Source organism: Stegodyphus dumicola, chromosome 8 (genome assembly GCF_044657685.1).
Source record: "Stegodyphus dumicola isolate Sdum_Otavi_A_Nest chromosome 8, ASM4465768v1".
NCBI lineage: Eukaryota > Metazoa > Arthropoda > Arachnida > Araneae > Eresidae > Stegodyphus > Stegodyphus dumicola.
In genome coordinates, this window is record NC_140775.1 from 56,441,369 (window position 1) to 56,585,547 (window position 144,179).

Genomic DNA, 144,179 nt, shown 5'->3' on the forward strand with positions numbered 1-144,179 from the left:
TAGAGTAATTGTAATTTAAATGAAATTACGTAAATTGTAATTGTAATTAAAAAAACAGCTACTTTTTAACTATAACTACTTAGTAATTGCATAATTTTATTACAATTGCATACTAAACTTAGAATTACAATTATCATCATAATTTCACTATGTTAAGTAATTCTAATTATCAGAGACAATTACTTTCCTAATTACGTAGTTATAATTACCAACTGCAATTGCAGTTAAAATTACGTTATAATTAGCTAATATTACCGTAGTTGTGATTAGATGCAATAAAATTTTTAATTGTAATTAGATTATATAATTATAATGTTTGTGATTATCATTGCATTGTAATTGTAAGACTTAAGAATTAAAATGCAATTACATACATTATTGTTGCATTTAAAAAGTACTTACTTTCTAATTGTAATTGCGAAGCTAATTACAATTGCAATATAATTGAAATCACATATTTCAAAATATTGTTTCAGTTTCTTGCAATTTTAATTTTAATTCCAATTACATTTTGCCAAACTACATCTAAAATTTGGAGAATAATTAGGCTGGAAAATGAAAATTCTCTTTACATTTATATATAAATATTTAAGTTTACTATAGCTGGTATAAGCACAGAACAGCTGGAAGTTTTGAACGAGCTATTTATTTCGAACTGTTATTCAAAACCTAAAGATGAAACCCATTTGCCCCTAGCGAATAGATAGTTTTCTCTCCTCAATTACCTCCCGCAGAGAAAAATTATCACCTGTCAGTTTACATTAAGAGCAGTGAGGGGAGGGCATTCTGAGACAGGCCGTATATATGCTGCTTTGCCGTTTCGTGCCAAAATTTAGGTTTACGTATATATGCTGCCTTGCCGCCATGAGGGCCAAAATATTTGGACGCATATATGCTGCCTTGCCGCTATGAAAGCCATTATTTTCGAACGCATATATACGGCCTTGCCGCCTGGAGGGTTAAAATGAATATAGAGTCAGTGATTTTCATGATAATTTGAAAAGCTTTCATTCAAATGCACTAATTTGAAAACAGAACAAACTGCTTTTGCTTTTAGCCCATATAAACTGGTAGCCCAAAAAATAAATAAATAAAAATTAAGAAAAGAATTTTAAAAAATCTGAAATTTTTCAAATTGTATACTACGCCCAAAATGGCTTTTTTATGTTTTGTGTAATACATTTCTTGTATTAAATATTATGTTCTTCGCACCTAAATTATAAAATTCAAAAAACAGCAATATCACAATATAATTTCAATAGAGCATACCTTTCGAATTTCCGATACACAGACTCGAGCGATGGAGATAATTGTTTTTCCGCATTGTTGCCATTGTTCGCTTGAAAGCGTTGAGTTCTTTAATCAAAAATTTCTTAACAGTTTAGAAATTAAGAACTCTATAATGAAACAAATTCCAAATTAGGGCTTCCAGGTGCCCATATTCGGGTGGAGGATTACGTTATTCAAATGTTCAGCGCTCTGAGTATGGTTGTTTTGTCACAATGCCAGAAACATACATATATTTATACAGATTCTTCATTATTTTATTTATTAAAATATAATGAAGTACTCTAATATTTTTTGGTTTTTTATGTATATTTTCAGATTTTTGAAATTGAAAAACATAATTTTTAACGCTTTTCAATTAAAAAAAATATTCAGTTCAAAAAATTTTCATTAGGATTTAATAATTTAAAAAATCTCTAAGTTTGCTGGTGAAATTAGTGAAATCTTTACAGGGAATATATGGATCTTCTCTAAAACCACTACAGATAGTCACAAATGTCTCTTATCATCTGTGAAGGGGAAGATGGCAGTCAGCGATGGTAATTATCGATAGATACACTGGTTTAATCCTATTCAAGGCTTTCGAAGACAATTAAAGAGAAATTTCGAAGAAAATTAAAGTGCGACAATTCACATTATTAATAACATCATATATTAAAATTATGACATGAATCACAAAGATAAGTAATAAATAACATACTTCATGATATAGATAATTTTCTGATATACTTTGTTTTAACGAAGAGGAACAGATGAAGGGGTTTTTTTTTAAAATTATGTTTAGCGGTTTTAAAAGTACTGATTAAGAATGCAAGAAGATCTGCCTACTTATATTTTTTCTTTTGATCATCTCCTTTGTTTCTAAAGATTCCATAAAATAGTTAAATCAAACCAGTTATTCTTTATTGATCACCTATCACCCATTTTATGCTACCTTTGCGACGGATAAGTAGATTACTTTTATGTACTAATTTTTAATCCTGTTTCTAAATTCAACATTTTTTTAAACCTCGTAGAAAATGGTTAATCATCTGAAACTTATTGTTTGCATTCCTATCTGGGGTTGCAAATGTCAAAAATAAATGTGACCTATTTCAGTAATGTGAAAATTTGAAATAAACTAATTTGTTACTACATGAACATAGAAATTTTATGCTTTACTAACTGCAAATGATTAATTAGAATATATAATTAATCAACGTAAATAAATGGTTAACGAACACTGTGCTTCAATCTGGGATGAATTAAATATACTGAGGCAAGGCTAACATTTATGTTTCAAAATAATATTAAGTACTATTTGTTGCTAGGCATATTTTTTCCCCATGGTGCAAATTTCTCGATCTTTTTTTAGTATTTGTTACATTTCATATCGATAGTGAAACTGGAAATTTTGGACGGTTTCTATGATCTTAATTGGTTTTCCCCGGATGGGCATCTTACACAAGTATGCTATGAATACACTTGCTTATTTATGTTCTTAAAAATATTTGTTACTTCTAGGAGTGGTCTTCTTCGGGATATGGTGGCCATGCGAATGTGCGTTTTACTAATGTGATTAGAATGGATTACTTAATGCTAAATATTTAATCTGCAAATACCTATTGCTAATATTTAACGAACTCAGCAAACTACTTTGTTTAAATAAAACTGATATTAGTGCTATTTTTTAAAAAATTATGAACTATTATTTCATAATAAAATTCTTCATTTCAGGCGAACTTTGTCCAAAGAAGAGCAGCAGGCAGAAACTTTAAGAGAGTCTATAATTCATGAGACGTTTCGTCTCTTCACAAGCCTAAGTCAGTCAAAATTAGAGAAATACTTGCAATGTCTGCGCATATACTGGAGGTCAGTTCCTGATAGCTGCATTTCATATGAGGAAGCCAGAAATGTACTGTTCAAATACCTTGATGCCAGAGCTGTAGAACACATTTGCGATGATTTCCAAAAGTGTGGATTCGATGGATTTGAAACCATTCCTCAACCTAGAAGCCTCAGTCATTATTGTCGTTGTATTATAAGAAATACTTTGATTAACAATTCGAAAATGCCTGAAGGTATTGGAAATCTAGGATTGCCCAATCTATTGCAATCCTTCTTGAGACTGGAAATGTGATTTTAAGCATGCAGGTTTCAACCAAGAACTTTAAAAAGATCCAAACATGTGTATAACGCCTTTTCATGTTTCCGTATGTATATGACAATTTTTATTGTAACAAATAAAAAACATCTTCTGAATATTATTAGTCCATTTTTTAACTTTTCCAGGTATCCAGTTTAAAGTAATTCTTTTCAGTCGCTAACAAGCCAGCATAAATTAAATCTGAAATACTCTAAAGCAAATATTTTGTTCATAAATTTCATATTACTTTTGGACACATGGGAAACTGCATGCACAACACTCTGAAAGATTCAAATTTGGAACCGAACATTACTAATTCTTCAAGATTTAAGATTTGTGACAACTTTTAGTTAAATTTAAGTAGTTTATAACGATTCTTAATCTTTGTAAATATCTCCTACATTGTCTATCATGGGCAAAATCAAAATATTTCATCTAAACGAAATTGATTATGAGGCAATATTTCTGGAAACATCTGCAAATTTATTTTGACTGCTGCATGCATATTATTCGGATTCTCAAGATGATTATGGGTTCAATTTATACATTGTTGTTATTGGTGACGTTAAACAGCACGAATTAGCGCAAAAATTGTAAATTTTGCAGGACTAATTTCTATGCATCAGTATTTAAATCAAATTTTGCATTACTAATTTCTGTGGTTTTAATACTGAACCATGTTCTTGAATACTTAGGCAGTTGTAGAACATGGGTCTGAATTTATAACTACTCCTGCAGAATTTAGAAATATGACCCTGATTTTTGTTGTTTAGCCTCTCTAACAATCAATATTCAGGATATTATTTTAATCTAAACTATATATCAGAGCACGTGGGAAAATACATAAACAGCAAGATAAAAAAAATTCTAAACAAAGAAAATACATTTGACATTCGCAAAATACTCGGGATACAAATCATTTTCATATTGAAAGAATGTATGTTGGTATACGAGTCGAAATATTATTCATGTGGGTCTGGTAGATGGATGTCTGAATAACAAAACTCAGAAAAGAAACCGAAAAATCTGTACTCCTAAGCACGGGGGGTGAAGGCATTATGATTTCGGAATATTTTGATGCCTCTGCAATGGGAAATTTAGGTTTTATAGAAATTAATATGGATGGCTATATATAATCCTTCTTAATAAAAATTTGAAAGCACCTCGAAGAAAACTTGGAATGCAAAACAGACTCAAGTTCTATCAGGATAACGATTTAAAACATAGACCATCAGTATTCACTTGTGGTTAATATACATGTCCAACAATTATCAAACCTCCTCCGCATTCTTGAGACTTGCAGAGGAATTGAGCCAATGAGGATGGATCATAATGGAGATATGAAATTTTCTTCATAAAATCAGTACTTCAATCCCTCTCAGAGTGAAAGAAAAGTATAATTTTAGTAAAAGGATATCTAGTGAATTTTTGAATAAATCATAATTTTTTGGTTTTCAATAAATATAAAGATTTATTCAAAGTGTCCTTATACTTATGTGAGTTTATTTTCAGAAGTCTTTGAAGAAAATATTTTATTGCCAGAAAAGTTTTGAATAATATTTTTCAAAAGCAGTAACTTTTTAATTTAATACAGTAAGTGTTAAAAAGTATTATTACTGATGATATACATGAAAGGGAAACGAAGTCATTTCAGAAATATCTAGTAACTAATACTTTCAAAAAAAAAAAGTGAAAAACCGAAGGTACCCAAAAACAAGTGTGAGCCACTGCGTAAATTCACTGACACAATATATAAAAAAGGCATGCAAAATGGAAAGAATATAGTGATAATATACAGTTAAATTATCTTGAATTTCATTGAGTTTCGTTTGGTTTATTTGACGATGGCAAAGCACACGAGGGTTATTTGCTTGAGGGATGCATTTGTGGAGGCCTATAAAAGGGATACTGGCTCATATCCGTGTTACACGTGGGAGAAAATATGAAAACACCCATGCAGCCATCCCGTTCACCTGGAATTAAACTCAGGTCAAATTACTTGTGTTCAGAGACTTCACCACTGCATTTAAGGATTTTTGCATTTAGAGATAACATTAGATCATTTGCACAGGTAAGTAGCCATTGTGCCATAAGATCAGGGGTACTTCAGTGATTTAATTATAGTCTCTGCTTTTGCACATCAGAGAGTTTCATAAGACTGATTTCAAATTCGCATCATTAATCAAAACTGCTTCATACAGATTGCTATATTTTACCACTTAGCAAGTAGAGAAACATCCGTAGCTGGAATTGCTGCTTGTTCAAACAGTTACAATTCATGTGTAAAAACCGCAACATCACTAATGAATTTTATCACCAATGGTCCTCAATGGGTGACAATAGATAGCAAGAAGATCTTATGGTCTTGTTAAATATAAGATTTTTTTACTCATCAGCTACATGATTTTACGATTATGTATTAATATTTGATAAAGAATTACGCAAAAGAGGAATATCTGATTGACTTACAATACGTGAATAATGTACAGATCATATCTTTATGAATTATAATTTTCCTGCAATGATCTTCCAATCTCCACATGGCATTAAGTACATCCTACAAATGATCCATGCATGATGTTTAGACATATAAAAAGAGATCTTCATATTTGCAATAATCCATAGAACGTGAACAGAAGCATGACCATAAATTTATCTTGCCTTGACACAAAATTATAGTAATAAGTAATGTGCATGGCTAAACTTTCACATTGCCTATGTGAATTAGGGCTATAAAATTAATCTGGCATTCACTGAAAATAGTCGGAAAAAGTAATATGCAAGACTCAGCTACCAAAATCATAATATAAAATAAAATATTTTGCTTGAATTCTACAAACTCGTACTGAACTTCGTGAGTTCCATTGTATTTTCTAATTCCACTGTTTGCCTAGTTAACCAATTTAAGATACTATTCATACACTGCACACATACTATTAGTATCAAATTGTCTTGAGCTTGAGGGTTCATTACGATTAGATAAAAAAAATAGATACTATTGTTCCATTTTATAAGACAGCTTAGTTAACACCATTTTGCTTAATGAGGTACTATAACGCGCCGAACAAATATTAATTTAGAAGTTAAACAACAAAAATCAGTGTAATATTTTCAAATTTTCAGAGGACTAGTCCCGTAAAAATTTGAAAATATAACGCTGATTTTTGTTGTTTGATTTCTAAATTATCACTTTGCTTGCTGTTGTGTTCATGTCACAAAGTCTATAATCACAATAACTTTATTCAGCAAATTTCTCCTTCAGATTACAACTGCAAAATTAATGCTGTTTGTTTAACTATGCAAGATGCTGATCCGAAAATCTCGTCGTTGAAAGAATACATGATGAAAAAAATATGTAACCAAGATATAAGTATTTCTTAAAGAATGATAAAACTATGTAAATTGCATATAATATTACGTATATATGTCCTTACGTTTGTCCGCAATCTATTTTCATAACATTAACCGAATGATAATACTAAACAATGAAAAGAAATATCCTTCAGATTAGCAATGCAATTTAACTGTTTTAGTATAAAGATACCAAGAACATATAAATAAGTATTTTTAAAACATTTTTATAAGGAAAATCAATTCTTTTTACTCATGCTGAGACCTTAATTTTAACATTCAAACAGAACCCTTCATTTGACAAGAACATGTTAATGTACAAATTAAAATTCAGCAAAAAATAACCTTACTCTGTTGTAGATGTTTTCAAGAAGTTTCCCCACCCCAAAGGGAAATAAACAATTTGGACATGTCGTTTGCTTCTCAAGAAAATCGATGGTGCTGCGAAGCTGAAAATTTAGGGTTTTTTAAACTTCTTTACTCTAAATTACCTTGGCGCCTGACAAACTACACTACAATAAACATAATTAAAATCAATCAGTTTAATTTCAATCCAAGCACCTAAGTATCAATTATAATTAAAAGCCCGAAACACCATCAAAATCAATAAATGTATAATTTATTCCTAGTTAAGTTGTTAGTACAATAATTTTAACGATTGTGTTGCGAAGCTGAAAATTTAGGGTTTTTTAAAAATCTTTACTCTAAATTATCTTGGCGCCTGACAAACTACACTACAATAAACATATTAAAAATCAATCAGTTTAATTTCAATCCAAGCACCTAAGTATCAATTATACTTAAACGCCCGAAACACCATCAAAATCAATAAATGTATAATTAATTCCTAGTTACGTTGTTAGTACAATAATTTTAACGGGTAGTGTTGTGAGTTACCCGTGTAAAAGAAATAGGAAAATCAATAGCAATAACACCAAATTGAAACAAAACTCCACTTTTCTTAAAAGCCTCTCAGCTCAAACAAATAGAGTGGCCTGACAGACCACCGTACATTACACACAAAATAAGCATATGCAATAAAATTATAAAACAAGCACATTTATTAAATTTTCAGAATTTTTAATTATTAGTAAATAATGGATAAATGATCAGTTGCCTTACATACAGAGTTACTTTCCTCATTTTTACTTCAAGTCATTACTGTAGAACAATTTCGAAATTTAACAGAACAAACAATTATTAGGATTATTCTATACATACGCTTAGTTATTTAAACATTTGATCTCAGGTAACAAAAAAGAAGTTACAATTATGGAAATAACATATTTGAGTAACAAATATGTCAAATTTTACTCAAGGTACAACCTGTGAATCCTTCCAATAAAAATATATAATAACTCACAGTTAGTAGAAAGGAACCTATGGTCACACTCAGCCAACCGCTTAACGGAAGCATTTCAGAATTCACGATAACACCATTGGTCCATATGTAAGGCTGAAGATGGATCATCGTTCGTTGAGGGCACTAAGACGCAAATCACTAATACTGAAGTAGATGACTCGAGAACCCTTAACGAATGCATCGCAGAATTCACGATAACTCTGTTGGTCCATACAAGACTAAAGAAAAATCATCGTTCGTTGAAGGCACTAAGATGTAAATCTCGAATACTGAAGTAGATGATTCGAGAACCGCTTAACGGAAGCATTGCACATTTCACGATAACTCTATTGGCTCAAATAAGGCTGAAAAAGGATCATCATTCGTTGAAGGCACTAACATATAAATCAGTAATACTGAAGTAAACGATTCTAGAACCGCTTAACGGAAGCATTGCAGAATTCAAGATAACTTCTATCGGTTCATATAAGACTGAAAAAGGATCATCGTTCGTTGAAGGAACTAAGATGTAAATTACTAATACTGAAGTATATGATTCGAGAACTTCTTAATGTTGCGACAAACTTAGTAAACACATCATAAGGATTACGAATTGGAATAGGAACCCATGCTCGGAAATATCAGGGGTAAGTGGTAGAAGTGAAAGATTATTGGAAAGGAAACAAGAGAGTGTTTAATTTTAAATATTTATTGGACATGAATATAAATGGTGTACAACAGCTTAAATGGTACAAAAGATGCTCGAAGTTTGCACCATCGGACGCCAAACATGTCTGACACCGACGAACCATTGATTGCCGGACATGTTCAAACACACCGTGAGTTTCTTTGATTGTGGCAGCTGCGCAGGTGAGTCTTGCCAAGAGATCCATTCAGACACAACAGGATCGTGATACACGACACAAGGTTCGATAAATCTGGTGAGCGTGGGGGCCAGGAAAGTGGTACACTACACTCAATCCATCAATGCGGGAATGATCTGTTCAAATGGCTAGGAACATCCAGTCCAAAATGCGGAGGCGCCCCCATCATGTTGGAATCACGTGTTGCGCTTCAAATTTGATGGCATATTGTCAAGCAAGCCAGGATGAACCTAGTACAGAAAGATCAGGTAATTCGCGGCATTCAACCTGGATGGTAAAAGGTACGGGCCGACTAAACATTCGCCGACCAAACCCGCCCGCACATTAACTTTGTTGTGCAAGTGTTGTCGCGCCGTGGGTGCCGTACACCATTGGGTTTTTCTTCAACCCACAAATGCTGATTGTGGTGACTGAATATGCTATCCCTATTACATGTGGCCTCCTCCGTGAACAACGCATAAGCTGGGAAAGTAACATCACGGGCACTTTCTTGCTGAAACCACTGTGCGAAACACATACGATTAAGACGATCATCGGGGAGTAGTAACTGAACCCTTTGGAGACGAAAGGCGTGGAAGGACTCAGCGTTGGGGACACGCTGGACACTGATACGAGACATTCTTACTTGAGAGGCAATGGCACATTACTCGCCAACGTATATAATACACTTTCTTCCTTAACGACACAACCAGTCGATCGCGGCCTGCACTCACTTGTCCTGCCACTTCTTAATAGCCTGCATTCGCACAAATTTCGATGCAGACGTGCAAACAAACCGTGGTGTGGTTGAGTTCTGTCGGGGTAGCGTTCTCGATAGATGCATGCAGCGGCTCATTTATTACCCTCAGCTATCCACGTTTATTACCCTCAGCTATCCACACTAAGTGCATGTCTGCAAGCACTCCGTTCTTATAGCGTTCCATGCTCTTCGTATGGTGCCTACCGCTCGAATGAAACAATCCTCACTTTCCACTAGCAATCTCCTGTTCAGCACACCCTGGCGGCGTACAGTGATGTTTCTGAGCATGGGTTCCCATTACCTCTCCTAAAAGTTTGTCGCAACATTTACGGGACACCCTACATATATATTAACGAGAATCAATAATCTTTATATTGCACACAATTGTCTAATTTTTTTATTTCAATATTAAAATTTTTGTCGATTCATTAATATTTTTTCAAAGATTATTTATTACAATTCTCTCTATTTTAATTTGCATTAACGTCTACAGAAAAATGTGTCCAGACGTGTCTTTTTCACTACTGTTGTCAGTCTATGAAAGAATAACTACTTTGAGGTATTACTGTATTTTAGTGAACTGCCCTCAAGTACCATGGCCTGCAACTTCAAAGTGGGAAGTTGACAACTATCAGTTATGCACATCTCTACTGCATTCAGCAATACATGTAACAAACTTTAAACTAGGAAATATTCCTCTTGTTTACAAGCTGTGGTACACAGAATATGTATATTATACGCTATGGTACACAGAAGACCATACATATAATTTTTCCTGAAATAGAAATTTTAAGAGACTGCCTAGGGACATTTATGGGCTTCTGACTCTTCTCTAAATGTAGATGACGATAATAAATAGATCTTTTCAATATTTAAATTTGGAGTTTTAATTTAAATATACTATTATTCTTGACAACCTGATATTCCTCATTTTTCTGAAATTGGTTTGAATATTATCACGAAATTTATTTGGAAAAGTTTGATTCAAGAACTTTTGAAAATTTTTTACACTCCATATAAAAACATAGCAAAACAAGAAGAAATACTCAAATAAATAACTATAGTTAATTTATTCAAGTATAGTTAATTTACACAAAAGTTATGTAAGGCAAAACCAATAGTCTCAGAAACTTAGGCAGAAATATGTATGAATTTTTGTCATTTTGTGTTTCATATATGAAAATAGTTATACAATAATCCTCATTTTACATCCCCATAAATGTATATTAGAAAAGTAATTAAACATCAGAGCAGTAAGATACAATGGCAGAATGACAAATATTAATACAATGCAAAAATTATATTAATTTTTTACCGATCTTGCAAAGTACTGCATTACTATACTTTCCAATAAGAAAAAATTTTTGCTCCCATTTGTTACACTCAGACCAAATAAATAAACAAATAAAAATAACAAAATAACAATACAGTAATCAACTTGTATCAAAATAATAATCCTCGCAATTAAATTTCTGGAGTGCATTTTAAATGTTATTACTAATATATAATTTAAATATTCAGGAAAATAAAGTAAGGCAAACTACATTTTATCTTCTATGAGATCAAATACAAGCTTATCAAAATAAGCTGCACAGAAAAGCTTAGTTCATAAATAATATAACAAGCATTTTAACATACTACAACAGTCCAAGGCATTTAAAAGTATTTAATTAAACTTTCCGTATATCATAACATTTCAGAAATGGAATACTGTAATACCCAATACCTAATTTATGCCTGCACTTAAGCTGTATAACCCACAGTATAGTTAAAACCTTGTACAGCCCAGGTAATAAGTTCCAGACTCTTTAAAACTAGACAAATCGCGGAACAAAATACATAAAAAATAATAATAAATGGTCCAAAATAATTTTTTTCTCCTGTTTTTCAATACATAAAATGCGATTCGTAAATTTAAATGTCTTTACTAGAAACAATTTTTAAAATGCGTTTTTTTTTTATGATTTACATTTAATTTTCTAAAAATTGGAATATACAGGGTGATTATAATTAAAGCTGCAATTTCAAAACGCTGTAATTTTAAAATTACAGGTCAGAATGACTTAATATATTACCAGAACCATCCTAAAGTAATTAAATTTTGTTTGCCGAAGGAAAAAAAATAGTTCCAAAATCTGTCGATAGATGGCGCTATCAATGTTCACATTGCTGTTGTGGATGTATAGCCGAAAGAAAACAATAGACTCCAAGGGTTTACGACAATTTTATTAGCGAAAAGACAAAAATACGTCTTTACAGAGAAAACAGCGATAGTGACAAGAGAAGCTTCACGAAACAAACACCTTACAGATGATTAATGTATAAGTTGTTAGATATGCTCTCTTCCTTGTTCCGCTGCTAACTGGAAGAGCAAAACTGCATGTTCCACAACAGATCGGAGGGTATCTCTGCTCATGCTATGAATGTGGTGCGTAATGCTTGCCGTCAAGTCAACCAGATTCGCAGTCCGTCCACGGTAACAACATTTTTCAGATAACCTCAAAGCCAAAAGTCACACGGGTTTAAATCGGGAAAGCGTGGCGGCCACGCTGTTGGAAAATAGCGGCTTATGATTCTATCATCTCCGAAATGAGCGATCAGAAACAGCTTCACATGAGTAGCAATGTTCAGAAGAGCGCCATCTTACATGAATATAGGGCGATGCACACATTGACGCTGCTGAAAAGCCGGAAGGGCATGGTTACGCAGAAATGCTTCATACCGCTTGGCAGGAACTGCGCAGGTAACGGGACCAACAGGTTTAATCTCCTCGAAGAAGAACGGACAGACGACAAACGCTGCCGCACTACACAATGACCTTTTCAGAATGAAGAGATAATGGCTGTAACGGAAACGGATTCTCGGTCGCCCATATCTTGCAATTTTGCGTATTTACAGAACCTTGCAAATGGAAATGAGCTTCGTTAGACAGGTTACAGGACGCCTAGTGCCTAACATAGGTAAACAGGCGTATGTCCCACGCCCTCCCCCATCTAGCGGCAACAACTCCCTGGAGCCCCAAGAGGCTGTTTTGGGAGTTTATTGAGGCATGAAAAAGGTTGTATATGGCCAAACAAGAGCGCTCGTGTTTTTGTTTTACAGATTTGGAGAGACTTTGACTGAACAGAAAAGGCAAGGAAACAAAAATGTTGCAGAATTTAATTAAAAAAAAAAAAAAAAGAAGAAGAAGAAGAAGAAAGAGGGCAAGAGTAAGAATTAAAGCACGCAAAGAAATATAATTAAGGCATGTTTTGAGCTAAGCTGCTAGGATAATGCCCTTAACTTGCATGTGGTGCACAATATGTTGAGTTCTGTGCTAGGAGTTCGCAGGGCATAGATTACATAAGCAATTGCAAAAAGGTTGTTCACGGTTGCGTAGTTAACATAGGTAAACAGTTTGCACAAGTATATAGTTGCAAATAATTCGCTGTTTGCGCATGCTGTTAATAATTCGCACGTAGTTTACAGTTGCTTGAGGTCTCTGTTTACGAACGCGCACTTATGAGCTCGCTGTTCACAGATCGTTGCGAGAATTTTGACGAAAACTGGAGGGTGCAGCTGGCTGTGGTTGTAGTGATGCAAATAGCGGCAATTTTAGTACAGGAGGATGCACATTTGCACTCTGCAGTTTCGTAGTTTGCGCATTTGCACAGTTCGTGGTTTCGGTAAACACAGATCGGTGTTTGCACATTAGCACAGTTCACATACATGGAGTTTCATAGAATCTAAAATGTTTGAAGTCGATGCTCTTTGGTTGCTCATGTAGATCGTGTGGTGGGCTGTTACTGGGAAGATGGCGAGGGTTTAGTATGGTTGGCACACATCTTGGCCCATGGACGTTAAAGCGTCGATGGTTTTGCAGATTTGTGTTATTGTTGGCTTAGTGCTGATAATGTAGCGCTGGAAGGCTTCAGTTATTGTTGTAGGTTGCTTAATATGAGTTAAGGTTGTCAGTGGGCAGTGGAAGATGTAATAATCGGGTGCTCCTTCTTGGCCGCAGATGCAGGTATCAATGTTGGAGATATGGTGTCTGAAGTAATATGAAGGGAAGGGGCAGTGTCCGGTGATATATCTTGTGAGTTGTGGAGTTGCAATGAGACGGGCCGTAGACACTTTTGGAAGGAAGATATAGGTACGGCGACCTGTTTCACTTGTGTTCCATTCATGTTGCCACTCTCTGAGGACTGCTTGATGCAATATTGATTTTAGATGAGACGGCGGAACTGGGTGTTCTCTGGGTAAGCATCGGTTCCGTTGGCAGCTTCTTTTTCCAGGACGTCTGCAGCCTCGTTGCCCTCGTTCGCCTTGACCCAGGTTAGTTGAATGCTGTTATACCTGCTGTGGTAAAATTGACTTTGTATGCCCGTAATTACTAGGGATGTGTCGCGGTGATTCAGGATGGCATGGAGAGATGATTGGCTGTCGGAGCAGATGTAAATGGGATGCTGTGTAATTCTTCTAGCTTATTTTAGTGCTTTGTGGATGGCTAGTGCTTCGGCTTGGAAGACACTATTATGTTGGTTGAGTTGGCCTTTCCAGCTCGAAATCTTTTGGTTGTGGTGATAGAGTACGTAAGCGCTGCCGACCCCGTTTTCTGTTTTGGATCCATCTGTGTAATATGTGTAGGCATTTGCGGGGATCATGAGAAGTTGGCTGGTAGAGACAGTGATTTGTATGCCGATTCCTTTGCGACCAGGATGTAAGCGAGGAGCTGTGCGGTGCCGTTCATACGTCACAGGGCTGTAAGTGATCCCGTAGAAATTGGCATCCTTGAGGAGTTGTAGATTTCTTGTAAGTGCTCTTGCTCCGCTCGCAGGTGTAGAGGTAGAATGCCTGACAAGACAACAGCAGCATTTGTGGCTGTAGTGCGGTAGCCCTTGCACTTCAACAGGGAGAAAGGACATTGCATAATCTGAAGTTGCTTTTGTTTGCGTCCTTGCATGGGTGTGGGCCAGGACTATGCGTTCGACCACTGTTTGATAAGTGACGGTGGGCATGGGCACTGTCCCTTTGCCATAGAGATTAATCAGTACAGCACCATGTCCACCCTTATCTAGAGTTGGCTAGAGAGGAGCCTCACGCGTGCCTCGCACCGAGCGCCCAGACGCAACGCCGGATCCATCCCAGGAGCAGTTCAACGAACCAAAGGGCCCCGGGAATTTATTGAGACTAAAAGAAGAGAGATACATTGTCATACAAGGGTGGTTGAACATACAGTTGATACATGATAGATACAATATAGTGATTTATAAAATAGCAAGTGAGATTTATAAAGTTTAAAATGAGAGCAACAAATCAAGATTTTGGTAATGTACGGGTTTTGTCCCCAGTTGGTGGACTGAAGCTGCCTTGATTTGAGAGCTATCGCATTTGTTTTGCTGCGCAGATGTTGGAGATGGGGGATCCATGTTAAACCACGGTCCCAGATGACGTCGAGATATTTGAGGGTGCCATTGAATTTGAGATTACGACCTTGAAGTCTGACGCAGGGCCGGCGAGTGAGGTTGGTGCCGAGCTTTAGTATTACTAGAGCTGTAGACTTTTCAGCAGAGGTGGTGAGATTGATGGCTTGGCAGGTGACAGGTGACGGAAGACGGGGACGCCTGGTGTTTAACAGTGGTAAACAGGCATATGTCCCACGCCTTCCCCTGTGTAGAAGCAGCAACTTTAAATTAATAAAAGTATTTACAGTGCAACAAGAGCAGATGAGTGATTGTGTTACATTGCAGTTCAGGTTACATTAGCATGTCATAAATAGTCAAGTGCAAGACATAAAGAGAAAGGGTCTTAAATAAAAAAAAAACACATTAATCACATAAACATAAGGCGTAATTATATGCCAATACTCTTCACTCAATACATAAACTTAAGCATATTGCCAATGCATGATAGTGTTGTATATTGGGAATACTGAGGTATCTAGAGATTCTATACTTACTACAGGGTGTACAGATAGTGAACAAAAGCTTAGTAAAAACATGATACTTGATAAAATACAGGACAAAATACATGATACAATACATGAGACACGGAATACATTGATAAAATACAAGAGACATGAGATACATTGATAAAATACATGAAACATGATGCAACTTTAGAAATAGTACACAACACTAAAAATGTGATATACAGAGCGGAATACGTATACAAAGGTATTAACAGAATACAAAACAGAAGATAGTGCATTAAAGATTTATGTACAATGGATATATACACAGAATACCCACACAGGTGACAGGTGACGGAGGACGGGGACGCCTGGCGTCTAACAGAGGTAACAGGCATATGTCCCACACCCTCCCCTATCCAGACACAACAACTACACATTACACATTAATATGATACATAATTAAGCACACACATTTGAAATACATGACAAATAAATATACATAGAGAAAACACAGTTCAACACAAAATATACAAAACATAACAGTACAATGATACAAAGTACACACAATACGACATTAAACAGCATAAAACATATATAAACATTACGTTAAACACACACATTGCATTAAACACATAAAACATATAAGGTGCACAGTTATAGTGGCAGTTCAGTATAGTTTCAGAGAAAGTACTTTACAGTGGCAGTACTAGGCACATTGCGCAGAATGTACGCAATACCCACAAGTGAAACACTAGCGGTATACAGCATGTAGTATGTATTGTTGCACAGTTTGTTAAGGCAGAATGCAGTCACTGAGACCATTATGAATAGCACTGTTTTATAATGGGAGGCAAAGGTCTTGGCCGTAGGCCTTAATGGTGTTAACGATTTTGCACACTGTGTTGATTGCCGCTTTATTTTTAAGGATAAACTTGTGGAAGGCAGGTATGTTCGTGGGTTCCGGGAAATGGTGCTGTTCTGTGAGTGGGCACCGGAAGATATAGTGATCGGGTGTCCCCTCTTCCCCGCATACACAGCGATCCGTATTAGAAATAGTGCGTCTGTTGAAGTAGTCCGGGAAGGGACCGTGCCCAGTTACAAAGTTAGTAAGTGGAGCGTTTGCTATGAGTCTCTCCGTTGTCACCATCGGTAGAAAACCATACACTCTTCTTCCTGTGTTTCCATGTTCCCATACTCTTTGCCACCACTGGACTGCTGCGCCTTTCAGCAGTCTTTTAAGATGGGAAGGTGGCGCCGGAACAGCGATGGGACGTGCGTTGATGTTTGAGGCTGCCTCTTTGGCGAGCACGTCCGCTGCCTCATTACCTGCATTGCCTTCGTGAGCTTTCACCCATGTCATGTCCACGTGTACCTGTGGGTTATCTTTTAAGAGTTTTTGAAGGCGGATGATCAACGGGGAAACATGGTTGTGTTTGCTTAGGGCCAGCAAGGCAGACATACTATCCGTATAGAGATAAGCTTTTGAGATTTTTCGGCTTATTAGATAGTTATTATTATCTTATTAGAAGTATAGATTGATGGCTTGGCAGAGAGAACTGAATTGATGACAGATCTCTGTGCCTCTTTGCTCTTTTTGATGTCTTGTTTTCCCTTGAACCAGGAATGTAGCGTCGGCGGCGTATGCGATCAGTTGGGTGTGTTGTGGCCAGTTAGCTGCTAGGATGCTGTTAACGATAAGGTTCCACAGAACAGGCCCAGCGCGCGAGCCTTGAGTGCAACCTCTCTCTTGTGCGTTTACTGTAGTGCCGCTGTTACGTGAAACGATGAAGAATCTGTCTTGGAGGTAGCTGCAAAAAGTAAGGTAGATATTCTCGGGACAACGTGCGTTTCTGAGACTTGTTTGATCGCTGGCCACCAGAGCGTTTCAAATGCGCTCTTGGAGGTCCAGAGAGATGAACGCCGTGTAGAGATGATGGATCCTGTTGTGATGGATGACTTGGCGAATTTCATTAAGTGCATGAAGAGTTGATAGGCCAGGACGGAATCCGTATTGTTTATTGCTTATGATGTTCTGTACTTGGAGGTGGTGACTGAACCGTTGTACAAGAAGTTTTCCGTACATTTTACCAATCGCGGGGAGGAGGCAGATGGGACGCAGAGAGCGAGGATTCGTAGGGTCTTTGAACTTTTTGGAGAAAAAGACCACGTGGCCAACTTTAAATGCTTTGGGAAACAGGTGGTGCCGCAGGAGGGTATTGAAGTACTGGTGAAAAAAGGTTGGATGAGATCTGAAAGCAATTCTAAAGATATTATAGTCTAGCCCATCTGGTCCTGGTGCTTTTTTTCTGGGGAGGATTCGAAAAATTTGTGCTATTTCTTGTAGTCCAAAGTCAATGTCGTCAGTGGAAGTCGGAGTTGTTGTATCTTCTCTGATGAGGAGTGTCTGTCAGTGGGTCGTCTGTCGGGAAAATGGTGTCCAGTGAGATGACGGCCGTGGTTGCGCTGAAATTTGCTTTTGGGTTTGTGGGAGTTTGATGTCGGTGTGCATCTGGGTCTGCAGACGGCTGTTGAAGGTACATTTGGTAGGGCCAGAAGACTCGATTTGTCGAAATCTTGTGGAGGATTCCGTGAGGGTCTTTGTTAGCAGAACTGAAGTTTCTCCAGCTTTTTGTTTCGGCCGTGAGGGTCTTTTTTTTTTTGTAGTCGGCGCGCTCCTTCTAATAGATGGTTAGATAGTGAGATTCCTCTTTTGAGGTTGTTGCTTTAGTAATGCGGGGTCTCGGGGCCCGGCATTTCTGCCGCTGCTTTCGAAGGTCCTTGGTCCACCAGCTGATACCTTGAAGTTTTTTGACCGTGCGAGTGGGTAGAGAATGTTTCAAGGCCATTCATTATCTACTTCCATTTGGGTAAGAAATTGTAGTGAATTAAATTTATCTATCATTTTTCGCAGGCCATATGTGGTCATTGAGCCGGATTTTATGCCGTTTAATGTCCGGAACTTCCTGATAGCTGTTAACGCACAGTTACCATTCTGATAAGAAAGCTTCACGAGACATGAGCACGATCCATCTTCGTCAGAATCATGATTTGAAGCACTCGAGCAAAATGTTGTGTGTGTCACTTAGTACTCTGTATTTTTATCTTAGTCGTGTCAGCAGTGCACATGTTACGTCTTAGTAATTTGCATACCAACAGCAATGTGAACCCTGACAGCGCCAGCTATCGGTATATTTTGAAACTATTTGTTTTCCTTCAAACAAAATTCCATTGCCTCACGATTGTTCTAGTAAAATATCAAGTTATTTTGATAGGTAGTTTTAAAGTTAGAGGGTTTTGAAATCGCAACTTTAAATATAATTATCCTGTAGCGTCCATGATGACATGCTTTGACAAGATTTTTAACTCATTTTACAGTTATTCAGCAGTTATTTCTCATGCAGTTACTTCACACAGCTGCCACAGTCTAAGTTAGGCTCTTTGTACGCTTGTTGTTCATACACATTAATTAGCAACTGTTTGTGTCTGTTTAATGAACTGCAATTCGATTATATTTAACAGAATAATTCCTTGAAACCAAGTTTCAGTGAGCTAAAGTTGCTGTCCAATTTCAAGGAAGTAAGTTTCAAAACCAATGAAATCATTTGCTTAACGTGACATAATGTTTCCATATTGCCTTCAAACTGCTTGCCATTAATTCATGCCATGCTTTACCTGTATTCTTGATAACATTTCTAAAGTTATAGATTGTGAAACTTTCAGAATTAAATTTCATCAACACTAATATGAATAACCTTGAAGATATTTATTTGGGTAAACACCACACAGCAACAAATAGAAAAAGTATTAAAAAATATTTTTGCCTACTATGCCGAAACTCTAGAAGAACAGGATGTTTATTTTCAGACTTTAATTTATTATTAATTTATTATTTTAGTTTATTTTCAGATTTCTTCGCATTTTCTCTTCGAGCAAGGCAAAAGATTGTCTAGATGCAATTATTCACATTGATAAATATTAATAATGTTTGTATCATAGATCATATTAATAAATTTTAATTCTAATTTCTATAAGTACAAATGAATATGGTCTTTTTACTGATCTTTTTTAGAAGCAATAATTGTCTGGTATAATCCTTCTTATTTAAACATTGCAACAAACAAACAGCATTATTGTCTATCAAGGAACAAATTGAAACACAACTTTAGGGTACTACTATATTACAGCATACTACCTCATGTCATATCATTTATGAACAGTTGAGCTTATTTTCTGTGCAATTACTGTCAATCAAGCTGTTGACTTTTACGTAAAGATTTCTTTTACATACAAACACAATATGCATTACAAACCTTTAGTTTAATAATTACAGCTTAAAAAATACACTTTTTAAATTTCTTTAGCATTTGATGTTATGCCCTGATAAACACACAAGGCACTTTAGCTCGAGGTATTGACTTAACACATCATATAAAATTCTCGAAATGATGGGGGGAAACATAAATCTACAAAAACATATTAAAAATAACTATTTTTTCCTCCCTCCTTGAAATAAGTTAAGAGAATTATGAAAATGGTTAATAAATGTCAAGTAATAAACAGTACAAAATATCTGGAAGTCTAATGAAAAATTCAAGCAAAGTAATAAAAGTTCATGCAATAATGCAGTTTGAAACTATGAATTACAGCTATCAAATTCTGCGAACACAGAGGTCGAAATCCAAGACAAGTTCCTTAATATTTTACACAACACAACAGAACAGAAGGACTGAATACATGTACAGTTGAAGACCATTACATCAATGCATTTATTGCTAAATGGGCAAAAATGTTAGGAAATACAGAAAATGCATTTGTCTTCCTGCTGGTATTAAAGTTTTAAACCAGGAGTTTTTAATACGAGGAAATAAACACAAAAGAAAGGGAAAGATAAAAAAAATAAATAAATAAAAACATTATTCAGATATCGTATGAAATTACTACTGAATGTTATTAAATTGTTCCAAACCGTTAAGTCATATGGCAGTGAAAGGCACATGAATTATAATTCTCAATATTATTTTAATGGCCTTCATATTTCAAAATGCAGCATTTTTGCTATCTGTGCATTATGCCAATTGTATTTTTCTTAGAACTAATTACAAAATAATGATGGTGAATAAGTAAACAACAGTTATTTTTGCTTCTTAGGGTAATCAGCTTTAATTTTATTTCATTTTTTCAATACTACTGTATAACTTATCCATTACTGATTTAAGAATCAAATGAATAATAAAGAAGTAACATTACCAAAATTTTAACTACCTATCAGGTTATGGGAAATTGATATCCAGAAAATTTAAAACACGTTTGAATCCATAAAAATAATGCACTTTTATTACAACTTGGCAATATCTTCAACTGAAGTTCATACCTAAAATACTCCAGTTTTCCAAAATTAAATATGCATTTGTTATTTGCTTCAAATGTTAAAATGAAACTAGACAGTACTAAACAAAAATAGCAATAATTTTCTAAAACATTAAATAATTTATTAAATACTTAACTATAGAAAATTAATGCAGCTGATGCTCATTATATTGACCCATCGCACCCAAATGAAAAAGATAAAATGAATGGATGCTAAAACAAAAATGGATTTAACATACTTCATCAGCTGAGAACTTTTCATATTATTCACTGCAACAGAACAGTAATTGTAGTAAATTATCGTTAAGTTTGAATTATAGTACATTTTAACTATGCACTAATATTAGTCCTATGCATTTGTAAGCAGTTTAGGTACGCTTAAATTCATTTGGTATTATTATATTAGGTACACTTAAACTGCAGTTTTATTTTTATTTTGCAATAATTTATGTGAAGATAAGTAAAGTGAATAATTTAAAATTTTTCTTCTTGAATTTTCAGCATGTTTTCCTTTTTCACACATTTTTTTATTAAGATTACTCAATGATTCTGTTTGATACATTTGACAGGTTTGTGCATACTAAAGTGTACATTATTCAGCATATTTTTAATACAAAATGTACACTAACTCTCTTTTCTGCAAAGACATTACATTTTATATTATACTGAAATTTTATTTCATTGCAAGGAAGAAAGGAATTTAGTCTATAAATTGACAAAATTAATTTTACACCACCATAATAAGTTTATTTTTAAAATACAAATAAAAGAAGTTGACATCCATTTTTAGAAGAAAACTAGTAAAGAATCTTGCGCATCTCTAAGGATCAGACGACAGCAGAAAATTTTATGGGGTAGGAGTTGGGTATTTATTCATTGGTACCCACTTCAAATGATGAAGACTGAAAGAAAAACATTATATGTTTCAAAATGTTTCAGAAGAGCAGAATGTGAAAATACATTCTTTTCTTATCTCTGTGGTTTGCTCAATTTCTCTAGACAACATTTTGTGAGATTTTTAAATAATTTTCATCACTGCTAGAGAAAATATTAATTTACTTAACTACTAAATCATGACTGATTTGGTAGTTCTCTAAAAAATTTATTTAAGGACCAGAAAAATCTGAAGTAACTCTTAAATGTTTGAATATTTATATCTCAGTTTACAAGATATTACAAATTATAACAAAAGATTACATTTTCTCCCTTTTAATTCACAATTATGAGAATTTAAGTGTACATATATTTAAACAGCTAATAAACATAACGAAAAAATTTAACAGTTTTGGGGGAATCTAACACATTCATTTTAGGTGATGAAAGAATTTTTATTTATTTATTTATTTATTTTAGAATCTCTATTAAAAAATAACTGAAAAGGTTTTAGATTTTAATAGTCACTCAAAAGGGTATGTTAAGGTTTCTTTTATGCTCTTGCTAAGTTTGCAGTCTACTAATCTGCTCTTGCTCCTAATAACTAATTTTTTCATCTTTTTAGCTTTATTATTAAGGATAATTTTCTTTGCATTTGGGCACAAAATCGAAACATTTTTAACACCTGCATAGCAGCATATGTTTAGAATTTCCTCTACAGTATTAAATGTTGTATACAGTTTTACATATTTTTTTTTCAGTCTTTTGTCAGTTTATCACATCAATATTCAGTTTACCTAGAAAGATAGGTAACAATTTTTTTGTCTTTTTATTATTAACTTTTTCTATGTTTATTAACTATATTTCTGAGTTAATTTTACATGTTCAGTCTTTTCTCACTTCATTATATCAAAATTCTGTGTTGTCCACGCTGTTTTTGGCTGTAACTCAATATTCAATTTTCTTCGGTCTTTTTATTATTAACTGTTTAGGTGTTCATCATTTTATTTATTAAATACCAAGTTTTTCTCACTTACAGCATATAAAATTCAATTCAACAGCAAAATGGCAAGATATTTAAAAACAGCATATCTTTAGAATTCCAAATAAAGTGTTAAAAGTTCCAGCACATATTTTTATAGTCATTATATTATTTCTTTTAAAACTAGCCACTCGCATGATCAGCTCGATAAAATAGTTATAAAAAAGGAAAAGTATATAATGATTTTGACGAGTCCAGCTAGTGTAGTTTCATAAAAATATTGATAATTTCTAACTAATAATTCATCTCATAATTTTAATATATATTTATTTAAATCAATCATATTAAAAAGGAGAAAAAACATTCTTAAGTATTATGTTTATTGCTTTTAAACTGGTTAATTTATTACTTAAAAACTTTCCAGATTAAATTTGAAAGCTTAAGCTTTACTGAATGGCAACGTGCTGGAGCATAGAAGACAAAAGTATTTTATTCCGGGCACAGCAACACAGCCGAGTTTGTTAATTAAACTTATATTTTTAATGGCAACAGTTTCATGCACTGGAGATGAAAATTATCTATTGTGAAGTGTTGCTACTGCTGGCTTTCAAATTGTTGAGTTTGTTAATAAAAAATTCATCACAACTTTACAAAATGTGAAATAAATAATAAAACAAATTCAAAATTCGGGCTTCCACATACACATGTTTGAGTTATGAAAAATTTATGGCGTTAAGATACCATCGTCTTTTTCAAAATGTGAGGAACATACACATATACGTGCAGTTTCTTCATTATTTAATTTCTTTAAAAATAATACAGGAGGATAATATTTGGTGACAACAATTTGAAAAGTAATATACAGTTTATAGTGAGCCAAAACAAAATCCCATTTTGAGACAACCCTTTTGGGCTAAAAAGTAAAAAAACAATATAAACATGTTCCATTTATATTATTACTAAATGGCAAAAACAAAAATGAATTTTTATGCAAACAAATCAAACTATGAGAATAAAAAATATGCTCACCCATAATAGTTGTTTTAATAATAATGAAAACAGCATTTACTTATGCCATTATCATTACAGGTCTGGAGGAAATGCATAATTTAGTGATTTCTACAATTTAAAGATATACAATAACATCAATTTAAGAGTACATATATATATCTTTTTCTTTTTACTTGCGTAATTATTTTTTTATTACAGACAACTGCATACAAAGATTCTATTACATTTAAGAGTCAACTTACAATTAAATTCTAATGAATCTGAAAGAAAAATGAACATAACAAACCAATGCACATATTGGCTAAAAATATTTTATAAAGCATAAGTGTCTACAGAAAAAACATAATTGTGATTCATAGTGGAAAAAGAATTCAATTCTCACTTTCAAATTTGAATATCAAAATGAAGTTTGAAAAAAAATCAAACAGTATCACATATGAAGTAAACTTCAGTTACAATACATTTGCAGCACACACAGATACATACATTTCTCTGAAATTAAACACTCGTTTCAATTACTTTCATTTTAAATAATAATAATCACTGTATACTCTTCTTCAGATGATGATGAATATGAAAGCAAACCTAAAATTTGAAAAAATATGGATTTTTAAAAATTTGCACAGAGAAAAATATCTGCATAGATAAAGTAATAAATCCAACATAACAATAGTTCATTTCCCAAATATAGCAGTATATTTTCCAATACATTAACAACAAACTCTTATAACCGCTCCTGCTACTGAAAGCAACTGCGGTGTTTTGTAACTATTCTAATTGTTACAAAACAATTGTTAAAGTGTAACGATTGGAATCCACGTTTCTAACCACTCCGTTATCTCACTCCAGATTAGGCAGGAGGAGACAGGTGCTAACTACCAAAGTGGGTAAAAGCCAATAGGCTAAAACTGGGCAGAGCACGTCAACTAAGCAAAAGAGCTTTAAAAAAAGCAGCCAAGCGGCTAATAGAGCAGGGGTGCCTTTCGGCTAAAAGGAAAGAAACAAAAAGCCAAAAACTAGTCTAAGAGGCGGAGAGCTATTACGGCTAAAAAGAAGGGGAACAGGCGAAATGAAGCAAAGCCTATCGACTAAAAGGGGCTGAGAGGAAAGGCTAAACTTAGAGAAAGCTTTGTAAACTTAAAACAAAAAAGGGGGGAGTCATGACGGCTAAAACAGGAAGTGAAGGGACAGCCAGTAAAGTTACAATGCTAGCGTAATTTAGGGGAAAAAAAAAAACTTTTTTACATAAATGAACAATTAATTAAAGCAGAGTAAAATTTAAAATAAACATATATACAAACAAAATAATAATCATAACAGATAAAATAATAAGCATAATCATAACAAATAATCATAATCATAACAAATAAATAATAATAATAACAAAAATAAATAATAAATAACAATAACAAAATAATAGAAAAATTCAAAGAAACTTATAAACAGATATACAATTTCCTGCATGTGTATACACTACACCACTACAGTAAACACTACAGTGACTAAATAAATAAGCATTACATTGAAGTGAATGGAAGAAAAATAACAATCAGAATGACATAAACATTGTAGGATTAACGATAAACAATAAAGTCTGAGTCATTTGCATGTATATGTTGCATAATTGACTTCATGGCATTAAGAGTAGAATTGCATTTTGCCAAAATTTCCAGTGAAGGCAATGGCGATGGAAAAAGAGTTGTTCTTTCTTTTGCTGTTATTGGACAAGACGTGATGTAATGGAGAGCTCCTGCAAGCTCTCCACTTGTCCTGCAGCTACATCTTGTGTTCTTTTTATGAAATCTTTGCATATATTGCGGAAATTTACCATGATTTGTCAAGACTTGATTTAAAATGTGATCTGAATGTATATGAGAGAGAAATATTTGTGGAAAAAAGGCATAAGTCGAACGTCCCATCTTTGTAGAGTCCTCATCCCATCTTTGCTTCCATGTTTTAAGCGATTCTTGCAGGATTTGATGTTTGGCCGAAATCTCTGAAAGTGGCACTTCAACATCTATCTGATCTTGTTGTGTTGCTCTTTTTGCTTCGGAATCTGCTCTTTCGTTCCCTGCCATTCCAATGTGAGCTTTAATCCAATTAAGCTCTAGAGAATGGGAATCTAAAAGAGTTTTTATGATTTCCTTTAAGCTAAGAATGCTTCTTTTTGTAATTTTATCACTATTTAAACTTTGAAGGGAACTACGACTATCTGTAAAAATACGAATAGGAATGTTGTCATTCCAATGTCCAATACATTAAATAAAACATTTAAATAATTTGTCAATGAAAATGTAGCGGCTTTTTTCTCTTTTCAAGCGATTGTATTAATATTTTTCTTGACAAATCAGAAATATATTATAACTATTATCAGATATTTTAGTTAAATCACTAAGAGATTTTATATAAACACTATATTTAATTTCAAATGCTTTAGTTTCTGAAGTGCTTTTTGTTAATTCGTTTTTGGGAATCTATTAATCTGTACATCAAAATACATATATTTTTATATCAAAAATGAAAATTATGCTCTTTTAACAATGCATATTTTTTTAATTTTCTTAAAATTTTTGTCATGACAAATCTTTGAAATATATAATTTCACTTTGTCACACTTTTTATACGTTTTGATTAGATTCTGAAGTCTCGAAATAATAAGTACAAGATTTCAAATGTTGCATAAAGTGTATCACTAAGTAGTGCTCTTGAAGAATCAAGCATAATTTACAACACATACAATATAAAACATAACATGAGGTTTACCACCACACCAAATAAATAAAAATGTAGTAACCATTCCAAAAACGGAAAACTACTAACAGAAAATATCTTATATCAATAAATAGACACACCTGGTCCTGTATATTATGTCCTCATCAAAACATATGAAGCACTTGTTTGCTTTTAAATTATCCTTCTAATGACTACATACAAAAATTATTAGTATCCCTCTGTCATATATTTTGCATTTGTAGAATATGATTTACAAACGTAAGATTTATTCACATTTAAACGTAATCGCTAAAATCAGGAAACAGACTCCAGGAGCATCCTGAGACAATGATTACACATCCGCCAAGATATCAAAAGTGCCAAAAAGAATATGCCTAAACACGACAAATCATTCATTATTATTAAATAAACCGTCAATTATTCATGCAATGTTACTTTAAATCTCAAAAATACAAAATGTGAGTTTTGGAAGATTATTGCAGTCCAGTCTTTAAAGAGACAACATAAAATCACTTACCATGCTTTGCCTCTTTGACTATGAGTTATTGCTGTATAGTAATAAATTCAAAGACTCCTAAGGAAAAATAAAATAAATTATTATAAACTGAATATTCATATTTGAATACAACTATACATTATCTATATATAATATGCACACACTAGCATACTACTCACTGAAAAATCAATAGTTTTAATAACTTCTTGTTGCAAAATATGTAGCACCCATCTGATTTTGAGTCATTCATTGAAATTCCTACATCTCGCAGGTTCAAGATTTTAGATTTTAAATCCCTATTTTAACAGTATGCAGGATAATTCTTTATCACTTATATACTCCTACATTAATATGGATCATTTAATATTTCACATGCAAAACACAAGTTATCAATTCCTAGGATTAGAGTGCTTCAAAACATTTCTAAAGAGAACATCAGATTGAGAATGTATTATATATACAGTGAAGAGCAAAAGCACTATGACCACCTACTTAATTACTTGCTGGACGATCTTTGGCTTCCAAAAGAGCTGCAACTTATCATTGCATGGATGGCACAAGACCTTGGTAGATGACTGGAGACAGGTTGTACTAAATGTCTCAGCAGCAGTTAGGCAAAGTCTAGATATTCTAACATGGTGGTGACTGAAGTCTGAGCTGCCGCTCCATGACATCCCAGATGCACTCTATCGGGTTTAGATAGAGTTAGGTGACCAGGACATTAATTGGAATTCATCCTTATGCTTAATCGAACCATTACAACACAATTTGAGCCTTGTGACATGGGCACTATCCTGCTAGAAGATTCCATTTCCAGTTGGGGAGAAAGATGCCATATAAGAGTGAAACTGATCCACAATTACGTTTAGATAGTTCACAGCTTTCATGGTCTGTTCTACCACAACTAAGGGCCCCAGAGCTGCCCATTAGAATGTCCCCTAAAGCATAATACCACCACCACCAGGCAGAGTATGACTTGCTGTATGGGGGGGGACAGCAACTATTTGCCTGGAAGATGGCATACCCTGAAACTACCATCTATATGAAGAATGAGAAATCGTAATTCATCCGACCAGGCAACTGTCTTCCACTAATCCACGGTCCAGTCTCAATGTTCCCATGCCAGCTGCAGGCGTAGCTGACAATGACACTTATTCAACAGAGACACACGATTGGGACATCTGCTGTACAGTCTTATATCCAACAGTGTCCGCTGAATTGTGTGTTCCAAAACACCTGCTCTTGTACCTGCATTGTATTGAACTGTCAGCTGAGCCACTGTATTGTGCCAATTTTACTGTACCAAACGGGACAGTCTTCGGCGTCCTTTTTTCTTTGATGATGCATGGACATTCAACATTTTGATATCTACTGCTAGTTTCACCATCATTTCCCCACTTTGCATAAATACTAACAATGGAAATCATGAACAACCTACCAGTTGTGCAGTTTCAGAGATACCCATCCCTAGTCTTCATGCCATTATAATCTGCCCTTTATCAAATTTGCTTAGATCAGCAGCCTCTCCCATCACTTGCAAAAGTAACTGCAAGAATTATTTCTTACCTTCTCCATCAGCAATTAAATATCATTTCCACTTAATCACATGCCCTCCATGTCAACCAGACAATTTCATTGAAAAATGTGGGGATAGTCATAATGTTTTGGCTTGTCAGTGTATGTATACAATACTTATATATAGTATCACAAATGATTTTTGGGGGTTTTTCTTCAATTCTTCTGACTTTGGTTTATTTTACATAAAAATCATAAAAAAAAACTTCACCAATATATGAACACCTCTAGCAGCCTATCAGCTCAACCAACTGAAATAAAATTTCAGATATCATTATTTGAAGCTATATGCTCCAGATTGTAAGGATTTAAACAATACAGTTCTCACAGTTACAGTGAAAAGACTTTCAAATTTTTGAATGGCAACACCCACCTTTTTCCTGTGTCAATTGATCAGTGCACTGAAAAACTATAAATGGCACTGGAAGGATACACACATGGCGGAAATTTCTGGTGTAAAACATGTGCAAAGAACAGCATTGTAAAGGGCTAATGACAACACAGAGAGGAGACGCACTAATGCGATTTACAAACTTCAAAGGGATACATAGAAGAAACACAAATTACAGAACACAATATGCAAAATACTGCTTATGGTAAACCTTTCACAAATAGTGTGGGAAGACTGTTTCTTCAATCAGGTTTTTGAATGTGCTATACACCCAGTTTCTGAAACCTTTGTTGAACCTAAAACCTTTGTTCTAGTGGGTAAAAAAAAATTTCTCTTTTGTTGATGGGCTCTTTTATATTTTCATACCAACAGAACCTAGAATCTTCTGCTTATATGCAGCTGCAGTACTTGTCAAAGAAAAGACTTCCCAATATTTCCATTAATAATGAATGCACTTGATAACTTCTGCCCTTTATTAAACTTGTCAAAAAATAAGTTCATTTAGTTATCACAGCTAACCAGAGGAAAAACTTAAGAAACTTTTAAATTTGGAACCAGAAGGAAATACTACTTCTGAGAATTTAAACCTGGTTCAGCCATCGTAGACCGCTACAAGAGGAAATTTTTGATTCATGATATTTGATTGGTTTATTTGATCAAGGGCAATCCATGCAAGAGATATTTGTCTAAGACATATAATTACACATATTATTATTTACTTATTCAATTTTTCCTATGCCTTTTCTACATTTTCCCCTCTTTCCACTGCAACTATACACTTATGATGTATGATGTTACAAGATCTAGGATGCACTGCCTTTAGACCAAACAAGTCCTTTCACATAAAATCTTGAGACTTAACTGCATCATACTTTTTTCTGCTATTTAGAGACTTTTTAATGAGACAGCTTAACTTCCTAACTTTATTTTTAAATTCACATAGTGGTTCCTTTATTTCCTTTTTTTCAGGTTTTCTTTAATGTAATTTTTGAAAACTACAAGTTTTTGTTTGAAAAATTAACATAATGTTGAAAAAATGTGAAAATAATGTTGAAATTTTATAAATATGATTAAAATGAAGTTAAAGCTGATTTATTATTTATATTTAAATATAGTTCCAGCATAACAACCAAGAGTATTTTATAGTTTTAATTAGCATAACTATCAATCATTAGAATCACAGATCATTTATATTCAGTCCTATTACTTAACAGTCATTGTTGCATTTATGAAGGTTGCAATGTTTACCTTTGAATAATCTCATATTTTTAAAATATTTATTTCATGCATAAATACACACTGAAAAGTTAAATGAATCATGCAGTAACTTCTCTTACACATCCTTTTTCTACAGAAGCATAAAAGGATTGCTAAACAAAGAAGCCCATATCCTAATACTTACAACTAAACTTAAATCAGGTTTTATTTCATAGAAGTTGTAATAAAGATACATCTGCAGGGTATGAAGAGACAGGTGAATGTATACATCGTGCTAATTATGAAACAATGTTTATATTTAAAAATGTATATACATATAATAAACTTAATAAAGATGTAAAGTAATTAAAACTAGATATGTAACTGGCCTCACTGAGAAAGTTATGTATATAAAGTGAATAAATTAATGATTTAGGACTGCCAGCATTTCATTTGTTTACAGCATCTTACTGTATAATGGAAATCAACTAATTCTTACATTTCTGTCTCAAAATCTAAGTATTCATCTGTTATTATTAGAGCAGTAGGGATGGTACTACTTGTTTCCCAAAAAGAAGACTTGGTCTCATGTTAATTTTTTCTGCAAAAGACCTGTTGGGGCTTATTTTCAGTGGGCGTCTTTTTTTTTTTTTTCATGCACAATAATTAACATTCAGTCATGTTCAAGAAGCACATTTTTTCAGGTTCAAGAAGTACACTGCGGGGGGGAGGCGAAGGACAGTTCAATATCTCCCATTCTACTGGGCCGATTGATGAAATTCAACTTGCATTTTTCATATCTCGAAAGCGCGACATTGGATGTGTATTAGATTTATATATAGCATTGTTCTACTATAGGTATTTTGACAAAAAATCTAACATTTTCTGAAATGGCATACCTGTTTTTTTCCATATTTCGATTCTACGGCTCAAATTATGCCAAACTGTTAAGTTTTGTAAAAATTGCAAGACTAATTTTCAAAAAATTAGCTTGCAAAATTTTAGCTCCTTCATGTTAATTGAATTTTATATATATTTATTAATATCTCTTTTTATTAAACTTATTTGATTCTTCCTTACCTATTTTGAAATAGGTCCATTCCAAATAAAATTTGCCTATTTTTTTAGATTTATTTTTAAAATTGCATTTTTAAATAATTTTGAAAGTAGATGTATCTCTAAGCATACCTGCAAAAAATTAGTTTTTATTCAAAATTTCCTAAGATATAAGTGAATTTACACTTTGGCGCATATTGAAATTTGGTGTATTTATTCTAAGCAATAATAATGAAAATATGGTTTACGCTCTTTCTTAAAATTATTTGAAAAAACGAACGATGACTTTTTTTCCCACTCATGAACAGAGAAGAAAAAAGAAAGGAAAATAGGTTGCTATAAATTAAGAAGTTTGCCAAGTGAATTATTATTGCTGCAAACTGAAAAAATTCCCCAAGATAAATTTTTCAATTTCTACATAAACTTCTCACCAAAAATTACACAATTTAATATCTGGGCATAATTTGAGTTGTCAAAATCGAAATACGGAAAAAATTGGATGTTATTTCAGAAAAAGTTCAATTTTATATCAAAGCACTTATGTTAGAACAAAGCTATATATAAATCTAATATATATCCCAAGTCACGCTTTCAAGACATGGAAAATGAAATTTGAATTTCGTCAATCGGCCCATTAGAATGGGAGATAAAGAACTCCCCCCCCCTTTTTTTGTGCAGTGTACATTTAGTTACATTAAAGAAACATTAAAAATGAAAATTATTCTAATACAGATATGTTGCCTTCTGGAAAACACTGTCATAAAGCTCCAAATCATCAATTACAGCCTGAATTTTTGCGACTTCCTCAAAGATCATTAGCCCCATCCTCTCGTATTCAGCAACAGAACTCTCCTTATTCATGTAGCCTGCTTGTATCGCATCAGGTTTTACAAGCTTCTTCATTGATTTCTCTCCATTCTAGTTTCAATGCAGTCATTGATATCCATGAGCAGTTGGTCTTTAAATTGTTTTTATTGCAATATCCAGAGTTTGGAGACATGCAGTCATTATCTCATCAAGTCTTCTGTCTGCAAAGAAATTCTTCATGGTTTTAGTATGGTGAATGCAGGCAGAATCCCACAAAGGCATATCTCTTTGGTCACCTCAGAAAACAAGTGGTAGAAGTAAATCGACCCACTTTCTTATTGCTGCTTGTATACATATACCAAGCTTTTTCAGTCTCGAGAACATAAATATCTGAAACACGCTCAATTTTCTCTTGATCTTAGAGATGATTAGATGGGGGTTTCTTTCCAATGAGACAAATAACCAAACTACATGTAATGCATGTATTTTCATAATAAGTGGAGAGAATGTATATCGCAGAGCCACTCTGATCAATGGTAGTTTGAGACACTTGACCCATAAACACTGCAGTTTCATCCATAGCAATCATGTTCGACAGTTGGTAATTAGAGAAGTTGATGCCATCAACAAAACACTTGAATGCAAGTGCATGCTTCAATATCTTCCAATTTGAAAAGGGTAAATGTTTGAATATCAGCCCTGTGAACAACCAAATACTTTGCTCTTCTGTCAGTAATCGATTCACAGATGATATGTTCCAGTTCAGGAAATAATGTTTGCTGACCTGATCCATACTTACGCTTCTTGCCATTTCCATCATCAACCTGAGTACAATCAACTCAATCAAGTTCATTGTACTCAGATTGCCATTTCTGGACCATTCATAGATCCAACTTCTCTTTGCGGAAAGCTGTTACGATGTTTAACCCTGGAGTCTTCTATAATTCCTTTCCTGCACTCAATGGAAAAGCTCTTTTTCCATTCATCTTACCTGAGCATTAAAATTTATTGTAAACCATTAAAAGATGGCAAAGTTTGGAAAGGTTTCACTTAAAAAGAGACGTAATCTGAATGCATTCCCACCCTCTTTAGCTGCCACTGTAAAAGAAAACTACTCCTGTTTTGAAACCTTTCCTTTGTGGTCGGCTTTGTTAATTTTTAGATAAGAGACTGGGGAATAAAAAGAATTTTTTCGCTTTTCTTTAAACCAGAGAAACACACTAAGTTGAGATTTCATAGCTGAAGCAATTGCCGAATGGTGGAATATTGAGCTTTGCAAACACTGTGTTATAATAATAATATGCCTTAGTAACAAATACCTGCTAGGTATGAAGAAAATCAATACATACTCTAATCAGTTTTTGTTTGTTTTCAAACTAAATTTAGTTTAGAATTACATATATTGATTAACAATTTTAATTTACACTCAAAAATAATGTTTGACCATTTGTTTCTTGCATAAATCGGCAATTTGCATCTATTTTTTTACAGAAATTGTGTAACAGCTTATATTTATATATTAAACTAATCCCCTTGTATTTTTTGTGATATTAGCTTTTCCCCCTTTCTCATTAGTGTTCTTATTTATTTATTTATTTTTAATTTGTTAACTTTTCTCCCATTGTATTGTATTTCATCTTTCAACTACATCACTCTTCAATGTTCCTTCTTGCATTTTAGTGATAAAAGCCGAGTTTAAAAAAAGATTTTATTGATTATATTTTCATTCTATTGCATTGCATTCTGCATGATTCAGACAGTAATATTAACAATAAAAATGGGAAATATAAAAAAAATACATCTTTGATGACACTAAAAAATTGGTGAAATAAATGTTAATATAAAATTTCAAGAGGATTTTCTAAATTTTAATTATTTATATAGATCCACCAGAGGTAGAGCAGTAAAATTGATTAACACTAACAGCAAGGTTCAGTTCACATTTCAGTGAATTACGTGGTTGTATGTGGTCTCATGTGTAACATGAATACCAACCAATTTCCCTTAAAAAGTCCTCCAGGAAGACCCTTCTCCCTTGGGTATATAGCCCTCTGTGCCTTGCTTATAATCCAAGTATTCTGATTTTTATTTATATATGCATATAAGACTGGAGTTGTCATTAACACATACATACATATCCTGTCAAAATATAGATGCCATTATGCAGGTCACTTCTATAGGAATTTAATTTGCATTTTCATTATGTTCAGGAATGTGAAGAATAATAAACATACAAATCTTATTAAAATAGGATTTCTGATTATTATTTCACCACAGATATGACAACTTCATTCTTAATTTTTTCTTTTTAAAGTATGCTGAAAAGTAATTCAGTCTCTTAGTAGAATATGAAATATGATAAATAAATAATATAGATAAAATTAGATAGTACAGATGAATTAAAATTATGCTAGCACTGTTTGCCTTTAGGAATAAATAAAATTGTTAAGGACTAGATTTATTATTATTTACTTATTGTGCTCCACCATTAGGCACTACATGGAAAGGGAGGGACGCTTTATGGAGGATGTTTTAAGGGAAACTGGCTCATATCCATGTTACACTCAGGGAAAACCATTAAAACGCTCATGCAGACAGCCCATTTGCTAGGACTCGAATCTCGGACTGAACTACCAGTGTTACCTGCTTTTACCACTCGGCCACTGTTGGGTGTTCATTAAGGACTTCCTGTGTTAAACTGGCCCATATGTTCATTGTATGTGGATGAAAAAAAAACCAAAGTTTTATTTATCTACAGCGGAGAACAGAACCTTTGAGAGCACCCAATGTATATTGACCTTACTGATATGCCAATAGGTAGTATTCAATTGGCCAAAGATATGACCCGACTGTATCTACACAGGTACGATTTTTATAAGGAGGAAGTTGAAGCAAAAAGGATACATATGTATCTCTTTTTTATTATTAATATTCATTTTGATTATCTTAATCATTTTCATATTTTTGAATTAAACTTCTATGCCGAATGCGAAAACAATATAAATTAATATAATATCTGAATTTAAATCTGCAATTTTTCAAATATATATATACACACACATATATATATATTTACACCCATATATATATATATATAATATAATAACCCATATATATATATATATATTTACACGTATATACATCTATATATATGCTCAGTTATCATTTATACATGGTACTTACACATATGTACATACATATACATTTATCCGCAAGTGCATATAACATGCGTATATCTATTTGATATCCATACACAATCAACATACATATTACACATTTGTGGTTGCATTGAATATGTATGCATACCTCATTTGCATATGTATATATCATATGCATATACATATCCATATCCATATCAATATGGTTAGGTTACTTCTGTAGCAAGTGAGATTCACTTGCTCTCTAGAATTCTACAGACACAAACCGATAGGTTTTGACCTGAGCTAAAATTTCACTGTTGAGGGAAAATGAATGTGAATTTACAAAACCCCATAGTTGTGAGGCATGAAGGTCATTGGACAAGTGACAGGGAAAAGTTATCGGACAATGATTATATCCTCACTCTGAAGGGATGGAAGAAATTCTCTGGCCAAAGTTTTGGCCACAGCCATCTGAAACTCCGACCTATAGTTTGGCCACCTGTATTCTAAGTATTAAATCAAGTGCTAAACATCAGTTGCTAACACGAAGTAATAAATACTGAAGCTTAATAAACATACAAATCTTTCACACATTTTTTTTTTTTTTTTTTTTTTTTCTTTTTTTTTTTTTTTCTTGTCCCTATTCACATCCATCTGTTTCAAATGTTCATGTATGTTGCATCTACACTTGGTCATTTGGCAATAAGGTGACAGTCTGGCTGATGATCCTAACTAGGGCTTATATTAGGAGTACCCTGAAAAATCATTCTAGGGCTTGTTTTTCATTAGTGTTTTTAAGTTTAACATTCAGAATATTTGATTCAATTGTTTTCTTGTGCATGTGTATGTAAAAAATGGATTATACATGAATAGCTGTAATCACCACTCATTTTTGAATGTAAATAAATAAAACTTATTTCTAGAAAATTCAGCATAGTAAATTTAACCTAATTTTTTATATAAATATACAGTAAAGTTTTCACTACATTTACATCACATTAGAGACTTATTTCATTATTTAAGTTATTTAGCATTTTTTGCATAACTATTTTTATAACAATCCCGGATCATGATTTTGTAAATTTTCATTTTAGATAAGTTATTACATTTGAGTCTTTTAATATCGAGTATAATATATATAACTATTGAATAATTATAATTAATATTATATTAATAAAGGACTTAATACACAGCTTTTCAGACGCTGAAATGCATTTCATAGTTGGTTTGTTTACATTCCATACTACCAATGGAAATCTAACATCCCCAGCAAACTGAGAGGATCCTTAGAAATAGCCCTTACAGAGCTTAATATGCCATTAAAACTCAAATACACGATAACAATGGTATAAAATATTTTTTTTAAATAAATCTTTAATAAATACAAAATGTCAGTTCTAGTGCTTCTAAACTGCTAATAACAAGTGCTAATCTAATAGCACATGTGTAGACCATAATGCTGGATTTAGTGCATGGAATCAATGTGGGAAAAATCATACTGCTGAGACTTTTTTAAACAGTGCACTTATTAATTGATTTACTTAGTTTTCTTTCTTTTAAGAGCAGAAATGTTATTTAAAAAATAATTTTGTAAGTGGATTATGATTTTTTAAATAAAAAACATTTTGATGCATTCCTATACACACACCCTCACGCACAAGCTCGAGTGTGAGGTGAGAAAGAGAAATCGTAAAAAAAAATTGTCATTTAATTTTGTTTCTCAATTTTTCCTCTTGTACTAACTTTTTTGTATATAAATATTTAAAAAATATAATAATTTCTCATTTAATAAATTATGATTAAATCAAATTTCTTCTGTATTATGACCCTTGATCAACATTTCTGCATACTGGCCACAGACATTGTACCCATATTTAGGATAGCAGCATTAAAAGACCAGAATTTCAGCTATATCACACACTGTCTGCCAGATAAAATTCTTGTTTAGAGCTTTCACAGTTTATTTGTATTTAGCATAACTGTCTGTCTACTTTACAAAATCATTAACTAATTCATTGGTGGAAAAGAATTTAAGAAAATGTATTGGTACACATATGTACATACATATACATTTATCCGCATGTGCATATAACATGCGTATACATATTTGATATCCATACACAATCAACATACATATTACACATTTGTGGTTGCATTGAATATGTATGCATACCTCATTTGCATATGTATATATCATATGCATATACATATCAATATGGTTAGGTTACTTCTGTAGAATTCTAGATTGAAATCTGTGGTCCACTGATGTCTGATCTTATTGAGAATTTTACTTAAATACTACTGCTTTCTGTAATATCTTCTCATTCACCATTTTCAATTTCTTCTGAGGAAGTACTGATAAGGTTATTAATACCACTGTCTGTAACTCGCACTTTTCTTTTTTCTTTGTCTGGCACTACTGTATCATTGCTGCATTTACTATTATAAATACAATTTCACTACAATCAGTTAAAGTGTCCATTAAACTGCTTCTATATATTTCTATCAAAGCTATCTTTGAGGTTGGGAAGCTTGAAATCTCCATCCAGAAGGAATGTTTGCCTTATAATATAGACAATAACTGGAGTCAACGATTTGTTTTTTCCTATTAGTATTTTGATGTGTGGTGCATTGTGTGCTGTACCTAATTTTTCTCTTCAATATACCCTTGAGTGTGAAATATGATTATTTTAATTTTACAATTGTGGAATCCTTGTTAAAATAAGACATGAAAAAAAAAAATTCCCTTGTGTACATTAAATATGCATTTAGGGATTATATTATATTACAGTCAAATTATACGGATTTTTCAAATACCCAGATTGATTGTGGTTCATTTATTTTGGATAGTTATAGTTGCACAGTATTACTCACTTGGAGCCTGCATTACAAGTAGCACAATGAGTTCTGAATTAAAATTTATTTTAAATACACTGTCTAACACTAAAAGGCATATAAGAGTTTAGATAATATCAGAGGTACATACAGTTTATTAGTGCGAAAGAAAAATGTATATAAATTAAATAGCATCATCAAAGATAATTTACAGATAATCCAATAATAAGTCTCAATATTCATATGAATAAATATCTAAAAATTTTTACGTACAAGAGGATCTAGCACTTGAAAAAACTATAAAATCTTGAAAAATGCAAAAAATATTATCGACAGGCAAAATAGCTTATTAATCTAATTTGTATATAGTATAAATGTAAGTTTAAAAGTAAGATGAACATGTCTTTTGAAAGGCCTGAAAAAATGTTGCCTTTATGATAACAAGAAATTATGATATGATCATCTAAACAAGTTTCACTTCTCTGAAACTTCAAAGGTTCTTTTTTTAAGTAAACAATTTTCTTTTGGCAGTCATTTTTTTAAGCAAAAACTGATTTTTAAGTCTTTTTTTTAGGACAAGGGGTAAAAAAATTCATAGTTAACCAGTTATTACATCAATACATGTCTGTTAATGAATATTTACATCACTATTACCCTGGAAAATTCAAGCTCTCTGGAAGTGTTAATGCTTATATTCATTTTATTGGATCAAACATCACCAATGAAACATTTCTAAGAAATGATTCCTTCTCTACTTTATATATTCATCTAAGAAATCTTTTTCCAATGAAACAGAATATCTAAGAAATATTTTATTAATAATTTTATCAAATAAAATATATATAGTTATTTAACTATCAGTGCTAGCTGATATTGGGTATGTTTGCTACATATCTCCTACCACAAGTCTACCTTTATGGTTTCTTTCTACAGGACAGATGAATATAATGACACTGGAAGATGAATACACTGGAATTAAAATCATACTTAGCATGATCTGAAACAAAAGCTTGGCTGTTGCCATTGCTGCTGCTTACTCAGAGAGAAAGAGAGGTGGCAAAATGCCTACTCCCTATATATGGTACACTGAGACATAAAAGATGAATCTTTTAAATTGTCGGTTTTCAAGTTCTTTATTAATATAAAAATTCCTTCATACACATACCTATCCTATGTGACAAGATTACAAAAATTTTTGGAATTTTCTAAGCTTGTGTCTAGTGAAAAGAAGAGAAAATCTTTATTTTCTTAAGAAGAAAAGACGTTAAGAGAAAGACTTTTCGTATCAAAAGTAGAAAATTCAAATAATTTTGCTTTCACTGTTCTTCCAAAAATTCTCCAAAAATATGAAATTTATCACAAATTTGCTGTAAAGCATGTCTATTATATGTTAATAACATGAAAACATTTTTCCTTTGTCACATTTTTAGGGAATTTTTTGGAATCGTGTATCTTTAAATTTTGCCTTTAAATTCTTCTAAATATTCCAAGTTACAAGGACTAAAATCTAAAAGAAGCATTATCCTTACCAACTCTGTAAGAGCAAAAAGCCAGAAGATTTTTTTTAGACAAAATTCAGAAAAGAAAAGTGTAAAATGAATTTTACAGAGAAAACCGATACATTTGAATATTCTGAAGAAATTACATGAGAAAAACTCTTTAAACATGAAAACAACAAATGAAATTAACTTAAAAATTATTATAGTAATGCTTTTGCTAAGAAGTTCATTATGGCATTTATCAACTTGTTTATTTTTTAGAATTAAAATATTCCTAAATCACCAGAATGGAAAGTAATGTGACTTTAAAACATGAGAGGAGAAAATTAAAATGATTTATTTTAATGTATTGTTTTGTAAATGTACCTTCATTATCATTATCATTATATTAATGATATTTATCAATATTGTTATGTTTGTAAAAATAAAAAAATTGTCAAAAAATTTGAAAATCTGTGAATCAAAATTTTGTACACAAACTGATCTTAAAATTGACAAAATGCTGATCAGTCACCAAATTTAACACTACATAACAAATATATTCATTTCCCATAAAGGGAAAAGACCTTTTTGATGTAATATTTTATGAACTCTTGCTGAAAAGGAAAAATTTCAAAATGCTTTGTTTCTATCAATTTATGGCCATGTGTCCAGAAACCCAAATATCGCACTGCTTGTATTAGTAGGAATGAAATATAGAAGTAGGAATGAATTAAAAATATAACTTATCAAATAAATATTTGTCAATGAACTGAAAAAAAATTCTTCAAAATGTTAATACTCACTCAAAATGGCAGTCATAAAAAAAAAACAGAAATGGTAGCTGAGAATAAAATTAGCACCTTTTACCAATTTTAACAGAAATTAAAGACTTTTAAGAACCAAAAATTGTTTTCAAGAAACCTAAGGACTTTAAATGACTGCACGAACCATGTGATAACTAACTAAACAAGAAAAGCTTATTCACAAATGAAATTGATAAAAAAAAAATTAATCTAAAAAAGTTAATCTGATTCAGATGAATTCCCTTTCACTTTATTTTAAAGGAGAACAGAGTTCTAACTACCCAAACTCCATATACTCAGAACATTTTTCTTTCTTCAGGGACCAAGAAAATTAAGCTTATTTTCAGTTTATTTAGCTAAATTTTTTGACTGATTTAAGTAATCTAAAAAGATAATATAGCATAGCACATATTTGAGAAGCTAATTTAGATAAATATGCTAACTTACAAAGTGACCTATAATGTTCAGTAAATACAGTCTATTGGCATTAAAAAGAAATTGTATACTGTGCATAGCTCTATTGTCCTTTTATTTATTCTATGGGCTTAGTCATAATAAATTACCTTTTTTTCTAAAAATAAACTCAAATACTGTAAATGAAGTTTTATAACATGTATTGTGTTGCTTATAATTTGCTAGTTTGTGTTATCATTTAAAAAGAAGTTTAATTTTAATTGAACAGAAAAAAACGTATGCATTTTGTTTTGTGCAAATAAATTATTTCTTTTATTTTTAGCTGTACAAAAATTAAACATTCACTTTTAAAGCCTATATGAAATAAAAATTAATTCTACTGTTACGAGTTTGAAACAGAAATGGATTATACAGTACAAAGTCCGAGATCTGGACTCGCCGAGAGTTCGGCGATTCCGTATTTGGGATTTTTCAGGATATTAGATCATTAGTTTAAATCTAGTGAGATGGCATGCAGAAATTATAAAATTAAAGATATGAAATCGTGATTTATGAAATAATGAAGCATCCATGACCGAAACGATATCAAAATGTACAAAAAAAAAAAAGCTTAATATTTATCTGTTTACTTTATTAAACATTTCTTTGAATGTAAATTGTTTAAGGTGCTACATTTTTTCTGCTTATACTTTCTCTTCAATTCTGCAGACAGACATAATTCCTTATTCAGTTATAAATTTCCACTGTTAAAGTCCTGTAGTTGCTGCGTGGAGAGTTCCGACTAACTCGTCAATCGAAATTTTTTCGTTTCCAATAAACTCTCGTCACTTTCTTCCTGTAACGGTATTTTCTGGATCTAGAACCATATTACAGATTTCGCTATCCATTAATTGATTGATTGGATCATTGCCATTGCAATGAAAAACTTTTTTTATACCATCTTCACTTATTACCCCTTCCCCACATTTCTTTACAAAATCCATTAATTGGAAAAACAGATACGCAGCTAAGGAGCCAAATTATTGACCACACAAATTTATGCTAAAATGATTGTTTCTTCAACAACAAGGTATTTTATTCAGTACCGAAGTGAAATTAAGAATCAAGATTCTCCACATGCTTTCTTACAGGGGGGAATTAAATGCACATACGTAAAGCATTAAAACAATTCCTAAAAAATGTTTGTTGGTGGCTTTAAGGTCCGGATTTGAGATCATTCCGGATATTGGATGTCTGGATTTCGGACTTTGTACTGTATTTCAAAGCAAAATAGCAATTCCATTGCTTTAATTTTGAGCAGAAAAGAATGTTTTGTGTTTAGTTTCACAAAAATAAAACTACAGTATTTTTCTTAATTGTATAATATCTGTTCAATTAAGATATAACAAAAGAAAAAGTAAAACTTTTTACACTGCATTACAGTAAATGCATTTTAGCCAACAGGAGGAGGACAACTCAGTTACCAAGATTTTTCAAGTATCCAGATAAACTACACTTCCATTTTACTTTTATTACTTAGTTTACAGTTATTTAATAAGGAAATTTATCATTTTAAAATCAAATAATGTAAATACTCTGAACTTGGAATGCCAGCTGAGAATCTATGATATTGAAAAAAATATTTACCTGTGAAGGATAAGCAGTAGTTGTATATATAACATTCTGCTGACCTGACTGATCAGTCAGCATGGCAGCTGTCAATGTCTGAGAAGCTACATCAAATTTATAAGAAGAAATGTATAAAACAAATGTGTTACATACAGATAAACAAATATTTCAAAAGCAATTGAGGCATAAATAAATCTAAAGTAATGACAGTAAATATATGAACCTTTCATTTTTAATGAATACCCTAAAAAGTAATACTAGGTATTAACTTTCAGACTTTCACAAAATTTTATTTGATATACCAGCAATTTGATATGTTGCATATTTTATATAAGTTCTGTCAATAAAATGCATATAATTTCTACCAACAAAAATCAGGTATGCTTTTGCATTTTCTCATATTTTAAGATTATTTTTAATACACATTAACTGGTAGTTTCAGATATTCATAAAAGGAATTCTAAAAATACAACAATATGTGTTCCATCTGTTAATTTCATGTACACCTTATTACAATAAGAAAAGTACTTCACCGGCATGCCATTAATTTCAACTAAATTCCACAGATTTATAAGGACTCTAATAAGCAAAATACAAAAAACTTAGCTTGCATCTCATTCTGAAAAATGCAGTCTAAAGCCCTAAATAATTTATTCTTTTGGTTAAGACGGTTTAGCTATTAAAGGATAACTGGATAATCTAATGCATAATTGTAATGCTTTGGATAATCAAAATAAACTTTCTATGAAATAATGAATAAAAGGAAACACAAAAAAACTTTCCACAATTCCTTTTTTCTTTATGCCAGCCTTGTAATGCAGAAATTTTATCAAAAAATATATAAAAGTCATTTTATAATAAGCCCATCCATGGTCTTTATATATTGTTGTGTACATTTGGGTTCATGATGGATTGAATGCACACAGAACTGATGATAGTTTGATAACATTTATTTTACCACAAGAAACTCTTAAAAGTTCTGGAAATTTACACAAAAATACTTGTACAGCTCTTTACAGTATCACACAGCACAATCAGTAGTTCCACTTCAAACTAATAAGAACCTAATATAGTTTTCCCCCTGGCCACCCTGAAATCTTTAAAATTACTGCAAGGCATATATGGTTAAAAATACACATAAGGCTGGATATTGTTACAGTTACATATAGTGATCTATTACAGATATTCAATTACAGTACCATCAAACAAAGAGTTACATTTACAGTACCATAATACAGCAATTATTACAGCAAACAATTACAAAACAATTACAGTACCATAGTGCAGCAAAAGAGAGACTGGACCCAAACCTCGGCAAGTTTGGCGCCTTTTTGTGATTTCTTGCCAAATTTGGATGAAAAAAAACTAGGCGGCAAAATCATAGTCAGCTTTGCAATATCTTGTTAATTTAGCAAGATAGCCATTTGCCTCAGTGTTAAATACACTTGTCCTGTAATCTTATTTTTCTGGCAGATCTTTGTCTCTTTCAAGCATTTTATGTTACATTTATACGAAAAATACTGGAACTTTACATACATACAAAATTCATAATAATACATATATATACATACACATAAGTTAAAAAATAGATAAAATAAAATACTAATTTTTTATCTTGTTACAGCCTCTTCAGTTTATTTATTTATTTATTTTTATTTATTTATTTTCTTTTTCCACTCCCAAAATAGTAACTGGGTTACGCTTTTGGTAATGGCTTTCTTTTAAATGTGCGTCTTTATAACAGTGAAGAGTTCAGCTGAAAAGGGGATGCCAAGATCATGAGGACCCCTTGTAATCTAAACTATTACATACAATTAAAAGCAAAGAATTACAAAAGTGTTTAATGAACTTTAAAATTGATTTTCTAAACATCATAATTAGAGTTTATCAATATGCAATTCTCTTTTTTAAAGGATTTTCTGTAAATTTCCTAGCAAAATTTGCATCACAGTTATGCAATACTTTTACATTTACCAATAACATACTCTTGAATATCAGATATTGTATGAGAAACAAAAGAATGATTACAACATAATTCCTTAAGCTAAAATAAATTCTTGTAAAACTTACCACATATAATATTTTTTATAAAGAACTACACATTTTTAAGATACAATAACACGTCGAACAAATATTAATTTAGAAGTCAAACAATAAAAAATCAGCATTATATTTTAAAATTTTCACAGGAAATTTGAAAATATAACACTGATTTTTGTTGTTTGACTTCTAAATTAACTACACATTTGTATTTAAAATGCATTTGTGCTTATGTCTGAGTTTGTGGTTCAATTGTCCAACTTCAAGTTATCAATTTCAAACATCCACTGACTTGGTCAAAACTGCCTTTTAACTTCATAAGTGTGTTACTATGTAATATTCTTTATACAGTAGGAGTTATACAGTCTTAATATGATCATGGTTAATGTTATTAAACTGCTGAAGTCTCATCCATTTGTATACAAAAGCATGGAAAATACATTGCTTATTGTGATCAATTGGTCATTATCAAAATATTATAGTTGGTTGGTTAGTTGGAGTTTTTTGGCACAAAACCCATTAAAATATTTTAGAATGAATTATTTAAATTGAAGTAATGTTAACAAATAAAAAATAAAATCGCCAAATAACAGATGTGTTACCAAGTATGGTATTAAAGCTGCCATGGTTTAAGGCAACATTTAAGGTTTGGAACATTCAGTCAGAAAGAGTCATATTAAGTCAAAAAAGACAATAAAGAGTTGTTTCATGCATGCAATCTTTTAATAAAAGATGAAATAAAAGAAGTTAAATGATGAAATAAAGGAACTAAAAATGTCTCGAGCTAATATGAATTGTGAAGATACTGATGAAAAAAACCCTTCAATTGCAGCATCAATAATAGAAGATATCTGCCAGCCATTCTCTGAAATAAATCTAATCACATAACATGTAATAAACTTTCTGAATACGACGAAATCAGATAATTTCCTACAAATGCGGAAATGAAGGTTTGGTTTCGTTTAGTTGATTACAGCAAAGCACATGATGGTATCTGCCTAAAGAAAACGATGCCTTCATGTAGAACTTTCTAAGGGTTTGGTTTGGTTTATTTAATTACGGCAAAGCACACTAGGGCTATCTGCCTAAGGGAAGGGATGCTTTCGTGAAGGACTTTCTAAGGGAAACTGGCTCGTATACACGTTACACATGGGGAAAACCACGAAAACACCCATGCAGCCAACCAGCCCATTCGCTGGATTCGAACCTTGGACCGAACTTTCTAAGGGAAATTGGCTTGTATACACATTACACATGGAAAAAAAAAAACCATGAAAATTCCCATGCAGGCAATTGTTCACCATGATTCAAACCCCAAATTGAACTACTAGTGATCATCAAATTTAAAGCTTGGCAACTGAAATGTAGGATGCACTATCAGTATTAACATTAAGGATACAGCATAGATCAAATAATTTCCAGAGCATTATGAGCAAGTTCATATGATCTTATGTGTAACAATTGCAGATTTAATGACTTTTTTCCAAATTAAAATGCTGTGAAAGTAAGTACTTATATGTTTCTAGTTATATTTACATTAAACTAGTCCAATACCATTGATATTTTGAAGTCTATTTTTCTCATAACTTAATATCATCATTTGGTTAATGTTATAAAAATTAATCTGGTGGCCAGGGTTTTCGCTAAGAAAGCACAAAGTTCCCATAACTACTATGAGAACAAATTATTTTTTTGATTTTAATGCAAAAACTCTCCTGGTATTTCATACCTGGATTTGTTTTCTTTTGATATATTGCCTTAATTTGGTTGATATATTTTTTAATATGCACGTATATATACGTTCTTACAGATATCACAATAAATATTCTAAGCGGCAAGGCCGTATATATATGGCCTTGCTGCTTAGAGGGTTAAGTAGCCTGTAAGCGGTATATAGTTATCATTATAACATTAATATTTGAAGAAAGAAAATGCTTTGTTTTTGTGCAACTGTTGTTCACAGTTACATTTAAAATGAAGCCAGTTAAACCAATAACTTTGCTTATTATTTCATTCTACAGTACTTTTACATCAAAATACTATACATTGAATGATACTTCTCACTTAAACGTAAACTTAATGCTATCAACAATTTTGTCTGGGCTAACATTTTCAATGTTCATAAATGCAGAGCTAATTATCTTGGAATTTGACCCTTAAATCTCAATATAGCACCAGTTATCATTTATAGAGTTCAATAAACTAGAATTTTTATGCATTTTGTACTTTGTTTCAGGGTTTTTCTTTTGCAGTTCCTTGAAGTCAAACTACATTTACAAGAAATGCTCTTTTCCATTTACTTGCAGAATTTAATGTTATCAAAAGTTTTATTTCAATTGACATTTTTACTTTCAGAGTTCTTATGTGGTTTGGTTTGTTTGGGTTTCTTTGATTATGGCAAAGCACTCAATGGCCATCTGTCTAAGAGGAGGGATGCCTTCGTAAAGGACTTTCTAAGAGAAACTGGCTTGTATACACATTACACATGGGGAAAACTATGAAAACACACATTACATTCAGCCCATTTGCCAGGATGCAAACCCCAGACTGAATTACCAGTGTTCAGTGACTCTATCACTCGGTCAGTGGTAGGCTTGATCTTATATAGTATAGCCTTAAATTTTGGGATTGCATTTACTGAGCAAATATGGTTGAATAAAGGGGTTCGACTTTTTACTTCTTCTATGAAATACTGCCAATGAAAGATTTTGATATCAGGTGGAAGAATTTGAGATGCAATGCTATGAAAAAAGTACATTAAAGGAAAAGACATATATCTTTATGGTAAAACTACATATGACGATTATTAAAAAAACTTAAAATACTAATTTTAGACCTTGTCTGGGACTGCTATATACATAGTTAAGTAAATGTACTCTCGTTCAAAGAATCCGTTTGATGACTTGAAATAGTTACGCATCCAATAAAAAATAAAACTGCGTGTTTGGGAATTACTTTCATTATCAATTTAAACATAAAAGTTATTACGTTAGTTTCTTGATGCCTAACACAAAAGCTTTATTTGATGCAACTTCAGACTGTGGTTATTTTCTCCATTTTTTATTTTCAAGAATCTCTGCATTTTATAATAATAAAAATTAAATAAATAAACAAAATAATGTCAATTTAATGTTTTCAGTAAATATATAGAAAATGCTTTTATTTTGAAAAGTACTAAATTCGTTTTCAGGAAACCCGAGATTATAATATCCTCGATTCCTGAAAAAAAGTTCTTAATGATTTATTATTATTATTTAAACATAAACTTATAGCTAAAAAAAGAAATGGAAATACTCACAATAAGAATTGTCTTCCAGGTCGTCAATTGAAGAATCAGTCGCTGTGGCAGTGCTAATAGTTTTCTCACCTTTCATAGCCTAAAAATAAAATTTCCTTTTAGATATTACCTAAAAATAATAAACAACTGCATGTCTCTATAATATCAGAGTAATTCAGAAAGTAGCTCACGTTGTGGTGCAGTCAGAGAATAATCATTGTTATAGCCCGTAATCTCAGATTTAGTAAGCTTCTAGCTGCACTAGTGAGAGCATTGTACTGCCATGCATCTGCTGGTTATAAAGTCATAAAATTTACACTGCTAACAAAAATCCTGGCAAATGTGAAGTACGCAGAGTGATAAGATTACTTCAGGTAAAAAATCTTTCACCAGGAGGCATTCATTGTGAACTGTATTGTGTATATGGCCCAAACATTATGAGTGAAGGTGTGTGCCAGTGGATAATATTTTTCAAAGCATGAAGAAATATTTATGATGAACCTAGGAATAATAGACCTTCTGTAATGAGAGATGATCTCATCAAGGTTACTCACTACAAAATTTCTGAAAACCACAATTCACCATTGGGAACTTTCTGAAAAATTTCTGAACATTTCTCAGACTGCTTTGCATGAAGTAGTCATTCAAAAATTAGAATACCAAAAGTTTTGTGCTCATTGGATCCCAAAAATTCTCACAGAAATAAAAAAAAAAACCCCAATAAAACAAGCTAAACTTTCTTTCCTCGTACATCACACAGGAGGAATAGTTTTTGAACAGAATTATGACTAACAATGACACTTGGAGGTACATGTGAATTCAGATAGAAAACAATAGACAATGGCATAGGGTTGGTTTGAATACCAGTCCTTTGTTGACAGTCAGGATCTTAAAAATCCTGTGATTGGTTGAAATCCCAGCCGGGTTTTACACAGAAGCTATTTGTAAGTTAATGAAATACTATACAAGGGCTTGAATTTACATGCTGACTACTTTGTAAAATACAGTACAGTTATACTTTAAATAAAAAATGCTGTTACTTATGTACATTGTTTATTTATAGCCAAACAGAAGTTGCCTTCCTAATTAACTTCATAGTTATATACCCTAAGAATTCTCGGACAAATGCAGCATTGATATTTGATTTGAAGACAGAAAATAAGTATTTTGCAAAATTGTAACTTCCAAGATAAATATATAAAAACACACATATACACACACACAAAAAAAAAAAAAAAAAATTAAAAATATTGTAAATATAAAAATATTAGGTACAGAATGTATAGTTTTTAATAATTTATTTTAAACAAGATTCTTATCATTAATTGCTTTAAAATACTATAACTCCATGTTTGAAAAAAAGACTTTCTTCAAACAACAGCAAAGAAATGCCTTAGCATCACAGAAAAACTAGAGAATTTGTCTACGTATAATGCAAAAATAGCAAGAATGAACAGTGATTATGTAAAGGATTTATTCAAACAACTTTTTCTGGCATACCATTGGCACACAAATAAAAAGGAAGATAAAAAAGAGAAATAAAAACTGAAGGCAGATGATGAGCTAACAATGAACTTTGACTTCTCACCAAAGTAAACCCAATCACAACACTTCAGAATCTCTCTTATGTTATCTACAAAAATTCAAGGAGGCCCTTTGTTCTGAGGTCAGTGAAATAAAAATCATCAGTTTTCTTGACTTAAAGCACTTTTTTGGCAAGGATGCAGTATGTGATCTCCCATAATTACTTATTTCTTAGATGGCATTGCTAAAATGTTATTTTTAAAGACAAAAATAATTAATACCTAAAATAATTCCATTAATTAATTTAATAACTTATTATTTCAAGTCCATTAAATTTTAATTCTTCCCAATTTTACAAAAAAAAAAAAAAAAAAAAAAATGGGGAATGGCCTTTAAAAGGTCCTTTTTATTAATCATTTAAGCTACGTACATTATAAGTGTCATACAGCTTGGTTGAAAAAATATTCAATTTTAATAGTGCACCTCTAACTATGCTTCTATGAGAATGTGGATGCGTTTGTGCCGTGATACTCCTCATGTTGCGTAGAACCTTTAGCTTCAATATCCTCTAGCACCATTCAACTGTTTGAATATTAGTACCAAATGCAGGACAGACTGTTTGCGATTTATTGTTTGATGATCATAACCTAATCGGCCCAGCCCCTATAAAAAGGTCATTCATCGCTCATGATAACTGAGCCAGGTAGTAATAACAGCTTCATAATAATAAAAAATCAAACAGATTTATTATTTGAACATGAAATAAAAATAGCAGGAAAAAGAAATAATTAAAACAATAATCAATTTTAATGACACTATTAAAAAAATAAATAATATACAGTATGTCATAACACTCAAACTCAGTTATTGCCTTTAAGGTCACATACTCAGTTGTTTAGCAGTTAAGTTCCTGTTATCACAGGCAATTACAAACAGATACTGATTTTGAGAAATCGCGGTTTTTTTTTAAATGACTGTTTCAGCTTCCTAGCAAGTTTCAGATCCTTAAATTATTTTTCTCATGGGCACAAACTGGCTGTCTTGAGATATTCAGCTATGCTACCACAATTGCAACACTCAACACTGCTTCTAAACAACAGAGATAATCTCCACATCAAAGGTTCTTCCCAATATTTCAGTGCCATTAAACAACTTTTATGACAAAGTAAACACTAAAATCAAATGCTGAATTTCAGAAGTTTTGCACACAAATGTTCTTTGTTCTAAATGCTTGCCACTGGATGAACATTATTATGCGGATTTTAGAAACACGTTGATGAAATGGGATTAAATAATGGTAATAAAGTGTATCTTAAATCCATTTAATAAAAAAATTACACTAATTGCTTACTTCATGAAATGTTATTTTTATCCACGGAAAAATATGGACACCAATACAGATGGGACCATCCATGATTACACTAATAATCACAACTATATTCTGTTAAATTAAAATTTAAAGACGGAACCAGATAAAAAAAACTGCATTTAAATAAGCAGAGATTTTATACTGCTAATATAATAGATATAGATATGATTCTTAAAGAGCAACACTTTGGAGATCTTAGATAATATATGATATTAGAAGATATTTGAAGGAAAATAAAAAATATATCTTGTTTACTGTACTACATACATTCTTTAGTAAACCTGGATAGGCAAAATTTAATGGTCATACACTTCAGGCAACCAATAAATGCATTAACAAATTAAGACCTTTCATACACACATTAAGGATGATCAAATAAGATTTAAATGAAGATTAATACAAATTCATTAATACATTAATACTTAGCCGTTCACGCTATAAAAAAGAAAATATATGCTCACTCTCATATAAAAGAGGTAAAATATTTAGATCAAATACTGAGATATTTTTAAAAATTAACTTACTTCTCTATACTTCTGTAAATACAATTTCAGAGGCTCAACGTAGTTATCAAACCCAAGGGTAGACATGGCAAATAATATATCTTCACCATTTATTGTTTTTCTCTTCTCTTGGTGGCATCGATCACTAGCCATGTTGAAATGCTAAGAAAACTTGCAGAATTTCAAGCATTTTATTTATAACAAAATAAAAGAATAAAGGGAATAGGAAAAAAATACTGTTACAACAAATTACAATTTTGAAATTTCATTGTTTAAAAAAATTGAGAAAAATTAGAGTAGATGAAATTATACTAAATACCCAACACACTTTATATTAAGGCTTGTATTACTAAAATTCTTCTCTTATATTGACAGTTAAATTATATGCCATATTTACTCACATATTTATTTCCCCCCTAGGTTTTTAGAATATGATGTATGGTAAAAATGTATACACAAATAGGAAAAGTATTTTGCCTACATGAAAAGAAAATTATTGAAATTGTTAAGTCCTTTGAAATATATAATAATATTATAGTGTCATCACGTGTAATTTTTTTAATGCGCTATATTTATCATTTAAACCATCTCTTCAGAAATAGTATACAATACACATTTTCCCCTCCCAATTATCAAGCAGTAAAATTAATAAAAGAGGGAGAAAAAAAATATGAGTAAATATAGTATATAAGCTCATATTTCCCAAGTAACTCATTTTCTACCAAGTTCATAAAATAAAATAATTAAAAAACAAATCAAATGAAATCTAAGCCTAATATAACATACAACTTAATAATATTTATCTTCTAAATTAGATTTCTGTTTAATGCTAAAGAGAAAAGATTAATCCCTAATTCAGTTATAGAGAATCTTTTGAGCTTAGCAAGTAAAAAATTTGGAAAAACCCTAGCTAAATTCTAGTGCCGTGTCACATGCAGAATCATCCATCTGCCAAGAATGCACTTGAATGGGCCCGAGGTAAATGCAGCACATACTGACAATAATGATGCCATTGCAAAAGACATATATTTTTGTATTAAGCAAATTTTTGTCTGCACTGATGGCTCAAGAAATACGTGAGGTATATCACCCAAAATGAGTTTGTATGACATTATGTTCACCATCACTGTCCTAATTTATAGATCTTGCATATTTCACAAAAATAATAAAAAGTCAACAAATATAGATATGAATTGCAACAATTCACTCGACAAAAATTTCTTGCAAAACAATAAACTAAATTACTAGGTAAGCATATGGAAATTTTTTGAATTGCATCATATAATCACATTTTAAAACCTTGTGACAAACGTCCTTGATATTGTAAAAATAAGATATATCTATTCAGTTATCTTATTTCTACAATTTCATATACACACACTTGTGAATTTCTTTTATTAATTATATTGATAAGAAAAAGTCCTTGATTAAAAAAAAATTCACAAAATAGTCTCAGAAAATAGAAATCTTTGATATGATTTAAATCAAATTCCTCGTCATTATAAATATCACGAATACACATCAAATAGTTTTCTGGTTACAATTTTCTAATTTCGACTATGCATTGAAAGAAATGTTTAATAAAGTAAACAAATAAATATTGAGCTTTTTTTTGTAAATTTCTATACCCTTTAGATCATAATTGCTTTTTATTTCATAAATTACGATTTCATATTTTTAATTTTATAATTTCTGCATGCCATCTTACCAGATTTAAATTGATGACCTATAATCCGGAAAAACCCTTAATCCAGAATCGCCGAAGTTCCGACAAGTCCGGATTATGGACTTTGTACTTTTGTAAAAAAGAAGGACAACACTTAACATACTATCAGGAATTCTAAAGATATCCTGTTTTTAAATATTTTGTGATTTCACTGCTGAAGTTTACTTTGAATAATGCAAAGAAAGTGGTGATTAATAAAGAAAATTAAAAAAAACAAAAAGTTAAACATTAAATGACAAAAAAGTTGCATAAGTCATCCTACAAAGAAAACTAAACATTGATATGATTAATGAACTGAGAAAAGCCTTAAAAAATTGAAAGTAACACTTAACACTATATTGGAAATTCTAAACATGTTGCTTTTCAAAATTTTGTAATTTTCACTGAATTTTATGTGCCATAAGTGCAAGATAAGCTTTATTAATAATGTTAAAAAGATTTAAGGGGGGAAAAAAGCTGTATTAGCATCCAAGAGCAGATGGATAAACTGTGAGATAGCTCAGGGACAGCATAAAAAAAACTTAACAAAACTCCAGCATTTGTTAAAACCAGAGTCTTTTTTGATTTGTTTAAAATTTCCCTCAGCTTTTCTTTACCATCACACAGAAGATGGTGCTAAAAAAAACAACAGTAATAAAATGACATTGTGGAAAGAAAAGATAAACCTGCTATCATAAAACAAAATTGCTCACCAATAATAGTTTAGAAGTTTATATAGGTTAATTAGTTAGTTCTAAGCACTGGCCCCCAGCCCACCTAGCAAGTGAACCTGCCATATGCCTATGAGGGGACAGGCCAAGCTACAAATAATAACAAAATAAAAGGTTAACATAATGGAAAAGAACAAACTTAATAAGCATCTGGTAATACGTTCAGATCATACAATCACACAAAACGAACCAAAAAAAAGAGTTATTAAAAAAAAGGTAAAGCTGATACATAAATTCCAAATACTCTGGTTGAAATTAGTATATAGATGTATCATTTCCATTTCTGTTTTTTCAAAGTTTAAAATCTTTATAAATTTTACTTTCAATTAGTTATTATTATTCAAATCTTCCTTACATTATCAAAATTCATCTTAAATTTATAAGTTACCTAAATGATTTCTGTTTTCAATATGATTTTCTGCTTTGTATATCTCGATACCAATATTCTTCTTATTCTCATTCACAGTTTGCATAATATCTCTTGGAAATTTTCTAAACAATTTATAGTTACTAAATAAATCTTCAAACTTCGCAAATTTATATTCTCCCCCTCACACTTCCAGTCAGGCAACAGTCCTCGACAAAGTGCTTTGAATCGCCGAATTTATTACAAGTTTATATGGGTACAGTCCTTGAGATGTTAAGTGAAAGAGGATTTGGTACGAAAAGTGTTAAAGAAACTAGTAGCATTAGTGATCTTGTAAGAAGTGGCAGGTCTACTGCAAGTTATGAGATTGTTTATTGTATTCACGAGTCAGAGGATATGTCAAAGATCAAATCTTTGCCACACCAGTTCCTGATACAGTAGAAGTCCGATAATCCGACACGTTCGGGACCGGCTCGGTGCAGGACTACCGAAAATTCCGGTCTATCGGATGGTAATTATAACAATTAGGTTAATAATTAAACTAAAAATACAGTATGCAAATACATACAACAAAGTTTATTTTACATTTCATATAATGTATGTACACGTATTGTAAAACATATTTCACTTAGATTTAAAAAAGTCACGAATGTCTTTTTGTTTTCTTGACTTTTGGTGTTTAGTATAAAATTTATTTCTAATGATATGGAAATCAATAATTTCTGAAGCACTGTAGCTAGTACTAGCCTCGGCAAAAGAGATAAACTTATTTAGTGATTCTGCAGCTTCTGCCCAGCTGATTTTTTCCTTTTCTTCCGTTTCGGCATCTGAGTCATTTTCTTCAAGATTTTGAAGTAGGCTGAGGGTTTACTACAATGTTGATAATGTCCTCATCGGTTAGTTCTTGTTCAACAGGCTCATTCTCGTCGATTAAAAGCCACTCCTCTACCTCATCTTCAGACTAGCCGGCCGCTAATTGTTTCCAAACAATACTGAGCGCTTCCGGATGATCTCGAACTACCCCGAAAACTTCCGAATAGCTCTCGAGCGGTTTTATTTGCTTTAAAGACACACTTTTGGAGAAAACCAAAATTTTTACAATTTTCTGGAGCGATGCCGGACTATCGGGCATTCCGGACTGTTGGATGCCGGACTAATGGACTTCTACTGTACTTCAGAAGCCAGAATAACAGATGCTGGAATACTGACAAGATATTCTCCAAGCTATTAAAGGAACACATGTTGAAGTTTACTAACTTAGTATTACTCATAATAAACTTAATTACTCCAGTTGCCATTTCAAAAACCACGTATATTTCTAATTATAATAGTTTTTACAGAATAATTCGTTTTTAAATCAAGGAAAGATTTTATGATCACCCCATATTTCTTAACACAAACACTGTTTCCTACGATAATAAAAAATAATTGTTAGGTAAATTTAAATACAATGGCAATAAAAACTAAATTTAAAAAAAAAAAAAAAAAAAAAAAAAAAAAAAAAAAAAAAACATTTATTTGGTTATCCAATAACACTATTTCAAGAAAAAAATTAAGAATAAAAAGTCAAATACTGCATTACATATAATAAAAGAACAAATTCAAAAAGGATACTCGCTAGTTATAAAGCTAACAAATTCTGAAACGCATTCTTGTACACATTCTTTTGCATCTTTAGCAATCTAGAATTAAATGAATTCATGAAATCAGAAATATATTCAGAAGAGGCTTAGTTTTACATTTAATCATTAAACAAAAACTATTAAATTTATTACTACTATTTAACATCAAGGCACATAATACAGTCAAAAGTCTTTAATCCGGACATCCATAATCCGGAATGATCTATAATCTGGACCTCAAAGCTACAAACATTCTGCGCATGTGTAAATGCATTACGCCTGCGCATAATATGTTTACCCATGCGCATATGCATTTACGCATGCGCGTAATACATTTACACATGCACATTTAATGTATAACGGACGGTATAAGCTAAGCTAAAATTATCTATTTCAGTTAATGTTGCAGATTGCATTGTTCCTTAATCTTCTAATTGGATCCGATTTATTATTTTTTGCAGACTGTTAGAGAAATTTTATAAAAGTAAGCTTGAACTTTTGATTACGTCAAAAAGAATTTTCGATTCTGGAGCTGCCAAAGGATCTACAAAGCGAAAGCATGTTTCGATGTCCATCAAACAAAAAGTGGAATTGCTGCAAAAAATGGATAAAGGCATATCCTTTGTTTCTCTAACCATTCTGAAATCTGTTTATCAATTTCATGCTGCTCTGCGGGGGAGGGGGAGACATCGCGGTGCGCAATGAACTGGAAGTTGATCTATCAGCACTATCCTCATCTTCAGGACAGATGTTTTTATTTTATTCGGCTTATAATTCCTTACTCAATGTAGTATTTCATCTCGATGTACTCCATCTTTGATATGATTTAAATTAAATTCCTCGTCATTATAAATATCACGAATACACATCAAATAGTTTTCTGGTTACAATTTTCTAATTTCGACTATGCGTAATGTACGCTTTATGCATGCATTGAAAGAAATGTTTAATAAAGTAAAGAAATAAATATTAAGCTTTTTTTTTGTAAATTTTTATACCCTTTAAATCATAATTGCTTTTTATTTCATAAATTACGATTTCATATTTTTAATTGTATAATTTCTGCATGCCATCTTACCAGATTTAAACTGATGATCTATAATCCGGAAAAACCGATAATCCGGAATCGCCGAAGTCCTGACGAGTCCAGATTAAAGACTTTTGACTGTATATTTTTCTTATAAGTTGAAACACAATTTCTTTAACTCAAAATATAGTATTTACACTTTTCATCAAATGGCTAAACAATTTCAATAATATGCATTCAAAATGAATTTAATACTTAATGCAAGATAAATAAAATATAAATGAATTGATGAATCAGAAAAACTACAAATAATGGTAGATAATTTAACAGTTTTTCTTCGATTTTTTTTGACCAGAAAACTATTTTGTGCAAGAAGAAATCATTCTCTCCAAACAGTAGGACTCATATCAACCTGCTATATTCTACATATGATATTTAATTTAAGATTTATATTAAAGTCATGTACTCAGATAGCATTTGTTCTTCCTTATAAAGCTCACAAAAGTTTGCACTAAATATAGGCTCAATAGCTAGTTAAACAAAAGCTTAATTTTCTTAATATTTAGTGTTAGACGAAAGATAATGTCATCAGCAGTGTTAAATGTATAATAAGGACCCCTAGTTCTATTTCAGAAAAGGACTACAATTGATAACCTACCACTTCTCTCCTTTAAGTCACCATGACAAAACACTTATGCCTGAATACTCAATTTGCTTTATAAATATGTACAAAGCATAAAAAATACATCCTGACTATTTCCTGATTAAAAAGAGTTTCAAAAAAATAAGTAAAAAAAATTGCCTAACAATGCAGAAATGCATCTCAGCCAGAATTAATAAATTTAATAAAGCAACACACATTATGTAATCACTTTAAAACAAGAAAATGCTATGTTAAATTGCTTTCATTGAAAATTCGTATTTACTTACCTTGCCAGTTTTGGGTATTGCATTCTTCATTATGCGAGCAACATTTGCTATGGGCAAAAATCTATCCTGAAAGAGAAAAAATCTGATGTGCACACCACATGACTTCCTTAAATTATATGCATTTTTCCTGCATTTCATTTAAACTTATTGAATTAAAATAAATCTACTTCATCCAAAGCGCATAAACCACAATAGAATAAATGCACTAAATTATTTTACCATGGTGACACTCTGACAATAGGTTCACTTAATAGTATTACATCTTATTCATTTTATAACTCAGAATACATAAAAATTGTATCATCTGAAGAATTATCTAATCGTTGCCACATGTTGTACCAAATGCTATAATAAATCAATCTAAAAACATGTATAAAAGATATTATATAAAAAAGAAAGTTTTTCACAAACGATTCAGCACCACTTAACTAATGTGCATGTGCTACTTGTCAATATTCTCCTCTGTACCAGACAGACTGGTATCAGTATTTGCTGCTAATACAAAACACTTAGTTCATCGAATTTTATTAGATATATTTCTCATTCAATTTATTCAGTTCTCACTTTGCGGCAAGGCAAAAATACATAAAAACTCAAAATATCTTCATTAAATTTTGAAAGATTTAGAAAAACATAATCACCAAATAGGGTTAAAACTGTTTCTGCACAAAAACAAGCAATTTGCAATTTGGCCAGCAGGCAAAGAGGCAAATTTTTCGATACACAAAACTAAGTTTCCATTTAATCCCACTCGGCAAAAAGACATTGAAGGTGCAGCAAGATTTAATTCATTGTTCTGCTAAGTTTCAAATATAAACAAATATGGTTGCTATGGTAAGCAAAATTAAGCTTAGCTGCACTTAACAACTTTAAAATTGTTGATAATTCTATAACTATTATACACATATTAAAACTATATCTATAACTATTGTATGCAGATTAAAGGCATAAAAACCTTAGTCAGAAGATAAGAACATAATTCAATCATTTTAAAGCAAAAAATGCAAAATTTACCAACATGTAAGACTAAAAAAAACTGAGCTCATAGAAGCGAGTACAGAGTGGGTGTGTATATATACAGTACAAAGTTCGTAATCTATAACGATCTATAATCCGGACCTCAAAGCCACAAACTTTTTTTTGTATGCTTTACGCATGTGCGTTTAATGTATAATGGATGGTATAAGCTAGGCTAAAATTATCTTTACTGATTCTAAGGCATTTCAGTTAATGTTGCAGATTGTGCTGTTCCTTAATCTTCTAATTGGATCCGGCTTATTAGTTTTTGCAGACTTTAGAGCAATTTTATAAAAATTAAGCTTGAACTTTCGATTATGTCAAAAAGAGCTTCCAATTCTGGAGCTGCCAAAGGATCTACAGATGTTTCGATGTCCATCAAACAAAAAGTGGAGTTGCTGCAAAAAATGGATAAAGGCATATCTGTCTCAAAATTAGGCAAGGAGTATGACATTGGAAAGTCAACTGTACATGACATAAGCAAAAAGAAACTTTTTGAATTTTTGTGGATTCCGGCACCCCACTTGCAATGAATAACAGAAAAAGGGTTCGTTACGTAAAAAGTGACAATCATGACAAAGTGATGATTGAATGGATCAGACAGCATCGCAGCAAGAGCATGCCATTGACGGGTCTAATGCTAATGGCTCAAGCCAAAATATTTTATGAAGAAATTAACTTAAATACTGAGTGCACATATTCGACAGGTTGGTTAACCAAATTTAAAAATCGCCATGGTATAAGACAAAAATTTCAAGTGAAAAAGCTTCAGTTGATACTGAAGCTGCTGAACAATTTGCAGATGAATTCATTGAACTCATTACTAGTGAACAATTATCTCCAGAACAAACTTACAACGCTGATGAAACTGATCTTTTCTGGCAATATGTACCGCAAAATACCTTGACCTCTACAGAAATACAACCTCTACAGAAAAGGCTCCAATTGGTGTCAAAGATTCCAAAGCGAGACTAACAATTTTAGCGTGTGCAAATGCTGCAAGAATGCACAAATGCAAACTTTTCGCAATCAGAAAACATGCATGACCTCGAGCATTTAAAGGAGTAATGATTTTCCATGTTATATATTGTGGAAATAAAAGAGCATGGATAACACAAGCATTGATGAATGATTGGTTTGAAAATCATTTTATACCCGAGGCTCCTTGAATTCAGTTGGTTTATCTGATGACTCAAAAATAGTCCTGATTGTTGACAACTGTTGGACGCATATTTCACTTAAAGTTTTAGTGAAAGATAATGTATCCGCATTATTCTTCCTCCAAATTGTACGTCTATCATTAAGCCTATGGATATGGGAATAGTGCACGCGCTGAAATGCAAATATAAAGTAGCATTTTTTAAATCTAAGTTAAATTTCTTGAACAATGACAAGACTATTTTTGAAATTTTTTAGCATAAAATCTGCTGTGTGGAGCAACGCAAGATCGTGGGAGGATGTGTCTCCAGATACGTTACAAAATGCTTGGCATAATTTATGGCCAGCTACCATATTTCATGGTGAGGACGATGAAGATGATAGTCGTGAATTTGAAGGTTTTCGGACATCGCAAACTAAAGGTGAAATTTTCCAGTTATTGGATTTTGTAAAGAAATGTGGAGAAGCGGCAATAAATGAAGATGATATAACAGAAGATTTTATTGCGACAACAATGCCCCAATCATCAATCAATTAATTAATGGACAGCGAAATCTATAGTATGGTTCTAGATCCAAAAAATACTGCTTCCGATAATGAAGAAAGTAATAGAGATTATTGAAAACGAAAATATTTCGATTGACAAGTTAGTTGGTATTCTCGACACAGCAATTACAGGATTTGAATTTGAATGTTCTGAGGCTAATCGTTTTTGAGTTATGCGAGATACATACGTATAGACAGACGGGACGCCACAAAAAATCTCTTCTGAATCCATTTTAAATCAGTTTTATAATTTCGTTTGGAGAAAAAGTCCTTTATTCTGTCTTATGTATAGATGTTGCACAAAAACATCCTTAAATTACATTCAATAACTTTCAAAATGGATATTTTTGTTAAAATATGATACCCAGAATTTTTCGTGATTACAATACTTCCTTTACTTCATACAAGGAAGTAAAAACACATCATACATGTAACAACTTTAACACTCATTAGGCAGGGTACCAATTATCTACAAATGATAATAGAAAGGAAATCATACTTTAAAACACACAGTAGTCCTATATATATATATATTATATATATGTATACAGTAGTCATATATATATATAGTCTTTGACATAAAGAATTTCCGACACGCTTAAAAAAGTTATTAAAAATTACAATAATATAAACAATACAGACTAGAAATTCTCAAATACACATTACAGAGATTGCTACATTTTTTACTTTATCCGTCTTCAGACATGTCTTTTTTAGATACATTACTGTCAGAAAAGTTTATTTGGAAATAATAAATTAAAATCCCTCAAATTTCTCATACACTTTTAAATAATTGCCTTCTATTCTTGTAACCATCCAGTTCTTCAAACAGTTCACTCCCTGATTTCTGTTTGAGAAGGTATATCTAAACATACATATTGCACTCCCCAATTTCTGCTTGAGAAGGTATGTCAAAGACAAAACATATGTACTGGAGACAATAAATACTACAGAACTCAAAGCACAAATATAGTGTAATTTTTTATTACAAATGGAATTTGAAATAGAAATCATGCAGTGCACGTTCCTTTAATTCAATTTCTGATATTATGCATGTAAAAATTTGATAGATTTCAAACTATCTACAGAGGCTTATCGTCAGAGCAACAAATATGTAAAATTACAAATAATTCCATATCTGGTAATTACTATTCCAGTTATATTACTTTTTTGAACAGATAATGGTCATCGGAATACACTAATATGAAGTTAATCTAAAATGCAATGCTAATATTTTTATTTAATTCTTCTCCCTAATATTTTTTCTCTTAAGTTAATTTTACTTCAGGCAATATCTGCTTATATTCCTGTGTGATCCCACTGTTCACAACAGTTATGATCCACGTGGAAGATCTGCTTTTCATTCAGAGGGTATTACTTTTATTCAATTCTTGTATGGAGTGAGTAACTGTTGAAAAAACCTGTTTCGCAATGCAATCCATATAGAGCTCTTTTAATCTGTGGAAGAATTTTATGAGGATTTTATTTTTGATGAAATGAACCTTCAGCCTCTTACTTGGTTAGGAGACTTGTCTCAATTTTCTGCACAGCTCCTATAAAATTAATTTCCTATTCCTAAGCAAGTTGGGCATTTTTATGCAGTTGCTTCATAGATTTCACAACCATTCACAATAAAATGCTTAATAAACACTTTTCCCACATGGAACTCTAATCTTTTGTAATAATTCCTTGGTAATCCTAGGCAGATATCATAATTTATTTCACCAATGGTTGTGCATGCTGAAATATTTGGAGTGATGGGAAGAATCACCGATTTGACAATGATTAAAGTTAGTCAAAATGTTTAATTCCCATTGCATCAAATATTGTTATTCAAAAGAGAGGTCTTTCATCTTGATCATCAAATCTTCACATCAATAACGTCAAGTAATGAGGGATCAACAGAACACAAACGTCTCTTCTTAAAAGTGTGTCAAAATCGGTATATTGATATTGGTGAAATCTCTTTAGCCCGTGATATTCTCCTGTATTTTTCAATTTCTTATTTGATGACCTTTCATTCTACCTTGCACTAGGTTAGAGTCGCCAGTAAATATCGCATTAGCATTTTGCTGCCCAGTATATCTAAATCTTTTCATCCCTTAGTACTCCAGTTGCCCACCTCTGATACCAGCATTACGCTTCTCTTAACGTATTTTTTTTTTTTTTTTTTTTTTTTTTTTTTTTTGTCTTCCTAACTTTTGATCATCACGTCTGTCTGATAATTACTTCAAGTAAGCTTAGTAGCCAAACAAAAAGTTGTACAATGATACACTGCTTGATCACTATAAATTTCAGGGAATAATGTGAAATTCTGCTCCCATAAACATTTATTTTTAAAGTCTGATCTTTTATTTTCTAAAGTATCCTCTGCCTACAGACTCCTTTTCAAGCCCCTTTGAGATTTTCTGTACCAAGGTTAGGTAACCCAATGGCAAGTTGTACAATGCAACCATTAGGGTGCCAATAATTTATTTGAAACTTTCTTCTGAGTTATTTTACTTAGAAATTCAAGATAAGACGGTAAGTCATTTGACTGCCTTTATGGGTCCAACAATTAGAATACGGTAGATACACCATACACCTAATTGTCAAGAGCTTATGATCTAAACTATCTCCACATCGAACATCTGTGAATGTCTATAGAAATATGAAGAGTTATGCATTCAATGTTATATCTGAATTTACAACATAAAGTCATTATAGTAGTGAAAGGTATGTTTTCTTTCTGCAACATTAGTTTTGATTTGCCATGTATTTGAAAAACAGCTCAAACTAAACAGCTAGGTTGAAGAGTTCAGCTGGTAGATGGATGAAATATGTGCCTTGACGAAGCATTTATAGAGCCCAGCGTGAGCTACTAGATTTATTAGAAACAGGTTATGTATGTCTAAAACTATTGTAACAATTCAAGAAGTGGTTTTGAGAATTTTCAATCATGCACCTAAACTTCATTATCTATATCCAAAATTATTGGGGTGATTTGAGAGATAGTTTCAGGAGTTTTCAATGATGTGCAATGTACTGATTACTAGAACATTCTGTCAGATTCCATTGAATGCCACGCTGAAATATTGTATCAGACAGGGCCGTCATGAGAGATACTGTTATTCAAATAACCACTAAAATTGCAATCATATTGTCTTTTTGGTACATTCTTCTATACCGGGGATTAGTAAAAGTAGTTTTTTCCAAAGTTTTGGGGGAAAATGTTTAATGATTTCTTAAGTTAGGATCCAAAGATTTGAATGATCTCAGGATGTTGGTTCTTATGTTAATTGTGTAGAGAAACAAAATTACTTTTTAAGCAAAAGCCTAAACAAGTTTAGTTTATTTTTAAATAAATATTCTTTCTCAAGTTTCTCTGCAGTGCGCGTTGACGTGTATCACTTAATTTATCCTTTCTAAAAGACTGCTCATGAGTTTTAAAAAAAAAATTTCAATTTTTTTTTAAATAATGATTTGTAATTTACTCTAACCTTTTTTATGTAACTGTAGAGCAATATATATACTTCCGATTCCTTTTACTTCTACTAAAATAAAACAACAATAATTATAATTAGGGGAATATAAAGGAAATTATAAGAAAATATTAGGTTTCTCTACTTGAAGAAAAAATCCTTAATTGCCCAGTATGATAGTTACAAACTTTTATTTTCTTGGGACTTAACTTTTCTGAACACAAAACAGTAGATTTAAGATGTATTTATTCATATTTATATGTAATCATGTTAATCACATATTCATAAATTTATGTCAAAAGTTTTTTTATATTCAAAACCTGTCTCATTATTTTTGAAACAATATAAATTTGGACTTGCGGCTCTCAAACGCTCATAAAATCTATCATGCGGCTCCCATCGTCTTGAAGTTTGGCTATACCTGGTATATACAATAGTGTGTAAACATTTGAAGGTAATATATTCAAAAATCTGCAGTAAATCATAGTTGCAAACCTTTACATCTGAAAAATCGAGAGCTTTTCATGCTGCACAGCAGAGAGTTTCCAAGACGTTGACAAACTTAAATTTGCTTTATAATACACGATTCAGGTCACTACAGTATTTGTAATGTGATTATGAATCTAAATTTTATGTTTTTGACCAATTTCATTTCCTTTTATAGTTTTCTTAATTTTTTTACTATCAAGTCCCTGAGTAAGAAGAAAATCTTTTATTTATAAAAGTACTTTTAAATATGACGGAAATAAAATTAACAACTGATACCAAATAATAAAATTAGTTACTTAATAATTAACTACAAATTCAGAACAGTATAGTACGAGCAGATAAATGAGAAAAATACAAAACAAAATAATTTCTTCACTTTACATTAGTCAAATTACAATCCCTTCACTTCACTTAGTTCCACGTACATGGATTCAGCATAAGAATGTGTTCATGCTCTTCTCCACCTAATACTCATGTGGTTATATCCCCATTTATGTTCATTCTGTGATTTGACAAGTGAAAAGACAAAAATGTGTCAACTGCAGCAAAAGAAGAGGCTAAAAAATCAAAACTAGGAGATTCGGTGACCTACTAGATGTGAAGAAAAACCAGGAGAACAGGCAGCTATGGATTATATGAAAGTGCAAATAAAACCAAACATTACATGCAACCTGATATTTATCTAAAAAGGATAAAGTATAAACAATAAATTACAATAAAATAATATCAATATTAAACAGAAATCATACAGAAATTTGTTTTATTTCTGGACAATTCTTTTTACCAAACCTTTAACTAAATGCTCAGTACAGTATATTGCATGCACACATTAACGAGATTCAGTTTATTTTATACTGATTAAGAAAAAATACTTCCTGAAATATCCTTAATTTTGATAAACGGATTATTAAAAATTGAAATAAAACATTTATTTAGGAATTTAGCATTAATTATAAGCTGAATTTTGCCACTAACAAGGTAATAGGTTCTAAAAAGGGGTACTATTCGGTTTCGAGGGCCGAAAAATCACCAAACTATTGTTGATGCCAATGCTGCCAAAAATAATTGCGGCAACCCTAATAATTGCGGCAAGAAAGGAAGTATAATAGTAAATAACTATTTAAGATTGATGCTTTAATTTAGATGAAAGGTTAATTTCATATAATACGTTTTTATTATTATAATTTATATGAAAAAGGCTAAACATGATTGAATGGAAGCATAAAAGTAAATAACTATTTCAGATCATTATTATAATTTATATAAAAATTGCTAAACATAACTGAATGGATGCCTGCATCGCTATTTCGCTACCGACTTACCGCTAAAGCATAGTTTCATCTCGTTGGTTGTTCAAACGTAATTTTCTATAATGAATGATGCCTTTTCTTCGAAAATATTCTCGGTAAAGTGCAGAATTGCTCACTTATTTGTTTGCCGCTTTTTACAAAGGTAAAAACAATTGGATTTTTGTCAATTTTCTTTTACTTTTTAAGTGAAAATAGGTCGATGTATACATAAAGTAAAGGGCGTGCGCAGTGCCATTTTTGTGCAATTCTAAGATTTTTTTTAAGTGAAAATAGGTCAATGTGCACATGGATACCAAGTATGTGCAATTCTTAAAAAACGCATCCGAGCAGTAGGTGATTCTGCACTTTACCCTAAATTCTATTGCCGAGTTTTCGTCATGGGCAATTCCTAAATTGTTAAATCTATAGGATATCAAAAAAGGATTTAAAAATTAAACTAGTATTTTAATGGCGTCTTAAGAAATATAGAACTATATAAACTTAAACACGCAATCTGAAATCAGCGCGTATGCTAGATTTGGCGTGCTGTTAAATGGGCGCGTTTGCTAGATTTGGCGCTTTTGCGCATACATTTTCGCTGCAATTGTTTTACGGTCCTCGAAACCGAATAGTACCTAAAAAGGTTTAGTAAGGCTGGTTTTTAAAATTTTTAATCTTATCATTGCATAAACAGTATACATTTTCTCTTATGAGTATGAAAGTAAGATATTCTGAAATTCTATTATTATCTTCAAAAGATGACAAAAAATAATTTGGATGTTACAACTGTCATGGAACGAAAATTCTTAACATGTTTGGATTGATCTATTTTACAATACTTAGCCTGTTCTCGCTTAAAACATGTTTTATAATTTATGAATTACGTTTTATAATTTTACTTTAAACTTTCCGGTATGGCTCCGTGACGTAGACGATACTTTTACCCTGTTTGAAGGTAATAAAGATGATTTAAATAAAGTTCTTTCAACAATGAATTCTATTGATCCTGCTACTCAGTTTACTTTTGAACTTGAGACTTGCAATTCTCTTCCGTTCCTCGACATTCTGGTCACACGTAACACATCCAACTTCAGTACTATGGTTTACCGTAAACCTTCATTGGTTTGCCTTCCACCACACTTTAAATCATGTCATCCGACTAAACAAAAGTTAGCTTCATTTTATTCGTATGTTTCCCATGCTCTTCAAGTTTGCTCCTCCAAACTATCCCTTGATGAAGAACTAAATTATTTAAAAGCGATAGCTATTGACAGGGGCTTTTCACACAACATTATTAATCAAGCAGTTAAAAAATTCTCATCTCAACACTCTAAAAGGCACACTCTTGTTTTAGGAGATTTTAAAAATTACGTTGTCATTCCCTTCTTTCCATTAATTAGCTATAAAGTTGCACATATTTTGCAGAAATTTAATTTTCCGGTCGTTTATTCTCCCATCAATAAAATTCTGAGTTTCATACTCAAGGACCCCATTCCAGATATGAATTCCTGGGGTATTTATAGTATTCCTTGGCAGTGTGGTTTAATTTACATTGGTCAAACTAAGAGAGCCTTAAAATTTCGTGTCAAGGAACATGAGGCATATGTTAGAAAAAAGAAAACACAGAAGTCTTCTGTTGCCCAACACTGTTGGTCCAAAAATCACACTTTCAATTTTTCTGCTGCTAAAATTATTCAAAAAATATCTTCCATTGGAGAATTGGATTTTCTAAAAGCATTTCCCATTCAAAAAAATCTTTCTTTCTAGTTAACGATCCTAATTCCAATCCATCTTTGCCTTCGGCCTTTAACCACTTGCGCTATAACTAAACTTCACGGTTGCAGTGCCGTGCGCTACAATATAACAAGCAGTAAAGTGTCTCATTTACACCGCTCCGCGTCTGCGAGTGCAATCCAGAGCTGTAACTCGAGAAATAAACAATCTCATTGTTAGGTGACACGTGCACCACGTTATTTTCATTTTTGCGCGTGGTTTGAGACAAAAGCATCTCAATGTGTGTGGCACGTCTTTTTAGCGCAAGTGGTTAAAGAAATTATGTTTTAGTTCTGGTTTCATCAACAGATGGTGCTACTAGCTTATTTTCTGTCCACGCTTTCTTATCTTATCTAATCATTTTATCCTATCTCGTTTATTTGTGCTTTTGCAGCTGAGGATGGTGGTTCGGTAAAACCATCAAAACTAGTCCTGTGAAAATTTGAAAACATAACGCTGATTTTTGTTGTCTGACTTCTGATTTGAGACATTTTGTATTTAAAATTTTCTAAGAACGATAGATGCAAAAATTTCCTTTCATACCTGTTCACGTAATGGTTCACCATCCTTATCACCAGCATCCATGCTATCTCCCGATATACCAAGAGTTTCATCACCATCTGTATCAAACAAAGTGTATTAATAAAAATTAAAATGATGTTAAAAGCATATTTAATACACAGGGAGAAAATTTCAGTTTTTTCCCTTTCAACAAATTTATGCATTGCAATCGTATGAGGTTTTACATTACTAAATAGAAAGTATCAAATTTCAGATCATACCAACAAGAAAAACTATTAAATCCAAAAATATCTTTCAGTTTCACATTCTTTAGCTAAGGGTAAAAATAATAACTTTTCATAAAATTTTGAAATTCTTCTTATAGTTATTTTTTAAATCAAAAGAGTAATTTTCATAGTTTTTTAAAATAATATGAAAAATACTTCAGTAATCTTCAAGTAATAGTACAGCAGATAAGTTTTTATGTTAATAAAAAAATATAAAAACAATCATTACAACATAAAAATTTGAACTTTTAAATGTTTTATAAGTTAAAATACATTACTTCATTGACAAGCCAAATTTCTTTGGAAGCTTAAATGACATCAGATGATGTGATAAAGACGTGAAATATCAAGGGATGATACAAATGACTCACTGTAAAACTCTGATGCATTAATACAGATTACTTATAGATCATGTATTGTATCGTCAACTCACTAGAATAGATTTTTCGAATTTTAAATTTAAAAATTATTGCTCAAGTCAGAAAATGATCCCATCTTACTATATTTCTTAAAGGTGCATATGCTAATAAATTAATTCTACTTTATCGAGTCTAAAACAAAGAATAAATGCATAACAAACAAATTTCATAAATATCATATTAATTTTCTCCTCCTTTGACTAAATCAGATATATAAAGAAATAAAAATAATAAAATTCAGTAAAATTAAAACATTTTCACAGACCTTTTATTAAAAAAGCCAATGCTATTAATACGCATTAATCTGAATTTCAGACAAGTACCTGATCTTCAACTGCAGTATTACAATATTAAATGATACAATATTTTTAAATAATTCAGACAAATCAAAATATATTTGTATGCATGTATTATAATTAAATAAGATCATGATAATACAGGGTGGAGGATTTTTGATTACCCACTTTGAAAATAATACTTGGCCCTAAAGACAATGAAACTCCAAATAGTTTTTAATACCTTCTCACTACGATTGTCTATTTACATACATGACGCATAGACTTTGGGTGCTTTGGGTGCATTTGCTATAGTTATTAGTGAGTAACAATGTCTGCCAAATGACCACTTCATTGAGTAATGCTCTGCACAAGATGATTATGAACACTTTGCATTACATGTTAAAGACATCCAGAGTTATGCAATCAGTTTCTTTCATGATTTATTCCTTCACCTCTTCCCCACTTCCCACTCTGGTTACAAGCACCTTATTCTTCAAGTATTCCCTATGAAATAAATCTGGGACAAGTTCAAAATACCTAGCATGTCAATGACTGTCATTGAAACACGAAATGTGACCTATAAAGAATTCCTGTAATGTATTGGCGGAGATGATATGTGGACAGTGCCCTGTCATATTTGTAACAAATGTCTCAAAGTTGACATTGACAGTTTTGTAGTTCTTGAATGACAAACTTGTGCATCACATGAAAATATTCTCTATTTACTGCAGCTGCCTGGCTATTAGGCCCTTAAAAAGAGCATAGTCTAATTACTACCACCACGCCAATTCCGCACCAAAAAATGGCCTTTTACAAGTACATCGGTTTTTAATGTCTGTGCTGCAGGTTCTGTGGAGGCCAGCTTTGAAAGTTTTATTTATTGACATAATCTACCAGGTAGAAGTTTGCTTCATCAGTCATCAAAAGGGAATGAATAAACTGAATTTTGTCATATGCACGATTTCTAATATCATATCACCACATATAATTCCTCATCATACACATTTAGTTTTTTGCACAAAATGTAATCGATACAGATAAAAATGAATGTCCAGATCTAAGATCCTGCGCAATCTCCATCATCCATTAATAACAAACACCATCCATTAATAACAATACTTAAGTATGATCTTGTGCTGATTGCCGAGAATTAAGCACCATGGTCTTGCAAATGAATGTTCTCTGATGTTCACTAAATGTGCTGTGGTTTCTTAGGCTCCTCCCTTATGTGTATGCGGGTTATTCTGTAACTTCCACTAGCAAGCCACTGTTTCACCCATGTACCAATTGTCTTCTAATTAGAATTCATTGTATTTGCTCATCACAAAACTCCTTCCTAAAAGGCATGCTTGGAATGTTACAACAGACTGTTTCAATAAACTTCTCTACACAGAACATATGTTATTGAATGAGTTAGCAATTCATGGCTACTGACAGTCAAGGCCACAAGGCTGTTAGCAGAAGTCTTCTGTGACTGTTCATCAATACAGTGTAGCCAGCTCTCCATTTCCAAAAATTTCTGAAGTACTGATTTGGCAGACACAGTGCTTCACAAATAACTATACCAAATGCATGCAAAGCTTAGTAGGAAAATCTACATGTATGTAATTAGAAAAGTATATAAAGGATATAAAATATTTGGAGTTTTATTGTTCCAAGCAAGGAGAGATCATATGATGACTTGATCATGCAAATGTTTCTCACTTAACTCATGAGGCACCCATCTGGAATATTTACAGAGAAATCCTAGTTTCTAAATATGGTCTTAAATAGTTTGTTGAGATGAAGCTTTTCCACTATTTCGAATGCTGTCAAAAAAAGGATCTTGCTCTATCACTGTTTTGATAATATTGTCATCGATCAAAAATGGCTGCCCAGAGGGGGCTTATCATTAAAGATAAAATTACCTCCTTCAAATCTTTTTAACCATTTCCTGCATATTCCATCTGAAACTGCATCTTTGCCAAAAGACATACTAAATTTCAACAAGTTTCTGCAGTATTTCTTCTTTGTTGGAATTTGTATAAAATACTATTTTGTAAATGAATTTTTGGTAGCTATGTTTATACAATCTCATCTCACTTAATAATGATATGAAATACTTTTGTTTCAGTTAATTTAGAAGAGCAGGTACTTATAAATGCAGTGATAAAGACAGGCAGCCATATATATCTTGAAGGAATACCTGCAAACTTTAAATAACATTATTGGACAGAACTTTTCGGTTAGACCTTACATATTTTCATCTAAGCCATCTTCAATTTCCGTTTTTCGCACATAAAGAGAAAATATTTATTTTTGTCTAAAGATATATTTTTTTAATTTCATTTAAAAAGTAAACACTTTTGAAAATTATGATACTTGAGTATTATCTGCTCAACCATGAATTATGCAAAGATCCTGTCAAAGTTGCACCAAATACAGTCAAAAGTCATTAATTCGGACACCCATAATTCGGAATGATCTATAATCCGGACATCAAAACTAAAAACTTTCTGCGCATGCGCCACATTGACACATGCGCAGCGGCGTTCACACGTGCGCGTAAGACCTTTTACGACTGCGCATATGAGTGTGCGCAAGTGCAGAATACGTTTTCGAGTGCGCATTTTATGTATAATGGACGTATAAGCTAAAATTATCTAATTATCTATTTCAGTTATGTTGATGATTGCGTTGTTCCTTAATTTTCGAATTGCATCCGGCTTATTATTTTTTGCAGACTGTAAGAGCAATTTTATAAAAGTAAGCTTAAACTTTCGATTATATCAAATAGAATTTCTGATATATATTTGTTAATATGTAAAGAATCTAAAGCGAAAGTATGTTTTGAAATCCGAAATCTGTTTATCAATTTCACGCTGCTCAGCGGCGGGCGCCTAATGAATTGGAAGTTGATTTGTCAGCACTATCCTTATCTTCAGCGCAGATGTTTTTATTTTATTTGGCTTATAATTCCTTACCAAATGTAGTATTTCATCTTGATATGCTCCGTCTTTGATATGATTTAAAACAAGTTCCTCGTCATTATAATTCGCTTCCGATAGCGAAGAAAAGTGACAGAGGTTATTGAAAACAAAAAAATTTCGATTGACAAATTAGTCGGTGTTCTTGACACAGCAATTATGGGACTTGAACGGCGGAACTTTGTAACTGAACAAGAAATTATGTCTGTTTAATAGAATTAAAGAGAAAGTATTATCACATGAAACGAAGCAAAACTTAAACAACTTACATTGAAAGAAATGATTGCATGTTAATGTCAGTTAATGTTAATGATTGCATTGTTCCTTAATCTTCGAATTGGATCCCGCTTATTATTTTTAGCAGACTGTAAGAGCAATTTTATAAAAGTAAACTTGAACTTTCGATTATGTAAAATAGAATTTCCGATGCTGGAACTTCCAAAGGATCTACAAAACAAAAGTATGTTTCGATGTCCAACAAACAAAAATTGGAATTGCTGCAAAAAATGGATAAAGACATGAAGAATGTGACAGAGAGGTTAGTGAAAACGAAAAAATTTCAATTGACAAGTTAGTCAGTATTCTCGGCACAGCAATTAACGGGACTTGAAAAGCGGAACTTTGTAACTGAACAAGAAATTATGTCTTTTTATAGAATTAAAGAGAAAGTATTATCACATAAAATGAAGCAAAACTTAAACAACTTACATTGAAAGAAATGTTTAATAAAGTAAGCAAATAAATATTAAGCTTTTTCTTTTTGCAAATTTTGATACCCTTTAGATCATAATTGTTCTTTATTTCATAAATTACGGTTTCATATTTTTAATTTTAGAATTTCTGCATGCCATCTTACGAGATTTAAACTGATGATCTATAATCCGGAAAAATCGATAATCCAGAATCGCCGAAGTCCCGACGAGTCCGAATTAACGACTTTTGACTGTATTCGTGTGGAAATCTGAGCCGCACTTCTATATGTAACTCTTGGTTTTATTAAAACCTTCGTCAGTCTCTGCCACAGTCCATCAAACATTCACTGCCGAAGTATTCGACACACTTCATCTCTACACTTAAAAAAAAAGGCCTTTCATGAATTTCTACTACTTTCTTGAACCTCTGTTTAGAATACTATCAGTAAAAACTTCTCACTGGTAGTTGCTACAATCTACTAATGTTTTAATCACCACATCCAGTTTTCTTTTCCTCATTTAATAGATGTGAATTCTCTTGACCAGCTCTAAATGGACTAGAGTGAAATCACAAATGTGATTCTACAGCCCTGAACCACGTTCTTTTTCAAATGTATATTATCTTGCCACAATTTTTCATGTTGCAACCACTGTTTATCCATGATCACATCAAATGAAAGTGCATATGTTATGAATGTGTTGTGATGTCAAGTTTAATCATAACTGTTTCTAAATTGTGTAGCTTGGTGACAGTATGATAGTCATAGGATAATACATAATTTTAAAATTAAGAATAGTTTGAAACCACTTACAAACATCTTAAGTTGGCTTATGTCTCAAGAACTTATGTTTCAAAATTTTACCCCTTTGTGGATTAGGAAGGAAAGACAGAGACAGCTACAATCAATTTTGCTTGAAAGGAAGGTATAATTTTGTTGTTAAACCTAATTCGCAGAAAAAGTACATAAAGTCATAGTTTAATAATTTTATATAAAATGTCTTTACTTTATAGCTTAATTATGTTATTTAATACATACAGACATAAATGTTTCCTTATTTTCATTGTAAAAGTTGAAAGTAATATCACTTTTAAAGTACTAAAGTATTTAAAAGTTATATTTCCTGCATGATACATAAAAACCTAATGTTAAAATTAAATCTAAAAACTTCAAGATGGAAATCCCAAAGACAATGCAAAATATTTTTTACAGCATGAAACTAGGCTTTATAATGCACATGTTTTAGCTAACAGAAACCCTTCTGAGATGTGAAATCAATTTCACCATTGCATTGACTTACAAGTCAGAGAATCTTCACAACTGTCTGTCTACCAGAAAATGACCTCAAAACAAAAAGTCTACAACTGTTCTGTTCTCATAAAAGTCAAAAACCATTTTTTGTAGGGACATCTTTAAAAAATGCATATAAGTTTCCCACCTTGGTGCACTTCATTATGAACTGGCAATATACAGTTTTTAATTTTTGCTGTAAGTAAAATATTCTTAATAACACTACTTTGTTATTCCCATGACCAACATTTTTACCAAAAATAAAATAATAATAAAACTTTGACATGATACCTTTAATCCTCATTTGAAATGTATAATATAAAGCCTGCCTTTTTTATTATAGAGACCACGTAAATTAGACATACCGGCAAAAATTGTTCTCATGATATACACTTTCATTATTTTCTGACTGTTGCAATAAATAAAAATTTCTTGAAACAAACAACAACATAGATTTTCAACTTCTACTGCAATTCTAATGTGTGTATTCTGATATTTAACAAGATGGGAAAACAGTCCCTTAAAATAATACTACAAAGGTACACAAAATAGAAAATAACACAATAAACCACGAAAAATAACACCATCTTAGACAAAATATTTACATCACAATACTTTGGAACAACAAGCAAGATTTTGTTATATTTCAGAAGCATATGCTTTTATTTCTCATTAAAAAAAAGAGAGAGAGAAGAGTAAAAAACATCAAATAAGTGATATTTAATTAATCAAGAAATTTTTAAATCAAACGCAATGGAGATAGCCATCCACAAAATGTCAAAAAGCTACATGTGAAGGCAGATATTTCAAAATTAGATTAAAATAACCTTTCAAAATTAATTTAAAAACTGCTTAATATGCCAGTTTCTAGCACATGATGCATTTTATAATTCTGCCCCCCCACAGTAGATATGAAAAAGTTAAAATACATTATAGTAAAACATATTATAGGATCAAATATAATATGAATTATTTGCAACATAGTTCTAATATAAATATATTAACACTTTATTAGATGCTCTAAATTTTATGTTATTTGGCTAAATTCATTTTGTAATTTTTATACACTTTAATACTGAGAAAATCCTAAGCAGAGAAGAGAAGCTTTTACTTACAAGTACTTTTAAAACATTTTGTGCATTACCTTTATTTATTAAATGTCGTGTTCTTCACACTTAAATCTTATCATTCAATTCAACAGCAATATAACAAAATATTTAAAAACAGCATATCTTTAAATTTCCAATACACAGTCTTGGTCGCTGGAGATAAAAATGTTTTTTTCTGCCACACAGGGTTGTCATTGCCCACTCCAAAATCACCGAGCTCATTAATAAAAAATTCCTTAAGTTTTACAAAATTTAAAGGCTCTATGTACCGTTGTTTTTTCACAATGCATTCATGCAGATTCTTCATTATTTAGTTTCTTTAGCCCTTTGACTACTAACGGAAATGTCTGTCAAACTAAAAGTTAAAAAATTACTGCTGGGTTAAAAAGTACTTAGAATCTCCTGAATGTTAGGGAAGATCTTCCAATAGCTGGAAAATCAAGATGCCTGTATATTTTTTGTACACAAATAAACACAGAGAAAAGAACAAATATGAATTGCCCAACATGTAACTTTGGGTTGTTGATAGAATGCTTTACATTGTACCATACAATGTAAAATCTATTTAATATAATAAAGTTTTCCAGAATAATAGGTGAGCTTACAGTAAGTTGATCGCTATGTGTGGGACATATGTATCCCACCATTAACTACAGATGGGATATATGTGTCACAGCCTTTGGCTTGAAAAGTGTTTGTCAAAAAAAATGCCAAATATTAAATTTACCTTATTTATCATGTTCATTTGGAGAGAAAATGGGTTAATTTTTTTTTAATTCATAGTCAAAGGGTTAAATATAATACATGGTAATAATATTTGGTTCAACAGTTTGAAAAGTGAATTAATGCAGAAAGTGAAATGACACAAAATGCCGTTTTGAGACTAATAGCCCTTTGGGCTAAAATTTAAAAAATGTACATACTATTGTGGGGGTAGACTTAGTAATGAACTATATATTGGTGTAAAACAAAATTAAATTACAAAATTAACTAATTAAATCTTTATACAAAGTTTTACAAATGTCTACAGTAGATTAAGAGAATGCAGATCATATAAAATTTAAGAAGGAAAATTATGCTAAAATCACTAGGGATGAGGAATGCAATTTTCACAATTTAAGTTCCATTAATTCAGTAACTTTCATTTAATCCTGGGAAACATCTTCCTTGGTAAAGGCTAAAAAATTTAAAACGCGAGGTTCAGTGGTGAACCGGGATATATGATTAAAAACCAGGAGTGTTGGCAGCTTTGATATACATGAAGTGAACACAACATACACAGTACAAATTCCAAAATGCAGAGGTCAATTGTCTAATATTTAAACTTCCAGACTGCCAGTCAAAAAAATAAATAAATAAAATAATATCCCCCCTTGCAAAGTCTAGGAGGGGAGAATAACAAAAGTAGGCAGGCACATTGTAAACATCATGTTTTTCAAAACGGATTAATAACAATCATTCACTGATGTTGGCCAGGATCAAACTTTCGGCTCCTGAGTGATTGTGTGAAAGGCAAGACATCCAGCCCAGTAACACCTTAAATTAAAAAAATGTAGCCATCCTCTGAATTCTACTGTCTAGTGTCTCTCCTAAATTTTAAAAATCTTAAGTTTGGTTCTCCTCTAAATTCTTAAGTCTGCTGCCCCTAAATTCTGACATCCAGGTACAGCTAAAACAGTGACTACCCTGGCCTTATGGGAAGTGGGATTAGCATTTTTTTTATACATTGCATGCATATAGCTCACAATAAATTAAATGCACACAGAACTGATGATAGCTTGTTTAAATTTATTTCAAAAGGATCACTTCACAATTCTGGAACTTTCCACAAAAATAACTGTACAGCTCTTCAGAGAGTGCAATCAGTAGGTACATTTCAAACTACTGAGAGCATTACACACACACTGCAATGGAAAACGCATCTAAAGAGTGAAGCTAACATGGAGATATCTCAATACTCCAAACCATGCTGAATTAAGCAACAACAACTAAACTGATGCTCTCTCCGGTCTTTTACACTTTTCCCCCCTAGGCTGAGACATCGTCAGTACTTCTTTAAATTTCTAGAAGGCATATGAAGGCCGCATACAGTTACGGTTTCATAACATAAATTAATTACAGTTATTCAATTACAATTCAATTCAATACAGTTATTCAATTAAACAGAGACTGGGCCAAAATGTTTCAAGGTTTGGCAATCTTTGGTGATTTCCCACCAAATTTGTTGATAAAAATTAGTCGCCAAAACCATCATTATATAGCTCGCCAATTACTCGATATCTTGCCAATTACTCAATGTTAAATCGACTTGCCCCTGTATTCTTACTTTTCTGGAAGAGCATCATCTCTTTAGATTTTCATGTTACGTTATGGGGGAAAAAATCACTAAAACGATCTATATATGTACAAAATTTGTAACATATCTGACCTAAACAATAAGTATGATGAGTTCCAGTGTCACCATACCTACATAAAATCTTACTGGAATTAAACTGATTATCTAAAGTCCAGAGTGGTTGTAATCCTGATGATTCTGGATGTCACACTTAGCACTGTAGAAGAATACAACACATAGAAACATACCTGAAATGCAACTTTCTAAAAGCCATACAAAAGTTTTATTTTCTAATGTACCTTATGGTAATTTAAATACATTATTTTCAATTGTAAAATAATCTTTCTGTTGGAAAACTATTACAGCATCTTTTTGCATTGCTAGAAGATTGAAAATAATAAATAAAGTAAAAAGTCTTTAATCCGGACTCGTCGGGACTTCGGCGATCCCTGAAGATAAGGATAGTGCTGACAGATCAACTTCCAGTTCATTGCGTGCCGCGATGTCCCCCCTCCCCCCGCAGAGCAGCGTGAAATTGATAAACAGATTTCGGAATGGTTAGAGAAACAAAGGATATGCTTTATCGATTTTTTGCAGCAATTCCACTTTTTGTTTGATGGACATTGAAACATGCTTTCGCTTTGCAGATCCTTTGGCAGCTCCAGAATTGGAAACTCTTTTTGACATAATCGAAAGTTCAAACTTACCTTTTATAAAATTGCTCTAACAGTCTGCAAAAAATAAGCCGAATCAAATTAGAAGATTAAAGAACAATGCAATCTGCATTATTAACTGAAATAGATAATTAGATAATTTTAGCTTAGCTTATACCGTCCGTTATACATTAAACGCGCATGCATAAACGTATTATGTGCATACATTTACGCATGCGCAGAAAGTTTGTAGCTTTGAGGTCCGGATTATAGATCATTCCAGATTATGGACGTCCGGATTAAAGACTTTTGACAGTATAATAAAATATTTGGCCGTGAAAAACAGAAAATTGTCATTATCTGAAGAAACAAACTATGGTGTTTGTGAAACATTAACTACACCTACATATGCAGATCAGTAACCACATGTTTCAAGTTGACGCCAAAACACACTAATTCCTGTTTCTTGACAAGGTCATTATCACCAACAAGTATTAAATTATTCCTACAATTTCTATTTCACTTAACTCTTTTTCAAATTAAAACTTTTTTGAAATATCTTTTAATATATATTTGTACTTTTTTTTATATTTCTAGGCTACATTAAAAATAAATTTTTAAATGTTTATTTTACATAATTACTGTATTATTTCAAACTAGTACATATTCTGAAAATTTGATATAATTATTCTAAATTACTACAATTATTGAAAAAGTTTAATTATAATACATAATTTTAAACTAAGATTTTTCCAATATATTTAACTTTTAAAATTTAAAACAGAAGCATAGAATATCAGAACAAAGAATATTCAAAACATACCTTCAGTATGAACAATATACTGCCCTCCAGCAGTCAGAAAAGTGTCATTTAGAGTCCCAGCGCCATTATCTCCATTGTCCATTTTTTTGAGGTATTACAATTCAAATCTTGATGAAAATGCAGAACTCTGAAAATAAGATGGACACATCTTGTGATGGCAAATTAATTATTACATAAATTTCTACATCAGTGACATTAATAAAAAAAAACTTGAAGACTTTTTATTCATTTGGAACAAATTAACATAGAGATAAAAAGTCTAAAGGGCAATATCAGGTACATGCCTAATTTGACAATTCCAATGTTATACAACTTAAGTACAGGCAATATCAGGTACATGCCTAATTTGACAATTTCAATGTATAACAACTTAATCGCAGTTACTAGATAATAATCTAGTAACTGCGATTGCACTCAATGCACAATGCCAAGTTTGTGCAAGTTTCTTCAATTTTTTTTAGAATGAAAACAGACCGTTTTGTATACACGGAGACAACAGGAATGCAACACTCAAGTTTAATGTATCATATAATCTTTATTTAATAATTAAAACTTTTATTTTAAATTGCTAAAATGTGTTTTCGGCTCTACTCTTATATGCACCCTAATTTCACCAAATGTGGCGATATGTGTTCTGCGCTGGTTTTTGGCACGATTGCGTGTTGTATGGCAACTCTGTTGACGTTGAAAAATATTTTCCTGGAGTGGTTTAATTGCTCATTGGTTCATGTCGTGCGTGTTTTGAAATGGCCTATGTTGCAATGATAAACGTGATGGAATGATTTCTGTCGAATATTTTAGATTGTGTGGAAAGAAAATTTAGTATTAAAAGGTACGATGTTGGAGTTGTTAACGAATCTTTTGTTCACGGGTGTGTTTATGAGGAGTGAAGTGTATTTTTGGAATTTCTGAGTGACTTTTAAAACAGAGTGCAAAATGCGGAGCTGCTATGAGAACTCGGACGAAGAAGGGCGTTTCTGATTGTTCTTGTGTGCAGTCAAATGGTTCAGCAGAGTTTAAGATTTGCATTGTGGTTTTGGTGTAGTAAGTTAGCTTCGGAGGAAGTTTTTATCGTTACTTTTGAAATTTTGAATCTCAGAAAGGCATGTGATATAGCAAAATCATCGCACTTTTGTTCAGAGACGTTGTGCGACTGGCGAAATTTTAATCAGGAATGTGTTGTTGTAAGTGCATTTTACTGTTTTTATTTTGTAGAATGTTACGTTCATTGTTTTTTTACTATGAATTTTTGTTGTTGTTTTGTGAACTGTTTGTAATTTAGTTTAGTTTACTTGGTTGATTTGTGCGCAATGCCTAGCTTGTGCAATTTGTAGATGTTTTTTTAAGTTTAAACAGGATGCTGTGTACATGGTTTTCTTTGAAATTTATTGTTGTTATGTTAGTTTATTAAAGTGAGGTGTGCATAGTTCGTAGCCTAGATCATGCAATTCATAGATTTTTTTTAAGTTAAAATATATCACTGAGTACATGGATTTTTGTCAAATATTTTTGGTTAGAAACTTTATGTTTTTGCTATCTAAATTTTTGTTTTTATTTCAGATTTTTAGCTTAAATTGTGTGTTCAAAACGTTGTTTTTGCATATGCGAAAACTGCATTTTTGGAGACATTTCAAGCTTAAAGTTCGAAATGTAGACAAAAATTTTAGATAGTAATATGGCAGCATGGAGTTTCAAGCCAAAAATGTTTGGCAAGAAATTTGGCGACCTGAGGGCGCATATAAAAGTAGTTCCATGTTTTCTTTTGATATGTTGATAAATCTGCCAATAAATATTGATAGCTCGGCAATCTTTAAAAAAGTCGCAAAAATTGCTAATTTGCATTCCATAATTAACTTTTACAGATAAAAATGACCACTAGTAAATTTTATTTGAAACAGGCAATTCCCTTTTTCCTGGTGATTCAATTTTAAATGACTTAAGCAGGACAAAAACAACTAAATAGTATATTAAAAATATAAAACATTAAAAATCAACTTTCTGCACATAAATGCAGCCATGAAAGTAAGTGAAGCAGTTAAACTACATTGTGACCATAGCTACTGTTAGCAACTATAACTGGTTGTATGCATTCAATTTGGTAATGGGCATTCAATATAAGATGAATCAGCCTTTTGAAATGAATCAGCCAGGTATCTAAGTCCCATAGCTTCAAAGTACTTCTCTTCACCACCCAAGGCTTACATTAGAGAATAATCCTCAGCCTTGATTCTCCTTTTATTTTTATTAGTAAATAATACTAAACAATAATGGCTGAATAATAACTATACAACAGCATTATATAAACTGCAAACTGCCTTCAAATTCCAGTGAATTAGTCGGAACAAAACTTGTTTTAGTCTGTCTAGTCAATCAACTTTGTTTGAAGCTTCAAAACACTTTTCCCTTGACAAGTTCTGTTTGAAGCTCTGGAACAAAAGAAATTAACACATGCTTTTGATACTTCTAGGTTACCATTTTATGTACATAGCATTTTCAGTTCTAAAATGTATTGTTCATATTTTATTTAGCATTTTCAGTTCTAAAATTTATTGTTCACAATTTATTTATTATTAAAAAATTTTCTTTAGCCATGTATTTCAGAAACAGAAATAGGTAACGTCCAAATATTCTTACAGCTTTGTTAGGTTTTTTTTTATCTCGATTTTTAAATTCATTTAAAAATTAAGCAGCGCTAGGGGCTAACTTTGAACTTGCTAGTTCTTTCGTAATTTTTATAAATTGAACTTGGACTACATTCTAATTTCTTACATAAATTTAATACAGAATATGCAGTTCCTTCTGTGATGAATCATACACCAAAAAGGAATATACAGTTACACATTTTGGAATGATTTGTGTAATACTAACATTATTTCCTCATATATATATATATATATATATAATGCAATTATTCTGTATCTAGTTCATGTAATAAAAAAATTAATCTTCTAAGTAATTTAACAAGCAATCACTAAATTCGGCTTTTTTTTTTTTTTTTTTTTTCCTTAAACTTTAAATAACACCAATACTAGTTCAGAAACAGCTAAGATTTCACATCACATTTACTGCAATTAATTGCTTTATTCATACACTATATTAGTACTTTTATTGTAAGTCAAACATAGTTCTATTTATTCAGTTTAAAATGAACGAAGTTCAATTAAATTTTCAGCACTAAATTTCTAAAAGATCCAAACAAAACTTTTGATAGTAATAGACCTTAGTTAACACATTCAGATTCCTAAAGTATGTGTGTGTGTGTATTAACTTAAAGCATCTAAAGTTAAAAGTAAATTGGAGTTAAAGCAAGGCAATTCATGGTTAGGTTAAGTTACTAAAAATTATTGACAAAAATCTGAAAATGGTATATTGTACATAATAATAATAATAATAATATATTACACTTCTTTAATATCCATATTTTGTATATTCACAGTTAAAAATCCTAAAAATCAAATGTTTTTATTGTTCACTACAATACTACTAATGTAATACATAATTTTAAGTAGCTTATTAACATTCAGTTAATTAATTACATTATAGTCACCAAGCTAATTTAACCTTTAACCTTCTTAATGCTTCACTTTCATTTGGGAATGCTATTATTACAGTCATTTTGTCAAGCTGTCTATTTGAAATGAAAAAATGATAGACTACTTTTATGATTTTCTTCAACAACTATAAGTTTCGGAAAATATTTAAAAAATTAATTTACCGATTCAATTGAACACAAAAGAAAAAATTATGTACGGGAAAACATATTGCTCTGAAAAACAACCAAAGACGAAACAAACCATTAAATATATTTCAAAACATCCCTAAATGTGCGTAAAAAAAGTTCCATTTTATTTTTTAACATGCCGATTAATAAACAAGTTTTTATTTTAAATGGCTGATATACATAGTTATGCACTTTCCTCGTATAAACAAACAAGGACAGTTCCTGAATGTATTACAAAATAAGGGACTACGTTAGCAGCTGACTAGTTTTACATAAAGTAATCGGAATACTCCAATACTGACGTCTATAACACGTTGCTTACGTCCACTAGCCTTTCCAAAAGCTGAAAAAAGGAAACGTCCAACAACAGATATCAAAAGAAAACTTTGAAGTACTATACTCTGGTCACAAGAATATACTTTGGTCACAATGAAAGAAAGATGTAAAATAAACAGTACTTACGAAATGATGCAGAATTTAATACCAATAGTGATTAAAATAACGAAAAATAGAAAAAGACACAAACACTACTTTGCTCTCAACAACAGAATTTTAGATTGGTGCACCTCTACATGCAGTCTTATATTCTTGCGGTTAGTTAATGATATCCAGTGCTTGTGCAAGGGCTAAGTACGGTTAGGTAGCATACGAATGTTATCAGAATGTTCGAGATCAAGCCTCTGGATGGCGATTCCATCAGCTCTCGTCAAAGTCGTAGCTAGGGTTTTCAGCGCACAGGGACAACTAAAGATTTCGTGCCCCCTACTGCTTTCCAAGGATGGAAAACATTTAATTCTAAAATGTCGTAACATCAGTTTGGCGTCCCTTGGATTCTGCGCCCGGACACAGATGCCCCCCTTGCCCCCCTCTAGCTACGCCCCTGGCTCTCTCAGAAAAAGATTACGCACTCTCCATTACAAAATTTAATAAATATATTACGAAGTAAGTGACGATTGTGGCCTACCGGAAAGAAGGCCATTAGGTGAGGTTCTAAGTGGGGTACAGAATTAAACTTTTTTATTTTTGGATATATGCAGATATTTTAAGAGCTTTACAATGAGCTTGAGCATCGTAGACTAACAAAATCTAAAAGAGGTAAACATACGTAAAAATGCTGGGCTGGATTAAGATCTTTAGAGGTCCTAAGCATATAAAAGATTTTGGCGCCTCTACATACATTTGCGCCAGTTTTTCCTTCATTCCTTCCCTTTCTGAAGTCATGCACAGTTTTGCACAAGAGTTGAGACAACTTGACAACAGAAGAGATGAAGACCTGATACGACTCGAGAGCTACAGGACATTGATTCAACGAAGGTGACAAAGTGTGGTTATGGAAGACGGAAAGGACTCTGTCCTGAACTGAAATCCCCTTGGGACTGTCTTAACACAGTCCTAAACAGACTGAACGACGTAATCGTTCAGCCTGTTTTCATCGTAGTTCCGCTCCACAAGTCATCAAATTCTAAGCCTAACGTAGCTCATTACGACAGACCAACCCCTTACTATAGTCATAGTACATAATCCGCATAGTGTATATAATGTAAATATTATACTAAACCCATAGTAATTTGTGTATAAATTTGTAAATTTATGCCTTTGTTTGTTGGTTTAGCATTTGATTTGTTTTACGTCATTTACTGGAATTATTGCTTAAGTATTGCATTGATTTGCTTTATTTGCATGTATGCTTGACTGCCTTTATTTGCTTGTACTGCCTGGGACATGCAATCCTTGGGAAGGGGACAATGTTACAAATTTTGCCCATATACGGATAATTTTAGTGAAATTACATGTGGAATTGTATTTTTCTGTATAACGTAAAAATCTCGAGGGAGAATGCTCTGCCGCAAAAAATAAGAGCACAGAGCAAGTCCATTCAACGCTGTGTAAATGGCTATCTCGCAAATTGGTGAGATATCGTTAAGCTTTTTGTTGCGTATTTTAGATGAGCTTTGCCTGCGTTGTGTTAACGTTCTTATAGCTAGAAGTGTATCTACTGATTGTACTCTGCGATACTGGGAACACCTGTACGAGTATTTCTGTAAAAACTTCCAGAACTCTAAAGTTTTTTTTAAATAAATTTTTTCAACCTATATGCACGCAACAATAAATTTTAAGTAACAGTATTTTTTACACGTTCCGACGAGTACTCATATAGGTCAAAATGTATTCGGGTGTATGTAAGGTGCATGTAGGTATTGTATGTAAGGTGACATTTTTAGATATAATATTCTTCCACAAGTAATATACAGATGTTATAAGCTAAAAATGAAATGAAGCTTTTTTTTTTTTTTTTTTTTTTTTTTTCAATAAACTGCTGAAAAACATTTCTAGCATCGGAGATGATAAACAGAAAACATATCAACTTAACAGTCGAAATATTGACCAGGAGTATTAAGTTTAGTGTGCCAAACGCTTTCCGTAAAATCCTGAATAGCAATATTGAAAAATTTCCTTTTAATAATATCTGGGAAGCGTTTTTCCAAACTCTACCCCACTTTTTGAAATTTTTCGTCACGGAAATATCAACTAAATTTAAAATAGAAGTCGGCATACCCATTGCCTCCTAAATATATATTTAGGAGGCAAATGGCATACCCCACTTAAACATTACAGCGTGCTTTCGAATGTATCACAGTGTGTAACAGCTGATTTTGTGTTCTTGTTTACGGAGATTTTTCTTAATTTCTTATGACTGGAAATTTACGCGAAATCTTGAATGAATGGATATTGTTTATCTGCTTGCCTAAATTCAGAAATTAAAATTTATTTATAAAAAAATACAAATAACCTCATAATTATCGAAATACTTCATTGTTTCGATGAAACATTAAAATGTAATAAATTACTGGACATCATGACATTAAATGTCTTTGTAACTGTGCTAATACGTTCTGTTACGTAGAAGCTGCTCAACTTATTTATTTAACATAATATTGTCTCATTTATTAAGCATAATTATCAGACTTCTTACTTCTTTAATGCCTTAAGAATATTAATAAACGCTTGTGCAATATTTGCATCCTCGTTGTCATGAAGGAAGGAAAAAATAGCCCATATGATCTCCACATAAGCATTTTATTGATTTGTAATTTTTGTGTTTAGCAGTACTAAAATTGCATTTAATGGATATGTGTATGCTTTTTTTGATGACGGTAACATAAATATGTTTAAAAGTACAGGAAAAGCTCAGAAAATGTTGGATAGATGAGCTTGTAAAAAATTTAATTTATGATAGAAAAGTCAAAGAAATGAAAAAAGAAATTTCTGGTCTAAAATTGTAAGATCAGTCATATTATCAGCTTGAATATCGGAAGCCTCTATTTAATATTATGTTCAGTTTTGAAGTTTTGATCTTCGGAATATATACTAGGTGATTTGGATAATGACATTTTTATGACGATAAAGATTGCTAATTAATGGTGTGAAAATGATCGGCAGCATTCTAAAAGTTTCGAGGTGATAATTTGACATATACATATAACAAACTTTACCGAATATAGTTTTGTGTCTGAAGATATATATTTGCAACCACCTTTTGATAATTTAATAAAATGTGTTTTATAATTTAATTTACACTGAACCATTTTCATCTTTACATTATGAATATCTTGGATTTTTTTAACGAAGATTCTATAGTTGCAAATTTAGAGATCAAACAAGAACTTATTATTCTATATTTAAATTTCTTTCAAAGTTCATTATTTATTTTATATGTACACATATATTTTATACATGAAAAGATATATATGCATAATAAATAAAGATAAATATGTATAGAATCTATATTTTTATGGAGAATTTGTTGAGAATTCTCCTAATTTATACTAAAGCTTGCTGAAATGTATACTATATGTATAGAAAAATTTATACTGGAAAAACAAATTGCTGTGCCTATTTGTTCTGCTATTTCGGTGGGTCCACCAGCGGCTGAGCAGTTAAGTCACTGAACACTAATAATTCACCCTGATTTCGATTCCAGATAAACGGATTGATTGCATGGGCGTTTCCATGATTTTACATGTATAATATTGGAAGAAATAATTTTCTCTTAGAAAATCTTACATCTTAATTTCAATCTGCTTTTAGCTTTTGAATATTAAAGAATGTAAACAGGAAAGAATAAAAAATATTGAAATATAGCTTACACTTTAATAAAAGGAAAACACTAAAAGCTTTCAGATTTTATATTAAGCGCAAAGGAGGTTCTTTTCCCCCCCCCTCATTGATACACACATACACGTTTCCAGAACATTTGAGCTAATGTTATTTAGGGCTAAAAATATTTAAAAACAGCATAGCCTTAGAATTTCCGACAGACAATCCCGCACGCTGGAGATAATTTTTTTTCATACAGTGTTGCCACTGCTCGTTTTGAGATCTTTGACTTTGTTAATCAAAAATTCGTTAACGTTTTACAAAATAGGAAATAGGAAATAAGACAGATTCTAAATTCTAGCTTCCAGGTGCCCATATTCTAGTGAAAGACTACGTTATTCAGAACTGGATGGCTTTAGGTACCGTTGTTTTTTCACAGTTTGAGAAACATACATATATTCATGCAGATTCTTCATTATTTAATTTCTTTAAATATAATGCAGGGCAATAATATTTGGTAGCAACAATTTTAAAAGTTAGAGATTAATAGCCGTTCTGGACTAACGCCCCTTTGGGCTAATGATGCACGTCCATTACCGAGCGCAAATGATTTATGGGATCACATCTACAAATATGTCAGAGAGAACTTAATAAATTTAATAATCCTAAAAACAGTCTCATACATCTGGAAAGGCATGGATAAAGACTGGAAATAAACTGGATCATACTAGAAAAGCATAACTAAAGATGCACCTAACATTAACAAAACAATAGTATAATAGTAATTAAAATATTATTAATGATTACATTTATTCATTCAACTCACAGAATATCTTATAATTTCTCCCCCTTCACTCTCAACGTTAATCAAAACGTAGAAAGAACTATTTTATCATTCGTCGCTCTCTTTTGTTTGTCTTAATGCGAATCCTGTTATTTCTTTTGGATATTTTGTATTACATTTCCTAAACGTTTCGTTTATACATGTTTTCCTGAATATTTAATTAATTTATTTATTATTAAATGTAAATGTTGGAGATTTAAGTTATGTTTAGACGTAGCTTATTTACTTACTTTTTGTGCATTCGAAAGAGAAAATTTTGGAAGCGCAGGACACATATTCACATTGGTCATGTTACGAAACACTGTGAAAAAACACAGGATTGGTTTGCCGTGTTTTAATTGCAGCAATACTGCGATATTGCAGTGGTTATACTGGATTTCTGTTATATTTGTAACTTTTCCCAGTAAACGTAAGAGGCCTCTAAGTACAGCATTGAGATTGTAGTGTTACATAGCGATGTTTAACGAGAGAACTTAAAATAAGAGGCGAAAAAAAATTAGACAGTTTGTTTTCTTAGAAACCGGAGATCCGATGCAAATCTAGAAATGAGATGGCTAGACTGAAGTCAAAGTTCTGGCGAGGAGTGAACAACCAGAGAAATGTAGCATACTGATGTTGAAGTATTACACCAGCATTAACACCAGAAATTATAAGATGTATAATGCGCATGTTAAATAAAATAGTGTTAGAGGGGTAACAGTAATTTTTATATTTCTGTGCATTTATTTAATTTTTGACTCATAAATGATTTGTCACAGATATTTTTCCTAAAAATGCAATTTTCTTGCGTTTTCTGAAATGGGGGGGAGAACTTTTTTTAACATACATAAAAACATACACGTCTTAATACATAAATTTTTTTGAAAATGTATTTATCGGAGAAATGGTTTATTAATCTAACTTCTGAAAATTAATTGTACGTCAGTGTCTCAGTGTGTCGCTTTTGTAACTACTCAAAAGATTAAAAAATCTATAATTCTTCTAGAACGCGATAGATGGCAGCACTATTAAACAGACAATGGACTGTTCTTTTGTTACTTGTATTTTCTGCAAGCTAGTCGAGGATTTTTTTAGTCAACAGTGGCGTCAAAACATTATGCTACCCAGTGCTGTCCTCAATTTGCCCCCCTAGGGCAGTACCTAAATTTGCCGCCTGTTTAATAAACAAACGGCATGTAGGAAAATAAATTAAAACTGTACGTTTATTTTTAAAGAAAAACTTTAAAATTTTATTAGTGTTTTGTTTGTTTTTCAGTTTACGAAGCCATCATTTTTATTGTAGTGGTCAGCTACGTTGTTCTTGTTGCTGTTATGTAGATAAAATATACAGTTTTAGTTCTTAAATTAACTTTATAAATTATTATTAATAAAATTTAAAATTAATAATTAAATATTAATAAATTAATTTATAATTAATAAAATTTAAAAAACTTCCCACAACTAGCAACACTTACAGCTATTGAGAGGGATCACTTGTATTACAATATTTGGAACTTAGTTCTGGATATTGTATTTTAGAAATATCCGAAAATTCAAAAGAACTGTCCTTATACGTTCCTGTTTCGATTTTCCCAGTAATGAAGGAAATAAAGCTCTGAAATATTTTTTTAACAAGGAATATCATCACGATCATAATTTATTCATGTTCATAATTTTCTTTAAAAAGCTTAGATGGAATAAAAGAAACATAACAAAAGTATGTTAGCTGTAGAAACCCGTGGTGATTTCTTTGAATACATTATCTAAAGCAAAAACATTTTCTTCTCAAGCTAATTCCGTATGGATATTATTCTTCACCCGCCTCGACGATAAATCTGACTAATCCCTGTAAAATAATGGTTCAATACTGCTCCTACACACGTGCCGTCCGAGACGGACCGACCCCTCCGCCTGCTCTAGCTACGCCACTGTTAGCTACTAGTTAAAGTAATTTGTAATTTTTGAGTTAAACAGCATTCATCACAAATTTTTTAGTTTTCTCTTTATTGTGTGTGTAATAGAAAATTTGCGACTTAACATACCTCCAGAAATTTTATGTATGTGTAAAAAATTAGGAACATTTTGTTTTTAGTTAATTGAAGCGTAATGAATATTTCTTAATCAAAATTTAACGTTTTTTAAAACAGAGTCTTTTCCTCTCTACTTTTGAGTTCGTTTTCTAAAATTCTTACAAAAAATGTTTATTTTAAGAAATTTTTAGCTGGAATCTAAAATCGTTGTTTAAAGTAATAAACTATATGTAGCTACAATTTGTTTACGAACAGACCTACCTATCTTCTTCATTACTTCATATCTATCCTTCACTTCAGTTGCTCCCTTTTATTCAGCGGCTGTTTCATTAATGTGAAATATAGGATATTCTGTTCAGAAATGTGAGTATAAATCTCTCAGAAAATCATGTCTTCTTTGTTTTTCCCCTTAAAACTCCAGTTAAATATTCTCCTTATAGCTTGCTCTGTAAAAAAAATAACAATAGTTCGTAAGATTGTAGCTAAATTAAAGTTACTTTGTTGGTTAGATCTTTACTTGAGTTATGAAGCGATTATTCGCTAAGTTAAGCTGTGTCAGTAACAACACGAGGGAAGGGTCAAAAGATCCTTTTATTCAACTCAAGCAAAGTTTTTATTTTGGACCAAGGAGGTGTCTTTTGACACTCCTTGTGCTTACAGGTCCACGCCAATACTTTGGACAGCAACTCAAAACAGTAATGTAAAATTAAAACTAAACTTAAGTTGACAAATAAGCCGGAGCTGTACAGAGATATAAGGGTAATTGGTTCTTGGTCCTACCATCGACGTAGAGTAACCGTCAATTAATATGCAGAGAAACACGTGCCAAAAAGGCAGAACACACTCTGTCTGAAGTAACTCAGACACCAGCTTAAATAGTAGCTTTCTACCCGCGAAACTGTAATCTCATTTTGCAAGAAAGCGTGGATTGTAAACAAAAGCTATAAGAAAGGTTGCTCCCAAAATTAACCGCAAGTTAAATTAAATAAATCCCCACAAGTTAATAAAAATTATGCAAGGAGGGGAAGAAAGCGAAAGCATCACAAGATCTGAATCTCTAGATTGCAGTTTAGCTAGAAAGATTCCATAAACTGATATCCTTGTAATCCTTCCGTAAAATCTACACTTTTTTTTAATAATGTGACACAGTTATACGTATATATATGTAGATTATACGCAAATTAAATGAGTATTGTAAGAACTCCGAATCTTAACAAAAGAGTTTTGTTGAAATATAAGCTAACAGGAAATCACACAAATATTTCGATTCGTTTTACTTCCTTGTACGACGTAAACGAAGTATTGTAAAGCGAAAATTTTCGGGTAACACATTTCAACGAAACTATTCATTTTGACCGCTGTCGAATGAAATTTAACGATGTTTTAGCATGACGTTTGTACTTTAAGACTGAATAAAGAACTCTTTTTCCCCAAAAAAGGTTTCAAAATGGATCCAGAAGATATTTTTTTGTGGAGTCTGTATGTAAGTACGTACGTATCTATGTGTTTTGCATAGTCAAAAACGAGTAGACTCACAACGTTGAAATTTTGTATATAGAACTGCTATAACATGCAGTTGTGCACCTCCCTTTTTGGCTGCAATCGGCTACCCACTCTGTTACTCAGCTGAGCTCAGCTTTTTTATTCTTATATGCTGGTAAATTGTGTATTTTTTGCTTTAAATATGATTAGTTATCAACAATTTAAAAGTTATTTAAGTGCGTCTAAGCCCCTTTTTTTATCATAGCAGCCCTATTTTTTTGCATTTGAAACTTGGCAAAATAGTGAATTAAGTCAGTTTCTGCACCTTCATCTTTTTTTTTTTTTTTTTTTTTTTTTCCGGAGTGGGACCAAAAATAACTTTCAGTTTTGTGCACCGAAAAATGTACCTTCTTGTCTGCTGGCCGAATTGCTTGTTTTTGTGTAGAAACTCTAATTAAAGTAATGATAAATAAAATAAAAAGAATTAAAAGAAAGAGGAGGAAAATAGAAAAAAAAGATATAGAAGATTGTAAATTCAGACAACAGAATTTTATCATCTCATTATGTGTCCTTTTTGATGCAGACAATAGTTTGCAGGTGACAAATTGAAATGAAATTTTGTAGCCGGGATACTTATAACAGAGTTCTACAAATATCTTTTATTAATTATACTAACTAAGGTTAATGAAACTTGTGGCCATCGAAAAATATCAAAATTTTATTAAGAAGTGTGCGTTGATTTTAAGTCTTGCTTTGATACATTAATCTTGTCATAAGTAAAGTATAATGTTTTAATTTTTAATATTTTATACTAAATTATTTTACTTATCTTAGACAATATAATCAAGTTTTCTGAATTATTTCTAAAGCATGATGTTTTGCTTTCTGTATACATATGAGCACCAATTTAAATTTAATTTATTTCATAAAATTGCAGTGGATTGCAACTTTAAGCGAAGTATTTTCTGTAGCATTGATTAAAGTCATGGATTCACGCTTTAATTAGAAGATATTAAAAATAAATTAACATTACGTAAGATCGAGTTATTGTAAATATACAGAAAGTTAAATCTTATTCTTATTTTTACTTAAAAAAAAAATCTTCATCTGTTGGCAAAGCGGTGGACTGCAAAGGAGTACTCCAATAGGTTGCTGGTTCAACTCCGGCTTGACAGAATGTATGGCATTTTTTTTAATTTGAAAAACTAAATTGTTAAATAAAGGGAATTCTAGGGTATATCTTTTGCATATATTTAGAACGGAACATCCAAATTCCGGAAAATTAGGTAAGAATTGTATAAAGAAATATTCAGTTGCTTTGTTTCTTTCTTTAGCTGGAATTTTGTCGAATTTTTTGTCTATTGGTATCGCGTGAGCACATGCTTCCCCTTTATCATTTTTCCTCCTAACAGCTGAAGAAGAAGGGTCAGTTTAAATTTCAAAGTTTGTCCTGTAAATTTATGCAGTTATGCTGATTCTTTAACATTAAATAAAATGTTTCAAAAACTCAAAAAAAGTAATAAAAATTCTGCATTTCATTAAATTACTTAAAAAAGATCGTTAAGTATTTCTCTGCTTTTTGTAATATTTTATTTAAGAACTGGATTAATTAAATTTTGTAACCGATATTCGAAATGCATGGCTTTATGAATCTCTTTTTTTATTAAAGTATGTTATTTGTATAAATATTTGTAAAACTTATGGCCAACGAAAAATCAAAATATTACTAAATAGATGGTATATATTACTTTTTAATGGCACATTATTTTGTTGCTTTGATGTGTAATATCATAATACTTTTTTTTTTATCTGAGCATTCTCTTTCGATGATTCTGAGCATACTTAGCATTTATATTTTTAATTTAAAAAATGACACTACAAATTCTTAGAATTTTTTAATCCCGTATATCTAACAAAGCATGGTAAATAAGTATCATAAGACCATAGCCCCTTACCTCTCTCCCATAAACTTCCCTTCATTTCTGAAGTTAAAAATGTGATTGCGTCTACTATTTCCAATTAAGAATTTCATGCTGTGCTACAAGCTGCATTTGGTCCATTAATGTCAAGGCTGTACCTATGGAATTAGTTGCTGCTGATACTGATGTCTAACGAGTAGGCTGCAATTTGTTCGCTGCACCTTCTCTTGACATAGACAGCAAGGGCGTTAGCTGTTGTTCAAAGAAGTCGTCCGTTCTTTCCCACTCCTCAATTAAAAATTTCCCCCAGTTAGAAAATAAAAAATAAAAAATAAATAAATAAATAAATAAAAATTGACATTCGTGAAGCTATTATTACTGTCATGTACATGACGTTCATTTTTAAAGCAGGTCCATCAAAGAAAAAACACATCACGTAGTGACTTGAACGTAAGTACAATTATTCCTTAATTACTGACATGATTGAGATTCATGAGGTTGCATTTATCGCGACTACTCTTAGAGTTAAGTGTTCTGAACATAGCTGTCACTTTCGAGTTCCTGGTCAAATTTATTCACCCACGGCTGAAGACAGAAGAGCTGTTTGCAATAAACATGATGTAGCTGTTTTCTTTGATTAATACACACTTATTTAGGAAAGTGCGGATTTTCGATAGGGCTTAAACACAGAATTACTTAGCGTGGACAGGTGAATTTTCCTCTGGCTCTGAAAGTAAGAGAAGTGGAGAGTAGAAATAGGGGGTTTAGAGATTCCTTTTCTTATTACGTAGGGTTGAACTATTCTAGTGAGATATAGCTGACTTCAAAGAGAAGGAAGGTATTATGATGAGAGCAACTAAAGCCGTATCACGACTATGAACGCGGAACGTAAGAGGCAACTTTTCCTAAACGTCCGTTCTCCCAAATCTTGGTTGAATGTCACAGGTTTCATCTGCAATATTTTATGACGATGAGAATAAAATTACCTTTTTTGGCAAATTTGAGGCTATGTTTTGCATAGGGCAAAGTATTAAGTGGGAATGGAAGGACACAGTAATTGCGTTATCTTACTATGTAAATTTCCTTGAACTAAAGATGCCTCGAAAAATTGTGTTTCACAAGATACTGAGAAAATTTGTTTCCTGATGAGGTAGAAACTTTATTTCGATGAGACGTGATGATAATGATAACCCTGTAGAGAGATTCCACTCTTATTGTGGCAGTCTATATAACTTATATCGAGGGATACTCACCGCAGATGTACCATTTAATACTCAAGATTGTGAACTTCAAAGAGAAGCTTCGGTTAACCAACTGACAGTGTATTCTAACCTTGTACTGTATTCTCTCTTTCTCTTTAATGTGTGCCTTCTGCACTTCTGGCTAGCAGTCCGAAGGTTCGGAGTCAAAGGCCGGGCGAGAGCGATGTATATTTTTCATGTCTTCATGTCTCATACTCTGAAACAAAAACTTTATGACTTTACAATCTTATTAATTAATAATTTACATCAAAATTGGATCGGATTGGATTACTTAGATTACCTCAAAGCACACGAGTGCTATCTGCCAGAAGGAAGGTATGCCTTCGTAGAGGAGTTTTTAAAAGAAACTGGCTTGTATTCATGTTACACAAAACCGCTGAAACGCTCATGCGGTCAGCCTGTTCGTCAGGATTTGAGCCTGAGGTGAACTACTAGAAGAGCGTTCAGCTGTTTCCTTCTGCCCGGCTGCTGGTGGACATTGCGATTAGATCCTACACTAATTAGATGTGTGCTACTAACTTAATCAAGCAGAGTATCTATATAACTAGTCGAAAAATATGTTTTCCTTTGTAAAGCAAAACCATTGAAATCGGAAAAGAAATAGAAAATTGAAACTAAATCTGAAATTGTTTGCGCAAATAATGAAATTTTACACGGGCAGTAATAAAAATCTCACGCTTCTTTATCTACGATTTGATTTTTTAAGACACATTTAGTCTTAAAATTAAATTATTTTCCAAGCAGATAAGGCATCTGTCTATTCATGATACGATTTCGAAAAGCAGATAAGGATAAATGTTTGGTCAAAATGTCATGACTTAGTTCGATTACTAAACCAAATTTGCAACAGTAAATGAGTAGAGAACATCCTAATTTGTAATTTGCTTGGATAGTTTTGGTAACGTAACGTTTAACATTTCGTAACATATTTTTACAACATGAAGTTAAAACGCTGCAAATCCCCTTGGCTGCAATAACAGCGTCGGTAAATTTTTCATCATGCTGAATGCTTTTCAGCATGCATGCAAAATAAAAATTCTGAAGCTGAATTTTTACAGAAACTTTCTTTGATGTTTCTTTCAAAATTGTGCGAAACATATTCAGAGTCGTCTCGTTTCTACTGGAAAGCTGTAATGATGGTAACGAAGGGGAACTTCGAATCCTGTTGCACACTTCTTCTAATTAAACTGTGATTTTTTTATACTTTGTGGTTCTTTTAATTTGAGTTATGTGCCTACCTTCGAGTGACTCGTCAAAAAGAAAGACATTTTTTGTTAAGAGTACTTAATTTTTTAAATGTATTTTTTGTGACGCTATAAGAAGGACAGGAAATTCCCGTATGAACTCTATAAAAGATATGATGAATTAGATTCAAAAAAACCTACGTGTTCGTGAAAAGTTACAAATGTCTTTCTGGCGCAAATTTTTCTAGTTAAAGATATATCTCGATTAAGTAATAAAATAATATAAAAATAATAAATTATAAAATTCAATTTAATAAATTCTAGTTTGGCGTCAACTCAAAATTACTCATTTTTATTTGAGAACTTACTGTACACGAGGGTCGATAATTTTCAAATATAAAAAGTACTGCACAAGGTATTATAAAAAGATTGCAAAGCCTTTTATATCCTCGTCTTGAATTTATAATTTATCTTTAAAAAATAAAATAAGGTAAGACTTTTGGGTATGTGATGCCTAGTTAAAATCAAAATTCTGACTATTTTTTTTTTAAATCTATTATGTGTATTGACTAATTTTTCATATTTATCTTTAAAGGTTATTTAATAGGACGAGGAAAAATTTACCAAATGGTGTTTTTTTACTGATGGTCAGTGTAAAAATTTTAATTTCGTATAAATTTGCTAAAGGAAGTTGTAGGGTTACACTTGACCTAGTAATTTTAGTCTAACAACCCTAGACGTGAAGCGAATTATCACTGTGTCTGAGAAAACAATGGTAAGTTCTGAGAAAGCTACAACAAACCTTTTATTTAAACAGAATTTAGAACATAAGGGTACCTACTCCCTTCTGCTACAATTTCCACAGCTCGTGGTCATGTAAGGTAAAATAGAACAGCCCAAATTAAATCAGGCATTGAGCAGTAGGCAAGGGCTACACAATTAAATACTACTATAAGCTGGCTCACAAACTCTACCGGAGTGTCAGAATTAAAGTATCGGCAGAGAGAAACCTCAAAGCCAAATATTGCACCCTTAGAGCTGGCAGGAAACTAACCACTTAGAGCGCACGCGATTCCAGAAAAGCGCTTTGTCTCAAAACGAAAAACCTCAGTTTAAATGCTTGTTACTCATTTGCATTCCAGTGAGGAATTTAGAAAGCAGAAATTAGAGTAAAGACTGAAATGATAAATAACTCTTTAATTTATGTCAAATTCCCTGCAAAATCGCATGACCAAAACCACAGTAGTCGGAAGGTTTACAATAGATTAATTTCTTAAAGAATCAATCATTTATGAGTTTAAAAGTATGTATTTATGCAATTATTTTAGAAATCCTCTGCTATATATATATATATATATATATATATATATATACGTTAGAACACCTATATATTTTTTAAACATATATGGATATGATAATAAGAGTTTACTTAAATATGCTTCGTGTTCTACTGGGCTCACATTGACTGTTTATGTTCTACCACTGGGATCAAACACGAATAATATACACATATACGCCCATACAAAAAGGAAAAAAAAAAAAAAAAAACACTCCATCACATATGCAGGTATCAAATATTAATTCCACTGTTGGAAATGTTAATACATAAGTGAAACTGTTCTTTGTCCATCATATTCCAGAAGGATTTTAATGGTTTTGAGAGAGAATTCAACGACAAAGGAATATCTATCTATACGCATAGTAAGGTTCAAATTTTGAATTTCATGTTCTGGCAGATAGAGACTTAATAGTTAAAGAAAATATATTACAATTTCTCTAGACCTTTCATGATAAAACAGAAAATCAAGGCCAAACTCTAGCATGTGATTCAAACTGGAAACTCGTAAACAATTTTCGGCATTACAGGAGAAGCGTAAATGAATTCCCTTCAAAACCACTGACATCTTTCATACTTATGATTTGTAATGTGACAATCTCAACTTTCACTTTTTTGCTGGAACCTGTGCCAAGGGGAGGAACTCCTATCAGCATGAGCCATCTTCCCCTTCCTGCGCCGCAGTTGTGCACGCCCTGTGGATGGATGCACAGTCGAATGGAAGAAAACAGAAGTGCAATTTGATTCTTATCAGAAAATTAGACTCCCTTTTTCCCGGGGAGGGGGATAAGGTAGTCTCCCACTTTTATTAGAGGGAGAACACAGGAAGTAAACAAAATTTTGAAGAGTTGTCTTAGAAGAAAGAGATAAATGCAGAAAATTGAATCTGTTTTTATTTATCTCAGGAGAGAATGATTATTGAAACGCAGGCACTTAAAGCTTTTAATTAACATTTCGCATTTAACAAGTTTATTAATACGAATGTTTACTGTTTTTAATCCGATCTGCTGTGTAACTTGATCTGATTTGTGAAGATTTGACATAATTATTAATAGTATACAAAGTGAATTCTAAAAATACAAAATTTAGCACAGTAACTGAAGTTCTCAATTTTTTTTAATTTTATACTTCATAAATAAGAATAAAAAATATATGTACCAAAAGGGGCGCCATTTCACATTCATTTAAATCGCTTGTGCAAAAATTGTACCATCAAATATAGTATAATGTATCACTAGAGGTACATATTTGTAATGTTTTGAGAATCTCTGAATCTACTGCTATAACATGTAGATGTGCACCTCGTATTTTGATTGTAATCGTATAACCAAACCTATATAAACAACTTTTTAGAGTGCGTACTAAAATTTATCTTCTGATTTCCTTAATTTTGCAGCACAATGCGCAAAATTTTTTACCACATAGGTCTTTTATCGTTTGTTCTTACTACTTTACTTTAAATAATATATATATATATATCCACTCTGGTACCCGGCTCACTGATCTCCGTTTGGTAAATCTTTACATTATGGTAACTTGGCAATTTTTTGGCGAAAATTTGGCGACCAACCCTGCTACAGCAACTTGCTAGTTTTTTGGGGGTGAATTTTGTTTTCACGAAATAAAGGCATGTTTTTTTTTTTTTTTTTTTTTTTTTTTTTTTTTTTTTTTTTTTTTCTTTTCACTCAACATTTTTTTCCAACAATCTGCTAGCCGAATTACGCTTATGCTAGAACTTTTATGGAACAAAAGTGCTTAATCATGACGAAGATCAGGTGCGAAATTGGGAGAAAGTGCAGAATTGCCCACTGCTTGCCGCGTTTTTAAAAATTGCACATACATGGTATCCATGTACACGTCGACCTATTTTCACTTAAAAAAACATCCCAGAATTGCACAAAAATGGCATTGCGCACACTCTTGACTTTATCCATGTACACTGCTAAAGTCCTAGCTAGTAACCTTTATCGCCTTACCAAAATGTCGCCAAACTACCTGTTACCATATTCCAAAGATTAGCCAAAAATTCTTCAACAAAGCTGTGCAATGTGACTTTGTTAATTACTCCCAAGTATTTAATTATGAAATTCTCTTCGAAGATAGAAGCCTCAGACCACTTGCAACTCACACCTTCATGGGAGGAGACGATAACTTTTTCACTTAGCTCCTCAATTGGTAGCTGTTTATACTTCCAATGCATCTGATTTTGATTGAAGTTCTTCTGTAGCTTGAATATTGTTCTTTTAGACTGATAAAACTAATGCTGTGAGATTTTTCGCATTGTCATGATATAGTAGTGTTGTAAATAGGTTGCTTAGGTTGTTGTGTAGTTGCTGTAGTGTATAGTGGTCAATTATAGAGCCTAAGTTCTCAGTTTTGGGTTCACAGCTGATTTTGGAGTATTGAAAGATTACCGTGACAGCTTCGCTCTCTAGATGGTTTTTGCATTGAGTTGTTAAACTCCTCAACTTCCCCTCGCATTTCCTCGCCAAGATGTAAATTTAAAGTTAAGTGAAGTGAGTATTTAAACGAGTGAATCTCTGAGTTTATTCAGAGAATGTTTTCCCTAGCCAGCGCACGTTTCGTTGCTGTTTCCCTGTTACGCTAGTACGCCCCTTGGCCATCTCGGATAATTGTCACGCCTGTTATGTTTTGTTGAGTCAAACTACGTTCGCCATACTTTAGCATACTAATTCAGCACTATTCTAATTAGACTTTGAATTAATTTATATTCTACGTTTAAGTTGCACAAGTTGATGGTGTTATTGTAAAGCACGAAGATCGTGCCTTTTTGTTATTAGTTGGAATTAATAGAGGGTTATTTTTATCCTTCGTCTATACTGGTATTTCATTCACGGCTGTGTGAGAATTCGACAGGTTTATTTGTAGGATCTAGTTTAGTGTATGCGGAAAAGAAGAGACACATCTTACACTGTGTACATTCAATCCATTATGAACCCGCAAGCATGTAATAGTATTTTAGTATTATTCTTACCGTAGTATTTTACAGCATTTTTGATTCCACCTTTTTTTTTTTTTTTTTTTCCTGATAGGTGACGAGTTTAGGATCACTAAACCCATTCATTGCTCACAAAATTGGCGTGAAACCATTTATAAAAACAAAATTTATTTTCGTTTCATTCCTCATGCATTGACTGCACCCTTGGAATGGTTACAGTCGAAAACATCGCGGACGAAAACGTCGCGGAGAAAACAACGCAAAGCGAAAACGTCGTGCTACAAAACATCGTGGGAGAACACATCGCAAAGAGAAAACATCGCAGTCCTAAAACATCGTGGTACAAAACATCGTCGTCGAAAATAAAGCGGCTCAAAAACTTTGCAGTTTAAAAACATCGTCGTCGAAAATATCGTGGTAAAAAATAAAGTATCTACAAATCATCGCATGTTAATAACATCGCAGACATGCTTTTTTCATACATGCTTTTCGCAAACATGCTTTAATAACTGTAAATGGATATTCCCATAATGATTTGTGAACGCAAGATGGAAAGAAGGATAATTTTTACTTTCACAATTTTTTATTAACTAATAATTTTTTTTCTGAAAAATTTACATTTCCGTCTTTGGAACTGTACTGTTTAATATTTACGAATAAATTGTGTTTTGATTCTTCATCAAGTTTTGTTATCAATCACTCCGAAACCAGGAACAAGTAGCACGCAACAATACGAATAAATACTTTCTGATTGTTTTATTTCCAGTGTAATATTTTACTTTTCGATCGAGAAAAATAACAAAGCGTGTTAAGAAAGAAACTTAAGCATAGCAAATTAATGCGACTCATAGCAATTAATAGAATTTTAAACCGACATAGTTAACTAACAAAGGCCATTAATAAATCATTTTTATAAAGTTTTTACTGGTAATTTTTCATGAAAAGTATAAGTTACATTTAATTTTCTATGCTTAAGTTTCCTTCTTACTTTCTCAGCAAAAATTTATTAGTTAATAAAAAAATGTGAAAGTAAAAATTATCCTTCTTTACATCTTGCGCTCACAAATCATTATGGGAATATTCATTTACAGTTATTAAAGCATTTTTTCGAAAACCATGTATGAAAAAAGCATGTCTGCGATATTATCGTCATGCGATGATTTCTAGATACTTTATTTTTTACCACAATATTTTCGACGACGATGTTTTTAAATTGCGAAGTTTTTGAACCGCTTTATTTTCAACGACGATGTTTTGTACCACGATGTTTTCTCTTTGCGATGTTTTCTCCCACGATGTTTTGTAGCACGACGTTTTCGCCTTGCGTTGTTTTCTCCGCGACGTTTTCGTCCGCGATGTTATCGGCGGACACTCCTTGGAATAAGATCAAATTTCTGCATCCCATTATTTGATGGAAACGGCACGCACTACTGTTGTCTTTTTTTCATAAAAATTCTAACTCGAGAGGAAACTTGATACTTCGCTAATGATTCTGAGAAAAACAAAGAAAAGTAATCCCTTCGGAGAAAGTTTACTAGGGCCACAGAAATTTTTATTTCACAAATTTCGAGTAAGGACCATGCTAATGATTTTTGACAGTAAGTGAATAATTCATAATGAAAAAATGTGATACAGGCGGGGAACTATTTTTTGAAGAAATATTGGACAAACTTCTGATAAGACATCACAGTGTTAGTTCTGAAAAAGCTGACAGTTGAAAACTACTTGTAGTTTCTGATAACAATGGGTTGTACAGCTCTATTTTTGTCAAAAATTATTTTCAGTTTCTAGCAAAGAAAAGTGCCACAGTTCTCAACCACTCCCTTTTTTTTATCAGGCTTATGACCTACAGACTATTTTAAAAACTTTTCCTTAAACTGAAGTCTACCTCAAAGATCTTTACCCTTGAAGAAATTTAGATGACTAAACATTTAAACAGTATTTCAAAGGATGAGTTCTACAAAGGAATCAAGCAGCTGCATGAACGCGCCAAGAGTTCCATAACTTACAAGGATTTGCATTGAAGACTTAAAAGGATTTTATTTTCCTTACCTTTGGATCTAGTACGAAGTTAGCCCGGTAACTTTGTAGACGCTTTGCACAGATAGGATTTTGATACAGAAACGTAAAATTAATTATTTCAACATATAAGTAATAAACTCCATTAATATATTAATCACCAGAAGGACTAAATTATAGTATTAAATTCCAAAATATGATTTAAAGACACTCCGAGAACTATAACCATTTTAAAACAGAACCTACTGTTTATAGTCAGATACTTTAAAATAGGCACTTCAAAGCGCTTTAGACCCTCCTTTATTTGCGATAATAATACGCACCGTTATCATTGCAGAGTACTTATATTTCACCCCTCATTTGAGACAAGTCAGCTTTCAGTCGTGCGATTTTCACAAAGGGAAACACAATAAACGGAAATGAAATGAAAAAAAAATTAGGGGGCCTAACTATCTGACGCAGCTGCTGTTACCCTGGTTACGAGGCAAGCCGGATAGTAAAAATGATCCTGAAGTGCCTGTTCTAAAGTAACCGACCACACCTTGATCTTGCCAAAACATTATTATTTTTAAGAACACAATTCGGGAAAGAGAATAAAGGATTATATGACAAAAGGGATTTAATTATGTTGAAATAAAGGATAATATAACTAGCCAAGAAGAGCCTATCAAAAAGGAGTAAAATTAGGGCAATGCTGTCATTGCCTTCGTTATACCGTAGCTGTGTGGAAAATCTATCTACTGGAAAAGATCATATAATTATCAGTAGATCTATCTAAAATGGCTGTTCCTAGACCCATGTTCCCCGATTTTTGCTTCATAAGTGCATGGGCAGATCTGCCTAAAAGGAAAAGTATCCTTCGTGGAGGATTTCCTACGAGAAAGTTCTTCCAGTATTTATATGTGGAAAATCGCGAAAATGCTAATGCAGCCTAATTCGGTACTGATTTGTTGAATCTGAATCACATGTATTCAGTAATCTTATCCATTTGTTGACCAGTGCACCGATCCATATGATTCAGTTTTGAGAAATAAATCAAACAAGATAGTAAACATTTAGATGCGACAATCTTAGTCTCGTGTTTCCTTAAAAATGTTTGAACATTATTTATCTAATGCGGTGTACAAGCAACAAAGCATTTTCCTTTTCTCACTGTTTTAGCGTTTTTATGAGGAGTGTGTTTAATTTTATGGAAGAACTTTACTTTTGCATTCTTAGTTCTGCCAATATTTGGCACAAAAGACTTAGGTCTCGGTTTTATCTGCTTTGGACTATCATGAATCTACGCTTTATTTGAAACAAACATACTGTGGCGAAATGCCCAGCTGCGGTAAAATAGCTTCCGCGCAAAGCGGATGTAGGTTTGCAAAAAAGGGCAAGGAAAGGCAAGGTTGCCAGATTTGGCGTGAAATCGTCCATTTGGCGAAACAATTAGCGATACGCCATAGACAGAGCGAGAACATTCTGAAACAAATTATTACCGGTTTGCCCCAGAATGTTCTCGAAGGCAGGACAAAAGCTATATAAACCCTGCCTGTACGTAGAGTGCAGTGTATCGTGAATTTATTGTCAAAAGTATCTGGAGTATGTTGAGTTCAGTAGTAGTCTCTAAAGTTCAGAGATTAACTCGAGAGCGATCGACCGAGTCGAAAGCTGTACTTTAGTGCTTTGCCGTGAAGCTGTCTACACCGTTATTGCCTGATAGCCTGGAGGCTGCGTTGCTGATTGCTTCAGCGTGTTTGTCGTAGTTTTTCGGCAACTGTAACGCGTCTTTGGAACTGTCCTGTTTAATATTTACGAATAAATTGCGTTTTGATTCTTCATCAAGTTTTGTTATCAATCACTCCAAAACCACGAACAAGTAGAACGCAACAATACGAATAAATACTTACTGATTGTTCTATTGCCAGTGTAATATTTTACTTTTCGATCGAGAAAAATAACAGAGCGTGTATTAAACAAATAAAATATGTAGAAATACTGTAATATTATAAAGCAAAGAGAAACTGCTGAGGTGGACAATTTTAACAACAGACATTTTAAATAATAATCTTTTAGAGAACCCGCTTATAAATATATCATTAATTAATGACTTTGATTAATATCATTAATCAAAATGACTGACTCAGAGAGAAACGTCTTTAGCTGTTTAGAACTAATCGAATGACTTCATGAAAGTTTTCGACATGGCATTCCAGTTCTAAAAGAAACGAACGCACATACACACACACCATCTTACACAGTCACAAAAAAAAAAAAAAAAAAAAAAAAAAAAAAAAAAAAAAACTGAAGTATGCCTTTTATAAAGAGTTTTTGTTGACTTTAACAATAAAGTTTCACAAAAAAGTGCTTAGTAAAAATATATAAATAAAAAAGATATAATCATTTTTCGCAGCTTGGGAGCAGATATAAAGCTCACACAGCCCAGCTTTGCGATTTCCCGTTTCACTTCAGAACCATGTAAACATATAAAACATAACATTTGTTCCCCCTTAATATATTTGCCACGTCAGCTATCAAGAAATCACCGGCGCATCTTGATGAATAATTCCTCCTTACCATTCCGCAAATGATTGCTAAACTCTTCATTATAAGACATCCTGCTGCTACAATGCTTGTCAAGATAGAAAAATGACGACTTCGTTGACAAGGATTAAGTAGACAGGACATCTTATTAACGATACCACTGAAACGTTCCGATGAGAACTCTGACAGCCAAGACCGATGTCCCAACTTACAGAACTGTTATCTGAAATAGCCCCCAAATCTTATCAAGAGAACAACTCCAGTTGACCGGTTTACTGCCTGGAAACGCGAACCAAGTTTGATTCGCAGGACAGATATAACGAAAGAAAAGAGGCTTTCCCAAGAAACGTAATGTGGTAGACGTGAATGCAGTGTTCTGGGTGACATTGAGCTATAGTATAGCGTTGTCTGTTTGCTTAGGCTATTGCAAGTTATGTGACAAAATCACCTTTTTTTTTTTAGTCACTATTGATGAGTGTTAATCTTATTATAACACAATTACACGATACCAGACGGACAGGATGGACGTTTGGTCGGGAATTGCACTTTTCGGTCGTCTTTGCATCGTTCTTTAATTTATCTTTTAAAGAAAAGATTGCATCCTTTCTTTAGCATATGTTAAGCTGTTGTAAGAATGGAAGAGAATGCAAAGATTAGGTCAGTGGTGTACAATCTTAAGTGTGATTCTGTCGAACGATTACTTTATTTTGGAGATTTTCAAGAATCCTGTAAATAAAACAATCTCATCAAAATTTCAGATATTAAGATAACTATGAATTTAGTGGGAATAAACAATATTATTAGTGCCTCAAGTTTTGTTGCATATAAGTGATGTATTTAGTGCTAATCTTTTTTTTTTTTTTTTTTTTTTTTTGTTTGTTTTAGTTTTAGCTTTAGCAACAGAATAACGATAAGTTGTAGACAATAAACCATACCAACAAGTCACCTCTTTTTTCAGAACAGATACCAACCACCCCTAGAGGCAAAATTTCTGACAAAAGGCAATGAACTTCTGACAAAAAGGCAACGAATTTTATTAATGACTGGGTCAACCGTCATTAGCATACGCAGTAGAAAAGATATTTTATTTCTTCTAATACATACTAACCATAGTTTATGGCAGTATCTTTATAATTCAGGATAGGATATTTATCTTAAGTACTTTAGTACTCCAGATAACTTTTTTTTTTTTTTTTTTTTCAATAGAAAAGGTAAATATTTGCTAAAGAAATTAAACTGCCCAAAATTAAATCTGAAGAAAACTCAAAGCAAAATTTAATACGTAATGTTCCAAAGAAAGTTTTAAGTCACATTGCTAGTAACCGTCGATGTATATTAAGTGCTTTGTCATGTCTTTAAAATTTTTAAGAGTTTGGAAGTATTGTTTCAAATCAGCATGCAGTTTTCTATTCAAAATGTCTATACGTAATAATTCCAAATAATGAAAACATGATTATAATCGGGCTGAACTGAAAATAAATTCTGAATGAAAGAATTCGAATATTTGTGTAAAAACAAAATATATTAAAAAGAAGAGTTCAAATTTTAACGGTAGCTCAAAAGGTTTTTTAGGCTTTCGTCGAGCTCGTAGTCTACCAGTCTACTGTTTCACTCACTCCTGCAAACCCATTCCTTTCTGTCTTTTCAGCTTTATTATTAGCATCATTTTCTTCGCGCTTACGCGATATACATTTCAACAGCAAAACCGCTAATATTTTAAAAGCACCATATGTTTAAATACAGTGTTAGATGTTAGCATATATTCCCCCTTTTTTTTAATTATTTTTTCTCAGTTCATCATATCAATATTCAGTTTTCTTAGCACAATGGCTTGCAAAACTTTCTTTTTTTCTTTTTTATCTTTTTTTCTTTTTTTTTCATTACAAACGTTTTTGTGTTAACATTATTTATCAAATATCATGTCCTTCGCATTTATGCCACATAAAATTCAATTCAACAGCAAAATCACAAAATATTCAAAACATCATATTTTTAGAAATCCCGATAGACTGTCTCGCGCGCTGGAGATAAAAAATATTTTATTCCGCACAGTGTCGCCACTATTTGCTTTTCAAATCGTTGCGTTTGTTAATAATAAAAAAAAATCATTAACATTTTCAAAAATATGAAATAAAGAATAAAAAATATATAGTGTCATTCTATGAAAATTCCGAATATTTTTAATTAGGCAGATCATGAATTAAATGCATTTTTATTATTAAATCAATCCAATTCAAAGGTAAGAAGCGAATATGATTAAGAACTGTATCTACGACTTTCAAATAGCTTAGTTTGTCAATCCACAACAGATAGATTCAGTTTGAAAGGCAAATGGCAACAGACTCGAATGAAAAGTGAAACGCTGCATTTATAGTTATTCAACACAAAATTCCATTTGCATATTAACAGCCCCTTTTGGGTTAATAAACATTTAAAAGTGAATTTTAAAAATCCTTTATATGTATTTAAAATACTAAATAAGATGCAAATAAAAAAAAAGGGAAATTTTATTTATTTATTTATTGTCCCTTCGAATACAGACGGATAAGGAGGCAAATAAAATATTGCAGTAACTTCTTTTCGTTTAATCTAGAACGTAAAAATGGTGTATACTTTATGGACAAGCAAATGATATCTCAATAAATTCTCCTTGTTTTTTTTTTTTTTTTTTTTTTTCCCTAGTACATATTTTTCGCTGCTTGAAAAAATAAATGCAATATCTCAATGAATTAATTGCCTGTGTTTCGTATACGGCTGAAGGATAATGAAGTATCATTTTGTTTCTTGAAATAAAAATTAATATTATATAAGTACAATTTTCGAATTAGTTGACTGCATCTGATTTTGTTTAACTCCACACCACACGATAGTTTAATTATGTTAGAATCGAACAATTATATTCAAGAAATACTTTTTCAAACACCTTTCTAGATCTGCCGGACAAAAATAATATGTTTGTATTCATTTCCAGTCTGAAAAAGAATCCCCATCGCAGCATCGCCCCTTCACAGATGAATCGAAAAAAAGGGAGATTTATTTCCTATCTTGTCAGTCGCAGAACTCAACCCTTTCATACAATATTTGCTCACTTGTGAAGGCAGATGTTACCACCTACTACAAGGTTTAATGTTCCGTGGCGATTGAATCCGATTCGAAATGTAAACAAATAAATAAAAAATTATGTTTATTGTGACAGCCAAAACCAGGTGCAATATTATCTTTAACGGTGTTTTCGGCATGGAAAATATATGAAGGATCTGTTTGAAAATATTTGCTGTAGGTTTAAAGCCATGGGGGGGGGAAGACGAAAGAAGTAACAAATAGGTTTAAATACTAAGAGCAGGGTGTATGGCCAAATTCGAATATATATTACATGGAAGGCCCATATTGAAAAATGTTTCTTTTTTAAACAGTGCTTGTTCGGATTGATTCCTTTCGCCTCTGCAATTCTTTACTTTGAAAAGGAGGGTAAAACTGTACGTAGAAAATGTTCAGTAGCATTTGAGATGATACTCATTAAAAGCAGATAGTCAGTTACTACAATAATAATAATCATAATTTTAATGAATGAAGTAATTGCAAATTTTAAAAATTTATGATCAATAAATATTAGAAATTCTATGTATTAAAAGATATAGGCCTTCAGGATTACGTGTCAACGAGGGAAAAAAGAAGCGTAGTTAAATTAGTCAAACTTGAGAAAAGGGTTCGCACTGAAATATGTAACATATAACGTTAGAGGCATTTTATTATTATTAATAATAATGCGGCAAATGTTCATAAAAGCATCTACTGGATTATAGGAGACATTTTACTAATGCGGTATACGAGAGGGAAAAAATCAACTGCGCTCTCGCCAGTATTCCAGCGACGAAACTTACAGCTTATTATGACTACAATGAAAGACGATGATAGGAATATGTCTACTTTCGAACAATATTTACTTCACAATTTTTTCTAATTATACGCATCTAAAAAGCGTATAATCGCGTTATTTGTTTTTAATTATATTTTCGAACGATGGAAGAAGAGAGAGTGAGAAATACCTAAAGGATATCACGTTGAAAACGATGAAACGTTTTCAATGAAGAATAGAATGTTAATCAATACTGAATCTGACAAAATAGTATTTGATTTACGATGTAGATGCACTAAATATATAGAATTTCAAAAAAAAAAAAAAAAAAAAAAAATTACGATATTCAACATCATTAAAACAAGTTCATGGCAAACTACATCATCATAAAGTGCGCATTCCGAAGCATAGCTTAATATCGTAACTGTTGTTATTTAAAAATGCAGATACTAAAATGAAACTGCAATAAGGGTTAGCTTCTGCATTGCAGTCATGTTTTAAAACAAATGAAAATTCTAGCTGTGACAAATTAATAAAATCATAAGCTATTTAAGTAGCATCAAAAGGAATATGACCTGAAACTTCAGATCAATTTAAAATGATAAGCCTTTCTGTGAACTCAACTACTCGTTTCCGAATATATTGGCAGTTACATTATTACCCAATTAAATGAAAAGGCCAAACATTTTGAACAGTTTTTCTTTGCAATGGATGAATCGACTGATAATTCCAACATATCTCGGTTATCAACATTTACACGAGCGGTTGATAAAAATTTTGGAATTGACTGAGGAGATTGTTGGTGAATTACAGCGTAATATTGACTACTAGTTTTTTGAGATATTTTTAAAGATGTCCAAATAGTCCAAGATGAATGTAGAAATATGGTCGGTCAGAAATTTGACTTGATTGGGCAAATCATAAATATGTATGAGAATTTAGGGGATTCCAGCCTATGATGCTGCATTACCTTGGTTAACAGTAAATAGTTTCCACCAGTTGTCGAGTTTAACGCCGCTGAATACTGATTGAATACTGAAGCGCGGTTTGAATACTGGCAAATGGGCTGGCTCCATAGGTATTTTTAATGGTTTTTCCATGCATAAGTGAATTAAAGCCGATTTTCCCTAGAGAATCCTGAACGAGGTCATTTCTTTCCTTAGGCAGAGAGCCGTGAAAGGTTTTGCCAGAATCAAATAATCTCCAATCAACAATAAACATTTTGGGCAAAATAGAAGGTTGTTCATATATGTGAAACATTTTAAAACTTCTGAAGCTACGGAACCGAAAACAAATTATTTTTAACCATTCTGAAATAGAAGTGATCTCCTTTAATTTTTTTATGTATCTCAGGAACTCTCATGATATCCCCCTTTAATTCACTACCACTAAAACCATATCGATATTGAGACCATTTGTGAGCGTATCTCAATCAAAATTTTCCACAGTGGACAGTAGGCACAGGCGCGGACATAATATATTAATGCGATAACAATACTTGTCTTTAGATATCTCGTGTAACTTTTTTTTTTTTTTTGGTGGAAATTTGTTAAGCATACAGTTTTTGTATCTTCATTCCCTGCTAATGCTGAGGATATTCCGGCCGTATCTCTCATGGAGAAACATGGAGAAAAAAAGGAGAAGGAGAGCCCCGAACTGGATTTTCCCACATACCCCCTTGAAGCAATGACTCCCCTTATTTATCAAAATATTCAGTGACTTCCCATTAAGATCTTATAGGTATGGAATATCCTGCGGAATACTTCTCAGCTGCGGTCCAGTAGTCGTAAATTACCAAGGGGAAGACGGAGAAGCTGGCGAAAGGGAAGATTCTGTCTGTCAAATTCATGGAAAAGTGTGGGGACAAATTAAACATCTGATTTCTCTGCATTCTGTTTTATGAAGAGGAAAATCGAATTCTTCGAGTGAGTGCAATTTTGTGTTAAGGAAATGGATTATTGAAAGATAAACTGTAAATCAAATACATTTTTCTAAAGGCATGGAAGTGCAAAGGCATACGTTTGCTATATTAATGAATTTGTATTGTACATTTTAAAACTATTGTCAAAGGAACCTAGGAATACCTTATGGTGAATTTAATGCTATTAAGAAAAAATGTTTATATAAAATTTATTACAAATTTTTTTAAGAAAATTAAAAATTTAGTCTTATTGAAAATGGAGTACGAAAGGAAAATACGAAAAGGAAGTAAAGGACAAATGTTCAAAAAATAAAAAGTTTTCGATTCATGGGTTTATTACGATGACTTGAAAATAGTAGGCTTCAAAAATTTCTTTGTTAATTGCAAACGCAAGCAACAGATTTGCCAATCTTTATGCTTTACCTAAATTTCATAAAAATCCTGTCAAATTTAGATTTATAGCTAACAGTGCTAGAAACTTCAAGAAGAAATTTGATAATATTTTTACCAGTCTACATAATCCATTTGTAATATTGTATTTAATAAAGATAATGTTGATAAAAACTTCTGCTAGATTTTTACGAAAAGTTGCAAATTACTGAAAACGTAAAAGATCTTCTAGTTTACAATATAAACTGCTAAGACTTTGAAAATTTCTATATGTGTCTACCACGCAAAGAAATTTACGATAGTCTTCTGGAGCTAACAACATTTTTTTCCTGAAATACTTTCTGTTATGGATTTTCAAAAATGGAAATAATATCTACATTTCTCGCTTTACAATAACTGTATAACTCGCCAAAGAGGCCGAACTGGCAACCTTAGGTGTCTTTGCTTTTAACGGTTATTTTCATTGGTTCAAACTGGTGTTTGAAAGCAGATTCTTACAATGTTATGAGTAAAAAAAATTTGTTACATTGTAATTTATTTTTAATTTAAACAATGCTAATTTAAGGTTGTTTTTCTTTATTCTATGTATTATGGGTAAGTTTTCAGTTCTGGAAATGATTCATTTTTAATACAGAAAATCTTCATTAATGGTTTTACTGTGTATTTTTGCCATTTTTTCTTGCTTCGAGGAGGAAGAGAGTTTTCAGGTGAACTGTTAAGATTAAAAAATATATTGGAATGGTTCACCAACTAATTGTCGATGTAGAAAAGCGAGCATTTTATATGGAGGAGGAGTTGTGATCAATTTCGGAGTATCCTTCTCCTAAAGATATTATGCCGGAATTGATTGGATTCCTCTTCTTTCATTTCTTTTTTCCATTCTTCTCCCCTCCCTTTTTTTGTATTAGCTTATTTATTTACTTTTGTATTAGTTTATTTTAATTTTTCTTTTTCATTTTCAGAATTCTAATTCTAGATTTATAAGTTTTTTTTTTTTTCAAATTTACTTATTTTAATTTCAATTTTTGGACTTTATGAAAAATTGGTTCTAAATTTCTTTCTTTAAATACATATGTATACGTATTCCTACTCTGTTTCCCAGCTCCGTAAGCTCAGTTTTTTATTCTTATGTGTTGGTAAATTGAGCGTTTTTTGTTTTAAATGTGACTAAATTATGTTGTTCTTATTGTTGCGTTTTTTTTTTTTTTTTTTTTTTTTTTTTCTTCTGACACCAGTTGTTATGCTATTTTCTTCCTTCACGTTCGTACGGGGTTCGTGTGGATTTGGAGTGAATAATCACAATACTACTTGATGAAGTATCGAAACACAATTTATTGGCTAATGTTCTCAGGACAGCTCCAAAACACGTTTTTACAGTCGTCGATGAACTACTATAAACACGATCAGCGACACAGCCTCCAGGTTATCAAGCTATCACGGTGGAGACAGCTTCACTGCAAAGCACCAGAGTACAGCTTCCGACTCTGCTTGGTTGTTCTCGAAAATCCACATACTCTCGAGGCTCTCCACGCTACAACTCAACAAGCTCTCTCGACGATACACTAACCGCGATACACTAGCAGACTCCTTCGGTGCACTCGACAACCCACTCGGCACTCGCTGCCCGGCTGTCAACTCGATCGACTCCGCAGGGATTGACTCGCTAGACGAGACACCAACTCGACACTAATTCGCATTCTAGACGAGGCACACACACTTACACACTGACTGCGGACCAGCAGGGTTTATATAGCTTTCGGGTTGTGTTCGAGGACATTCTGGGCTAAAACGGTAAGAATTCGTTCCAGAAGGTTCTCCATCAGTCCATGGTATATCGCCAATTTTGTCGCCAAATGGGCGATTTCTCCCCAAATGTGGCAACCCTACTTTCCCTTGCCAAACTGCTTTGCGGGGAAACTATCTTACCGCGCCTGGACATTTCGTAACATTATGTTCCGGTTAAGGTTTTTTTGCCTTTAGTTAATCTGCATATAGTTGTAGAATTAACAACAATTTAAAAGTTTAAATGGTTTTAGGCCTAATGAGGCACCTATTTGCTTACATTGAAACTCTTAATAGAATAGTGAATTAAAGCAGCTGGTGCACCAACTTCAGTGCCTTTTTGCCCAGTGAAATCATAAGTTTACTTTCAGTTTCGTACACCGGAAATTTTGTTTTCCTACTCGCTGGCTGAATTATTTGTTTTTGCGTAGATACTCTAATTTTATTGAAAAATTGTTTTTTTTAATACTTTTAACTGTATTTGGTGTTTTAGAATTTTCTGTATTTTACAAAATTTAATGAAGGTGTTTTGAGATTTTATGTATTTTTGCCTTGCTGTGAAGTGGGAACCGAATTGATTGAATGAGACAGACATCTCTAATGAAATTCGAGGAAACAAGCTTAAATGGAATGCAGCAAAAAATGTGTATAATTTAAAAGACCGTACAAGGAAGTCATGTGGTGTCCACATGAGATATTTTCTTTTGAATTCCTGGCTTTATGGAGAATAAGTCGAACAAGCAATAAATCTAAGCGAAGTGTTATAAATTGATATTTCAATAATGAACCTTATATTTTCTATATAACAAAGCCCAGTGCTAATGCAGCCTGCCCGAAAAATAATGTTACGTGTTATTCTGTTGTTAAGAGCAGTAATAAACTTTCTTAAATAAAAAATACGGAAAAATTCGATATCACCTTTCCGCAGGACTCATACACTTGAATTCAATCACGGTTTATATGTCTAAACACATGGTTCCCATTATCTCAGCCTTCTACAGTTAGCATAGGGCCTAAACCTTTTTGCATGTAAGCATACTAAACTCCAGTTTAAGCCTGATGTTAAAATGATCTAGAATGGGAAATAACTAAAAGCATTCTCGGAGACTATCCTAATAAGAATTCGACAAAGGAGGAGTTCTTTCAGTAACATGGCGCATATTTGTACTTTTCCCAACGATAATGCAGAATGTGTCAAACATTCATTTTCTAGCTGCTGATATATTCGTTTCAGGAAATGTACCTACGAAGTCTAGAGCTTACTGACTGGATTTCTTTCTGTAGTGTCAAACGAAAGCATTAAGATAAAATTCGGGTTTGTTTTATTTGATTAAGGCAAAGCTCTCGTGGGCTATCTATCTAAGGGAAGGGATGCCTTCGTGAATGACTTCTTAAGGGCAACTGTCTCGTTACACATAGGAAAAATCTCGAAAACAACCATGCAGACAGCCTGTTCGCCGGGATGCGAACCCCGGACCGAACTACCAGTATTCAATGACTTGGTGAGTTTGATAAGATTCAGGATTTTGCCCATATGAAGGAGAGTATCACTGTAATAGTAAATAGCAAGTTTTAACTTATTTCATGTATTCTTCCTGAAAAATATTTTTCTTTGTAAAATTTTTTGTGCTCAAGGAAATTGAAAGATAAGCTATAATTTTTAAGCTATTTAAAAATTAAATGAATCAATTAAATGAATTATAGTAATTAAAATTTTCTAAGCTTTAATTTTGACTGAACAAACACTGCCTAGCTAAATAACATTTTGACACAGCGTAAAAAAACATTAAGAAATTATATGAAAAATAACAAAAAAACAGAATATAGGGATTACATATATTATTTATAAAGATAAAATACGATGAAATTAACATTTGTAAGAAGGACTATATTTTCGCAATTTGTAACCACATCATCAATCTTCGATTAAGCATACTGTCATGAATCTTCAAAATTTGAAACAATAATCAATTTTAAGAGTTATGTTGGTGTTCAGTGTACGTAAAGTGGCAAAAATTGATTATTTCACGAATTCCGTTTGGCTGTTGCCCAGCACTATAATTACAAACATTAACTTTGACGCTGTTGAGCAAGTGAGGATGATTAGTGTCGTGTTGTTAATGGCACATCGATAGAAACACTATAGTACCTTTCAGAATCTATATTAGTTAATAACTGTTATAAAAATATTTCACAGTGTATTGCGCAATGTTTATTACCACATAAACTATCTCCAAACCCTATTATTATTATCTCAGCATTCTGAGTAAGGGATTGTTTCTATGAAATAAGAATTTTAACGGCTCGATTTTTATTTAAGTTCTTATCAGGAGGAAAAAAAAATCTATTATTGTTATTAATGTTATTGTTATTGCCAAATAAATCAATGAACTTTCAAGTAGAAACTGGTAAAGTAATTTAGATAATAACAGAAAAGCATTTGCTGCAAAGGTAATTTCTTTAGAAGCACTATTAAATCGGAAATTAATATTTATGAATTTTTTATTAAAAAACACGCGGAATATTTTTTTTTTTTATCACCATTCGCCTTCAATCACTCTCGAACTCCCCACGGGGTGTAGCGAACCTCGTCTTGGAAAAACTCACAAAGCACAATGGAAGGGCGAAATTTTTATCCCTGCCCCCAAGGCATTCCACTATGTGAAAGTAGTGTCACGTTCCAGCAGGTTACTCTCGCCCATCCGAGGGGCAGGTGCCCCCTTCTCGGTTGTGCTGGGAGTAGAATGAAGCCGCTTCTTTCCCCATTCCCTAAGAAGTTTTGCCCCCAGGAGAAAAGGTGGTTCGGCAGTTTGAATGAGGAGCTTAGTAAAGTATTTGTTACGGAATGGGTGGGAAATAGTCCCTTTTCACTTTACTACCTACCGCTCACGAGTAGCTATAAGCTACGCAGCACGCGTTCGTGAGCCACGTCAGCAACGGAAGATGAAAAGCAAAGGTAAACGGAAGAATAACTGCCTGCCCAGCACATATACAGAGGGGTAAAATAGTATTCCATATTTAACTACGTCTTCTATATACTAGAAATTTACTTTTATACTTAAGACTATATTTAATTGAAGTACTTAAAAAATAAGCAAAAACTAGGTTTAAGCAGGCAACTGACCATTCAAGAATTAAAACTGAAATTCTAGAATATTTTTTCTTTAAAGGAAAAATGATACATATCCCCCAACAAAAATGTCAAACGAAACTTTAGTTTTGTTTGATTCAAAATAACTGAAATATTATTGCTAAAAAACTGGCTGACCATCCATCAGAAAAATATAGCATAAAAAGAGGTCATTAGTACAGTATGTATATCAATCATATGCTTAAAAAGTTCATTCGCAACGGGAAGAGATACGAAAATAAATACGGAATTCCCTAAGCTTATAATCTGACGCTACACTAATTAAACAGGCGCTAATATTCCACAATTTTCTTAGCATCAGAGATGCTATTATTCTCGGAACTCATTTTCCCTATCACTTTTGTGTCTGAATCACTTTTATAACTGTTGCCACCAAACTGTTGCCGCAGTGTATTATTTAGTCGAGGTTACAATCATTGTTTTTTTCAGTAGTTCAGAATGACAACAACATAAATACAATCATTGTTTTTTTTTTCAGTAGTTTAGAATGACAGAACATAAACAGAAGAACATTCAAATAAAATGCATGATTTCTGATGTTCTTTTTGAGTAGTTCTTTTTACTAAATGGGAAAGAATTATTATTTTTGGAATACTGCCAGCTTCAGCTACAAAATACTATAGCGAATTAAAAAAAAAAAAAAAAAAATAGAAGAAGAAGAATGCATGACAACCTCTCACTCCATCAGGAATTTTAAAGATATGCTGTTTTTTTAAGTATTGTAAGATTTTGCTCCTGAATTTTATGTGGCGTATGTGAGCTTAGTGTCGTTTCGTCCATTGATTCTCTTTCCAATTTCATTATCTGTTCGAAAAGTCATTTTACGATAAAGCAAACACCTGTTTCCGTGAATTAAAACGGTTCAGACGAGGTGATTCTCACTACTTTGACCTGTCTTAGCGTTTGATTTCTAATATTTGTTAAGTATTTCCTTTAGACAAATTATTCTGAGCAGAATAATGAATTTCAGGTACACTCACAAGATGCGTGTACATTGAGCCCTCTGTAAACGCGACCATCCACAGTTTAAGAGGATTTTGGAGCTCTGTGGATGTGTTGATCTTAGAAAGGTAATGTTCATTGCGCAAGTGTTTATTTATGTTCTCAAAAACACAGGTCGCTTTCAAGAGGCAAAAGATGTCGTGAATGGAGATTTACTATATTTATTTTATAATACGTAATGGAATTAATTTAATCTAATGTCAGTTTAAAAAAATAACTGTTTGCTTTAATAGATATTTAAGAGCAATATCAGTGAAATTTTTCTTCTTATTCAGCTGTCACATAAGCTTAACTGTTCTCTGTATATTTTCCATATATATTACTGATATATGTCCATGAGCGTTCAACAAATATACAAGAAATTATTTAAAAATTAAAATTTTAAACATTAATAATAATAATTTTTCGTTTAATACATAGTATATAATAAATGATGAATTTATATAATATTACATATACTTAGCATCTAAAAACGACGAACTTTGAATTTTACAGCTTATATAATTATAAATATATATTTATACAGTCACAAAATTTTATTGGAAGATTTATTATCAGCATATGTATAGTATGTCATATGTCAGCATATGTATGTGTCTTAATATGTATAGTTGTTTGTTATCTTTAAAAACTACTATAACATGACGCATATTTATCACTGTATTTCATCATGAACCTCCCCCCCCCCAAAAAAAAAGAATGTTTTACATTCTTACAAGTATAATGATAGATTTTAAGGTTTTTTATTAATTCTTCTTCTTACTGCATATACTTAAGTTTCCAAAAGACAAGAATGCACTGGGAAACGCTAACAAGCGAAAAATTTCAATGACTATTCGCTGTAAAACTGACGAGAAAAAAAAGAGGGGAGGGGACAGAAGATTCTTTGTTTAAATCGGATGAACTAACTTTAAGTCATAAATTCTCCTCTGTTAAGCTTTTGTCACATAATTTGCTGTTTTTAGAGCATTCTTGAGCATTTGTTTATCAGAGTAGTAGAAATAGCTGAATTAAACCATTTTGTTCAAGACAGAATCTGATTCTTCAAATGTTACATCTAATGTTTTAAAACTAGTTTACGAACACACTCACACACATACATGCAATAATAATAATAAATCCTGTATACGCAATAAAATAAATGAAGAAAATATCCTTCATTAAACTATTTTTTTTTTTTTTTTTTTTTTTTTTTTTTTTAGCTATGTTAGAAATGCAGGTATGGGTTACTTCTTCTTCAAAATCATCATAAAGTTCCGTTACAGTGAATCCAGCGTTCATCGTTTTTTCTACATTTATTTTTAATACATATAATCTACTTTCGAATATTACAATCTGGTTTCAATAAATTCAGGTTTTGATAAACTTACGACCATGTTTTAAACCGAGATGAATGAAAATATCAAGAGACAAGTTGAATCGGAAGATGTAAAAGAGGATTATGTGACAAAAGTCAAATTTTACAGGAGCAACAAATAAATGTCCCATTCCTCGCAAGAATGACAAAAGACGTTTAGAAAACGCTGAAATACATAGATCCTAGTCACATCGACATCATAATTTTTTGTAATTGACTTCCGATTTTCTTGTGAGGAATGGGATCGTTTTTTGTTGCACCTATAAAATTTGACTTTTATCACATAGCCCTTTTATTCATCTTCTGATTGAATTCAGAATAATCACATAACATTGAAAATAAAATTGCATTTCATGCCTGTGCATCGTTCTGAAATTACATCATAGTAATTGTTTCCAGATTTTTAAGCATAACAAGCCAATTGGTATTCATTACGTTGTCTCAACAAATGACTCTCTCATGCTACTATTAAAAAGGGAATGACTCGGAAAAGATTCAGCTTTCTCCCCTAGCAGTGATACTTACCATGGAGGTAGGAAAGGGAGGAGGGGCCATTCCGCGCTAGAAGTGAAGCACTGCTTTGAAGCTTGGGTCACCAGACGGGGTGTTTTTTGTTTACATTCAGAAGCTCGCTTGACAAAATTCTGATAGTATTTCGATACACGACAGTTCCATAGAAATCGAAAAAGGGACACTTTCGCATGAAAGAAACATTCATAGTGGGATGGATAATAGCAATTTGTATAGTTTACTGACATTTACGCAAAAATCACATCTTGGTTATTTTTCGATAACTAACAACAGCGATTTTGATTATGAATTTGTTTTATAAAATTCTAAGCTGTTGCACTACAAAAATATAGATTTTAAGAAAATTGCTAAAAGAGATCTGCCAAAATTTATTTTCTAGAAGATTTGAAAAGTTTGAAACTTGATGGCTAAATGTAAATATAAAATTATGTATGTTAAAATATTTGTAATTAGGCATATAGGTCAGATTAAGTTTTTAAATAGAGTAATGCATGCAAGGGCTATCTGCCTAAAGAGAGAGATGCCATCGTGGGGGAATTTTGAAGAAAAACTGACCTTTGAGTGGGTATTAAAAATAATACTTATAATTTTCATTCAAATTATATTCATATATATTTTTTATGTAAAACTTTCGGGTGTATGCTAAATTAGTGTAAAGTACTTTACACGAAAAATATAGTGAATGCACAGAAATTAAAGATTTGCACATGCCGGAAATGATAAATAGGAAATATGTATGGGTATTTATGCATGTGCTTGCAAAAAGCATGTATCTGCCTTTGACAAAATACTTAAATATTCATTAAATTATTTATAAATGTATTTGAAATGAAGAATTTATTCACTTATAAACAACTGTGATAGTACTGTGAAGAAATCTAATGATTAAATGTATCTAATTTATAATGATTATAAATGTTATCTAAATATATAATAACCTTAATATTGAATTGTAAACATAAATTGAAATCCTGTTGACAAATAAGTTATAAAACTATTTAAGCAAGAATTGTTCGTATTGGAAAGCAATCTGTTAAAAGGTATTGTAAAGCAAATGCTATGAGATGCGCACTTAAGAACGTAATAAAGAGTTTTGGAATATGTATTGTTGAAATGAAGGGTAAAAAGAAAAAAATCTGATAAGTATAATTAAAAGAATTATTCCCTTTACATTTTATAATATCTCAGTTACAAGTTTTAAATAATACTTAAAAAAAAAAAAAAAAAAAAACTTATTTTATTCTCTTTCAGAAATGTTCAGAGAAAGTCAAATACTATTTTCCTAATAATTCTCTAATTTAAAATGAACCGAATAGAGCATCAATTATAAATTGACTTACATTTTTCGATTTAAAAGAAGCCAAAAAATCATGTCATATTTAAGAAAGTATTTTAGGAAGAAGCTCTATAAATAGAAAAGAAATAATGCATAATTTTAATATTAATAATACAATAAACTTTGATCTTAATTTTTGCACCTTAACCGAATAAAATCGAACTACCTTAATTTTTTTTTTTTTCTAATGTAATTAACGAAAACTTGTGAAAATATTTCATTCAAATTAAACCATTCTGAGAAAAGTATAGCATTTAATTCCGTTCAGAATGAAATGTTGTTTAAAAATATGTTGTTTTCACATACTTAGGACTCTGAAGTGTTGTAGAAAAAGAAAATATATACATTTATATGTATATTTGCGACGTAATTACAAAATATTTACACCCGAACGCGTCAAATCCCATAGAACTCAATGGTAAATGACCCAATGTTTTGGTCACCACGTAGGGATCGCCGGTGCTTCAGAGCAGGGTACGGAGAAACTTGTTTAGGGCGACTCCTTCTTACTTCCTACCTCCATGATACTTACGAAGGGGATGGAAGACAGCAAGCAGCAGATGAAATGGCACTACAGAACGAATAGGGAAAGGTCGAATCGAGAAATCTCCACGTGAATGGGAAGAAAGCTATGCTTAATAACAAAATAAAAAGAGAAAACAAAATTATTAGCATAAGGGACTCCTAGAGCAGATGCCATGCTCAGCGACAGCATAAAAAACTTAACAAAATCTGTGGTCCGATGTTAAAATTTGAATCCTTTCAGATTTTCTTTATTTATTACTCTCTTTTTTAACTTTTATTTATTTTATTTACTTTTTAAATTTTTATTTATTTTATTTTTGCCATGGAAATTACCTTCTTATATAAAGCGATTAATTTTTATTTTCAACTCAGAGTATATTAAGGAAACACTTTAAAGTATTTCAATACGTTGTAAGGAGTTTTCTCCCTTCTTTTCGCACGCCTTTTGGTGTAATTGGAAGCATACTCGACAGGGCCAGGTTTCGAGTCTCGGCGGCATATAAGCATTCTGTACCGCGCCACGCGCATAGGAAAAAATCTGTACTTGTGATTGGACATACTTTCAGATGACATCATTTCCTCTTGGCATACTGACGTTTACGCGAGGTTCTTATGATTTTGTTTTCGTCGAATAACGCGCCCCAGTGACACGGAAGAGTGAAAATTATCGTTTGCTTCCTTTGAAATGAAAAAATTTAGCTGCAGCGTTCTGCAGATGGCTTTTGTTGGAACTTCCTTCTCTGACAAATACCATTTTTATGCAAAGGTACAAAAGACGTTACCCATTAAAAATGGGCAATATTCATAAATTAATAGCATTCAATTTAAAATACTTATCTCTATTGCTCTGTTCCTAATCTTTATTAGGAATAGAGCAATAGAGATATCACGTATCACGTACCTGAAACCGGATAACTTTAATATTGTAGAGTCGTTCTGACAGAGGAGACGTGAAAATTGTGCAATGCCCTCGTCGGGACGCATATAAGCGTTCTCCGCGCCATACACATTGGGAAAATTAAAAATATTTTCAAAAATAAATTTTGCTTTTTAAGACTTATTATAAATATTGTGAATTTATTGTGTACTTGTGTAATATTAGCTCCCTACGCCGTTTTTGTTATTTCCGAAAACTGACTTGTCTCGTGCTTTCGCAGATTGCATCAGCAGACAATGGATGTATAATGAACATGAAATAATTAATTAATAATCACAATACATTTAATATGAATAGTTTCAATTTAAGAATTCATTTATTAAAAATCTCTGCACTTAATATACATTTAGGGAGTTAACACAAGAAGAAATAATACTTTTCCTCTCTAGGGGAAAAAAATCGCTGCTCTTTTTATATTAAATTCACCACACTACAGTGTTGTAAGAAGTATAATCTAATAGCAACAAAAATACAGAGCACGTAATAATCCTTTCGGTACTACTACCAAAATGTAAAAAATCGGTATGGAGGTGTACCCTCGAGCCCAAGAAAAGTCAAGGCGTTCATACGCGTAGAGGAAATAATGCCATCGGAAGCCATATCCAGTCACGAGGAGAGATTTTCCCAATGTATGTGGCGCGGTACAGAATGCTTATATGCGCCCCGGCAAGAACATTGCACAATTTTCATGTCTCCTCTCTCAGAATAACCTAATGACTCTACAATGTTAAAGTTATCCGGTTTTAGGTACGTGATACGTTTTGTTAGAAATAGCTTTCATTAACCGCAGTAATAGTGCAAATTTATTATTAAATTAGCTAGTGCTAACAGTCTAAATAATAAATAGTGCTAACAGTCTGCTGCAGCATTCACTTCTGCTCACCCATTTCTTTTTGTCTTTTTAACTTTATTATTAACCATAATTTTCCTTGCACTATCGCCATGTACAATTCAACAGCAAAATTACAAAAAAATTTAGAATCAATGATGATGTGTTAAGTGTTGGCATATATTCTTCTATTTTTTTTTTCAGTCTTTTCTCAGTTCATAATATTAATGTGCAGTGTTCTTAATAAAATGGCTTGCAAAACTTTTTTTGTCTTTTTATTATTGAGCTTTTGTGTGCTAAATTTATTAATTAAATATCCTATTCCTCGTTCTTACGCAACATAAAATTCAATTAAACATCAAAACTGCGTAATATTTAAAATAGCATATTTTGAGAATTTTCGATAGACATTCTCGCGCGCTAGAGATCATTGCTACCTTTCAAAGCTTTGAGCTTGTTAAAAATTCATTAAAGTTTTACAAAATATGAAATATAAATTTCGAAACTCAAAGTTCGGGTTTCCAGGTGCACATGTACGGATGGAGGACTACGTTATGCAAAATTTGATGGCCCTGCGTACTGTTCTTCACAGTGCGAGAAGAACCCGTACATTCATGCAGATTCTTCATTATTTAATTTCTTTAAAAATAATACAGGGCGATAATATTTCGTGGCAATAATTTGAAAAGGGATTCAGACAGTTAAAGTGATCGGTCGCTAAATCCCATTTCGCGGCTAATAGACTAAGGCGCTTATGAGCTAATAAATGAATTAAAGTAAAGACCTTACGGTTTTGCCAAACTGCGATAATCTAAGAACTGGCTATTTGAGAGGGCGCGTGGAAGAAAAAAAAAAAAAGAAATATCTTAAAAGCATATTATTGTAAAGCAGCTGACATCTAAGGACATTTCTGACATCGAAAGCCAAAAACAAAGGGGGGAGTGAAGTTCGACCCTAAAAAGGCCACATTTTTCGAGTCTGATTCAATAAAAAGCCTTAAATTCTAAAAGTATAATCAAATAAATTAAATTTATTATTAAATTAGATAATAGTTAATATAAATAGTTTATTATTTATATCAATTATTTTAATTTTCAAATAAATGCTTATTATTATTAAAATTTATCATTTATTATTTATTATTTTATATCAAATAAATCTGTTTATTATTCAAAAAGAGATTTTATTATTAACTTATCAGTATTATTTTGACTGTATATAATTTAAATTATTTATTACAGTTTGTAGTGGGGAGAGATATGTAAAGCAAATTATATGCAAAATTAAGCTATAATTTACATATTAACAATAACTTACGACCATTTCAGTAAGAGATTCTGTGAAAAAGGTAAAAAAAAACAATAGCGTGCCCATCCTTAATGTGTGCCACACGAGACATATTCCAGGGCAATGAAATGAACCGAACTCCCCTTTAACACGCATACCCCACCCATCGTCTGGTAAACGAGATGGCAATAATAGGTCAATGATTTAATAAACCGCTTTGTTCAGCTACTGCGATGCCACGTGCCTCCACTTCCGTCCTTCTCACTTCTTTTTTCATACAGTTCCCGTCTCTTTTTTTTTACCAATTGCGCACGAGGTATTTTTTTTCTTTCTTTGCTGGAGTTTAATTTACTGTCAATGAATGACGCCATTTCCAGGATGGCGGGAAAGAATAGCCATAAGGCGGAAGTATGTACGTGGGAGAGAGGAGTGGGGGTGTCCGACAAGGGGAGTGGATCCCGGTCGCTAATGAAGAGACACAGGAAATGGTCACTGGATACTTGACCACACTTCTGGCGCCGACATCGGCTCCCCCTGTTGCACATGACCTTGCGCTGTTGGTGAAGCAAAGACCACCGCGTTGTGGTAAATCTTCCCAAGTAATGATTACTAGAAGGATGCACGAATCTTTTTCAGCCTCAGCTATCAACGGATGGACTGTAGATTTATAATCTACCATTATCTAAGCAAAGTGAGACAAGCATCCCGCTTACTGGAAGAGGTTAAATTTACTGCAGTAAAGTGAATGCTGCGATAAAACGCGTTATATGAAGCGGAGCATTATTTTGTCTCGCCTTGATTAAGACACCTAAGGACTGATATTAAGAAGATAGGGTCCTTGGGCTGGCTATTCTTTTACGGGCGGGCCGGCAATGCTCATTTTCTTTGTTTCTGCGACGGAACAGTAAAATTATAATGAATTAAATAAATTGTACTATTCTGGGTCCCCTAGAGACGAGTCTTGAGGGGCCTAGGCTGAAATAAACTTACTGAAGCTCACTTTCTAGTTTTTCTAAGAATAAAATTATCAGAATAATAATTTAATAAGAATAAAATTATTTAAAAAAATGTAGAAAGGAATAATGCGATAAGGATATATGAGATAAAACATATTGTCCCTTTCTCGTTATTAATATTTTTACATATGCAAAAGGAAGTAGCGCTTTTAACTGAAATTTAATTTTTGATTACCATTAAATTTGAGTTATCGGGAGTTAAGCATCTTTATATTATATTGGAATGATGGGATTACCAATAATGTAATTATCCGTTGATTTCGGCCAGCCGAGGCTTTTCTCAGTATCTGTCGTAAGTTATATTATTATTCTAGAAAGAACTTTTTTTTTTTTTTTTTTAAATAAAGGTTGATTTAAGTAAGGGGTAATGGGGTCCCCAAGCTTTCAATTTTAGGTGTCCTCAGATCCTTCTACAATATTTAAAATACGTAAAACTTAAATTTTAAAATTTTCAGTTCTAGGTGTTTTTTTTTTTTTTTTTTTCCTAAATATGAAATTAGAAATAGGAACAAAGTTTTAAATTTCGCATTTTAGTTTTTTATGACTTTCTTCAAAAATCGTGCACTAAACCGTTGTCTTGTACTCTCACTGGCGACTGCTATCGTTAAGTTAACGCTAATTTTCACTTTCAGTCTCTACTGTTGAGTGGCCGTCACATTTAAAGTGCATGACGTCAAGTGAATGTAAGGGTATTTTGATTGTCGTCATGCATTGAATTATTAAACTGATAAAGAATATAACTGCATCCTTTTGTCTTATCTGCGTAATGTAACTAATTTGAACTTTTTATAAACATGAGTAAGAATTTTTTAGGCTTTTCTCTTTATACCAGTTCTATGCAGAAGAAAACTGATTAAAAATTTCTATTTTATACAATGCATAATAAACTGAAGGAGGAATTGCATAAATAAATTAATATAAAAGATAATAAAATATTAGGTTTTTTTTAGGAAATACCATTAATAATATCTATATAATTTGTACCATTAATATCTGTTACAATGAGAAAAATTAGAGAACGGCCTGTGTAACAGGTTCTGTCCCGCGCGTTTTGAAAAGCAGTTTGAATTATTTTCTAAAATTTGTGCTGCAAGTTCAGAGCTCGCCTGTTTAACGTAAGCAGTGTCAATTAATGTAAGAAGTTTAACATAAAAAGTAGTCTTCATTTCAATGAAATATTAAAAATTTATGACAAGAGTTAAGAGTTTATACATTAAATTCTGAAATTCACGGAAATAAAATATTTCATAAATGAAGTAAAGTTTAATTTCACAGCAAGACATTTCACACATTCTTTAATGTTCATATATATTTTGCGCCTTTAAGAGTTATTTCTAAATACTGTTCAATAAATAACGCTGATATCCAAGAGACTTGATATTTATTCATGAATTTCAATTCCAATTTTCCTGGTATTTTTAAAAATTTAATTGGGGTAGATTTAAATTTAATTAGGCATGAAGGAAAGATAATTTCAATGAATAAGCTATTTGCAATATATTTATGAAATTCCAAATACTGTATAATTCATATAATTAATTTGTACTATGATTCTAAACTAATAAGTTTCGCTTTTAACGAAGTTTTATTTCTATCTAATGCCTTTGTTCATTTCTCCAGTTCTGCTGACCAATGTACTATGATTCTAAACTAATGAGTGGACTGTATAGCAAAAGAACTAACTAATTTATTTACAGTAATTAACTATTCAGATCTAATACATGTTCTGGCATGTTGCTTAGCCGAATCCAGATGGCCAAGTGAGAGTTTCTCTACTTATCCAACAGGTGGCGCTGTATTCTAACTTAACAAAATTCTTTAAATTATTTACATAATTACTTGCACATTACATATTATAAGCATAGGTCAAATTAGGTACAGTCCCACGATAATTTTCAGTAAAAGAAATTTTCTTTCTATGACGACCATTCACGGTTCTAGACATTTTGGTCTTTTGCAGAGTTGGGCGCCTTAAAGAAGTAATGCTCAGTACCAATATTTATTTAAATTCTCAGCAATTTTGGTCACTTTCAGAAGTGGTCACCTTAGAGAGAAGATACTTAACATCCGCCAACGCTTTAGTTTTTAGTGAAAATGAATTCAGCATTATTAAGCAGTAATCATCGAGCAATTAATTAATTTATAAAATTTAGAGAAAACGGTAAAATACGTTAACATTTATTACGAAAAAATGTAGAAAGGAATAATGCTTATATATATAATATCTAATATCGTTAAAAATATTGTTATCAAACATCGGTTGATTCATCTATGAATATTTGCGCTCATGGTCACAATAATTGTGGAAAGTTAGTACTGAGAGCTCTCGAGTTGCTGTTTTTTTATCATATTACTGCCCATTTTTGTTTTGATTGCATTCTGTTACTTTTAAATATTTTATTTCTTTAGTTTAAAAAATGAGTTGCAGAACTGATCACTAAAATCATGGATACTGAAGCAGCTGATACCGGATGAGGGACGACAGTAAATTCAAAGAAATTGATCCAACTTACTAATGACAACAGACCACATTAAGAGGTGAACACAAATTCCTAATGCTGTCCAACTATTTGAAAGAGTTTAACTTTTAGACGCCAGTATGATTTATCATTATTTTATGAACAAACATGTCTTAAAAATAGCCTGCTTAGTACAAATGCGGTCGTAGTTAAGCTTATTCTTATCGCAATAAGAAGCAAATACAAGCCTAACATCTGCCCTCCAAATTACCGAGAGAGGGGCAAACCTTTGAAAAACAAACATGTTTACTCCCTTCAGAAAATTAACTAGTCGCATATTTGAATTTTTTTCTCTGCTAAAACACTTTTTTTCTTCACTTTTTTTTTAAACGAGAATTATTTCCGACGGACATCTGCCTTTAGCTCCTGGGTAACAAAATGATCGTAAACAAAACATGTATAGCTTCTTCCGTGGTCATCTAATGCATTTTACATCAGTTTCAAATGGTTTATCGGGGAAAAAACAAACTACAGAGACGACATATTGGGTCACAAAAACAAAATAAGGCAAGTATCGTTGTTATATTTCTTAAATTTTATTTGGTACACCATTCTTAGTTATTTTGCGCCTTCTTTTCGAGAAATCCGAGATTGTATTTATCATGTTTTTAGTTTTATTATTATTATCATCATCATCTCTTGGAATTAAAACCGCTTTTGCTTATCTCCAGAGAATCATATATTATTTTAAACAACTGTACAATGATTTGAAGAAGAATGGGATTCTTGAAGAAGAATGAGATTACAAAAATGAAGTGAATGATGTATTTGGAGTTCTGAAAATTACTTCAACTCAGAAAACAGTTAAAAATTCACGACAGTTATGCACATTTGAACGAACTTCATTTGTTTCTGAAAGAATTGTATTTTTTCGCTTAATTACTTGAAGAATCAAGAGTTAAAGAAAAAGATGTAATATGGTTGAAGCATATTAAACACAAAGCTGACTTCCCCCTTCCGCTTTCAGCGCTTGGAGAAAATTATGTGAATTCTGTAATGAATACTGAATTCATATTGAAAACCATCATTAAGAGCAAGGAATTATTATTTTAATTTTTCAGGTGACACTGAATGTATATCTATTTTTCTGATCTAGCTCCATGATCACTACATGAAGGATAAAAGAGATAAAAATCTGTGGCAGAGAAACATAATGAAAGTAGTTATTCAGTCTGATAGGAACATCATTCAGTCTTCAGTTTAATTTAAGCATCTCAATGTATGTTGAATGACTTGGTTTTGAAAAGGGTAGGAAATGATCATAGAGCTTCTAATGTATACTGGTATTCAGATTTCTTATACTTGTATAATTGCATAAAGTGTACTAATCGAATGTTGCCTAAAAGAAAATTTTAGATGTAAGATCAAGAAAGAGTCAGAGTTCAGATCATACTCTGGCCCTTTTCTCAAAGACGACGGCTCTATTGTATGAATAATTTTTCATACACGTTTTTCATTTATTTGTATCGCAGTTTACTCGTTCTGTGGCGCGGCTTGTAGGTAATTGCACATACGCGAACTTTGTTGTCCAGCATTTTGTATCTTATTTTGCTACTGTTCCCTTCATTTGTATTTTCTGCCTTGGATATATTCTTCAATCTCATTTTCTTTTGAAAATTCGTTCTTTAGTTATTTACTAATTTTATTTTTTTATTAACCGCCCTATTAGGTAAGGAAGCGGTTGTAACAGCCTCGGAAACCAGTTAAAATCCCAAAGATGCCATAGATGCTTGTAAATATGAAGTATCTTTGCGGCACTGGCATTAAAATTGCTGTCAAGCTTCTTCTTCTCGAAAGAATGGCATTTTTTTTTCTGATTTAATTAATGATTTAATTTAAGGCTTTTATTACTTTCCACCTTGAATTAAGTTGCATTTTTGCTGTTTTGTTGGTATCACGATAAGGAGAACTGACTTAGGCTTGAGGGCTGGTTCGAGTCCTATAGAAGACATAGAACTGTAGAGTATCCTTGTGGCATGGAGCACTTGAAATACTGTCGAGCAGTCGATTTGGAAGTTCTTTCGAAGATAGGGAGAAAGAAAGAGAAATATGAGCCCCTCAGATCCATCTCTATAAGGACACATGCAGACGATGGTATAACTGTTACAGATTGCCTTGGCTTGCATGAACCGAATTTTCATCATTAGACAGGTAGCCTGTCACGGATATTAGTACAAAGACTTTGTTTAAATGTTCTACTTGTTGAAATTTAATTAAATCTAGCATAGTGAAGCAAATACGAACTGACATCCGTTCGACAATTTTTGCTAAATCAGTTGCGCGTTCACACATGTGCAACTTTAAATTCACTGATTGGCTGCTGCTTAAACCCTGCTCCGTAGGTGTGGTGGTGTGGTGTGGTGTATTTAATTATGGCAAAGCACACTAGGGCTATCTGCATAAGGAGAGGGAGGACTTCGTGAAGGACTTTCTAAGGGAAACTGGCTCGTATACACTTTACACATGGGGGAAACCAACGAAAACACCCATGCAGCCAGCCCGTTCACGGGATTCGAACCTCGGACCGAACTACCAGTGTTCAGCGACTTTACCGCTCGGCCGCTGGTGGGCCTCTCAATAGGTGTGAATGAAGCGGATGAACTTTACGCCGTATAACTTTGATAATATTGACAGATGAATCTTACTCTGAAATCACCCCAATGCTTCATTCAGAAGAAGGTTTTATGGTTTAATGCATAAAAGTCATAAGTCCATTCATACCTGTTTACTAGGACTTAAGTCGTAGACAATTAGGGAAAGTAATTACGCGAGCATAAATGTGTAGCTGACTCAGCGAAAACTATCGACAGTGTTCGTGATTGTTTCGCTGTGATTCGTCGATTCTTATATCAAACTGGCATAAAGTTGGAAAGTCAGAATTTTAGGCAAAATTCTTAAATCAGATTCTGTGACAAGACAAAAATATAACAAAGAAGTCTTTTGTCATAAAAAAGAAGCTTGCCTTGTACCTCTTGTTACCAAAAAACAGTTGAGTGAACAGAGCCCTATGAGCGAAAAACCATCGTGTTAACGGAGTCTAATAAACTCCGTTCATACGGACGGTAGTATAAATGTCACTGAGGCATAGTCATAAGGCATAAAATGCGTGAGTTCCGTTCACAACTGCGAGACAGGGTCTGAGCCCTAACAAATTAGAGAAGCTAAATTCGCGCATGTGTGGATGTGTCTACAGCTTTCCTACTCTGTTTTTTCCCTCAATAAGTTTCGCGTGTTCACCCTGATTGGTCCACTCTTATATCAATTTGGCATAAAGCTGAAAACTTCGAACTTTATGCCCAAACCCTTAAACCAGTTTTCATGATCTAGCAAGGTCTTGAACCAGTTATCACATGTATACCACCGTCTGAACGAAGCTTAAGGCGTCCAAGACCTAGACCTACGGCAGGTCACTCTTTGCGTCTTGGGCACGATGATCCCATGAACATGATCTAGAATACGTTGAGATCAAGAGGGTTCACCCTGACAGCAGCAACAATTGCGTGAGTTCCGTTCACAACTGCGAGACAGGGTCTGAGCCCTAACAAATTAGAGAAGCTAAATTCGAGCATGTGTGGATGTGTCTACAGCTTTCCCTCTCTGTTTTTTCCCTCAATAAGTTTCGCGTGTTCACCCTGATTGGTCCACTCTTATATCAATTTGGCATAAAGCTGAAAACTTCGAACTTTATGCCCAAACCCTTAAACCAGTTTTCATGATCTAGCAAGGTCTTGAACCAGTTATCACATGTATACCACCGTCTGAACGAAGCTTAAGGCGTCCAAGACCTAGACCTACGGCAGGTCACTCTTTGCGTCTTGGCCACGATGATCCCATGAACATGATCTAGAATACGTTGAGATCAAGAGGGTTCACCCTGACAGCAGCAACAATTGCGTGAGTTCCGTTCACAACTGCGAGACAGGGTCTGAGCCCTAACAAATTAGAGAAGCTAAATTCGCGCATGTGTGGATGTGTCTACAGCTTTCCCTCTCTGTTTTTTCCCTCAATAAGTTTCGCGTGTTCACCCTGATTGGTCCACTCTTATATCAATTTGGCATAAAGCTGAAAACTTCGAACTTTATGCCCAAACCCTTAAACCAGTTTTCATGATCTAGCAAGGTCTTGAACCAGTTATCACATGTATACCACCGTCTGAACGAAGCTTAAGGCGTCCAAGACCTAGACCTACGGCAGGTCACTCTTTGCGTCTTGGGCACGATGATCCCATGAACATGATCTAGAATACGTTGAGATCAAGAGGGTTCACCCTGACAGCAGCAACAATTGCGTGAGTTCCGTTCACAACTGCGAGACAGGGTCTGAGCCCTAACAAATTAGAGAAGCTAAATTCGAGCATGTGTGGATGTGGCTACAGCTTTCCCTCTCTGTTTTTTCCCTCAATAAGTTTCGCGTGTTCACCCTGATTGGTCCACTCTTATATCAATTTGGCATAAAGCTGAAAACTTCGAACTTTATGCCCAAACCCTTAAACCAGTTTTCATGATCTAGCAAGGTCTTGAACCAGTTATCACATGTATACCACCGTCTGAACGAAGCTTAAGGCGTCCAAGACCTAGACCTACGGCAGGTCACTCTTTGCGTCTTGGGCACGATGATCCCATGAACATGATCTAGAATACGTTGAGATCAAGAGGGTTCACCCTGACAGCAGCAACAATTGCGTGAGTTCCGTTCACAACTGCGAGACAGGGTCTGAGCCCTAACAAATTAGAGAAGCTAAATTCGAGCATGTGTGGATGTGTCTACAGCTTTCCCTCTCTGTTTTTTCCCTCAATAAGTTTCGCGTGTTCACCCTGATTGGTCCACTCTTATATCAATTTGGCATAAAGCTGAAAACTTCGAACTTTATGCCCAAACCCTTAAACCAGTTTTCATGATCTAGCAAGGTCTTGAACCAGTTATCACATGTATACCACCGTCTGAACGAAGCTTAAGGCGTCCAAGACCTAGACCTACGGCAGGTCACTCTTTGCGTCTTGGCCACGATGATCCCATGAACATGATCTAGAATACGTTGAGATCAAGAGGGTTCACCCTGACAGCAGCAACAATTGCGTGAGTTCCGTTCACAACTGCGAGACAGGGTCTGAGCCCTAACAAATTAGAGAAGCTAAATTCGCGCATGTATGGATGTGTCTACAGCTTTCCCTCTCTGTTTTTTCCCTCAATAAGTTTCGCGTGTTCACCCTGATTGGTCCACTCTTATATCAATTTGGCATAAAGCTGAAAACTTCGAACTTTATGCCCAAACCCTTAAACCAGTTTTCATGATCTAGCAAGGTCTTGAACCAGTTATCACATGTATACCACCGTCTGAACGAAGCTTAAGGCGTCCAAGACCTAGACCTACGGCAGGTCACTCTTTGCGTCTTGGGCACGATGATCCCATGAACATGATCTAGAATACGTTGAGATCAAGAGGGTTCACCCTGACAGCAGCAACAATTGCGTGAGTTCCGTTCACAACTGCGAGACAGGGTCTGAGCCCTAACAAATTAGAGAAGCTAAATTCGAGCATGTGTGGATGTGTCTACAGCTTTCCCTCTCTGTTTTTTCCCTCAATAAGTTTCGCGTGTTCACCCTGATTGGTCCACTCTTATATCAATTTGGCATAAAGCTGAAAACTTCGAACTTTATGCCCAAACCCTTAAACCAGTTTTCATGATCTAGCAAGGTCTTGAACCAGTTATCACATGTATACCACCGTCTGAACGAAGCTTAAGGCGTCCAAGACCTAGACCTACGGCAGGTCACTCTTTGCGTCTTGGCCACGATGATCCCATGAACATGATCTAGAATACGTTGAGATCAAGAGGGTTCACCCTGACAGCAGCAACAATTCATCATATGTTTTAATGAATCAAACAGCTAAGCTTCACAGCTTTGAAGGTGAGTAACTGGGAGAATTAAAAGAGAAAACTTACAAATAATTTAATAATTTAAATCGTACTTTTGCCACAATTTATTTTACACTGCTTAAAATAAACTAAAACACCAGTTAAAAATTCTTTAGCTTGGGTTTACTACTAAAACAGCAACAGATGGCCTAAGGCTATTAAAGGTTTTCCTTTGAACTGTCTACTCAGTTAAACACCTAGAATTAGTCTAACTTCAGAAATTCAGCTTTAAGTTATCTTACCAAATCGCTTGCAATTCATGGTCAAAGAGAAACGCAAGGTAATACTTTAAAACGTGAACTTCACCGCCGGAAACTATGCAAGCTAATAGACCAGAAAACTAATTCTTGTGCTATTTCATCTAAAAGAAATCTTGCTACTAGAGATTTTTACGTAGTTAGATCATTACGCAATAGTTAGGTTCCGTGGTCTTTTCTTCCTACTGACTGTTTTATCTACGCACATTTCAGCATCAAAGTCAGTTTCTTCCCATCGCAGTAATAAAAAGTTTCGGCAGGAAATCTACCTTTCAAACTGGTTCAGGGAGAACCATTTCTGTAATATTTATCATATTATACCTATTATAGGAATTTTATTACCTGTCCATTACAAGAAAAATTACGTACTGTGTTTTGCATGTGTTAGTGTGATAGGCAAGGATTTGCGCTATTTAACGTTCATATTCGCGTAACTGAAATTTGCACAAAACATCTAAATTTGATGGACTAATGAGAAGAAAGACAAGAGCAGAAAAGCGAAAGAACATAAATTAAATGCTAAAAAAAGTTAACTATAATCGTCCCAACATACGCGAGTGTACCTGAATTTATCCTTGCAAAATTTACTTGGGCCCCATTCTAAGGCAGTTCTGTATTTGATATGTCTGATCTCTTAAGTACGGGCCCAAGTTATAAGTACGTACTGGCTTTTTATGACCATGATACGATTTACAAAGTTTTCGAACCTGAAAATGGTACAAGAAGTAACAAAATCAAGAATAATCCAAAGAAATCCCACCACCTCATCATCTGCGGGTACAAACTCAAATAACGATCAGCAATCAACTCGAGCGCCTTTTGAAGTCAAAGTGATTCGGATGGCAAAAGCCAATTACCTGGGAGTAATTATTAATATCAAATTAAGCTGGAAATATACGATATGCTATTGGAAAAATTTATGGTGTCATTAGTAGACTTAAGCCGATTTTAGGTAATAACTCTTCGGTTAATCTTCCCGCAAGGGAAAAAATATTTTATGTCGGTCATAAGATTAATTACTTGCTATACCTCTCCAACTCAGACAGCAGCACCAAATGCTGATTTAATAAACCTCGATGCGCGGTTACTTTTGGTACTGGTGAAATACGTTTAAAAAATTACCTATTTCATCAGGCTACTTCTAAATTGGCGCTGAAAAAAAGGCTAATTTGCTGTTTATGACTTTAATGTTGCACTTAAAATTTAATATCTCCTCAAAAGGTATTATTTTGTTTTCAGATTTTATATTTTTATTTCGTTTTAAAACAACTCTCTATTCAACTTTGATTATACAGAACTAGAAATCAACTGTGAATTCTCTTTCTCTCTCTCTCTTTTTTTTTTTTTTTCCTCTTTTATGGTGAATTTAAAATTTTATTTTCATTAGCAAAAATTAAGTTTATAAAATTCTTTGTAAAAGCATCCTTAGCCAAAACGTCTTTTCATAACGAATTTTTAGAATTATAGACATATAATGATTCGGTGGTGTATGACTTGTTGATACTCAGCTGCTCACATAGACAGAGCCGTGGTAGATGGAAAGGATGGACTTTCAGACAAGCGCGGCTGAATTTAACATAATTTAGTTATTGGATAAGGATAAAGCATTTCTGGAGATAAAAATATTTGCTTAAGAAATTAGCCTGTCTTCAGACAACGAGCGATACAGCAAATCAAACGTCGCGTGCAAGTTACAGTGGAAAGAAGAGCAAAAGAGAGTGTGTAGTTGGATTGCAGCGGCATTTATAGCAAAATTTTTATTTAATCTGATTGGCTAAAACCTGCAAGCAGTGAAGAAGGATAAGATGGCATAATACAGGATTAGTTTTCAGATATGACGCAATGTCGAAGAAGCTGTTACTATTTTTAGAATAGAGAGAAAGAAGTACCCGAATTAAAAAGAGAAATTAGGGGACTATTGTTAATTTAACGTACTTTTCATGGTTACATATTTTTTCTTATATATTTATATAACATAATATAATAACATTGTAAGGATTTTAAGTTTGTTCTAACGTTTATTTTATTTTAAAACTTTGCTATACTCTCTTATTTTCCATTTCCGGCTAGAATAAGCGGGAGTAAAATTGCTTATGCTAATGAGGTTGCAAACTGTATAGGCATTTAAGATGTGGCTTTTAGCTAAGAGAGAATAATTTCTTGCTGCCTTACCACGCGCGTGCTTTTCAGTCAGTTCATGTCTGCCTTTAAGGCCAAAACTTAGTTCCTGTTGATATTTGAAGATGTGTTGTAGTTTCTGCATTTCGCTCACTACATACGTAGTGTCAAAAGGCCAATCTTTGGATTACTAGTTCTCTGCAAAGCATTTAATTTTAGTTCTTGTTTAGTTTCTTTGTTATTTTCTACGTTTTAGACTATAAGTGTTGGTCTCTGTATGGTAAAGTTAACCCTTCTTAGTGGTGTTGCTTGTCTTACACACACACGAGCTTAGTTTGAGTAAGCTCTCTGCTCCCATTTAGGATTAGTAAATGTTTCCAAAGGCAATTAGAAGGAACAGCAGTCCTGACAACACAATTTTCTTTTAATGCTTCTAGAAACTATTAGCTTTAACTGCGCTCTTGCCGGGATTCGAGCCACGGGTGTTCCAGTTTATTTGACGGATGTGTTACACTTACATAGCGATATTCTACACTGAGGAATGAAATAATTCTTCTGGTTCTCCCCATTTAAATGGCGACTAGCGAGAAGGACGAGACTCAATCGACCGAATCCAAATGGTAAGGAATTTTACCCACTTCACTTAAATAAGGTGCCAGTGTAAAGACTATTTTAATTTTCCGAGTAGGACACGTGAGGAATCACAACTATGATCTCGCTAGGATACGGATCACGGGTCTTTTAACGGTAGATAAATGTGCTAACCCTTAACACCAACATAGCACTCATGGGGAAATATGGTAATTCCTTACATCCTCATGTTTTTGTCTTTTTCTTAGAAATTTCTCTTTATATACCTATATATATTGGTTTTAATAGAGAAAAATTTTATATGTAAAAATAATAGAATGCATTTAGCAATTAAAAATATATTACTGATATATGCCTCTTTTATCATATTTGAAATGTATGCATAGGAGAATTGACTTTGATTCCGACTTTGCCAGTTTGTAATGAGAAGTCGGCAAATTTATTTCTGAGCCATGTTGGCTAAAGCAGCAGACATTTGAACAGTTTCTGCTTTCGATAATACGAAATCCCTGCCATCCCCTCCAAAAAAAAAAAAAAAAAAAAAAAAAAAAAAAAAAAAAAAACGAAACTTTCAAACAGAGGATTAGATTTATTAGCAGGTAACTAACCTTATACAACGACTGCTGCTTAGATTAATATCTAGATGGTATTTGAGAGAAAAAGCAATTATAGCCTCCGTGCAAGCTCAAAATAAGTAGTATATGAAATCACTCCTTTGAACAGGAAAAGGAAAATCGGATTAAGTTGTTTAGATTAATATTTGCGATATTTTGGGATTCTAAAAAATAATGAGGTGACAAGCAGAAGGATGTGTTCATGAATATGCCCATTCCAATAAAACAAAACAAAAAAGGGGGGAATTATTTTTTTTCATGTGATTTAAATTCAAGATAGAGCAAAGCTTATCGAAAAAGGTGTTCATTTTGGCAATTATTTATCCCGTATTTAGCGAAGCAGCATTCGTCGTTAAACGAGTAACTGGCCTGTTGAATACATTTACTAAGCACACTTTTGCGAATATTTCTAGTAAAGGTATGAAATCTTTTATATTTAACTAATTAAATATTAGTTAAATATTAAATTAATAATGTTTTATGCTTGAAATTTCTGCTTTCATAGAAGCAAATAAAATTTCTCCCCTTCCACAATGTTGAAACTGGTCTTATAAAATTCTCTACCTCAGTTTACAAAATTTTGCGGGTAAACATCTCTACAAGTTCATATGAAATAAAAAACTGCAGCGGCTTTTTTCTTTAACACCTTGTATAGTCGGTCCCACCAGCGGCCGAGCAGTAAAATCGCTGAAGACTGGCAGTTCCGACCTGTGTTCGATTCCAGGCGAATCGGCTGGTTGCAAGTGTATTGCGTGGTTTTAACACGTATACGAGCCAGTTTCCGTCAGAAAGTCCTCCAACGAAGGCATTCCTTCCCTTAAGCAGATAACCCTCATGTTTTTGCGACGATCACCCTATATAATCAAGGATCACCTTATATAAGCCATAAAACAAACCTTATATAATTAGGGCTGACGTTAGAGCCAGTGTAGGAGGTGTGACAAAATGTTTAGGAAGAACAGGCCGCAGAATTTTGAAGTAGCAAATTTTGCACTGGGCAGCGAAAAGCCTCCCGCTGGCCCTGTGTATAATTATTACGCTGTCGCTTTCAGCAAGATAGTTAGTAAAACTGTTTCATTTTTTATAATTTTACTGTATCCTATTGATGTTTATTGAATGTTGTTATTCTCGCAATACCGGGGTTATAATCAATAAAATAATGCGTCAACCATCTAAAAGCACTCAAAGTTGGAAAAGCCTCTCTGTTGGGTTTTCAAATTGATAAAATTACTGAACGAACACTCAGATTACATTAATTAATCAAGAAAATGTAAATATTGGCCAGACTTGTAAACAAAAATAGGTATGATAACGATAATTAATAATAGAAAAAAGAGCTCGATTTTGTGAGCGCTTGGATCAGGTTGGGCGACAACGTTATCTTCTGCATTTATTTCCTCCAAAACGGACATTTCAAGGGTGAAGGGGCCCATGGAGTAGGGTCAGCACCTGCACCTTCCGCCTGCATATCCACCCCTTCTTGAAGCAGCGGCAATAATGAGCGTCTTCAAGGGAAGGTCAAGGTCGCTAGAGGGACATAAGAGAACGCTTTTTCCGCTCGTTTAGGGTGGTTCCTTCTGGCTTCCGAGAGCAAAACTCTTGACGCCTCTATATTCCAACTAGGAACAAAAGCGGATGAATTTGAAAAAAAATCTTAATTAATGTGCCTTGCGATTTTCCTCCCCAAATCTTTCAGAAAAAAATCTGTAAAACAGACATATACATATCAGCGCTGCCAGTTTTAGTTTAAGTATTAGCCCAAATTAATAAATTCATTTCAATATATTATATATATATATATATATATATATTGCATAGCCTGCTTTATCGAAGCCTATAAATATATACCGCATTGCTTTGAATTTAAGCTACTCTTTTTGTTCAAATTCAAAAATCAAAATGAAAAATTAGGGTGCGGCTTAAATTCGAAGCTAGTATTTTTAACGAATATATTTCTGCCGATCTCATATCCCCTGGCGACTGGTGATGGAATTTCAAATAAAGAAAGTTTTACAAGTCAAAATGATTTTATGATAGGTATTTTCAATATAATATGTTATCACACTATTTTTATCATTTATTATTTTTCCAGTTTTAAAATCATACTGGATTTAAATTCGATTGAGGCTATTTTTTTATATTTCCAGCTTTCCTATTTGAAAATTCTACTGCGATTTTATTTGCGGGTGCTTAAATTCGAAGTAATACGGTATGTATTTCAATTTAGCGCGATTAAAACGCATATATAACATATTCTCGTTAGTATTTTGGTTACAGCAAGATGTGCTTAGATTGTATTAGTTTGTAGAGACTTTTACAAAATATTAAAAAAAAGGAAACGCCAAATGGGACGTTGCTGTTAAAAATGAAAATTAAAAAAGTGATTTTTACATTATATGTGCTGACAGCTTTTAACCGATTCCAAATGTTTCTGAAGTTGTAACGTAACATCCCAAATCAAAGTCGAAAATTTGGTTCTTCCCAAAAAGACAACCTGAACAACTTCAAAAAAAAAAGAAAAAAAGTAGGTAATCTTTGAAATTTGTTCACATGCAATTAAATTCTGAGAATGTTACAGAGGAAAGCTAATAAAATAACATAAATTATCTAATCATCAACTAACAAAAATTTTAAACTAAAAAATGTTAAAACTGCTTTTATTGTAACCTTTCATAATATATTCTACACTAAAATTCTATAATTTTATACTTATTGCATTTTTTCACATAATATTTCTCAGCTTTAAGCAAACACACACAGACAAGAAGGGGGAGAGATTTTTTTTTTTTTTTTTTTTTTGACTCTTTAAGCCATGTGGGTAGCGTAACGTTTTCATCCAGCTTTCCGAATAAAGTTGCCTGTAAAGTTTGTTTACTGGTATGCTTCGATGCTAAAGAAAAGTTATTATGAAGATTTGCGTTACATTTAAGTGAATTTTAAATCTTTCAGAAGTAATTTAGAAATGAATTATCTGATTCTTTTTTTCAAATGAGTTATTTAACGAATGAGTCAAATGAGTTATTTAACGAATTTTAAAAACATTAAAATGATTTTTACAAGATCAAATTTAAAACAAATAAGGATATTTGGAAGTGATATCGAACGTGAAGTTGAGAATCAATAGTTCCATAATAGCTATAAGCTTTATTTATGGGATATGTGTACTTTAATAAACTAATTTCAAGTTTTAATTTTTACTAAAATAATGTTATTTATTTGTTCAAACTGAACATTCTGTTTAAAGAATTTGTAAAACTGAGAAAACTTTTATTAGAAAATTTGTTGAGTGATATTCATGAAAATAATTTTTCTTTTCAATTTGAATTTAAAAAAAAAAAAAAAAAAATTCATACTTCTTTCGACCCATGCATCAAACTCACTCAAGCCAGGACTGAGTAAGAAATTTAAAACTTCTATGTAGGAATTATTATCAGACAATTTTTTCTTGAAATACTTTGCTTTTCAAACCAGACCTGGGTGACACCTTTTTTTAGAAAAGCTGTTGTTAGACATGCTTCCAATCTTTAATTCAGTGATTTGAAAAATTGGTTTTGGGAGACAATTTCTGGTAAATTGCGAAAATTTAAGAAATTTTTGAATCCCAAAATTACATTATTGTAATTTTATGTAAATATTTATGTTTATTCCTTATATTTTATTGTATATTAGTTTGCATATATTTTGTATTATTCTGTATTTGCGTTTATTTAGTTATCTTTTATTTAGCATAGTTTTATTTTGCTTTTTATATTGCTTTTTCATGGGCATTAACTATAGTTCAATTGTTTTATTATTTTATAGTGTTTGTAATTTTTTTAATTAGCTGGAATTCGGAAAATAGCTTAAAATACAGAGATACAGATTTTTGTTGCCAAATTATGAACATTTTTTGATTGCTTGCTAACTTGGCAACACTGTGGAACACATTCCAGTAAATGTGCTTTTGAGAAACTAGGACTCACTTTTCTTGAGTTTCTAGTATTGCGTTTCTATTCAATTTCTTTAGAAAAAGATAAAAATAATGTGACAGCCAGAGACTAGATTTAATTGAGAATTAATTCATTATTTGTTACGGAGAATCACAACTTTATTTCTGGATTCTCTTTAAGCTACTTTCAGTGGATCGTTTTCCTTTTGTAAAAATTACTATTGCTTGGATTGTAGTAAAGATTCATGTTTTCGTCTTCAAGTAATTCTTTTACTTGGAAGATCTTTATTAATCCATAGCACACAGCAGTGCATATTTATTTATGGTTTTTAGTTAATCGTTTTACACAGACATAAGCATAAAAAACTTTCAGAATTTTAATGTCTGTTTTATTACCTTCGAACTTTGAGCTTCGAAAATGTTTTTTTGTTTTATTACCATTCATTTTCAACGCTTTTTTAGAGGTTTTCATTTGATTTCATTTGATTTAGCAAACATGACTATTCCTTTTGCAATTTAACCAATTACTGATGCATAGCATTTTGGCTCATCTTTGAATAATTAATATATCGATTATCATTAGTTCGCATGTAGTTCTAATCAGAGTATAATGTTTTATTTTTGATGTATTAAGTAAAGTGAACAAACGAAAATAAACAAATAATATACAAGTTAATAAATTAAATAAAATAATAATTTTTGTTTATTTTTGTATGCGCATTAAGCTGCAGTAGACATAAAATAAAAAATCTGGTGTGTACACTATATAACTTCCTTATATGGAATATTAAATTATACGCATTTTCCTGCATTTCATTTAAATTTATTTCTTCGAATTTCATTAGAGATATATTTCTCATTCAATGAATTCACTTCTCATTTCGCGGCAAAGCAAATATGCATAAAAACTCAAAATATCTTCATTGAAAATTGAAAGATATAAAAAAACCTAACACACAGAACAGAGTTAAAACAATTTTAAAAAATTCCAATTAAAGTTACAGTTTCTATGCAAAAACAAGCAATTCGGCCAGCAGGCAAGAAGGCAGATTTTTCGGTGAACAAAACTAAAAGTTTCGATTTGGTTATATTCGGCAAAAAGACTTAATTCACTATTCTGCTAAATTTTAAATGTAAACAAATATGGCTGCCATGGTAAAAAAAAAAAAAAAAAAAAATTAGACTTAGCCGCAAACTTATAAATTGTTGATAATTCTACAAATATTAACTAAAGTTTAATTAAGGTTTTTATGCCTTTAATAATATAATAAGAACAACATAACTCAATCATTTTTAAAGCAAAAACACAATTTATAAACATATAAGAAAAATCTGATGTGTACACCACAAGACATCCTTGTACCGAATATTAAATTATATGCAATTTTCCTGCATTTCATTTAAACATATTGAATTAACAGTTAAGGAATTTCGAATTAAATCTACTTCGTGGATAGCTCACAAACCACAATAAAATAAATGCCCTCTTTAAAGTTCACTGTATTTATTTACCATAGCGGCACTTCGCTAGGTTCACTTAACAGCATTACATCTCATTCATTTTATAACTCAGAGTGTACAAAACTTATATCACCTGAAGAATTACCACAAGTTCTATTCAAATACTATACTCAATATTAAACGATATATAAAAGAAATTAAATAAAAAAGAAACAGTTTTTGGCAGACGATTCAGCGCCGCTTTCCTAATGCGCATGTGCTACTAATTAATTCAATTCTCCCTTCGCGGCAAGGCAAAAATACATAAAAGTTCAAAATATTTTCATTAAAATTTGAAAGATATAGAAAAACATAAAACACCAAGTACAGTTAAAACAATTTTTAAAAAATTTACAATTAAAATTACAATTTCAACGCAAAAACAAGCTAACAACTTATATGATAATTCCAGAATGAATTAAGCATAATTTAATTCGCAATAATAAAAGAAGACGTTACTTTGTTGTTGCGAAGCTTAGTTTCTCTTGGCAACAAATCCAGTATTCTGATAAGTTTCAAATTAAACAAACCTGCCTGCCATAGTAGTCAAAAATTAGGCTTAGCCACAATTAAAAAAATTTAAATTGTTGATAATTCCACAATTATTGCATGCAGGTTAACCAAAGGCATAAAAATCTTATAATACAATCAGAACGCAGAATAACCAGAACAACATAAATCAATCATTTTTAAATCAAAAAAATGCACAATTTACAAATATATAAGAATAAAGAAACTGAGATCACTGAGCCAGTAACAGAGTAAATAATATATACATATATTTATATACTTTTGCTGCTGCCAATTGCAACCAAAATACGAGTTGCACATCTATTATACATGTTACAGCAGTCGTATATACAAAATTTCAACGTTCTGAGGCTAGTCTTTTTTGAGTTATGGGAGATACATACGCACGCACAGACGCCACGAAAAATTCTCTTCAGAATTCATTTTAAATCAGTTTTATAATTGTTTGGGGGGAAAAGAGTCCTTTATGCTCTCTTTACGTACGGATATCACTCAAAAATATCGTTAAATTGCACTGGATAGCTGTCAAAATGGATATTTTCGTTGAAATATGATGCCTGAAGTTTTTCGCGATTACAATACTTCCTGTTTACTTCGTACAAGGAAGTAATAAAATAAACTGAGTTCACGGAGCCGAGTAAGAGTGGATATATACAGGGTGTTTATAAAGTCCCAGACCCATTTTGATGTTTAATAACTCGTAAAATAATGAAGATATAAACAAACGTATGGCATTTATTGATGAAATAACTTATATATTTTCCTTTTCAGGTTTGAATATCTTTACTTTTATAAATAACATCTGCGCGTGGGGTTAATTTCAGATAATTTCATTTTCCAGTCTAAATATCTGTACTTTTTTAAATATCGTCTGCTTATTAATTGCATTTTTCTCTCTTTTGTTTTTGGCAACTATTGCAGTGTTATATGAAATGCATATGGGGATCTGAACCCCCCCCCCATGAATACCGTGAAGCACAAAGGGATTCCCCAAAGGTTAATGTGTGGTGTGGATTAATGCACGACCGAGTCATTGGGCCTTTCTTTTTTACAGAAAAGACGGTCTCATCAGTCGTATACTCAGACATGTTGGAAAACTTGTTATTTTCACAACTAGAAGAGCTTCAGCCACATGTCTTTTTGCAACAAGATGGTGCACCACTTCATTGGGGTACCATCGTTCGTAGTTCTTTGAATGACCATTTTACAGGAAGATGGATTGGGCGAGGAGCTCAAATTCCTTGGCCACCCAGATCACCTGATATAACGTCGCTGGACTTTTTCCTTTGGGGATTTGTAAAGGACAAAACTTACAGGAGGTGAGTGTCGAACATTAATGACCTAAAAGCCAGAATTATAACCGCAATAGCCTCTGTGGATGCCGACATGCTTGCCGGTATCTGGCGTGAAATTGAATATCACATGGAAGTTCATTGGCAAAGGTCATGAAACTTTTTGAGTCTATCTAACCATTTATGTTATTGATTTTAATCTATCTTTATTATTTTATGAGTTATTAAACATCGAATTGGGTCCGAGACTTTATAAACACCCTGTATATTTATATAATTTTGGTGCAACCAAAAAGAGAGGTGCACAGCTACGTGTTATAGCAGTCTTATATACAAAATTTCAAAGTTCTGAGGCTACTTGTTTTAGAGTTATGTGAGATACATACATGCATACGTATGTACGTACAGACGCCATAAAAAAAATCTCTCCTGAATACATTTTAAAAAGTTTTATTTTAAACGTTTGTAGGAAGAGAGTCCTTTATTCTGTCCTTATGTACAGATGTCATACAAAAACGTCGTTCAATTGCATTCGATAGCGGTCAAAATGGATATTTTCGTTGAAATATGAAACCCTGAATTTTTCGGGATTATAATACTTGCTTTTCTTCGTACAGGGAAGTGAAAATGTAGAAAAGTAAACATGCCTAGTACATAACGGAACTAAAAGTATTTAATTTAGTAACTCTCGCTTTTCTAGAGCAAAAAGGATCAAAATAATCAAGTTATGCATATTCAGTATGGAGGAGACATATTTTTATAACGTAAATTCCTAAATAAAAATTAATAAGTAACATCTAGTGAATAAATAGTCTTCCAAATAAATAATTTCTATTGGCTCTATTAGAATCATGTAATAATACTACTATTATTTTTATTTCCTTATCAGTTTCTCTTTTTTCCTACAGAAACTATGTGTACCAGTATTGAATTTACAGTTCAAAAAGCAAAAATATATTTAACTTGCAATTAAATACTGGTAGGTAACAATCATGAAAAGATTTAAAAAAAAACTTTTTAAGTCGTGTTACAGCACAATATGCAAATATGGCTTACTATACG

General features: G+C 32.4%; 1 protein-coding gene across 1 annotated transcript; it reads right to left on the reverse strand.

Moving 5' to 3' along the window:
• Positions 1-22,315: 22,315 nt before the first annotated feature.
• On the reverse strand, positions 22,316-82,908 carry Nf-YB (nuclear factor Y-box B). Its single transcript, XM_085821873.1, has 10 exons — positions 82,754-82,908; positions 78,571-78,697; positions 67,762-67,838; positions 57,486-57,551; positions 55,520-55,588; positions 51,125-51,253; positions 47,729-47,807; positions 42,409-42,494; positions 27,105-27,161; positions 22,316-24,439 (listed from the first exon to the last, which is right to left on the reverse strand). Exons 2-9 carry the CDS (start codon positions 78,650-78,652, stop codon positions 27,123-27,125), a joined length of 627 nt encoding a protein of 208 aa, XP_085677999.1. The 5' UTR covers positions 78,653-78,697; positions 82,754-82,908; the 3' UTR covers positions 22,316-24,439; positions 27,105-27,122.
• Positions 82,909-144,179: the final 61,271 nt, after the last annotated feature.

Bases quoted from the DNA above. Each gene is read 5' to 3' on its own strand.
- Nf-YB (XM_085821873.1), bottom strand. From the start codon at position 78,652: ATGGACAATGGAGATAATGGCGCTGGGACTCTAAATGACACTTTTCTG. The intron at 67,839-78,570 runs GTATGTTTTGAA...TGTTTGATACAG, and splicing joins GTATATTGTTCATACTGAAG to ATGGTGATGAAACTCTTGGT. The intron at 51,254-55,519 runs TATCCTTTTTGA...CATTTCAACATG, and splicing joins TTAGCTTTATAACTAGCGAG to GCTAGTGATCGATGCCACCA.